At 42.0% G+C, this 106262-nt stretch overlaps 3 protein-coding genes across 3 annotated transcripts in view; all 3 read right to left on the minus strand.

Moving 5' to 3' along the window:
* Positions 1-4450: 4450 nt before the first annotated feature.
* ZSWIM8 (zinc finger SWIM-type containing 8) lies at positions 4451-68183 on the minus strand. The gene is made up of 26 exons (XM_074907248.1): positions 67030-68183; positions 44565-44718; positions 43327-43421; positions 34667-34839; positions 32819-32926; positions 29907-29988; positions 28526-28646; positions 27964-28165; positions 26932-27107; positions 23516-24524; positions 22581-22712; positions 21460-21639; positions 19969-20152; positions 19300-19398; positions 18265-18389; positions 16720-16951; positions 15786-15938; positions 14798-15020; positions 14340-14629; positions 13353-13576; positions 12579-13061; positions 11821-11989; positions 9337-9510; positions 7882-8001; positions 6738-6916; positions 4451-5469 (listed from the first exon to the last, which is right to left on the minus strand). The coding sequence occupies exons 1-26, from the start codon at positions 67205-67207 to the stop codon at positions 5266-5268; spliced, it is 5469 nt and encodes a 1822-aa protein (XP_074763349.1). The 5' UTR covers positions 67208-68183; the 3' UTR covers positions 4451-5265.
* Positions 68184-79125: 10942 nt separating this feature from the next.
* Positions 79126-99441, minus strand: LOC141960928 (neurotrypsin-like). Its single transcript, XM_074907250.1, has 15 exons — positions 99051-99441; positions 96955-97000; positions 95373-95609; positions 93921-94044; positions 93042-93217; positions 92379-92526; positions 91502-91680; positions 90950-91091; positions 89674-89876; positions 88523-88664; positions 88058-88263; positions 87424-87502; positions 87053-87175; positions 86231-86511; positions 79126-84496 (listed from the first exon to the last, which is right to left on the minus strand). The coding sequence occupies exons 1-15, from the start codon at positions 99108-99110 to the stop codon at positions 84186-84188; spliced, it is 2457 nt and encodes an 818-aa protein (XP_074763351.1). The 5' UTR covers positions 99111-99441; the 3' UTR covers positions 79126-84185.
* A 4440-nt stretch (positions 99442-103881) lies between these two features.
* Positions 103882-106262, minus strand: part of CHCHD1 (coiled-coil-helix-coiled-coil-helix domain containing 1) — a 2393-nt gene continuing 12 nt past the window's right edge. Inside the window, exons 1-3 of the mRNA XM_074908320.1 lie at positions 106081-106262; positions 105424-105542; positions 103882-104020 (exon numbers count right to left, since the gene is read on the minus strand). The exon at positions 106081-106262 is cut by the window's right edge and continues 12 nt beyond it. Of these exons, the coding sequence (XP_074764421.1) occupies positions 103910-104020; positions 105424-105542; positions 106081-106222 (372 nt within the window). The 5' untranslated portion in view covers positions 106223-106262 and the 3' untranslated portion in view covers positions 103882-103909. The remainder of the gene's footprint in view (positions 104021-105423; positions 105543-106080) is intronic.

Consider the following 106262-nt stretch of genomic DNA (forward strand, 5'->3'; position numbering starts at 1 on the left):
CTTGCTTTCGGACTGTCTACCCTGAGAAAAAGCACTGACTAGTCATAGGCTCAAACAAAAGCTGTAGCAGAGTAGCCCCAAGCTGCACTTCCAACTTTCACAGAATAATGCCACTCAGAGAGGTGCCCCCACTGCCCTGCCCCAAGTGCAAGTACTCCTCTTAAATGGAAACAGGAAATAGAAATCAGTTCAAAAGCCACATGTGAGTTATGCTGGGGTTGGGGACATAGTGAGGGGGGAGGTAGTTAAAAAAAAAAAAAACAAAAAAAAAACCAAACAACCCTGATGAAAAGTAGTACTATTTTAAAAAAAGGCCTTCTTTACCATAATCACATCATATGACACTTCAGAGACAAAATATTCCAAAACAAATTGTAGTTGAGAGCCATTCACTCTATCAGTAGGCCTTAAAAGCAGTCATACAATCATGGCCCAACCTGCACTTTTACTTTCCTCAGCTTAGGTGTGGGTTTGGTTTTTTTTTTTTTTTTTAAAAAAAAAGCATCAATAGCAGACTGAGCACACTTGTCTGTTTTGGCACTCTCCCCACATACATGCTGAAAAATTTTAATACCCTGCTCTTCTCTTAATGTCTGGGTAAGAAAAATACAACTTTCCCAACTCTTACCTAACTATTTCAAATTTATGTCATGTTACAGCTTGACTGACTTAGACCAAGAGACAGTGATAAACTATACTTCAATGCTACTCTGTTTCCATTGACTGGTGGTTGCAAGGCAGTTCAGTGCACCTAACACTGTGTAGGAATATCCAAGCCAGCGCTAAGTAAGTTGGGAAAGTAAAAACCTGTATTCTGCCCCAAAATACAACAGTTCTAGGCTTTATAAAAACCAAACACACACACACACAATTAAAAAACAGTTTAGGTTCAACAGCTCCCCAGGAGGCTATTTCTGAAGGGGTTCTGAGAGAAGGAAAGTACATATCCCAAATAAATATTGGTGACAGCAAACAAAACGAGACAGAAACTAGACACTTTTCAGCTAGCCCTGGGTGTACCTGTTGTTAGGCATGGCACATTGCTTCATCAGATGACAACTCCAACTCAGCTTGTTCATGGGCTGTAAAGACACTGATGTCCAAAGGCAAATACTGCTCTGCTAACTCACGCTCCTAGAAAGTGCTTCCAAAGGAAAATTTTCACAGGCAAGAAAGATGGTTGTAGGTGACCATGTCCAGAGAGGGAGGAAGGGAGCCAGCCCTCTCAGCAGTTGGCAGACCTGTTCTACACACAAAACAGGTATCTGCACCATGAGATGTGTTCACAGGCGTGAGGCTTGCAGTGACTAAAACCTTTATTTTAACCATTCCGTAAGAGCAAAAAATCACACTATTCCTTCCAACAAACAAAATATCCAAAAGTACAGACCTAATCTTGGCACATTTCCTACCAACTACACTAACACTAAAATTTTACCCCTGAAGACTCAGAAATTAGGTTAAGTTATAGAAATGCTGCTGTCCCAGATACAGGATAAGAGTGCATACAGACAAGGCGTAAAGATGCCACAGTCACCTGAGGCCCCTAATGTCCTCAGGAAAGGGGAGAGGGGAAAAAAGGCCTTTTCACTCACCTTTATCTTCTCACACCCTCTCCCTTGCACTTTCTGATATATGCCCCACCCCCACCCCCGGCATGCGTGTGTGTATACATATATATACACACACATACACACACAGAATCCCCATCTTTCAAGGAGCTGCTTCTAAGTATCCTAACACTGGAACACCATCTGCTCATCTGCATGTACTGATCCTTGGAGCATCAAAATGCACATCTAGGCACCATGCCTGATTGTTTAGCTGAAGTACCCACAAAACATCAAGTGCAGACAGCAGGTTAACTCAGAGTTCAAGGCTGCCCATAGCACACTGCCCTAATTAGGACAATTAAGCAGTTCAATCTTCAACAGTAGCAGAACAGTGAAAAATGGCTTACAGGTATCTTGCAGTAAAGACATCAACCCCTTCTCAGCTGGTTTCATCTGTACCTGTACAAATTTGACTTCTCCAACTCCCCACTGAAGTGAGCTGTCATTTCTAGAGACACAGCTGAAAGGGAAAGTGTATTTCCTATGGTCACAAGAGGAAACAAATCTGGCAAGTGAAAGCAAGTCATTGTGAACAGAGGACACAGAAAGCAGCACAGTCTAAAGACCTCATTCACCTGACCTTCAAGGAAAACAGTGAATTAGACTTTACCAAATGTGACAGTAACCCACTACAAGGTTGCCCATCCCAGAATATTATCTGTCTTCACGCAAGTGGGGGCCAGGCCCTATCCAGACAAATACCTGTAGCTATTAGTACTGAGCAAATTCAGCATTTGCTGCCCAGCCTGGGAAGAGGTGGTAGCTACCACAGAAAACGGCTTCGCAGCTATCTAGAACCATTTCTACCCTGAAGAGCTCTAAAGCATCCAGCTGCTGTGGCAGCTGGCCTTCACTTCATATTGCTGGTAAGGACAAGGACCTAGAGAACATTTAAGTGAAAAAAACACATGGGTTAACTGGAAGTCAAAGAAAATTTGACTTGGCTGTGACCTCTGCTCTTTTCAAGTCTTCTGCTGAAAAGACTACAGAATTTCTGAGCACAAGTATTTTCCCCACTCCTGGAGTGATGACCAAACTAACAAGACTGTGCTGGGTAATTACTTTTCTGCTTTAATAAACAGATCAATGCTTCCTGGGCCACCAGAGCTCATCTCATCTCTTATGAAGGAATAATACCTGAAGAACCTCCCAGCCACATGGCAAGAAAAAACATCACCATCTCCTTTCTCACCTTCTCCTGTCCTTGCTCAGATATATTTCCATGGGATACAGCTCAGGAACAACAACAGATTAACAGATGCAGAGATGCAGGACTGAAAGTGTGTTCTGGAAGGCCTGAATAAATGAGTGTGCGCAGCACCTCCACACAGCTCCCATCTCTATCTGCTCAGCCTGAGGAATTTTTTCAGAGAAAAGACTGGACACTTCTGAAATTACCAACCTGTGCCTCATACCACTGAGCTGCTTGTTCAGTCAATGTTAGCCTGAGGTGACATTTTCTGGCTCTTCCTCTGTTGGGGCTCTACAGCTACTGGAAGACAACTGTGACAGGGTCTGTCATACAGAAGCAGTGCAATCTGTATGAGGACTAGAATTAGTAAAATAACCAACAAAAGAAGTTTTCAGTACAGTGAAATATAACGGGTATTGTGATTTCTTTTCTCTCACGGTCTTTATGCAGACTACACAGACTGAAAGCAAGCACACTTTCAGATAAAGTCCATTCTAACCTCATGGTAAGCAGATCCACTGTATTTTCCCAAACCAAAGATATTGGTGACAGTGCTCTCATGCTCTGTGTGTTTTTTAATTACAGTAGTCTGAGAACAGAGCGCACAGCCAGGAACCCAAACTTTCCAGACATCAGGCTATGCTCTCCAGTCAAATTCAGGAGTTTTGCCCAACAGCCAGCTCATAATCAACATGGAACTTAGTTTAAAAGCCATAAAACTTCACACATTCTTCCGAACATCAGTATTTATAATTAGCATGTAATTAGACAGTTTATGGAAGAATATAAATAGTTACTCTTACACAATCAGAAGTGGAGGAACCTGTCACACAGTCTGGCCTGTACAGTACACAAAGGCAAACTAAAGGAGCCTGTTCATCTGTTTTGCCCTATGCCTATGAGTTAATTTTTTAAGAGTATCACTGAAAGTAACAGGCCTCTACTTCTAGCTTGCAGAAACTAAGTTCCCCATCATCACTGGCTAAAGCCAAGTAAGAAGCAAAATACATTACTACAGAGAAACTGGATTCTTAACATCCATCAATCATCTGACTTCCAGTTTTAAAAGCCCTGAAATTTATGTGCTTGTATGCTTACAAATGGCAGTGGCCTTTACACTTCCTTGGCATAGAAAGAAAAGCTTTCTAAAATTAATTTTCTGCAATGCTATCCCTATTGGATGTCTTGCATAGTCCACCAACCATCTCTCTAAACACATGGGAGCAGACTACTAGCTTTCTTTAACAATTATACCAAGGGTGGGCAGCTACCATTTTGCAGGATACTTTGGAAGTACAAAGCTCTGCATTACCACATGTTAGCACTGGTGTCAAGACCAGAAAAGGGACCTGGTGGCTGGCAGAAGCATAGGCAGGACACTCCAGGCTTACCATGGCTCCCCTGACACCCATCAACATCCCAGCCTGCACGTACCTCAGCCTCTGCAAAGGCATGTCATTCTCAGAGCAGCACCAGGCAAAAAACCTTCGGCTCACAGATTGTGTAAAAGTTCTGGCCACCTGCCTTGTGCTGGACCCCTGTTCCCCAAGGCAGGACAACCAGCTACCAGGGCTCACAGGAGCTGCCACTGACACACAGCTGGCCAGCTCCATCAGACTGTCAACATCATAGCAGAGAGAAGAGAGTCAGTCTAAGAAAACGAATGTTTAATCAGGAAATGAGAAGAGACAAGGGATAAGAAACTCATTACAGGCGAGTAATACCCCAGCCAAAAGAAACATGATTGTACAATTCGGAACAACCAGGATCAAAACATCCTATGAGCCAGCAGTGCCCAGTGTGGGACACTCCTGAGAAAGAGCTCAAGCACTTCTGGCAGTCTCCAGGCAGCTCAGTACAGTCACCAACTCTGACTGCCCAAGCTTCAGTCTCTGCCCTCAGCAGCTGCTGCAGAGAGGCCCTGGCCCTGCTACTCCAGTCTCAGCTTCTCTCAGCAGGAGGTGCTGAAAGGAATGGAGGGAGCACTGGCTGCGCACAGAAGTCCCAGCCTCTCCCGACAGAGGATGGTGTGTGGAGTAAGAGAAGCCCATACAAAAAAAAGGTTTACATATTTATAAATGCCAAAATAAATATTTAAGACAGAATTCCCCACCCCTCTAACACGTGCGTAACCACACTGCAAACTGCTCGCAGGACAGCCTCCAGGGGCTCAGGGAAAAAAGCGGTGACTACACCACAGGGCAGCCAGCTCAACTTCCTTCTCATTTCCTGATGTTTCTGAAGCCTGCAGCCCACTGGGAAGGAGGAAGAAGAGCGAGCAAAGCAGAGCGCCAACACACAACAGTACTGGAGAGGAATGTCATGGTATAAATACATCATATCAGTGGTTTCCAACAAGTTAAAACTAAAGTAAAAAAGACACCAGAAGGAAGGATGGTGTAAATGGAACTACAACTACGCAGAGCAAAGGGTTGTGTGTCCGTGGAGCTCCGCCTGCTGTCACGGTGAGAAGGTGGTCATTTCCAGAGAGACCCTTTGCCACAGCTCCTTTGTCTGCTTGCTGCGCTTCATGTTCTGGATAATATCGTTAAACTGCATCATGCCCATGGGAGTCAGGCAGAAGGCGCTTCTGGCGCTGCGGATGGCATTCACAAAGTCATCATAGTCAGCTGGAGTGAGATGGATCAGCCGGTGATGGATGTACTGGATGGGAACAGGGAAAGAGCTTTAACGTATTTGCTCACCACCCTCACACTCGGAGAAGGACTCAGGAGCTCCCAGGGCAATATGTCACACGATCCTGTTACCCCACGAGAGGCCCCAAGGCTCAGAGGCTCTGACAGAGGAGAGCTAGCTCAAAAGACAGCAGTGCTACATCTTACACTGTAGCACAGCCAAGGAGAGCATCCCCTCAGAACATCAAAATACATCACACAGTATCAGCAGGTATTCTCTCCTTCACGAGCACCAAATTGCACCATGGTACAGCGCAAAAGGGCCAGCCAGCACTGCCCCATCACCCACCAGCATGTAACCCCCACATCATTCATTTGCAGGTTATACATGGGGCCCCAGCATGTTCACTGGACACCTCCTTTGCTAAGGGGTACAGAAGGAATAAGGTTGACACTAAGCTGTTACAAAATATGTCTAGGCTTAGTACTGTCACTTCCATCAGCTTCTCAACTAAGGCCCTAAAAATGCAGGCCCAGCTTTTGAGAAATCTATTTCCCTAATATAGCTCAGAAAAAGAGCTTAAGTGAAGAAGCTGTCATTTCTCCAGAATATCACCTAGGTGATAGGACAGTGAAGCCAAGCTGGAGAGTGTATCTACAGAATCACCCTTCTGGTCATTTACTCGGGAGAAGTAGGTACATGTGGGCTGTCCTGTTCACACTGTTTTAGGGAACAGGTGTCTCTGGTATTCCAGCTGGCTCATTGAAACACACTTATCTCAGGATTTATTGAAACCCAGATATCTCATCAGTACTGGTAGCTGAACAAGCCACTTCCACTATTAGTGCCAGCACTAGCGCACCAGACAGTTGTGCCAGGGCTTCATGACGAGGGGAAGACAGGCTACAAACAAGGAAAGAAACAAAAAAAGATCAGCTAGGAAGGGAGGTGGACAGGGGGCTTAAAAACATAGCAAAGAAAAAGAAGTATAGGTACAGCTAGCATTTGGAGGAAGAAAGAGGACAGGGAACACAGAACCACCTCAGCCTTTGTGGTGAGCACAGGAGGTGAGAGGCCTTGGAAGAAGCAGTATAATAAGGTCCCCTGTATGCAGCCTCCACACAGGCAAGCAATGCCTATTCTAGTCCCTGCTGAGGTATGCATCAGGCAATGGATCAGTTCAGCTACCAGTACCCAAAGCCTCTTCTCCCCTGCACACACACATGGAGGCAGTACCCGCAAGGCAGGTAGTGGCCTGGCAGCTTTGCCAGGCAGGATGACAGGCCACACATTACCTGTATGTAGGCCTGCTGGCACCTCTGCACCAGCTGGTGGAAGGCTGGGGTGCGCAGGTGGTTGTGCACATGGGCAGGGTTGAGCCTCTGTAGAGCTTCCATGATGATCTCCTGGAGCACGAAAGGGCTCAACACCCCCTTGGCTGCACCAACGCAAAACTGATGCACGTAGTTTACACCTGCACAGGAAGGAGAAGTCAGAACAACAGTGGTAAGTTAAGAGACACACCAGAAATCAAGTACTTCCGAGCAAGAACCTGGATTTGGAGCACCTTCTTCTCAGTGTAAGGTATCCTCCAGCACGCTTGGAGAAGATAGTCTAGCAAACTCATGGGGACAAGAGATCATTCTGATATATTCATCAGGTCTGAGTAGAGACCAGGTACCATCTCAGTTGCTGATATTGCCAGTCCACCTGTCTTTAACGGGGATGTGAAAGAAAACTGGCATGGCAAGGTAACTACAGAGGCAAGGATACACTGCACCTCCTCCCACTGCTTCTTGCCTGCCCATCTAGGAACCACCTGCAGCCCCAGCGCTCAGGTCATAGGGAGGCTGGAGAGACAGTCAAGCTTTCCCACTACTACCTACAGTGGAGCTCCCCCAGCAGCATCAGGAGAAGTCAGGCCACTAGACAGGCTGTTTGTAGAGGGTTTTTAAGTTCCTACTGCTGATGAAATAATTTCTTAAAAAAAAAAAAAAAAAAAAAATCTGACAAAAAAGATCCAAGAGCAAAGTAGAAGTAAAAACAAAAACCAAAAACCAAACAGTTGGTGGTTTCAGCACCTATTGTTATACCAAGTCTTCACAGAAGGTGTAAATATACATAAGAAAGAGGAATACCTACAAGATAGTGGAAAGGGAAAAAAGTTGTTATAGAATGGAAGAGATACAAGTTCTGAGCCCTGTCCAACCCCATGCACTTCATCCAGTGCTCAAAATTCAACAGCACGACTACAGAACCCAGAAATGGGACAACTGCCTGGATGAAAGAGCCGCAGGGATCTTCTGAAACATTCTCAGAAATGGGATCAGATATCAGGCTCACCCAATCTTTGAAGTTTCACTCTTTGGAGAGCTTTTTCCCACCATGGTCCAAATCCCAGAAAGTGGATTTCTCTTGAAGTACTGCTCTGAGCCTTACCTAACTTCGCAGCTAACCCAAGGAGCCATTTTACATCCTCTGTGTAAGGTGGGCTGCGGGAGAAGTTGTTGGGATGGTCGTTGTGAGCTCTTCGGCCAAGCATCTCCAGAGCCAGCATCCCTGTGAGAAAGGGGCAGCCAGAGTCAAGCAGCACTTCTGCCCAGTAAGGCTTAGTCTAGCACTTCACTCACTGCAATACAACCTGATTAGCCTGTCCTTCATCAGCAGAAAATTTCCTGGCTACAAAGAGTCCAGGGAGAAACAGAAGCCCCACCTCGGAGCCTGTCAGCACAGGAAGTATCTGCAAGAACATCTGGATCTGCTGCTCCAGGCTGGAAAATATGCACAGCCATCACACCTCACTAGAGCTACAAAGAGACACTCCACTACATGTGAGCATCTACATGCAAATAGACCCAAAGGCTGCACTACAGAAGGTGTCCTGAAAGCAATGCATTTGCTGCAAATTTTGCAGAGAAGCTACCCAAATCAACTTACTCAGCTGCAAAGACAACAGGCCAACAGGGAGCCTGTCTGTGTTGTCAATCTGCATATATTTTACTTATTCCGTTACAGTTATTCACGCAAATCTTCCCATTAAAAAAGTTTTAAAATACCAACAGGCCCTATATCTTGATCTTCCAACCCCCTTCCCCACCCCTGCTTCCGTTATTCAGGCTACTGAACGCTCTTCATGGCTCACCGCTTACCACTGCAATGTTTCCAATGACATTTGCAGCCCTTTCTTCTCTAGCTTTCAGCAAAAAAACCTCAAGCAACCTCTATAGCCTTCCTTCTATTTTCTTGCTGTTTCTCTTTGTTTGTTGCCCTGTGCTGGCTTTGCTTACCTTAGAAGCTCCCTCCTCAGGTATCCACTGGGTTGGACCACAACTATGTACTAGTAGCTTACTACAATCTAAGCTCAGTCAGAAACCCCAAGACTGATACCCTTGTACCAATGGCAGTTCAGGCAGAGAGTCTAGAAGTTCTCTTGAAGTCAACCTTCAACAACCTGGCTGGAAAGGCACGGGACACATCACTCCATGCCTCTGAAGACTCATCTGGTATCATTAAGATAGAAGTGTGCCTTCACCATCCATGAGCAGGAGATGAACTCCATTTTTTCACATAGTCACAACCTGCACAACCACATCCTTAGAGCCCTATCCAGACTCCTTTATGTACACCTGTTGAAAGGCAAGACTCTTCCCAGCTCTAACCCACTTAGCTTTCTTTTCTACTCCAATGGCTCTCAAGAGTAACTGTTCAATCTTCTGCTGCTTTGTCTCCATTTTTAGCCTCCACATATGATCATGAAGTGGCTTTCCCCATGTAGCTAAGATGTCATCACCCCCAACAGGTGCAGTAGCAAGTTGCCAAATAACAGTGAAAACCTGCAGCCCTGCCCTGAATCCCTCTCAAGGGGGCCATAGAAACCCACTCAGCCATCCTTACCAACTCGGTATGCGGAGTGGAGGTAGTGCAGACCCTGAGGGCTCACAGGCTGACTGTGCTGCTCATCCTCGGCAGGAAAACCCCCTGTAACAAGGGAGTTGGGCTGTGAGGACAGAGTTGTCAAGGAAGCCCCCTGAATCGCTGGGAACGTTGATCCTGCATGGACACTTCCTACTGAAGAGAGCAAAACAGCAGCATTAGGACCCACCACCAGCCTAAAAGAAGGTTTACTTGGGCCATCATCTCCCTCACCTGACTGCTCCCTGCCAATGTAGTGGTCTATTCCCCTAAACAGAACATAACTGCAACCAAAACCCACAGGCTTACAACTGAAATACAGTGGGCTAGGAATATCTCTGTTTTGCTTGCAAGCAGAGCCTGGAGTCAGTTACATGCTTGTCCATCTCTTTTGGAGTATTCCACGAACATACACATCATTCATGTTTGACTCACAAATACATGTGTTGACTCAAAGGTACTATTAACTGACATTTCTGGTCCCAATTTCTTGCCTAAGGAAAAAGCATGTGCACGTCTACACCTGATGAGAAACTGCTGAGGAAATTCATTGAGCAGGACCAGTATCAAGTCACTCAAAGATCAAGTCCAACATTGTGAGGTTCCTCCACTTCTGCTGTAAGACAGCTATAAGTCCATCCAGCTTCTGTGAGAGAAGCATGTTCCTGGAGGCTAGCCTCCAATTCATCCTCGGGAAGAACCGCCATCGTACACACTGGCAGCATGTACCATGAGTGAAAACAGCAAAGAAATTTGAGAAGCTCTGCCACCTTCAGACACTAGTATGGACAAAATCAAGGAAAAGATCACAGAAAAATCCATTACACTGTACCACCTAAACTTGTACATACAGCAGTTAACACTGAGCCAGTAAGCTGTACTCTGACAAGGGACTCAAGTTTATCTAACTTTCCCTCTCAAGAAAGGTACAGAGAGGAAAAAGCAAGGTTTGCCTGAGAATTCCAGAGCAGTGATGTCACTAGGTGTGTGCACACCGTTACCCTTATTTCACAGCTTCTCTGTGGTGCTACTACACCAGCTTGGGCAATGCTCCAAGTTCCGATTTCCCCTACCACCTCCAGCATGTTTTTTAAAATGTTTACTAATGAACAGCTGAATACCTGAGAACAATGTGCCTCCAAGGAAAGATCTGTCTAATATCTTCAACCAAGCAGACACACAGTGCCAAGCAACCCACAAAGTGGGGCAAAATCCATACTGCATTTGAAGTTTGGCCAAGGAGAATAACCCGTAAGAATGAGCTGGATTGTTGCCAGAGCTCAAGCATCATCACATGACCACGTACTCCAGAAACAGCAAAACAGTATTTTAAGGACTGAAAAACAGAAGCTTATGCAAGCCATAAACAACGGCAGCTGAAAAGGGTGGCGTTGTTTTTTCCCTTCATTATTTTAAGTGCTCTAGGATGAGTTAGTAGTTCTGGAAGATTCATAACTCTTTGGAGGAGTACAGAAATGGTTTCTCACCACTAAGAGTCACAGCATCAGTCCAGGAATAAGGCTGTCAGCAAATGACGTTCTTCAGATCTTGAGGCCTTAGGACTATTCTAATGGCATTTGTGGTGGCTTTTTAGCATCAAAATGCAAAATACAAATAACTGAAAAGATTCTCCTGATAATCTGGATACAAAGGAGGCCAACACATCTCAAGTGTTTTCCCATGTACCAGTCTTCCAGCACCTGGTGAGTTGCAAAGCACTGACAAGCAAACATTCAAATAGGCATTACCACCTCCCCAGTGAGGGTATAACAGAGCCTGTGTCAGTCATGCCTGACTGGTGTAAAACCCCATAGCAATGAGAGCACATCCACAATTCAGTCAACATCTGCTGTTCCAGTGCTGCACACTACTTGATGGGTCTTCACCACCACTCTAGTCCCAACACAACATGTGAGCAAACGTTCAGATTGCCATTGGCATGATCCTGCCAAAACACCTGTCCTCTCTACAGAAGTTCCACATTTTGGGTACTGGCTGCCTCTAATCCTTTCAGGCAGGAAAGACATCTATTAGTGCTACTGTAGTAGAAGTCTGCCTACTTCCTGCACTCTATTCATCTGACCCAAAGGAACCACAAGAACCTGCCCAAGATCACCTATGCTCACCTTGCCCTAAGGAGAGAGAGAATAAAGCTCTAATAAGTTAGAAGTCAGAAAGACCAGAAGGGCTCCAAACACACTTTAGTCTGAGAGGCCAAAATAACCTCATACTAGAAATTTAGCTAAACAGAAATTAAAACTCCACTAGCTGAATCAGGCCTCATTATGAACCCCAGTACCCACAAGCATGTGCATCTTTAGGCTGGGGTAGATCTGGTCAGAACTTTTCAGCGCAAGAACCCCAGTTCCACCTGTGGCTAGTGAGGAGCAGGACTTGACTGGGGTATGGCTAGGAGGCACAGTAAACAACTCTATGCTATGCAGAGCCCAGGGCTGTAACACTTACTCGCTACGTTGGAAGACAGTGACAGTCCTGTCTCACTGTGATAGGGATGCACCGCAATCTGCGTCATGGATGGGACCGGCACGCCAGGGAATGACACTGCTGTAGCTGCCAATGATGGTGTAGTTACTGAATAAGGGTACTGTGCTCCTATGAATGCTGGATGGACACCCTAAAATAGAAAATAAGTAAGTCTGACTATTGAGAAGTAGTCCAAAATATGATGTCCGCACACAAATCCTGAAGCGTGAGAAGTCCAGTCTGACAGTGAGGAGAAGGCACAGGAAGAATCAGCACAGAAACTCCATTGCACCACATGATCACTACATCTTCTTGCTCCTCCTCCTTTTAAATCTAATCAGTTTGCAGAAAACCACTCCAAGAACTCTCAAAAATATGCAGAGGTTAAAATAACCTTTGGTTTTCCCTCTGTAGTCTCTATTTAGTCTGCAAGCTCTCAAGAAGACAAGTTTTCTGTACAGTGCCTTCTGAGAAACTATAGAACAATAAAAACAAAAAACTACCGATGTATTATATTTTATATTCTTTTGAGACTTTACACATACCTACAGAAAACTCCTTAAAATGCAAAAGCTGAGCTGGGGAGCCAAAGCAACTATCACAAATCAACAAGTGAGAGCAGAAGCTAGATCTCAAGCCACAGCAGGTCTGAGCCCCATGCTCTCCCCAGTCAGACATACTACCTCTGGAAGTAGCCACACAAAGTCACCATAAATGAAGGCGGCACAGGCAAAACTCACCTGGGGGTATGCTGAGCCAGGGACTGGGAAGACAGCTGGACGCGGCATGTGCTGGATAGTGTGTCCAATATACTGGGGATTACAGGGGATGTGAGTCTGAAGGGTGGTGTAAGGGTGGAGGCCCTGCGTGTGTGTATGTGCCATTGCTGGCCCTGCCATCGTGTGCTGCTGGTACATGGTCGACCCCACAGAGATCACCGGCATGACTGTTGCTGCCGCAGTTACCGCAGCTGCCACTGTTACAGTGGTGGGCTCAGAGGTCACCCGGTTGTCTGACAACCCCCGCGCTGCTTCAGTGGCAGCCCGTGCACCACTGGCACTGCAGCCGGTGGCACCTTCTCTCTGGGCTGGGGTCCCACCAACAGTCTGTTCATAAAGCCAGTACCACTGGTGAGCTACTTCAAAGAGGACTTCTGGGTACACGCCACCTCCTTTGGCTGCCTCCTCTACTGCCATACAGGCCTTTTCCAGCATCAGATTGTCCTGGGGGCAGTGAAAGAAAAGTAGAAGTGAAGAATGCAAAACCAGAACACAAGGCGGCAAAACTGCATCAGGAAAAAAGTAACAAGGCATTTAAAATGACTGATGCTACGGGGAACAGACAGATCATAACTATGCTGCAGAATAACCACAGCTATACATTAAAGATAAGAGAAATCCACAGAACTAAGATTAAGGCTGTTCAGTAGCATAGAAGAGCTAACCCTACAAGTAACAGCACATCCTTGATGCTGGAAATCAGCTTGTGCTAGTCAGCCCCTATATCATGCTCACCTGTTCCTTACACTGCACCAGAGCCCTCTGGATCTCATTTGGGTTCAGGGCATGGGCATGGGGCAGGCAGCTGAGTGCCAGTTCAGCAGCTGCCCGCACCATGTTGGAGTCTCTGGCCCGTGAAGCTCTGTCTGCCAATGATGCCACCTCTGGGGGAGTCAGATGTCCATCCCAACACTCCACCAAGATGTTCAAGGCTGCGCTACCAATCTCCATGGCCTGCCCTAAGAGGAAGAGAGAAGACTTTCACACCAGTGTATGCCCAGTGCAGTTCCAGTCAGCCTTCCCTGAACAGGAGGTGCACACCTCACTGCCTTCAAGAGTCGCGGACAGAGCCCAGTTGCTCACCTTAGGCTTCAAGTCAAACTTAGGCTCTTCCTCCCAAAACACAGGGCAGGCAAGAGCCCTCAAAAAGCAAGCAGTGAGTGAGGGTACCCTTATTAAAATTAAGCTAAAGACCGATTTGAGGCAGTGAGAGGAATTTACTATAGATGATTTTTAGTACACACAAACCACAGCCTAGATTGTCACTATTTCCATCACATCAGGAAAACATGAATTTTCAAGGGTGTGTTTTTCAGGCTATAGAAGCCACACGGATAGAAAGGAGGTAGTAGGTCTGGGTGCAAACAGAAGGAAGAAAGTGAAATGCTGAACACACCAGAGCATGTTCAAACTTGGCAAATGCGTCTCTTCAGCAGACCCCAAAGGAGAAGTTAAGACCAGTCTCTGTGTGAGAAGCGGTCTATGGCTCTGAAGACTGAAGCACGTTGCAGTACAAACAAGAAGAAACAGGTTGCAAAAGCTTTGCAAGCCAAAACAAGCACCACTGTGTAAAATCACTGGTGCTCAGCTTGTACTGTCAGCTGTGCCAGCAGCTTACATGGCTACCACAGCACACCAGTATCACCATTTTAGGGCATAAGCTCGCCTCCCTCCCCTTCTTCCTGCTCAAAAGCAAGCTTCCCAATAAAGTTTTGCTGTAACCTGTGATCCAAGAGACATGGGAAGAGTAAGTTCGAGAGAGCCAGTTGGGAGACACGAAGTTGTGCAGCCCTAGTGCATACAGCCCAATCTCGAAGGCGCAGAGGTGAAGGTTGCGGTGTGGTCCCTGGTGCCCACCACTGGAGGAAGGGTGGGTGAAGATGGAGGTACTGCTGTTTCCACCTGCTTTGATAAGAACTGTCTTGGCCAATTCAAAGTAGAAGTGAGCAGCTGCCTCCGAGGGCTGGTTTGGGACATGAGGAGCATGGCTCTCCAGCCGTCTCCCTTTATACCTAGAAGAAAAAAATAGAGGAATCTTTCAGACAGCAACAAGTACCACATGTTCACTAGCTGGAGTCTTTAGGGTCCAGAAGAAACAAAGCAAACTTCCTGATGTATATGTGTAAGTTCCCTGACATCAGGCCTAGAGGTTGCCTCCGTGAATTGCTATTATTCATTACCTGCCAACTTCCACAGTCTTTGCACGGGCTCCCCCACTGGCTCTCCTACTGCCACTGGAAGAGGAAGATCCCAGTGAATCACTTGAAGAACTGCTGATACTGTCACTGTCTTGTCCTCTGCCCCAGGATGTTGTTGCCCATCCCCCACGTAGCGGACGCCGACTGAGCGTTGGAGAACTGTCAGAGGTGGTTTCAGGAGCGCTGCTGTCAATACTAGCCATGCCTACAACACCAAAACCAACACAGTAACGTCACCAGGGTTGGTAAATGTAATGTGTGTAGCTAAACTCCTACCCCCACCACCTACAGTCCCAACTAAGATCAGTCATGACAGTGACAGTCAGCCTTACAGCTGCCAGGCATTCAACTTTGCAAATTAAGAGAGATTAAATTAGTCAGTTTGGTCACAAATGTGTCATTTTGCAGTTCTCAGATTAAAAAGCAGAAGAACCCCAGAACAATGTATCGTTATTTCCCCCTTCACACCATCCCAGTCTCTCAATGCATCTGCCAAGCTTTGTGGCAGAGTATAATAAGAAGCAAATACACACACAAAGTCAAGTTCCACAAATCGTATGAGTATGAAGAAAATCCTTCTGGTATATGCTGCACAATTTACACAAAGGTTCTTCACATCCTCAGCTTCTAACTTACATACTTCCCAAGGGAAGTGTCAAGAGGCAGCAGCTCCTCTGAATTTGTTTCTGGATCCAGGAGCAGAGTCCAACAATCATTCAGCTCCAGATATTCAATCCATCACCCAGAACGTATCTGGTGTGAGAAAGGTATAGTAACTTGCCATACAGAAGGGGGCAGGAACTCTGTGGAGCAAAACCTATTTCTCCATGCCAAACACCCCAGAGACAATCAACTGCTTCTGTAGTACAGGAAAGGCTGACAAGTGGAATGGAAGAGCAAGGGAATTGCCGAAACTCCAACAGGCTGCCTAACACAGCACTAGACGCTGTATGAACTAGTCAGTTCCTACCTGTGTGTTTCTTCTTCTGCCTGACAGGTGAACCCCAACATCTCCCATTGTATCCACCTCGGTTTCCAAGGGCCAGACGGCTGGGCACCTTTCCTTCTTGTTTCAAGACAGTGGCTTCCGCAGCTGGCTCACAGGGGGACCTCTGAGAGCTCTCTGCATAAACAGGACAGTGATAAGGTAAACATTATGATTTGTTTCTGTATCTCTAAAACCAGATGTGGCCATCTAAAAGATATAAACATCAGAAGATGCAGGAATTTTATAAAATGAGTGGTATTTATGAGCAGGATTATCTCAGTTTTCTTTCAGTATTAAGCGTATCACCCTATACCAGGCCAAGAACACTTAATCTTAACAACTCAAGATTTGGAAAATTTACTGCAACTACAGAAATATTTTAGAATAAAAATGTTCTGGCAACTCTAACGTTATTGCAGTCATCCTCAGATAGTACTGATCTCTTTGGGAAGAGTTAAGAGAGCATCCTCTTTCCACCAAAGGCTGCCGTATGTGATATTTGCCACCAGAGTGGAGGCACAGCTTGAAGAAAACCACATTTATCTCGAATGCCTTTCAGCATTCTTGGTTATTTATCTAGCACGAATGTACCTGACTCTGTGTGTAGCTTTTTGAAATCCTGCACCTCTGCGATAGAAACCTAAAAGATGGAACCACGATAGTTTTACATTAACTGGTTAGACAGCTGGCTCAAGACAGGAAAACCTGAAAACTAGTTTGAACTTCTATGCAACAAGAATGTGTACAGAAATGGATACAGCCAAACAGATAGTGGGGGAATGACATTCTAGTAACCACCAAGTAGCCAGATGGTAATATAATCACTCTACTTCCCAAAACACACAAATATGTACAGTTCCAGTTCTGCACAGATAACAGAAGGGTTCCACCATAGCCCTTACAGACTACCTCTTACCCTGTGCACTCTTCTCCACGAAGTTCTCAGGACTGCTCTGGACTGCAGTGTTTACAGCAGCTTGCTGAGTGACAGAAGTCCCTGGAAGCTGCTGGATAGCTGCAGTGGACTGAGCAGCATGTTTGGAAGGAGATTTTTGATTTGCTACTGTAGGCTTGCTAGATGAGTAGAAGGAACTCAGAGTCTGTGGTTTGTGAGTTTGACTCTCTCTGTCCAGGAGTTTGTCTAAAATCTTTAACAGCAAGGAAAAGGGAGGGAAAAAACAAACAAACAAACAAACAAACAAAAAAAAACAACAAAAAAAAAAGAGGTTGGCGGAAGGGTAAAAGAACAGGCATTACACTAAGACATAGCAGAAAAGTACTAAATCAGCTTCCTGGTGGACAACAAATTCCATTTGTTGGAGAGAAAAAAAGAAAATGCTTATTCTCTAGAAAGCTATAGGCATTATCTTCCTGCACTGAAGATCAGCAATGCACAGCTTAGAGCCATGCAGTCTGTATTACTGAGGAAAAAAAGATTCATTCATACTCAGTAATATCTTCATTTTCACTTCAAATAGCCACTGACTTTACTTGACAAGCACCCAGCACTCACAATAAAGTAATTCTGGAACATCAAGGACAGAATGAAGGATTCTATATTTAGTTCTGCCAGTCATTAGATGTTGTTTAAGTCATCAAAATTCTGCACTCACCATTCAAAAAATCCTGTCATACTCTTACTAAGAAACTGGCAAAGCCACTAGAGAAACTGTATTCTACCAGCCTACAATAACATTTTCTTGTCCTTATTTAGTATGTGATTGGGTAACAATCCATGACCACATTTTATGTGTCTGTCCATTTCTACTGTTCATTCTCTACACAAAAGTCACACCATGTGTGATTTGCAGATGACTGATATCGCAGTGTCCCTGTTATTCCCTAGAGAAGAGTATAGCAGAAGTGCTTCTCCTTTAGGAGACAGAAAGACACTAATAATATTCTTGCTGGGTAGGAGGGTTTCTGAATATAAAAAAATTAATAAAAACCTTCCCGAAGCTTCAGCAGTTTTTGATATTTTCTTCCTCCTTTGGGGTGTGTGGCAGTTTTACTATCTTGCATGGGAAATTAAGGCACAGGTGGACTGAACTAGTATAGCAAAGAGGTGAGAGGTTAAGTAACAAAGACTTTGCTAGGTATACTGTTCTGCAAGCCAACATCCCTACAGCAAAACAGAATCAATCCCCAGACCACACACACAGTGCACACTGAAAACCCCCAAGACAAAGGACTTGAAGGTAAGCAAAAGCATTAAAAGCAGTGAGAAAGCATCTTCAGACTGGACCTTAAGAAACCTATAGGAAGAGTGCCTCTTCCAGGGCAATGCACACTGCACAATCAGATTTTGCATCAGTGGAAGAGTATAAATACCACAACATAGCTTGTAAATCATCAGTACATGACACAGCAACTTATGCTCACTGGCAATACTATCAAATACATCAAAACCCAAACATGGTTTGCACTGCGTCTCCCTCTCCACTTTTAAAGGAAAACTCACCTTCTTCAGCTTAGACTGATCATCCTTGTAAGTAATCATCAGGGCTAGCGCCAGATCCCCCTTCTCCCTTCGGGTGCCTTCACACAACAGAGGATGTTCTGCTTCACTGACAGTTGTTTTCATACCTGCAGGCCAGAAAAGAGGGGATGAAGAGACAAGTGAGCCCATGGGATTATGCCACATCCTTAGAAGTATCTATACCTCATTTTATTCACTCCACTGTCACAGGCAAAAGAAGACTTCCCACCCCCGCCAATTTTTCTGTTAACTTCAGAAATAGGTCATGAATAAACAGAACCTACTGTCTGTCCCCAGAATACTAAGCTCACTACAACTGTCAGAATAACTAGATCCTAAGACACTATAGGAAGAGAATCCAGGCAAGCCCACAACTCCATACTGAAACAAACTTTTCCAGTTTCTGCAGGTGCTACAAACCAGCATTCCCACCTCATAAAGAACTCATCTTCCTCTTTTCAGAGATGAGGCAACAGAGAACTGGTCTTGTTTAAACCATTCTATTCCTTTTTGTATGCTGCTTTAAAAGAGGCATACAATATTGTCAACATAATATATATAATCACTGCTTTGTTGCTGAAGCCGATAAATGAGGCAAGATTACGCTTAGATCTTGAATTATATAATAATGCTTGAGAGTACTAGAGTACTTCTGCTAGTCTTTCACTATCATTGTCTAACCTCTTCTGAAATGATTGCCTTTTGTTCTCTGGAACTGTCCATCTCCATTAAAGTCCAGGCAATACATCTTCCACAACAAGAGCAAGAAACAAGCTAAAATTCATGTTATTACTTTAGCATTCAGCTCCCGTCCCGTATCCCCCTTCTATTTTTCACAGCTTTGCAAAGGCACCTCAACCCTGGCATGTAGAATCCTTTTGCATCTGATTCTGACAAACCATGCAAATACTTTCATTTCTGCATCAAACTGGAATGAACTACTAACTCCCACTATCCAAAATGAAGCAGGATGCAGAACACGGATGAATAAAGACTTTTCTTGGAAAAGACTCTTACCAAGAGCAGCAACAGCTGCCTCAAAACCAAGCTCTTCGTCGCCAGGCATTTCATTATTCCAATTACGGCTTGGGGGTCTAGAGCCTGTAGGAGAAACCACTGAAAGACAGCAATAGAATTAGTGCTCAGCTTTCAAAACTAGGACCTCAATGCAAAAGCCATTTCTGAGATCTTTCTGAATTTACAGAGCTTCCTGTGGTCCTATTTGTAGCCTTGTACCAGTTTCAAGACCACAGCACTCTCTTGGTTTTCTTTTTCCCCTTTCTCTCTCTAAACTCAGAAGGCTCCAAACCAGGCAGGTACATTGTCAAGTCAGACTTCTAATTCCAGGTTCCTGTGTTCTTTTTCAAATACTACATTTGTATTAGCTTACTCTGAATATAACCAGCATAAGAGTAGAAAAGTCAGTCATTTATAATTATTTTACAAATACTGAGTGTTGAAATGTGGTAAGTTTCCAGTTGTTTTCAAATGTAAGCAGAAGGAGAGATAGTTCCACTGGGGTACAAAGTACCTCTAAAGCAACATGGAAGGAAGCGCAAGCAGCAGTGTGTGAAGAATCAAGATTAGGTTGTTCTTATACAGAAGACAGTTTCTCTTTGAAAACCCCTCAAGACCTGGCATCTCAGAACATGCTCTTCACACACTCAAACCAAATGCAGACAGTACCTGGAGTGCACAGGACATCAAATATAAAGCTAGCCAACATCAGAGGCAGGACAGGACGGTAATCACACAGTGTCCCTTCTCTCAGTTCTTCAGCTCTTCCTCGAATAGTGTTCATCTCATTAGTGCCCAAGGGAATCTTCTTCAAGAGGGCTACAATCTCAGATTCCTGATATGCCAGCTTCACCTGGTAGTATCCACAAGGAAACAAGAAGCTGCCATCAGCACAGGCCCTGTGGGCAGTGGACCATTTCTCCCTATACATAAAGTACAGCAACAGGTTTCATTGGATCATTAAATAATAGTAACTCTTACCACCCTAGCCACCTTTACCATCCTCTCCACACTGAACACAGGTTTTCAAATCTAATACAAGTCTCGTCTCATTTATACAATTTTTTTAAACTCAAATTATCACTCGAACTGCATACAGAAAAACATACATCAGCTTTCATAAGAACATCAGAAGTGTTTGACTGGGCAAGTCAGTGGAAAAGGTGATTTCTCTTAATTGTAGGAAAAAGGATGCTATGTTAAGTAATATACTCATTCAAGACAAAGAGAGACTGACTAGCAGAAGAATGGGCACCGGGCAGCAGCACACATGTCAACGGGTTGAAGACTGTTAGATTTCACTACTGTGTGCTATTCCTGCATTCTGTCCATTCTTAACATGGGAAAGTTGATTGTTTTCTTTTTAGGTAGCAAGTGACTGCCAATCTTACAGTCTACTACTAATCAGACAGTAAGAAGTACCAATAATTAGTGTAACAAGTGTAGCTGGTGCATACCTAGCAACAATACAGACCTCCAGGGACTACACAACCCTGTAGTGAAAAGCAACGCCGCTGCAAATCACACAGACAAGGTCTTAATTGGACACTTCTTTTTTTAAACAGGAAGCCTAATAGTAATCAACCTGTGTCCAAAATAATATGCCTCCACAGTGCATATGTTCACTTGCCAATGAATGAGGTATCAGCAAGAGCAACAGTTTTCAAACATGTAACAATTGCACCAATTCACCCCAAGGAATGAGTTTCAAAGCATTTCACCAATGCAAATATGGACAATTCCATTTACAAATGGCTTTATTTTCCTCAGATTACCCAAGTAAATGGGAAACATATTTAAGATAAGGAGTAACCTGTTCTAATTGAAATAATATACTCATAAAAAGATTTTGTACTCATTTAAATATTTTCAAGCCTGTAGCTTCATGTGAAATCCAAGGCATATTGGCACATGAGGTCTGAGTTTCCTATTAATGAAGGTAACTCCAGATGAAGTGATATTTCTAATCATTTTTCTGGCAGATCAATGTGTGCTAACAGGATGTCCACACAGTCCATTTAGTCCCACTGCAATCAATTTTAAGGAAACATATAAAAGCATAACCAAACTTCAGGAGTTGAAACAGAAACCACATGAGCAAAAAGCATCCAAGCAGAACAATGTGGCTTACGGACACTGGCTTTTTGAGGTGTTTCATACCTCCAGAGCCTTTGTGGAGGCAGGTGGTCTCTGCAGCTCCAGAGCAAACATTCCTATTCGAAAGGCCAGGTTGTGGTACTCCAGCCGCTCACTCAACACAGTCAGCAAGAAAGCCGCTTTAGACAAGGTGTTGGTTGCCATCCATGTCTGCTTGCTGGTTGATACCTTGTTCTTTTTGCCCTGTTTGAGGAGGAATTTGTCACAGGACACTTTCCTAAACATCCTAAATGATTCTATGCTTCTCCTACCCTTTGCAAATAATTAGTACACAGGAGGAAGAACAAAACATGTTTAAGTTTTATTCCCTGTGCTGAGGAATAACAAACGCCAGCGGTTACTGATGAACATCATTACTTCCCCTATCTCACCCCAGCACAACACAGTGGAAGAGCTGGCCCATTGATAAGACATATGTCCACTATTGGACTGATGCTGTGCAGGCAGATGTTGCATGCCTGTTCCTTCCAGGGGAACCTTTTCATACAACAAACACTGCTTAGTACCACTACAAGTAATTTTCCATGTTTATGCTTATTTATTTCTTCTTCAACGTTTTATACTGAAACAACAAAACTTCTAACATCTCCAGTGGTGCACATTATGAAATAGGAGACTAAGGTTTTGGAAAGAATCACAAGAAACAGTGTCACCTGCACAGAGCTGCACAAAAATCAAGACTTCTTATGGCTGCTGCATAATCTTATAGCACACAGTAGCAGGTACCTCTTAAACAAAACATCCTTTGAAGCTGATGTTAAAGAGGGTGTTCTGTTCAAATGACTTAAAATAGAGTCTTAAAGGACCTGCAGCTTTTAACAGACAAACGAAGCTTCTCTCTGAAGCATAAGGAAAAGTGAAGAAGCTTTTAACTAAACTCAAGTTTCTGAAGATTTAAGTCCTGCTGAATAGCCTCTTATTTTCTTTCTCCCTTTTATGCACCCCCAGACACACAGTGATCAAGCACATTAACGACATCCAGAGAAGTTCAACCCAGAGGAAGCGTAAGTGAAGGGCCCTAAACCACAGCAAGTGAGAAATGCTTGAGAATGTCATTACATCCATCCCATATAATCTTTCTAACTTACCCTCTACCCACAAAACTAGACAAGCTCTCTCTCTACCTTAGTTGGTGGCTGCTCAACTTTGAGATCTGGAGGGTTGGCCAGTAGGTCCCTGGCAAGCTCTACGGTTAAGCGGCATGCTTCATTACTGTATCCATGTGCATACAGGGCCTCTGCACAAGCAAACAGGATCTGCAAGAAAGAACAGATGGTCGTATTTAAACCACACTCCCCAGGCTGGAGATAGCCTGCTCAAACCACTTGTCACAAACACTCTCCAAACACAATTCACAATTAACTTCAGCAGCAGGTGTTCTCAGAGTCCTCCTTGCCAGGACATTCACCACCATCCCTTTAAACACTGCCTTAAAAAGCCTGTTCTTCCACGATTAAGTTCCATTCTCCCTCCAAGTGCTATAAGAGATCAGAGAATAACTCAAAAAAACCCTAAAACCCAAACTGACTATAACTATTCCCATGCATCTGCATTTCAGCTGCTTGCTCATACAGGTGAAAGCTCTAAATGTATTTTGAGGTTATTACAGGAACATGACACAGTCTATTTAGATTGCCTGTGGCTTTCCAGAGAATTTCTGCTTACATGGTTGGATCTAAATTTTTCCTGCTGGGCATGTCTCGGTCTTAGCCATTTTGCATTTCCGCTCAATTTTGCCATTTCCAAGAGTGAAACTAGGTAAAAAGCACACACTGTTTTGCCTACATTTGTAAATCCTGGAGCGTGAGGTGGGACCAGCTAAAACTGGGACACACTTGAAGTTAGCGCAGAAATAGGGAGTCAACCTTGTGAGAAAGAAACGTGTGATACCACTGCACTAAGACTGTAGATACCTTATGATACATTGGGTTATGATTACATTATAATTAAACACTTAGCAACATACTAGGTTAAACGTGACAGGTAGAAGAGTGGCAAGACCATGATGTATAGAATACGTAAGACTGCAAAAGAGTGTTTTGAACTAGATTCAGCTCACCTCCATCCGGTTCTCCTGCTCCAGAGGCTTTATACCAGCAAATATATCCTGCTCCTCTTCATTTCCCCCTTCAGCTTTGTCATCATCTTCCTTGGCTACCTCTTGTGGATTCAGATAGTATACCTGGTAATCATCTTCCTCTTCTCCATCATCCCCTCCCCCTGCTGCACCATTCTCCCCCACTTCTTCTGGCTTCAGGTTCACACCACCGCTGTTCTCATCTGCAGAAGGCAGGTCATCATCACCACTACCCATTTCCCCCACAGGATCCTTGGGTGATTTCTTGGCTATGGAACTGGTCCTGACACTGGGCTCAGGTCCCTCAGAGAAGTACACCCCAGCATCCTCCTCAAAGGTATCCCTGTAGCTCCTGCTCAGTGGGCTTTCTGTAAAACTAAATGTGTTGCTGGCTTCTGCCCCCAGAGCCAAGCTGCTGTCATCCAGGCTCATCTCTGCCAAGTCTGGCTCCAAAGAGCTGTCTTCACTGCTCATGCGACGTTTCCCACTATGTTTACTGGTCAAGCCTTTGCTCACTGGCAACTTTGCTTTCCCCACTGCAGTCTTATACACAGCTTTATCACCTTCTGCTGAAAGTCGTCTCAGAACCCTCTGTGGTGTTTCAGAGACAACTTTACGCTTTCCAGTAAGTTCCTTTGGACGAACTGCTGGCTCCTGGGGAGAGGGACGCAGCCTGTCCCCAGGCTGCAGACATGCTCCCCCAGGCTCCTGTCCATGGGTTCTACCAGACTCACAGGCAGTTTCTACACACTGCAAGCGGCAGCTCCTCTGCTGGATGGCCTTTACCCAACAGAATGAGTTCTTCTTGTCAGTGCTGCTATATGTGATCCCAGGAATGGGATAAGCTTCCTCCCAGTTGAAGTAACAGGCTTCCACAGCTGGTTTGAAACCCTGGAAGAGCTTCTCCAGTGATTTCTTGTGCTGCCCCCTCTTAACATTATCTATGACTTTCAGCTGCCATTGTCTGAGCTGTGAGCAAAGGTCCCTGCGCCTAAAAGAAGAAGTAAGAGGACAGGTTAGAAAACAGACACAAAATGCACCTGTGACAAACTATCTCTTAACCCACAGAATACCTCCTTCTTTTGGCCAGAAACATCTTCTGCTGAATTAAGTATAGACAGCATTAGTAAGAACACAGGCTGAAAAAAAGAAACAGGTATATTAACAACCAAGTCCTAGACAGACCCATGATACAGAAACAAAAAGTGAACAGTACCATCATGAAAGCATGATACAAACTGGGAGATTTAAAATTAAATACTGTCTGCTCTGTTTGCTAATCTGCCCCAAATAAGGTAATAGTGATGTGAGCCTCAGCAGTCCCAGACCAGCAAGTACCACAGGGAGATGCCCTTGGAAACATTCATAAAACAGTTCGCTGCAGCTGTGAAACAGCCCTGTGAACAACTTCAGCCAAGACATTTGCAAGTACAATCTAAACAGCCTAGCCAGGGAAGCACAGTGCCAGACAGGACCACCTAATCTACATCCCAGGCACTTACCTCTACCCTAATATGCCTATCTAGAGCCCAACAATTTAATTTAGGCTTTAGCAGGCTGTCCTCAGGAGTCTAAACTGTTGCAAGCCACAGGCTCAGAACAAGCAAGACAAAAGTAATTGATGTTCAAATAACTCTGAGTAAGAAGGAAGCTGGTAAGATTATATAGACTTAAATTACACAGCAGTGCCCCATATTACCAGGGGAAGAACAAAGCATTTCTGTATTTCCCAGCTCCAAATCTCATGGAGGGCCTAAACATATGAGCAGCAAGATAGTCTAAACATATTACACATTTGAGTGATCTAATTCAAGACGAGGAAAAGTCATTTCTAGAAACTGCACCAAGTGAGTCAATCAATTGCCATCTTTTTTCTGCCACAGGTTTCAGAGATCAAAGTAGAAGCCCCACACTTCAATCCTCTCATATTTCCTATCAAAAGAACAAAAAAATCAAATCAAAACAGGGTGACCCAATTTAGGTGCAAAGGGTATTAGGACAAAAAGGGCTCACCAAAATTGACTGCTTCTATTTGTCCACTAAAGAAGTGAATTAACAAGAGAACAGACTGGCAGGGATTAATCAAGGAGAACATTTTCAGAAAGGAAAAAGAAGGAGGAACTACTCAGGAAAGGTAACATAAGGATGAGAGCCTGCAATGAATTAGGAATGAGGTAGCAAGTTTCCTTATGATTCACTGCAAAGAACAGCAAGGATGGGTGGAAGAGGGTTCTTCTTGGTGACTATTCAAACGCCAGGAGAATAGGTAATCAAGCAGGAGGATTTCAATTATGCATGAGCTCAAGTAGATCTGAGCAAATTTGAACTGTGCCAAATAACTCAAATGTGAACACACACAGCACAACTTCATACTTTATTAAAAGCCAAAACCTTTTATGTTTTTTCTATGTGGTCCGATTGATGTTTGTGTTTATTTTAAGCTTCATTCCCAGCTTCCTACAGTTTTTTATTTGCCTTCATCTCCTATATTTAGCTACTTCATATTGTAAACTGTACAGAACAGAAACTGCATCCATTTTAAGTGTCCCTGATGTACCTTACGTAGATAGGGCATTTTATTAACGTTACACAACAGTTCACAGAAAGCAAATCCTGTTGATCTGTAATTGTATTGAAAATACCATCCTGTTTTCATTTGTTCTGAAAAACTCTGAGCATTTATAACTCATTAAACTAATGCAGTACATTTTATACATCACACTTTGTAGACTTGTAGAAACCAAATTATTACAGTGTCAACCACAGTATCTCAACATGAGCCTGCAGCATCTCCACTGCTATTCAACCAGTGCTAAATAAAGATGGCGGTGATTCACTAAGGTACAATACGGTTTAGAAACCTGCAAAAGCCTCACAATTTTTCCTAAAACAATTAAAAACACTGACTGAAAATCATACACTGGTGACACAGTTTACCAATACACTGCAGAGACTAAACTCCCTAACAGCATAAAAAACAAGAAGTGCTTTATCTTGAAATAGACAACAGTGAATGATTGGGCTAAACAGAAACCCATTAAACTGAGGAATAGTTAAATTTATGAAGCATTATAATTTATTGGTAGCTGGTGTTACCATTCAAAGAAATGCTCTCCACTGGGACACTGAAATGCAGAATTACATTCACATGTAAAAGAGAACTCTCAGAAAACAGATTATTTAAACTACATGATGTTGCTAAACGTGAGCAACAATAGCAATTAAAGTTTAAAGTAATTATAGTGCTCTTGAACCTTACATAGCACATAGTCCAGAAGGACCAATGGTCGAACAGGTAATGAGATAATCATGAAAACATAAGAAATCTATACGCAGAAGCCCTTGAGTGTGCTTGAATATCACAGAAATAAGAGACCGGATCTGATTCTGGTGCTCACCTCTGTGGACTAATAGTTGGGTCAAGGACAGCCAGCCTCCAAAGAACCACCATCTCATCACACATACTTGCACAAGCGTGAGCAGCTACTTCTGACTGGCCATTGCTGCGTCCTGTGTGCCCACTAGCACTGCTGTGTGATGCAGATGTTCGCACACTGTACCACCAGCCAGTTATCTGCAGAAGAAAATGTTCACTGGAGCTGTGTTGTGTCCACCATCTCATCCCTGCTCCCGCTTAACCTCATAACCACAAGGAAACAGGATCTGCAGCTTATACCATGTTTTCATTTGACTCCAAAATAACTACAAGCATTAAAGCAATACTGGTTTGGGAGAACTAAGGGCCTCTCAAAATTTCCCTGGTTAGCAGGCATATGCGCACAGAACAAAACACTTACAGGAGGTTCTCTTACTAGAAGCCTTCACACTCGGAGGGAAAAAGTGAACAAATGTTTGATAAATCAAGTATTTTGTTTCCCTTGTTCAAAGTTGAGGTGTGTGATAGATTAATAAGGAAACTTATACTGCAATTTACAGAGTGAGATCAACATCCTCAACTGTCACAAGGAAACCTTTTTCATATTATTTTTCAAATATGAGAAAATATATTACTTAAACCCATCAAAATATATCTTCTACAAAAATAACAAAAGAATCTGAGATTCTAGCACCCAACACATATCTTTAGATTTTATACAAATGACAGGTCATATGTGATATACTTTGTTTAGAAAAAAAGCATTAAAATAAATCACCTTGACTGGGCAGAAATCAAATCAAACATGCTGAAAAGAGGACATCATCAGACCCCATATATTCATGTTAAAAGGACTGAGGTATTTTTGGGATGCAGTGTTACCGGGACACCACTAAATCAGCTGTAACATCTTTTTAGCATGGAAAAGCATATGCCTATAATGCATACAGACTGTTAAAAAAAAATACTTATTCAGCCATGAATTTTACAGGTACATGGCACCGGTCACTGGTTCCCCAGAATTTCCACCCCCGCAGTAAAGAGAGTTGAATACCTGCTCATAGTTGAGACACTGGTCAGTCAGAATCTCCAGTAAAGGAGCTGCATTGCTATCCCGTCTCTTAAACATCTCTCGCACAATGGAAAGCAGGTTCCAGATTCCTTCAGGCTCTCTTCCTCGCAGGGGACGCAGGAGACAGGCCCACTCAGCAGCAGCTGGTGGCTCCGTGGAAGAAAGATACATTGAATTCACATCACTGTAGACAAAACAGAAGAGCAGGGATAAGAAAAAACTAAATCAAGAACAGCAATACAAAATCCTAAGACTATTCTACATTCATAATTATATTTGCACCTTAAATTGGGCAGACATGCATAACCTAAAATAGAGGATGCATAATGAGACTGAGAACACCACACAGCAAGCTACTGTGCAAATACAGTGTGCTCTACTGAAATAACATTGGACAAGCTATGCAAAAATACAGTCCAGAAGAGTGACCATGAAACTAAGCATCCTTCAGTCCATGGCATCACATATGGGAACAGGCTATACAGTGAATGAGCTTACAGATTACATGAGTATGACATTTCCCCTTCAGTGGGAAACAGTTTACCTGAAAACAACAGGAGAGGGTCCACAGAATTTATGAAGGGTTTTCTTTATATTGTCACTCAGAGTAGATTCATCTAAGTACCAGGTGCTTTGATCTGATGCAGAGGGTCCAGCAGTGGGATCTGACAAAAGAGTAACACATATACAGTCTGCAGGCTTTGAAAATATTTTCCTCTATGTGCCCAACCACAGAGATTACAGGGAGTACACAGCAAGTGTTACTCAGTTTATTTCACCTGTTGCAGAACTCACTGTTCAGAACTATCTTAAAATGCTACCATAACATTATATTAACCATTGACAACACTAACTGGGAGACATGGCTGGCATGCTGAATGGTAGCACTACAACAGCAGGACCAGGAGAAATTCAAGGACTGTGCCAATAGAAACCTCATGAAGTTCATTGAGGAAAAATGTACACTTCTGTACCTGCAACAGAAAACCCCATGCATCAGTACAGACTGAAAACCAAATGGCTGAGTAGCTGATAGGGTTTGGTGATTATGGTGGATGTAAAGCTTAACAGAAATCAATGGCAAACTTTCACTGAAAACACAAAACAAAAAAAAACCAACCTGCAAACTGGACTATATGAAGAAAAACACAGCTAGCAGATTTAAGGAACTTATTTTATCTCACTCTACCTGGCACTGTGAAAATTACACCTGGAATACTGTATCCAGCTTTGGGATCCCCAATCCAGAAATGATACTGCGAGACCAGAGAGGATATAGTGGAGGGGTATCAAGATACTTGGGGCACAAAGCATGTGACCTGAGGTGAGATTGAGGAAGATGGGCTAATTTCATCTAAAAAGGAGAGGCTGATGGGGTGATCATTAACAGCCTACAACAACTTGGAATCACAAACACAACGCAGACAAACTTGTCTTGGTAGTAGAAGATGATAAAAAAAGGGTAACTCATACTGGACATTAGGAAAACAATTCTTAACCAAAAGGATAATGCAGCACTAAAACAGGAATAGTCTGTAACATCTGTTAACCAAGACTTGGCTAAGCTAGCCCAAGGCACAGCTAACCAAATCCAGTGTTGCACACAGTCCTGTTTCAAGTAGGAGGTTGAAGACTTCCCCTCCAACCAATGTTTCCAGAAGTCTGTAATAAATACCAACTTAAAAAGAAAAATCTTTTGTTAGAAAGGTGTATTGCCTGATTCTCCCTTCTTCTGCATACACCAACAATTGCCTGTTGCTGTGCCATATATACATGCAAGTGCCTGTACTTATCCCTTTTCCTTGACCTCCACTCTGCAATCCCAGTTACATGGTAACAGACCAGTTCAGAAACTCAAAGCAATGGAAATATATCCACTTCCTATCTGTGACACAGATTACTAAAATAAGATATATCAAGGTTACCTGGGGCTCCACACACCGTGTTGATGGCAGTAGACTGAGAAGATAACAGCTCATCCAGCAAGCGCTGAGCTGTTGGAAGAATCTGAAAACATGAAGCCAACTTTCAATATACACAGTATTTGTTATCCTGATATACCCAGCCAAAGATCTGCCTGGATTTTCAGGACTGAAGCACTCTCATAATTTCTGAAGTATCAAATACACTCAGTCATGTTTTCAGAAAGGACGATAGAGGGTGCTAAAGATTATACAATAGCATGTCAGCCCTTACACTTTCTCCTCTGCTTCCTGAAAGCAAACCTATATGCAAGGCTTACTTCCTACATTCACACCCTAAGAAGTAAACAAAGGAATCATTGGTTATTAGTTACTTTCTTATTTCTTGAGGAGTAGGAGCTAATTTTGAGAGATACGGAAGTGCCTGCAGTCAAGATCATAATTTTCCTGTACTTTGAGTGTTCTTTATTTCTTGTTCCTAAATCATTTTTCTAAAACCCAAGCTAATGGGAACAGAGGAGCAAACTATAAATTACATATATGCATAACTTTTGGGGCAGACTTTAGCTTATTTATGATCCTGTCAGCAAAGGGACCATCTATATATTAACTCAGACTCAATAGTAAACTAATGTAATTTCAGCACTAAACTAATCATGGCTTCTGGACAGTTCAGAGCATAAACAGAGAAGGCTCACACCTGACTGCAAAACCCTAATTAGATATAGCCTTAATATGTTCGTTTTGAAAGAAAAATACACAGTAGAAAGTCTGGGCTGAAACTGTAGATCCATTTAGCCTTTAGTATGCACACTTACAATAGTAGTTAGGCATATATTAGGATTTAAATGATTTGCAACAGAACATCTGATATCCCCCCACCTCTCTCCACACAACAGCTGAGGTTAAAGATCACATTTACTGTAAAGCAGGTCACATTCAATACACCTATAGTTGCAAATAATACAGATCTGTCTCAAACAGAAAACCAATGCTTCAGAAGCATATTTTGCATTTCAGTCACCTGGAGAAACAAACTCAGCATTAAACTATTCTTGTACCTTTTTCCACTACTACTTATTTTAAGTCACCCCAAAGCAGGAAAGTCACAGGTCTAGGCAATGTCACACCTTGAGGTTGAAGTATAAGGGACCTGCAGTTACTCTCCTTCAGGCATTTTTGCCAAAATATTTAATTGGAATAGGAATACTGGCTTCATGAAGGGAAATAGCTCTTGGGAGAAGCACTGGGTAATAAATTCCAGCTGCTCAAGTTCACTGACATTTTCACAGATTCAAAATCTCTGTAGAAAGTGTTTTCTGTAAAACATCTTATCTAGCCACATGCCTACAGACCACCATATCCCTTGACACTTGAAAGTAATTCAGCGTTATATTACTGTACCATAATTTCACAAGCTGGAAATATGGATAAAATAGAATCATGTGTACAGCCTACTCTATTCTACATCATGAAGTCAAAATATGGGGTCACAAAGTATGAGAGTATCTCTCTCCACTCAGAAATCTTGAAGACCAGAAATGAAACTTTTGGAAGAGCTTTGGGCATGCCTTGCCTTTTTCAAGGGAATTACACAACACAGGTTAAGATGCATCCGCCAGTAAAACCCAAATTTTTCTGTTGGGCAGCATGCATCAGATTATCTGGCAAAATAGTAATAAATTAAATAATCCAGATGTTTCTGGGTGCATAGCTGGTACACATGACCAAAGGAGAAATAAACCCTGCAAAAGGAGTAGACACATAATATTTGAAAGCAAACAACTCACATGCCATTCAGGAAACAACTACCACCACTGCTAGCCTTTCAAAACCCTCCCTTATTAAGCACCAGACTATGTGACAACAGACTATGTGACACATGCTCCGAGTCCTTAAGGAAAGAACAAAAGTTTTGTCTGTTATGTAATGCAGCAAGAAGCACAAACTATTGGTGCTGAACTCTCAGCAACAAAAAAGCAGTATTTTTATATCACTTTCATATTATATGATTCCTCTGTTTCCTCTTGTAAGAAGATTAGTACTTCTGTAGGAAATTCAGAGGATGTTTTAGCAATATAATAGCTTAGTGTCCCAAGCACAGCACCACAACATGAATTTTAGGCACATTGCTGACAGCAATCTAACTCCTACTTAAGACATTATGCATGCACTACCAAAATGTGACAGATACCCATGCAGGTCAGTTTTTCTCAACCTCCTTTGGCTGAATCAGCATAAAAAGGTTGCCACGCCTCTTATATTTTTAAAGCAAACGTTTCACAATCACTTCGGTATTCTTGTGTATTTTGTGCATTTTAGGCAGATGATATAAATGACGTGATCTTGAACACCACAGATATTTAAGAAATATGACAGTAGATTTTGCCTTTGACTAACAAAATTTCATGTCTATTACTTTTCATAACCCAAATGATTCTTATGAATCACCAAGAAGCTACACCGGGGGAAGTCAAAAGGTCACCAGTGAGGGATATTAGAAACTGTTCACCTAAGGCATACAACACATTCCCTGGGTAGTCTTTTCCACTTAACTAATCAAACACACAAAGAGGAAGCAAGCTGATTTGTTCTGACCTAAGTTTTTCACCGCCATGTATTTATTTGATTGTGTTTGATCTTCCGCAAGCTAAGCACATGTTCATGCTAATATGAATAGCCACCACTCTTCTTTCTCCTTTTAAGACACTTCTTATCTTTTATTTAGCTGTAGGTAATTGTCAAATAATAGAATGGCAAACCTTAAGAGAGCAAGAACCAAAAGTCTTCCCAGCAACTCACAATTGAATAGCATAACTAGTTATCTTGGAACAAAAGACATCATATAAATTGACCCAGGATAAAGATAACTGAATTTAACAAGAAGTCAGTCCTATTGATTGTCCCCATTTTACCTGTTGTGGAAGTTCACTGATTAGGTACTGAGCGAATTTTTGCAATTGGTCTCTTTGTAGCCGAGACAATGACTCAGAAACAGGTGCTCGTAAGCATACCGCAGATGCCTGAAGAAAGAAAAGGAGATATAAACTGCCATTAACAGGTCAGATTTAGTGAAGACGTGTCTACTGCATGGATGAAGTGTCATGAACAGGAGCTATGCTGATGCACATCGTGCTTGGTCTTGATGGACAATTTTTTTTTCTGTAATTATGTGGTGTGTTGCAGATAAGATGCAAATAAGCTGTCTAGGCTTTATAAAAACTGTTTTTAAGAGTTTCTTTTCAAGGAAACTGTTTTAACAGCTGTGCTTAAGATCTGTTGTTGCTAGCAATTGCACAAATACTGGCAGGGATTTCACAAACAAACCTCTAAAATAGGACATTATTCTTAAAGCTCTGGCAAACCAACCAGCTCTGTGGGAGACTGTTTCACAGAATCACAACCACTTCATTTATCTCATTAGAGGGTTTTTTTCTTCAATCTTAAAATCAGTGTCCTTCCATATCTTAGAACAACTAAAATGATAAAAAACCCACCCCTAGTCTCTTAACCTTTTTCACTCTACAGAATAAAAAATGCCCAAATGGCATCTGCCTAAAATTTAACCTGGAAACAGGCAAGAGCAGTTTGACAGTAAAGATGCTTCTGATATTGATTTGTCTACATACATCAATACTCCTTGCCTCATAACATGCTAGTGTCAGCAGTCAGTATATACAAATCTGAAAATCCTTTCACTATCATTTTTCAGGTAGAAGAAAGGATTTGAGGGAAAAGAACTGTTTTTATCTCATGCAGGGTCCAAACTTTCTGAGTGTAAACAATATAAATGAAAATTTGTTTCCTACTCATCTTTTAAAACTGGAACTAATAATTCAAAGCAGAACCCATTTTTTTTCCAACTCTCCTGTCCTAAGTACAGAAAGTATACTGATATTCTGATGATTTCACAAGGAGTATCTGTTTAAGCCTATTACAATTGTCCACTGTGAAATACTAAGAAGCTTCAGCAGGTTATCAGCACTTATTTAAGAATCTAGAATCAATCATAAGCACATTAGCTACAAAATGTCCTGTGACAGCAGAAAATCTTCTGCTCCTTTCAATCATCTGAGATTAATCCTTCCTTAAAATGTATTTCTCAGCTTCCCAGAGACTGAGGAAATTAATCTGTATGCAAGACTGAACCCTCAACTTCTGTATTCCATGTTGATTCTATGCATTTTCACCTGGAGTTGGGATAAGAAACACCTACTTTTCACTCTATACAAGGCCACACAGAATACAAGTAGCCAAACAAACACATAAATTTAACTGTTTGAAATCTACAAGTCAAAATGACGCTCACCTGACTTGGTAGGTGTTAAAATGAAATGGTGGACGTAAAGGCCAATAGTGATCAAAATTACCTTTCTTCTGCACTCTGATCAAACAACCTAAAGAAAGAGCTTTCAAATCCCATATTTACAAAGACTTTTAATAAAAGAGTAACTATTGGTGATCTTTCACTCCTTGCAGAACTAAAGAAAGAATGAGTAATTCTAGCATTTAAATGAGAAACAGGAAGAGGCCAAAAAGGACTCTGTATCTACCCTTAGCAATTTGCACATTATCAAAGGACATTCTGCAGTAGACAATTCACTCTGCAGACTACAACTGTGAGCACACATTTGCACAATCTGTAACCAAAAGGAGTGCCAAGAACAATTTCCCTAAAGAGAGTGTGTATTGCATAAAACTGTAATGAGGAGAGACTCAGAGAAGATGCCTAGGGGAGAGCAGAACTGTATTCAAAGGCCTACGTTGTGTATCCGGAAGAGGCAGAGTGCCACGACGTGAGCACACCACTTGGCTCCAGCTCCACAGGTACAGCTGCATGATGTGATCCTGCATCGGTCGAACATCACTGCCACGTTGTACGCACCTTTGGGTGGCACCATCTGTGGGGGTACCACAGTGGCACTCAGATGGAAACCTGTTAAAATCCAGAAGTCCAAAGTTACTCTTCTGGTGCTTAGGAGACAGATTCAGGTAGCACAGAAATTTAGGTATGTGCCACTTAAACAGCAAACCAACATGTCTAGCAACAACATCCATAGAGGGATGGACATGGATCTAGAGTCTCCAGCACTTGTTTCTTCCCAATCATCTACAGCAGAATATTAGCAGAGAGGCATAACATGTTATAAGAGGTTCTAAAATACTTTGAATACATTGATTTATTTATATATTTATTTATATTAGTATCTAACAAAGAAAAGCAGAACTGGATAAAGCCATCACTGAAAAGTGTGGGGTTTTGATCACAGGGTCAAAGCTAGACTATACATATTTTAGGCATAATTTCTATGATAATTAACTCACTTTGTGGCTTCAGAAGCTACCCATTTCTCATAAATTACGCACTTCCTTGCAATTTTGTGAATATCCCATCTTTATAAACCATGTACTCAGAAAACAAAAAACCCCTTGCTTAAAGCAAAATCAATGGAAAAGGGAAGTTTCAGCAATAACACTTGAATGAATTCAGACCCATTAACCTGTGATCAAACAAATAAATTATGAATCTCATCTCAGGCAGGATAACAAAGAACTTTAATGAGGCTTGGCTTCATGTAAACTCATGTACAATACATACCAGTTGTACTCATAATGCAGCTTCCTCTACACATAATGGTTATCCAGAGGCACACACATTACGAGCAGCAAAAGGCCATCAGGAGCATGAATCTTCTACCTGTCTTGAAGGGCCCTATCATCAGTTAATCATTCTCTTCAGTAATGACTATCAGCCTCAGAACCTCTCTGCTAGTCTCAAATTCAGTTTTAATGAAGCACAGAAAGCACCAAGGGTATCCAAGCCATAACCAAAATTCAGTCCAACAGTCTACCTTGAGTGAAAAAAACATGGCTTGGGTCAGATGATTGAAATAGTTTCTCTATCATCAGCACAGGGAAGTACATTATAAATCCATACTATTAAGTTTTTATTACAATATTGTGATATTATAATAATGATGGTGTTCAGGAGTAGATATGACCTACTAAATGGCATTTAAAAGAATGTGCACTATTTCTTCCTTACAATATAATCTCCATGCCAATACAAACTTGCTCTTACCTTGCTTAACCTTCCTACTTCTCCTGTTCACCAGAATTCAAATCCTCTTCCTGATGTGGGTGATTATTTTGATTAGTACACATAATGCCACCCAAATTCTTCAGCCATTTTAGCAATTGGAACAGAATCAAAACAAAAGAAGGCATTCACACAAAATTACTGCACTGCTTATTACTAGCTACAGTTCCAATTTATGTTCCACACTTGGATAATACAACCCAAACAGTTCAGCTAGTCCTTCTGTTATACTAGAAGCATCTCAGACTAATGCCAAAATGCCCTAATTTTCACAAAAGCAAATTAAGCATTTCACAAATTGGAACTGCAGCAGTTCTGTTTCACTGAGAAAAAGAAGTTTTTGAAAGGTGTTAGAAAAGAATGGGTCGCAGCTATACACTCTTATCATACTCCTACCATAAAATTTGTATTTGTATATGAAGACATTTAACTGATTAACTGCAAAGAGGGAAGAACAATTATTAAAAAAAAGACAAAGAAAATTTAAGAGCTTCAGCATGACATATCACAAGCTTTGACTCAAACTGTAGCTTGATGAACTGGTCTGACACTGACACTGCTAAGTCAAGCAGCTCTGCCCAGTTCTTTTGCACCTTGCTGTACTGAACAACTGTTTGTGAGATGGCACAGGAACCATACCAGGAAAAACTCTGGACTGAAATAATGGTTACTTTTACCAGGAAAAATACCACAGTTCAGTTCACTACACAGCTTACGAAAGTCTGAGCCTGCAGGGACTGAAAAACATGAATATCAGGGGACCATTCTGGACTTAGCCCAACACTACTGTTTAAAGAAATGGTCATCAAATTGTACTTGTTCACAGTCAAAGTGCAACTATTGTCTTCTCCTGCAGACCACAGCTCTTACCCTCCTGCTTAAATGTAAAGACAAGAATCACATCTATTGCACACCTGAGTGACCTGCCCACCTTGTGGAGACCACAAGAACATTTATCCCTCCCATCCACCCTCTGCTCCCACTACCTGATAACAGCTTATTTACTCCATGCATAACAGTACATTACCAAAATATGTCTGCACATACCAGCAGCATTCATTCTGCAACTGCTTGTAGCCCACCAGAAAAAAAACTAAGATTGATACCCTATTCTTGGCAAGCTTCACTCCCAAGAGACATTGAGAATGTGCTGCAGGCAAAAGAAATTGTTCTGCCAGTAGTCTTACCCCCCTGGCAGCCATTTTTCTTAAATGCACTGTGGGTGCAGAGCAAGCTTAGTGCTTCTGTGAAAACACTTAGGCTTTCTACACAGAAAGTGCATCTTACACTTCTTCGGAGACCAGATTTACTACTCATGCACAGAACAAATACATCAAGCAGCCAGCACCAATGCTTCAGAGGATGTGTCAGGTACATGCACTGAACAACATGCTCACTATGCACAGAGAGTACCAGGAGTGATCTACTGCACCCATCAAGAAGGTTTTATCACACAGTGAAGAAGGGGTAGCAGCACACTGTCCTCCCTTATACTCAGTTAAGACACATGGTTTGATCAAATGTAAAAGCTGGAAATAATCAACTGCTGCCTAGACTAGGTCCTACAAAATAGAGAGGGCTTCTTTTTTAGTCCTTAACCTATCCTTCTCACTGCTCTACCCTTGAAACTTCAGGAAAAGTATCCAAAAGAAATGTATGCTTCCCACCGGTTAAAATCCAGTTTTCAGAATTTTAGGATACCTACACAATGTCTTTTGCATTTAATATTTATTTTATCATTTATTGTGAAATTTCGGGTCTGTTTATTCATTTTGCTGAGGTCCTATTAGTCCTCCTGATTTCGGATGGAAATGCAGAAATCTGAAGTATCCCAAGCTACTCAGTAAGCAACTGGAATGAAAAGATTTAAGTGACCTAGGAGTTAACATCCTGCTAGGAATACTTCTTGCAATGTATGTTCCAAGCTTTCTTCATTGATATTTGGTAGTTCTGATGCACCTATAACAATGACAGCAAACACACCTCAGCACAGAATTTAAGAACTTTTTCTCTGGGTTTCCCAACACTAATAGAAATGGGAAAACAAGAGCTGAACAAAAGCTTTTAGACAGGAAGCAATGTAATTTTGGACATTTGATTGTTTTAAACCAAGATAGGAGAATCTCTAAGAAGTGGAGACTCAGAGATACTATTCAAGGAGATGCAAAGTTACAATCCAGACAGCCTGCTGCTGCCTTCCTCAATTGTTAAAAAGAAATTAAGACTATGATAGAAAAAAAGTCCCTGAAATCAGGAACTACAACACACTTATTTCACAGAATCATAGAGCAGTTTAGCTTGGAAGCGACAGTCAGAGATCATCTTGTCCAAATACCCAGCAATGAGCAGGGACATCTTCAACTAGATTAGGTTGCCCAGAGCCCTGTCAAACCTGACCTTGAACATTTCCAGGGATGGGGCATCTACAACCTCTCCGGGCATCCCATTACAGTATTTCACCACCCTCATCACAACAAATTTCTTCCTTCTCTGTAGTCTGAATCTACCCTCTTTTAATTTAAAAACCATTGCCCTACCACAACAGGCCCTGCTAAAATGTTTGTCTCCATCTTTCTTATAAACCCCCTTTAAGTACTTAAAGGCAGCAGTAAGGTCTCCCTGGAGCCTTCTCTTCCCCAAGTCAAATAACCCCAACTCTCTCAGCCTTTCTTCACAGGAGAGGTGTTCCATCCCTCTGATCATTTTTGTGGTCTCTGGATCTGCTCCAACAGGTTCATATCTTTCCTGGGCTGAGGGCTCCAAAGCTGGACACAGCACTCCAGGTGGGGTCTCACCAGAGCAGAGGGGGAGAATCTCCTTCCTTGACCTGCTGGACACACTTCTCTTGATGCAGCTCAGGATACGGCTGACTTTCTGGGCTGTGAGTGCACACTGTCAGCTCATGTCCAGCTTTTCATCCACCAGTACCTCCAAGTCCTTCTCAGCAGAGCTGCTCTCAATCCCTTCATTCTCCAGCCTGCATTGATACTGGGGGTTGCATTGACCCATGTGGAGGACCTTGCACTTGGCCTTGTTGAACTTCATGAGGCTCACACAGGCCCACTTCTCAAACTTGTCCAAGTCCCCCTGAATGGCATCCCTTCCCTCACACTTGTCAACCACACCACTCCGGTTGATGTTGTCTGCAAACTTGATAAGGGTGCACTCAGTCCCACTGCATGTCACTGATGAAGATGTTAAACAGTACTGGTCCCAGTACAGACCCCTGAGGGACACCACTTGTCAATGATTTCCATCTGGACATTGAGCCGTTGACCACTACCCTCTGGATGTGACTCTCCAACCAATTCCTCATCCACCAAACAATTCATCCATCAAATCCATCTCTCTCCTATTTAGAGAGAAGGATGTAAGTGGGGGATTGTGTCAAATGCCTCACAGAAGTCCAGATAGACGATGTGATGTAACCACTTCATCATAGAAGGCCACTAGGTTGGTCAGGCAGGACTTGCCCTTGATGAAGCCATGCTGGTTGTCTGTTACGGATGTTCTCAAATAAACAACTGACCACCAAAAATAAAAAAAAATATTATTAACACAATTAACTAGCTCTCTGTAAATTATAGGTTCAGATGTCTTCAGAGGAAGACAGCACAGATTTCCAAGGTTCAATGGCAACCCGCAACGCTTTACAAAGAGCTCTATAGGGTTTAACGGCAACCCAAAACGCTGAACAAAGCCTCACTCCCTAGGGTTTAACGACAACCCAAAATGCTTTATAACTCACCTGACGAGAGGACTCTGAACCTCTAGGACCTGCTCAGGACAGCGTCCCAACCCATGGTCCCTCAAGGAGTTTCCTTGGGCAGCGTCCTGACCCAAGGGGAAAGTCCTCGACCGCAGCATGCTGCTCCAGGGGACAAGCTCAAAATGGCTCCCAGGGGACTCCATTTATACCCAGGACGAATCTGACCTGTAGTCAATAGCGGCTCCCATTAGCCAAAAGCCCCAACTGCCACGAGGCCCTGAGAACAAAGGCAACCCTGGGCTACTACACTTCAGCAGCCAAGAAGCTCTGCTTTCACTGGGTGGATGCACCTGCCACACTGTCTCAAATCACCTGTTCTCCATGTGCCTTAGCACAGCTTTCAGGAGGATCTGTTCCATGATCTTCCCAGGCACAGAGGTAAGGCTGACAGGTCAGCAGTCCCCAGAGGCCTTCTTTCTACCCTTTTTAAAAATGGGTGCAATTTTTTCAGTCACCAGGGACCTCACCTGACTGCCACAACTTTTCAAATATCATGGAGAGTGGCTTGGCAACTGCAGCAGCCAATTCCCTCAGGACTCTGGGATGCATCCCATCAGGTCCTATAGACTTATGTATGTATGTATGGTCACAAACCTGGATCTTCCCTTATTAGTGGGAGGAATTTTGCTCCTCCAGTCCCCATCTTGCAGTCCATCCACTCAAGAGGTGTGGGAAGAGAGACTACCAGAGAAGACTGAGGCAAAAAAGTTGTTGAATACTTCAGCCTTCTCCTTGTCCACTCTTACCAGTTTGCCAGCCTTGTTCATTGCAGGAATATACTTTCTTTGACCTTCCTTTTCTGGCTGACACACCTGTAGAAGCCCTTCTTATTATGCTTTGCATCCCTTGCCAAGTTCAGCTCAAGCTGCACCCTGGCCTTCCTGACCCCATTCCTACACAACCAGGCAGTGCCCCTATACTCTCCCCACGATAACTGTTCCTGCTTCCACTATCTTTGCATTTCCTTCTTGCCCTTTAGTTTGACCAGTAGGTCTCAACTCATCCATGCTAGTCTCTTGCCTTCCTTTCCTGATTTCTTACACATGGGGGTTAAGAGCTCTTGTATGAAAAGAGTCCTTACAGATCTGCAAGCTATGTTCTGCTCCCTTGTCCCTGAGGCAGTTTCCCAGGGGGTCCTACTGACTAATTCCTTGAAGAGCTGGAAATTTTGCTTCTCTAAAATTCATGGTCCTGACTCTACTCTTCAACTGACCCATATCACTTAGGACTGTGAACTCCACCAGTGCATCATCACTGCAGCCCAGGCTGCCTTCAGTCTTGACATCACTGATTAGCTCATTTGCACTGGTGACCAACAGGTTCAGTATTGCATCCCCTGTGGTTGGGCTGTCTATTACCTGGCTTAAGAAGTTATCTTCAATTTAAGAATAGCAATAATGTCTTCAGTGCAAGGAGGTGGGTAATGACTGCTACAAGGGGAATGTGCAGGAGAAGGTCTACAAAAGCCAATTCTTTGTGTATATACAGCAGAACACAGTAAAAAAAGTGGGGGTTTGGAATGTGGTGAAGAGGTGCTGTTGTTCAGAAATTATGGATATGGATTTGCATGTGGGCAAGATGACTAAAATTACTCACGTTTAAAGAAACACAATCTTATACTGCAAAGGGAAATAGGACAAAAAGAGCACAAAGCACATTTCAAGCTTTGTCCTATTGATCACAATATCATAATGCACTGCCCAATACCCCTCCAAATCAAACCCCCTCTCAAGGGCCATTTCATATCCTACGTTTCTTTTCCCATTTGTCATTATATGAAATTCAAGTGTGCAACCACACACCTTAAAATCATTTGGAGTAGACAACTGAAATTATATCCACCCCACCTGTACTTCCCAGCTTCCGGACTGCTACTCATGGAAAAAAAAAAATTAAAATGCCTCCGTTAGAGGAGGAACCAACATCACTGTTTAAACAAAGTTACTTCCTTCCCTTCCACACACGTAATCCTTTGTCAAGAAGCCCAGTTGCTGTATGTGTACTTGAGAAGTTCCTCCCTTGTATCATTCACCACCTCCTCTTTTTCCCTACTCCTCTCCTCCTCCTCCAAGCACAGGTTTTGCACTAATATTCCCAGCCTCTGTTCAATTACATTGCTTTACACCTCCTTGCCTTTTTAATTTATTACCAAACAAGTTTTGTCCACAGTCTTAGCACTGTATATTCAATATTCTGCTCTTTCCCATTGTGAAAGTCCCAGGGATTACTGAATTTCAGCCAGTGGCATTTTAACTCATTCTGTCTCTCTTAAACATTTGCCTTCCTGAAGTTCAGCAGACACCTTAGAGGCCTCTCAGCATTTCAGTCCTGACATCAGGAGCTTATGAATACACTCAAAAGTTAGTTTAATCCTATTTAGCTCAATTTCATTATCTTCCAAAATTACTATCTAGTCTCACTGACAACTCAATATACCTTATGTATGAGGAAGTGCTTCACTTCCATTCCCAAGAATTCTTGCTATTGTTATTACAGTAGACAATAGACTAGGTAAAAGCTTTATCCTATATTCAGATAACAGTTCATCAGCCTCTTGCAATTTGCGTATCCCAATTACTATCTCCTCCTCTTTTTGTTCTCCCCAAATTTTTACAGTGTGAGTCCCTTTTATTCCCTTTTTGAGGGTCCTTTACCTAAATTTATTAATTCCACTGATCACAGAGTTAAGTATTACTGGTACTAGCAACGAAGCAGGCCCATAGAAGTCTCTATCCCTCATCACAGGAAAATACTTTCCTCCTTAATATTATACAGCTTTTTATATTATTATTTTTCTCATTACAACAAGGCTCAGTTCTCACATGCCAATTCTAATTCTGAAGCTTATACTTGCAGAAAAAAAAGATCTGCATTGGATCGACATGACCCACCTTGACATGCCAGTATCTCTATTTCATATAATGCCTCCCTGTCTTAACAGCTATCAGCAGAAAAGCCAGCTCAATATTCTTCTTTACTTCAAGGTTTTAATGAAAAATCCAGAGTCCAATTCTTTGTTTAAGATTGGTTTCTATAACCACAAAACATAAAAAGAACAAGATGAGAAAAAGTGATAAAACCCACTGTCCAGCAACAGGGTTTTCCTTCTGCCAAAATACTACATGACTAACTATACTATTAATACCGTTCTTTCGCTACAAGAATAATTAAACCTTGCAAACTTCCTCTGTGCCATACATGCACTTTAGACAAGGTATTCACATGATCAGACCACTAGAAAACCAAGCTGTCTTTATCAATGAGGAATTCAAGCATTATGAAGGCAAAGGCATTCTAGACAGTTTTTTCAAAAATGCTGAGACAGATTAAGGATCTAATTTTCAGAACCTTTCTGGCTTTTCACTCAGCTGATGGAGGCCAAAATAAACATAGTATTTAGCTCAAGGCGTTACAAAGAATACATGTGGCCAGGAGTTTAGTCTAGGATGCCAGGAAAACACATTTTGAAACATGGTCATACCTGTGCTGTCGCATTCCAGGCACGGTTTTGGGAATCTGAAATACCTAGAGACATGGAGCTGCAATGTTCTTACCTATCTGGAGAGGGTCTTTGACGGCCCTCACCCGGAACAGCTGCTCCCCTCGCTGGAACTCATCTGCACTGCCATTTGCCAAACACGAGTACAATCTGCAAGAGATACACATAGCATATCAAGATCAGCGTGTTTTTAAGAAACTTCACAGTATTATCCTCTTGCATTCTTTGTTGACATGGCTTTTGAAAAATCCTTACTATCTTCACCTTTAAGCTGAAGTCCGTCTCTTTTCTGCTATTTCTCCATTACAGTTCAACCATAAAAATCGTTAGTCTTTTCCTATCTGGGTTTGTGTATAGCCATGGGCAGTTCTAGGAATTTCAACCTAAGGCTCTGAAATACATTCATAGCCTAAAATTAAGCTTTTATATACTGTGTAATATCAATTCAAGGTCCAATGTTAGCATTCCACAGTAAAAAATCCTTGTACTAATGTGCTTTTGTGAGGTTCTTTCACACCTGTGCTCATCAGAATAATGAACACAGAGCAAGCCAACTGGCTGTACATTTCCCCACAGGTGATCTTATGGATTACATCAGCACTTCTAACATTACCTCCCCCATCTGATACAAGATCATTAGATGAACACATCTAAGAACTTTCAGGATGATTTTTTCTAAAAGAGTGTAATATCGCTACTTTGCAACAAAATTCTGAATGCACAGTTACACGGGTAGGCCTCCTATAGTTAAAAAAAGCTTCAGCAAAAATACTTCAGTAAAAGATCGAAAAACACGGAGTTTTTTACTACATACACAATATATGTGGAAACATAAGAAATACAGTCATCTGTATCCACTCTGATCACTGATGTACTCAGCAGATTCTGATTCTCCTACTTACACCAACAAAAGGCTTGCACAGCATACCGACCCAGCCCTCCCTGGCAATTTCCCAACCCAGTTAAAGCTCTGACTCAAGCAACAGATTCAAACTGGCAAGAGTACTGCATAAGACTAACATAGGGACAAAACTCTACAAACTAGCTACTGTCAAGCAAATTAAAGGGTGCATTTATTCTGCTATCATTTACACACAGAACCTGCAAGTGTACAGCTCACCCCAAAATAAAAACCCGTATCATAGCATATCCCACAGTAACCCACCCATGTATTACAAAATGCACGAGAACAGCAGAAGCAGCAAACATATGGACATCAAATGGACAGTCATTCTCCTCTAGTGAACAGAACTTTTCCTTAAGCATCAGTGAAACAGAACTAGTATTCATTACCTGATATCTTCCTCATTTTCTGGGAAACTCCAGAAGGCGATTCGAAGCTGCAGCTGCTCAGGCACTGGAGGATAAACTTTCTCCACCACCTCAAACGGAATGTGAAATGCAACCTGTTTTGCAGACAGTTCCACCAATGGGATCACCAACCCATCTAGCAAAACAAGACACAAAATGCAATTAGCCATTCAGAGAACAAAACACATAAGAGGTTAAAGAGATCAGAGCAGGGAGCTCTTCTACCTCCTCTCTTATCTCACCAAATTCAAGGACCAATTTTGACAGAAAGTAAAAGGCAGCACAGAAATTTTCTAAAGAATTGCCTGCCAACTTTGTTTGTTTTCAGATGCCTAGGGCATGGGTACACATTCCTAAAGAAAAACAATCCTTTGTCAGGAGAGCTATATTAGCCTAGCAGACATCAGTGACTCAAAGTTTGTCTCCTGACAAACTGAAGCCATTTAGCAAGGCTTAAGGTAACCAAATATTTTTCCCACATTTCTACTAGAACATGGCACCAACATCCTGTGAATGCTAGGTGATTACACAGAGAAGAAATATGACAGTGTATATGCACAAGACAGCAATGGAAAGGTTAGCCAGGAACCTTAGTATTGACTTTTTTAGTAGCATTCAGTATTCAGCTATTTACAAGATTTTAATTTAAAATAGTATTTGTTGTTTTATCCTCCTCAGCACCACATTTCATACGATATCTGTCTCTATATTTCAAGTTCTTTACAGAAGCAACTGGGAATTCATGTGTTTCTACAGTGCTGACTACACTGAGCCCAAGAGGATCTTAACCGAAGTCACCAGGAGTTTTATACAAATACATTTAACCACCACCTTTCTATCAAACTAGCTTCACTTTTTATGTTTTTAAGCACAGATGAGGATTTTATCATCATCAGGCTACGGGAGTCTTATATTTCTGCTTTGCTCTGAGCTAGATTACACACTACACAAAATGCCAGACTTGTCTTATCTGCAAGCACCTCACTGCTTGATTGAGATCACTTCCTGATCCATCACTACAGCAGCCTTGGTTCGCCTGTCTTCCAAACCCTGCTGCCAAGAGCCTAATTAATTCAGTTTCAAATATTCAATGTTATGCCTCTTCACCTCCCTAACCAGCTTCTAAAACACCACTGGAAGCCAGAATGTAAACCAATGTGGCCCTCAGCTTTCTTTCCCCACCGGCCTCCAGGCAACCAATCAAAGGAAAACTTAAGCCCTGATGTCAGTAAGGCTTTCTCACCCTCTGCCTAGAGACACCCTCCAGTCCAAACAGCTGGAAAACAGATAGGAAAGGAGAGGGCTTTGAAAGTTCATGCACACAGCAAAGCAGCCAACATCTCCCCCAGTACTGAGCAGACCTGCCAAATTGAAGGATTATATAAACATGGAAAGAAAATATTGTTTTCAAACATCCACATTTATGGTTTTTTGATTGCAGTGAAATTAGATTCATTAGGAAACATTCCCTCCTCCCAGATAGTAATTTTTTTTACCATCAGGATTGTTTCTCCATCAACCGTGACTTTTACTCTGTTATAGACGGAGCCTCTGTTTTACAGTGCTGTAATCCCATCCACAAATGCAAACAGATTGTAAAATGAACAATGGAAAAGTAGAGCATCCCTTTGATAAACAAGATTTTGGCAGAAAAGTAATCTCATTTCCACTTTTGACAATCAGAAAAGGTGTAAAGCTTTCATCAGGTCTGTAAAAAAAATTACTATTTAATTAATCACTAAGAAAAAATTACTGGTTTTAATTAGTGCAACACAGTCAGTTTAAATATTGCTGCTACTACTGTAATAGTAGATACTACAGAAGGTCCAAACTGAGGGTCCTGAACACTTCAAATTGCTCTGAGCAACAAAAGGAGAGGTATTTTTTGTGGTTTTAACTGCACTTTTTGTGAAGAGGCACTTTATCCAAGTCTTTCGTCACACAGCACTAGAAAAGACATAACACCTAAACAACCTCTACAAGGTACAAGACTCAGAAAAGACTTCAGTACCAGGTGAAACACCTGCACATTCTTCAAAGAGCTACAAGCCTGCAGCCTGGACAGTTTTCCTTTTTGCAAGGATTTGGTGCTGGTTATGAAGGTTAGATTAGAAATGCTGAAGACAGACTAATTTGACAAAAAAGCAGCAAAGGCAAATGCATTCTGCTTATTATTCTACCAGTACATCTTACTCTTCAAAATACTTTACTTACAGTTACAATGGACTAGGACTCACATGCAATCAGTTACTAGTTCTCAATGGTACTAGTAGAGTAGCACTGGTGGCAGGAGCAGTAGAATGATCATTACAACTACCCTCCAATCTCTCCATTATATAGTGTGACTGTTCTCCTTCAAGCTAAACTAAACTGGCTCAAGAAAAATACTTTGACAAGTGTTACTGAAATTACGTGTCCTGAGAAAACATTTCTTCCAAGTGGGAAGACAATACAAGCCCTCCTCATCTACTGCAGTACAAGTCAGCCAGCTTGATTTTAACAATTTTACACAGGCTGACTTTGCATTGAACTCATTAACTGATTCATCAGCTGTACTGTGTTAGTAGCAATCAGCAGAAGACAGGTGGCCAATTATCTGGCATATCATAACCCACAGTCAGACATTCACAGCACATATCTTAGATGTTTTCAGAATAAGGTGAAAGCAGTCAAACCTGGTGAGGAAAAAATAATCTAAAAAGCAGTAATGTTATCTAGAAGACCATGCATCTTTCTAAAATGCTGAATTTTCTGTAAGAAAAAAACAGATGTTGAAAAGAAATAGTAGAAAATAATTATTCAATGATACTTTAAGGGCAGCTGTATTCACAGTAGCCAATGACACACAATGTAAATACTAAAATTAAGAAGTTAAACTGCCCTATTTTCAAGGGTGTAATCCCTTATGTAGCCAAGGTGAGACACTTATCTTGAATGTGACTCCGAGCATCAGAGGGTCTTTTCCCGTTAGGCCTCCTGTAAAGTCAGCTGGACAGTCTGAGTTAGGTGCTTTTAAATTAAACTCTGAATACTCTCCTTTGAGTCCTAAACAAAAAGAGATCCATTCAAGAAATTTATCTCTAGATACACAAATCCATGGCTGGTGGATTCATACCTACTTGTATCAAAAGGGATTATCAATAAAACAGACAAAAGGTACTCTCAGGATCTATAATAAATATATTTTGAGGAAGGAAAAAAATGAAAAGTCTGCTAACAAAGAAAAGGAGAAAGCATCACAGCTTCTGCTCAGAAAGCAAACATAAGGACAGCAAGGAAGACTTCAAATTTAATATAAAAAACGATACAGTAGTGAAATCAAAGATGTAATACAGAATTGACAAATCTGCAAGATAAATCTATCCAAGCGAGAAGATCATTTTAAATTGGGGAGCAAAACTATTAAGAATCACTGCTTCCTCTCGGGAAACAGACATGATGACCCAAGCAGAACAAAGGAAACATTTCAAGTCTTGGAAGAATGAAGTCACAGGCAAAGCATAAGCAACCTCAAGCAATTCTCACTTCCAGGTTAAATGACTTGCAAAACCCAGGTCAGAAAAGGATTCTGAGAGGCCATCTAATCTATACATCCTACCTAAGAAGCAGGATTCAAGTGCATCTAAGCCATTCTCTATAAATCATGTCTCATCTATTTACTGCTACATGGAACATGCAGCTTTGATGAGGACTATCCTACCCTTTTTGCTACTGTTTCATGTGAACTACAGGTTTGATTTTTCTAGCCATTTTGTTAAAGCTAAAACTTTAGCAGAGACATCATTACTCCTGCTAGAGCAACAGCAATAAAAATAACCCTAACCCCAAAACAGCCAACACAAGCTGTGCACACAAAAATGCATTTTCACTAGTGGAAACAACTTCTGTGCCAGCAGGGCTTACTGACATTGGGATGCGTGTGTAGCTATATTGCTTAACCTTTCCTAATATAGGGCAGCCTGTAACAAGTTGCAGCCAACAATTATTCATAAAAACAGATTATGTTCAAACTCAGCTATTATTCCTTCAGTACAATAATTGAGTTTCCATGATAGACAAATAGAGAAGAAACTGCTTGAATAATCAGCAAAATAGGGGCCATGAGAATATCAGAGTTACTACATGAAACAAAGAAAAAACAACTGGGCCAAAGCACTGAATGTATTTGTTATCTGATTATGTTATTTCCATTTGACACACATGTCTAAAAAGAAACTATATATACAAATGGATAAATACAAATGCAAATGAACAAATCTCACAGCAAGCGATAAGACACAATGCAAAAGCAGGACACATTGCTTTTGCTATATATATCTTAAGAAAAATGGCATGTTAGGCTGCATTATCTTTTTAGAGATGAGCCTACAGCTTTGATTTTATAGCTATCCCTCGTCCCTGTCTCACATTTCCCCTCACCTTTCCCACTGGCTTCAGTCCAAAAAGGTAACAGAGCAGAACAAAGTAATAAAATTATAGACAGAATGAGGAGATGAAGACAGTGAAGCACTTCAAATATCAAAAGCTAAAGTGAGAAGAACAGTAAAACTAACATGAAATAAGCAGAGTGCAATCTTGACCAGTGAAGGAGGTACGTGGGGAGTGTTATAAAACCTGTTTTATGAGCCTCATTTAAGAAATGGTTAATACTACATTTCCTTCTATAAGATTTGCCATGTAGAAAGACAGATCTGTTACTGTAGAATGCACTTTAAGCATTTCTGCTTGTTCTATTTTAGTTAAGTGCCTATCAGTAAAAAGCCCCTTGACTTAAGTCAGTGATATATTTTCTCTCTGATACCCCTAAAACCAAGAAGTGCTGAAAACTCTCAAATATGGGCAAGCAGAGCAAGCATTACATTTAACCATAACACACCTAAATCAAAACTCTTAAAAAATATTTTGTTTCTGGGTTTTTTGTACATTTTCTTCTAAAACGCTGCCATTGGTTTTACTTTATTCACTTGTTCTTTTTCCCTTTCTAGAAATTTATTCTCAGAGTTATGTCTTTAAGAAGTACATGCCAGAAAAATATATTCCTTCAGGTCTCAAACTCTGCAGGAAACATCAGAAAACTTCACCTTTGTTGTGAACTCTATAATACTCTAAGATGAATGCTCTGAATGTACTCTTTAAAAAAGTTTCCCAAGGTGAACATTGCAAAATGAAACATGAGCTTTTGAATTGAAAATTTACTCTTCATTTCAAATAAATGAAATACAAGGTGTTTAGGACATTACTTACACTTTCCTACTTGTTCTTCCATTTTACCACACAATCAACATCCTATAGAAAGCAACATACGTATTTTTAAAAATAAACAAAATTCACCCCTGAACTGAGGACAAGACACATGATATGTAACAGAAGCATGTTGCAGAAGTCTGAAAATAAGGTATTTTCTCTTCCTCCAAAATCATTTATCATCCAAAGCTCTGTCTACAAGGCTCATTAACTTTATTTCTCTTTTCAAAGAGGATTTGACTAAGAGCAGCACTGATTCAGTGGGTCACAGAGACATCACCACCAGTCAGTTTTCTGTCACATTAACATTTTCCCTAGGTAGGTCCCAGCCCTAGGAAGTCATCAGAAAGGGAATATTTTCAGAAGTGTGGAACTAATATACTTGCAGCCTATGCAAGCAGTAAAGGTACATTTCTGTCCCCTTGCTGGTTTGTGGCTTTCAAGCACAGACTTGTAAGATGGGTGGCTAATACCTGTCCCATACAATTCCTCAAACTTCAGGTAACATTACTTAAAAATACAGCACATCTATAATGCACTAGTACATAATACACAGAAACGGTAGAATATAAAGAGCATCCTTGAATAGTTTTGGGATTACTATCTTGTGAGTAAAACAGACTAAGCACAATTAAATGTAAGCTTCATGATGCAGTCACAAACATGATAGCTATGCTTTCAAAGAGGTAAAGTTCTCTACCTGAGTAGAAGAGATATTGCAGCTACTCTAGTCTGTGCCTCTAAGACTTGGAACATATGAACTGCTGAACCACAACCACCAAGCTCCAGAAGGAAACTAAATACTTAACATAAAAAAAATCAACTGAAATAACTAGCTTAATTTTAAGAGAATAGTAGAAGAGATAACATACAAGCACTTGAAACAATAGAAGAAGTACTCACCTTTAAACACCCATGCCAAAGTTAGGGGAGAGAGAAAATGTGTAAGAGTTCAAACTAAATTGAACAGCATGAAAAACTTCTGTTGTAAAGGCTCACAGGTGAACTGCTAGAGTAGCTATGAAGCTATATCAGATAGTAAAAGAAAGATTAGCTTGACATGTCAAGAGCAGATTATCTAAAAAAGCACATTAGATAATAAATGAAAATCTCACTCAATATGCCCTCTTTCAGGCCTGTATTCTGATTCTTAAAATTAGGAACTCATTTCCCTTGAAAAAATCATCACTCTCTGGGTTGCAGATGATCTTTTCAAATCACACAGCTGGTCTTAGTGGTGTTCATAGTGAACACATACATACACATCACAGATTGCTTGAGCACAACTGGAACTACTCTTACAGCAGCTCAACAAACACGCCAAGTATTGAACAGGCACCAAGAATGAACTTCCTTGCCCCAATTACAATACAAGAGAAGAAACCAAACTGGCAAGCCGAGGGGTGAGGACCCCAAGACTGAACCAAGACCCTACAATGTCCAATCCCGATAGCTGAACAAATACAAGGAGCTGCCACCTGCACCCAGTTCTGGTCTAGCTTGACTACATGCAGAACAAAGCATCTGAAAAGCTGAAAACACAGTGCAATATTAAAACACTGACACCCAGCTGTCTTCAATTAGCATTCCTCTGCTTCAGATTAATAATTCCATGGCATTTTATACTGAGGAAAAAAAAAAAAAGGATGATGTTTTTTGTAAGAAACAAGCAAACCATGGTATTGCTAAAACGTAAGAGTTTATTTTCCTTTTACAGATTAAGGAAACTGATGTGAAGGTACACAATCTTAGCTCTTCAACTATTCAAGCACTGTCAGTCTTAAGAAAATAAGCAACCCCTTTACACTGGAACACCAAGTCAGAATAAAGTTTCTGCTGTTTGTTTCTCTGATACTACCTACTCCAAACCAATTCCCTGCAAAACACCTCAGCATTTACAAAGTCAGCTGCAACAACACATGAAGAACAGTAGCTTTTGGTGGAATTCATCTGTGCGACTTTTTCCACATGCTGTGACAGACTAAGAAGGTTAGGTAAGACAAGAATAGGGATCAACTGATGGAGAAAGGATGCTACAAATGCTGCTGCTGATGGATTGTTAATCAAGCTGGCTCTGTAAAGATGAATGGAGGGAGCATTCTGACTTCAGGAGATCCTTTGGTTTTGTTTTCTCTCAATGTTTTTGTATTTTTAAAACATCCACATACTTATAACAGGGTAGCAAGTGCAGCTAAACTGATTTAGAAAAACAACCAGGACAGGGCACTGTAAAGCAATCATCAAGTATTTCAGGCAAAGTTAGCCACAGGAAAAACTCTAAAATATGCTTTTCTTTACTAGGGTTATATGGCAGGATGATATACTTACTACACAAGAATTAATGTATGTATATACACACACATATATATACACACTTTTTTTTAATAATTGAAAACATAGCCCTAGAGAGAACTAAGTGATCAACAAATTAACAAAATGGTCCAGAGAACAAATCAAGATTCAGTTTGGATCACTGGTACCTTGATTTGCTCACAGAATAAAGCAAACAAAAAAGAACTATCAGGGTTACCTGACTGTATTTTTCTATCCATGTAATTCATCTGTTAAATTTGCACATACCCTTCTTACTGCCTGTAAATAGTACAGAACTCTCAGGAAGGAAAGTTATCAAAAAAATATTTTTTTCTAAATTTAGAAACAGGTCTGCTTCTCTTGTTTGCTGTTTTCTTCCTCCTCCTCCTCCACTGCTACTACCCCTGTAAGCTTACTAACAGTATTAAAACCCTAATGGGATCTGTGTTTACATGACTTTCTCATACCTCTTATTTCCTCAGCTACAGTTATACAACTCTATATGGATCCCATACCCATTTTGCAGCAGTGAGATTACACTAAGAATAATGTCACAGGGTAGCAAATGCAGAGATACAATAAAACCACATGGAAAGTGAAAGGAAGAATCGGCAGGAGGCCCCCATCAGCCCTAAGCCACAGAATGACATTTTTATGTACAAAACAGTTGAGAAGACAAATAAGCAACAGAACTTTTTCATTAGCATTTACTGGATAAGACTGATGAGATTCATAGCCAAAACCCATTAAAAATACAAATCCCAGATGGGCAGATTATGGTCCAGAATTGGAAACCTCACGCTTAACTGACAAACTGCAGCAACTATTACTACACAAATTCTGTTACAACCATCACAATTACATTTTAATGGCTTTTTGGTTTTTTAATCTGATGAAAAAAGGTTTGTTTTATCAGAGCAGGGTGTACAATTCACCCCTAAAGTCTCTGCCACCTACAGCAAAAGTGCAGTCAAATTTCAGCTCAATTTCTGAAAATTGCTTAACACTGCATCACAAACAGCTCATACATGTAAGTCAAAATATTTAATGGTTCGAACTATCTTTCTGTTGCTGTATTTACATTTCCCTTCAAAATCTGGCTGACTGCATAAACATATGACATCATGACTTCTGCCTCCAAGATTAAGACATTTTAGGAAGCAAGAATTAGTTTCTTCTATAAGGCAGTCCTTAAAATACATCAAAATATAAAAAAAAAAACCCACCCTCATTTTTTATTTGCACGCAAGCCCTGTAGATTTGCAGAATACAATACTAAATCACACCGGATTCAGAGTGGATGAGTAGGGGTTTTTTTCAAGTGTCAGTAATTTTAAACCTGTTAAAGCTTGCAGTTCCTCTTCTGGTCATCTGAACTATTAAGAAAAACATTTCTGACAAACCTATTTCACAATTGTTTTCTACACTCACTCTCTGCATGTATTCAGAGCTAAAAAAAACCCCAACCAAAAACCACCTGACCTAACTTTGCTCACTGGTGGAAAAATGGCATCACCACCATGCTAACATCAAGCATAGAGACTGCATCCCAAACTAATTTTTGTTAAAGACTGAGCACCTAATAGGGGAACGATCACACATACTCAGCTCAACTCCTGCTGTTTCAATATTAGACTGAGTTAAAAAAAAAAAAAATTATCTTTATTTACATCTTTTAAATCATAAGTGTTTGACCATTACGCTGACTCCTGATGACACTTCCACAAGATTTTGTGAGGCATAAAAAAGCACAACAAAAAGAGAGCTGGTAAGGCTTTATAATCCTAAGCAATAACTGATCACAGAACTAAAACTTACAAGATGCATGATGTGTGTATAAGGTCCAAGAATCCTAACCCACTAAGAGTTTAAATCAGTAAGAATATGCCAAAAATCCCACAGCCATGTCTCAACCTTCCCTACAGTAAAATTCTTCATTTCTTCCTGTTAGCAAAAACCTTCTACCAGTAGCAAAACCTTCTACTGATGTATAAAGTGGTCATGATCTCACTGCAGAAAGGCTTCCTTTGAGATGCTCAAGTTCCCAGTGCTCCTCCTTTTAAAGCTAAAACAATGTTGAAACAAGCAAGGAGATACAGATAAATAGTAGGGTTTCTTATGTTACCCTGCATAGCTCACACTAATACATGCAGCATTTACTTTCTCTGAATTTCTAGAAATTTGTGGGGAAATGGTTCCTTTTTCTTCCTACACTCTCTCCAAATGAGACTTCTCCGCCAAGAATCAGACATCCCAGCCCTGTACCACACTGGATGAGAACCCGAGACACAAGGGAAGCGAGTTCAGCATACTCTGAGTGCCAGGCAGCTACTCAGATCACCTTGTCAGACCATCCAAATACAACTTTGTTTGGAAACTTCCATAAAATTATTCAGAAACATTCTTCCATTCCACAAAATATCTCTGTCTGCTATAATCCAACTGCAACAACAGCCAGCAGGGATACTGTTTCTCTTGTCACAATTTAATCAACAGGAAGAAATTACAATTCAACCAAATAATGTAGTACTGGCCTTACCAGGGGAAATCTAGGGTGCTTAGTTCTGCTGAGCAGACCTATGCCAGAAGAAAAAGGTCAATGTTTTCTGACGAAGGGCTTTTAAAAAAAGTAACATAAGAAACAGCTCCTCACAGCAAGAGGCTCCAATTTATGTTGAAGATGGAAGCAAACTTCTCAATACACCAGTTTCCTGTGTCAGCAAGAACACTTTTGGAGGCAAAACATCTAAAGAAATCCTCTCTTCAGAGCAGCATGAGATGTTAATAAGAAAAATAACCACCCCTGTTGTGTTATTCCTCCTTTCACAACTGGTAAACATGACTAAAGAGTTTCAATATGCCCAAGTAAACTTTAATTGCCAAGCAGATAACCTGCTGTGTAATCATCCCTCAAAGGTCCTGTTGCAATTAGTAGACAGAAGAGCTGCATATCTGAAAACTTTTTCTGCACCCCAAAGGTCAGCTGGCTAAATAACAGATTTCCCTTCTTTCCTTACAAACTTGTCTTCCTTATGTCCTTAAAACATCACATCTAAAACACTATATTATAAACCAGATATCTAGAAAAAAAAACACACTTGAATCAAGTCTTCAGAACAAGGCAAAAGTGGAAAGCTAGAAGTTATATTTGGCAACCAAAAACATGTTTGATGGGGGAGAGGAAGGAAATAAAGATTAAACCAAAATCCACTATTTGGTTTCATGACTCCAGGAGAGAAACACCAGCACATTCCTCCATCACTAAACTCAAATTCCTAAGATCCTAGTCACCTAAGTTCTGCCTCACGATTCACACAAGATTTTGTTGCAAAGGCATAAAATACTCCTACAGAAAACGTCTGCTCTAGGCAAATGTCAGAACCTCTCCAAACACAAGTAAAATCCAGATCAGAAAGGTGCATTTTCCATTTAACTCTATTGCCTCTCCTATGCAATAACTGTGATGATGAAACTGGAGTATCTTATGTTGATGCCTTATGCCAGATGAGATCTATTTGCCTCTTCATAAGCTCTGCATCTCAAGAGCAGAATGTCGGTAAGCTCTTTTCTCAACTCTCACCCACTCTAACATGCCTGAGATCCCAGAACTGTAATACCAGCATTAGGCAGGCAATGCAGCATTCACAACTTGACAACCTCCTCTGGAAATTCAGACAAGAAAATTCTTAATCCAAACACCCTTCCATTTCCTTCCCTAAAAAAAGAATTCACTTCAAAAAAAGAGCAACCTGGGCAAGCAACCGACAGCTGTTAGAAATCCTAAAATGAACAGCAGATTTTTGTAAAGCAAGACAGACAGTGCTACAAAACACTGTATTCATGCCAGTGCTGGCCAAGGTTTCATGACAAATTGGGCAGCTTGGATTCAGAATAACTCTACAGCTGATGAAGCAGATCAGCTTCAGGCAAGTCATTTCCCCTGCACTGTTACTCCCTCGCTCTCTCAGCCCATGCAAAAAGCATACTGCATAACTAGGATTGTGCATTCAGAGCAGACATCAAACGGCACCCATTTCCTGAAAGCAGGGCTCAGTACTACCAGTTCTTCCCACTTCTGCCCCATGCAAGGTATTTTAAAAGCTCAGATTTCAAAATTATCTCCAGTGATCTATGACCAAAAAAATACCTATGAAGACCAACAGGGACCAGATATTTTCTCTGCATGTAGACGATGGAACATAAACACAAATCGAAAAGTCAGACTGCATCACAGCTGAGGATCAATCTCTACCAAGAAGTATTAATGTTTTCAGATGCTGAAAGAAGCTATACAAAACACCATGCAACCTCCACTATTCAGTGTGCTGCTCTCCTCCATTAGTATCAATCCTTAAGTATTACATGCAAAATTAATCTCTAACCAGCTTTTTTCCTGGGTCTAAATCCCAGAGCAGTATCATTTGGCCTCCAAACAAATGCACTGGCAAACACTGAAGAGCTGCATTACTGAGCATACCAGAATGACATCAGTCCAATTTTGTTGAGCTTGATAGGAGAGTTATTGTCTGAAAAGAATAGATCAAGGATCAGGCATTCTCACCTCTAGGAGGAAAAAAAAAATAAAATCCAACATCTGTCAGGAACTAAAACAAGATACCCCCTCTTAACATCACCAATGGAAAATGATTGGACGTTTATAAATCTGCTTCATAGACAAGAGTCAAGTTAGATATCTAAATGCTTTTGAAAAAATTTTACCTGACTCCCCTTTTATCTCCTTTGGTTTCATAAAAATCTCCCCAAATCTAACCCCAGGTCTATGACTGTATGGGAGGTTACAGAGCCCACTCAGGGATGTCCTTCAATTCTAGGTTGTCCCACCGCAGTTCAAAGGTGCAGCACAGCAGTCCCTGTCCAGCCTGAACTGTCACTGTGGGACACAGGCTTCCAAAGTCCCTAGCCCGCCTCAAGCTTTGATCATTTCTTAGTATCCTACAGCTGGAGAAAGTTCCTCCTCTAACAAGAAATAAATTCTCTTCCATTTCCCCCACATCACCTATAAGGAGAACAGAAGGGGGAAACAAAACTGGGTACCAAGGAATATATATGAAGCAAGCAGGCAGCTACAGCATGTTTAAGGAGGAGGAATTAATTACAAGCATACCTATAATTTTCAGTGCACAAAAATAATAACAAAAGCAGCACTGGAAAACTGTGGAGACACTGATTAACTACAGTCCATTGCATGAATTTGCTTAGACAAATGCACAGTATCTCCCAAGATTTCTCCAACATCACAAGACTGAAGCAAGTCAACCATCTTCTGAAAATGTCCATGGAAGTCTTGAAACACTTGCTAGTCATAACTAGCCAGGGAAAACTAACTCCCTGTCCTTGAGAGGGATAAGTAGCTTAACTGACCCCATGCCCTACTGCTTTAAATCCAATCCATTAGCCAATGAAAACTTCCAAAGGCATTCCAGGTCAAACTAACTTCTCTGTCAGATCACCTTCTCTTCAAGCCATGCATGAAAGTTACATGCAGGCATAAGTTACAAATATTTTCACCTGGAGCCCTGGTAACAAATATGCAGCTGCATTTTTCTCCCATCTCAGCATTTACTGACCTAAATATGAGGTAGGAAATGGAATTACATGCAATATGCAGCAGGAACTGTAAACAGCTCAAGAGACTTACTAAATGATGCCCTATAGAATTCACAAAGGTATTAGATTCTCAGAAAAAGTAGTCATCTCATTCATACACCTCTTAATTACACACTAACCCACCAGCAGGACTACCATGAAGCTTAAATGTCAAATCCTTACCAATAATTTTTACTTCAGCAATCAGCGTTTACCAGATGCATGGAACCTGGCAATTCAAGCTATTCCATTACCCTCAACATGGATTAACAAAGATGAGACAGACACAAATTTACCAGGTAAGAATTCCAGTATATGGATATTAAAAAGAAAAATATTAGAGGCTTAGTCTTGAGAATCACAATTTGTCATACACAAAGTCAGGCACACGTGAGCACATATTGAGAACAGTAAACCTGAAGTCCTACAAAGACCAAAGCCAAGACATGGACAGGTTCCATAAGGACATACAATACTCAATATTCACAGGTTCAGCAAACTTTTCTGTACTTCAAGGAAGAATCTTGTTCTGTCACATACACTGGAAGATGCCAGTAAGAATGGCTTTTCTGCATGCAGGCATTGTTTTAATGAATATATCTAAAGAAGAGGCCAGATTACCATCTGGACTACATTCACTTCAAGGCTGCCTCACTTTTTCTTTAGTTCTGGCTGGGGAGACATGCTCAAAGCAGCATCTTCAGAGATCTCAAGCTTAATGAACAGAAAATATGCAATTTACTTTTTCCACTAGTTTATCTGGAAAAAAAATAAAGAACCATACTAACTAGATTTTAAACTGGTGTTTCCATTTTCAGTTCTCCACCAATGAATTACTCATGTTTACCAATATTTCTGGATGATCATCTACTTCAATTTTTCACCTTTCTGAACAGAGGAGGAAGCTTGAATCGGTGGCCCAGGTATTAACCTGCCCACTACTTCAGTAAGTCACCTCTTAAATGTCTTAACTTAGGAGAAAAAAGTACAGCTGGATGTCTTCCCATAAAGACTCGCATTGCTTGCAGACAAATTCTGAGTAATTTTTCTTTGATCACACTAGCTGTTTATATTTTTGTGAAAAATGTGGACTTCTTTTTCTGTATTGTTTTTGATCTCTGACCTCCCTCTTTTTCATTTTCTCAAGTCTATTCTCCCCTCCAGCAACCAGCTTTACTCCCACAAAGGACTGAGGACAGATTTTTTTTCTTCCTCCCTTCATCTTATCCATTTATCCTTTCCCTTTCTTCTACATGCCAATCCTTACCCCATATGAAAAAGAAGCTTGAAAGCTCTACTATACATCTCACGGCCACAAATTAAAGCTAGCAGACAAAAGAAAGGCATAAAAGTCACTGAGACATCAAGAAATAACACTCAGGTTCCCCTACTTCCAGCAGCTGAATGAGGATGTTAACAATTTGTTTAAAGACACTACTCCTGCAATCTTTTCAGGTTTTCCTCTTCTATGGAAAGGGAATGTCTTAACTTTAATTTTTTTTCAGTGCTAACCACACAGCAGTAGAGATTTAGATAAATATAGAAAAAACAAGACACAGATTTTCCAGTTGTATACATCATAAACGCGTTCAACCTTCTCCTAATTGAGATTGGTAAATACTGACATTTTCTTCTTTCTTAGGTTTTTGTTGCAGCAATCTAAAAACACTAATAATGATTCATAATAGCAACAATATTTTATTAAAGCCAGATACTTTTCACAGCATCACTTTTCTCAAAATACAGAATTCCAGAGAGTAGGGTCGACATAGTGCTTAGAGATATGGTGTAGTTGGGAACTGTCAATGTTAGGTTAATGGTTGGACTGGATGATCTTAAAGGTCTTTTCCAACCTAGACTATTCTGTGATTCTGTAACATGTATATTACAGCCTGACAGAGCTCCTTCGTTTCATTCTTTTCAAAGATAGTATGTTTTAGCTGTATGGAACCTAAATATAGATGAACTAAACATCATCAAAAGAGCAGTTTCCACAAACCTTGCCCATAGCATTTAAAGCACCAGCAAGAAACGTGTTCAAAGACATCACTTTCAGTATTTCCTGTTAAAATGCATCAAAAAACACACAAATTATGAGAATATGAGAATCTTCTGGTTGGTAACCCTATACTTATTGCTCAAGACTACACAGCTTCAGAGGAGGTAACTTAGAAATGTGTGGTATGGTATTTTGAAATTAGAACCAGTATTTTAAACATTTTGTATATTACGCATCACTGGTCTTTAAACTTTGAAAAAAAAAATTACAAGAAGCAACACCAAACCAGAGCAAGAGGAGCATGAATCTGACAACAGTCCAACGCAATTCATGAAACAATTCATAGGAGGGCACCTGCACCTATTGAACAAGCATGCCTGGCTTCTTGAAACTTCCCATTGTTCTGAACTCAGCAACTCACAAAAATAATCTGTAATGGTCAAAGTGAATACAAAGATTCACCCATGTTGTAGGAATTAGCAAAAAGCAGACCCAGAAAATGAAGGTTCTGAAATTGAGTAATCTGCCCAGAAATAAAGATGCATCTTGAGAGTAACTAAGCTCTAATTTAAATCTTTCAGGGGTTTCATGAGGGCAGGAATTACATCTTCTACACATTTTACAATCCATCAGAAAAAAAAAAAAAGTCTGGTCTCTTTTGATCCTGGCCTTTATCAGCAACACTCCAGAAGCTGCAGGATTTTTTTTTTTTTTTCCCAGTTTCATTCCCCATCGCTTCGCTGATGGGTGACCCCAGGTACACAGAGAGAGCACAGCTCAAAACCCGAGGCTCTCTGTGGTGGCTATAAGACACACAAAATTAGTCTCCTGCCTGCTCTTCCTGCTTACAGCACCACATCATATACATATTCAAATACATTAATTTAACAAAGAAAGAAACTTCTGGTGCTAGCATTCGAAGTGACATAAGCAGTACTTCTAAGCATGAGAAAAACCTTTTGAGCATGAAAAGCAAAGGCTGTTTTAACATGTGTTATTCTGACTAAAATACTCAATGATCAAAAGACATTACATTTCACTGTAGAATTACATTTGCCCAAATAACCACACACGTCAAACCTGAAGTGTTGCTTGAGAAAAATCCTGAGATGTTTTGCCTTCACTTTGTTTTTATCTCAGGACAGACCTAGTTACCTACTGGTAAAAAATAAACAGATAAAAATAAAACCCACTTTTTAGCAATGAAGAACAGGTCAAAGAAAAAAAAAAAAAAAGAGGGGGAGGTAAAGGAAGGGGCAGTAAACAAAGGGAGAGTACAATCCAGAGTCTAGGATCAAACTTGAATCCTTACCCTTGCTTCCCCAGAGGTAAACATGCCGCAGATAAGAATAACCCCTGTAGCTTAAGTCAGCCTGAAATGCAAATAGAGCATCTGTGATCTCTAGTCATTCAGCAACACGGGGATCTCCTCAAGGTGAAAGGAAGGAGAAAACAAACTCAAAAAGAAAAATCCATGGAAGTCAGGAACAAAGATGAGTAGAAAGATGAGACAGGAGAAAATGAGACATTTCCCAGTAGACAAATCATTTCCCAGTAGAAATATGAGACATTAAAATAGGGAAAGAATGTGCAAGACTTCTTGTGAGGGGAAGAGAAGCTTATCTAAAGCAAAAGGCCAGAAGACCACAACAGATTTAAAACTGGCTGGTCATTTAAAATGTTAGTAATAAAAAAGCATCTTTTCCTGATAGCTTCTTCATGTGGTTTCTCTGGTAGCCATATCTGAAGAGAGGAGTACACACATTCAGTTATCTCAGAAAGGCACAGGAAAATGCAAATGAAGAGACAAACATGTGAGAGTCATTCAACTTGTCATCCTTCCAAAAGAAAGAGATATTACTGCATTATGAAACCACCATTTTGTTTAGTAGAAACTTCTAGACAGCTTCTGAAATCTACTTCCCAGCTCTGAAGCATTGCATTTAATTATGCCAATCAGTCTTGATAAATGACTGCCTCTAGAGTTTTTCTGTGGTGTCCTCAGCTCTAATGAATCAATGTCCCTTTTGCACCTCGTATTACAACCCAGTAAGTTCCTTCCTCAACTTGAACTTTTGCTTCTACTATATAGCAAGTCAACATCACCAGCCACTATGGAATAAGAGTACAAATGCAGATGAAATTAATTTACTAGGGTGACAAAATATAGAAAAATGTATTTTGTACTAGCAGGTAAGCCTTCACTTTCACATCACCTTTACTCTTCAGACACCTGATCTCTGCTTATTTCACAAACATTTGTGATATCTTCTCACCAACATTCATATTTTTTAAATTCTGTTGCTTCTATAAAGAAAGTCATTAAGGAGCTATACCATACTTTTGCTCAACAGTTACTGTTTTGGATTTTTAATGTTTTTAGTGAACTTGGATATATTACAACAGATATATTTGAGCTAAAACAGATTTGTTATGTGTTGTACTAAATTAAAAAACACAACAAAAGACATATTACACCTGTACCTCCCAGAAGTGTGAGTTGATTATATAATCTCCCTCTTAGTACCAGAGGCACAAATAAAGTAGAAAGAAAAGAAAAAACGATTGTAACTTTATAATACACAGTCATAGTCAGTAACAAAACAGCAGCAAACCACAGTCTTCATTTCCAGCTTCAGCAGGCTCAAGGAGCAGACACACTTTGGATGACACAAACATTCTTCTCCAAAAAGAACGAGTCTGAAGAGCATAGTATGAATGTGAAAGAGACTACAAGTTTCTGCAATTACTGCTTGAGGAAGGGTTATTTTTAATTTATTAGTTATTGGCAATCCTGAAGAATAAGTGTTGCGCTCTAAGCCATTTCTTCTTTGTCTGTATAAATTAATGAAGATCAGTCACTGTCATTTTACCAGTGTAGACACTGCTCAGACTGTGATCAGGTTGTCTCTCTAAACTGACCATATCGTCACCTCAGGCTCTGTCTATTCTCTAACAATGATTCCCTCTCTACAGCTTGCATTTTTGAGGCACTGTGCCCAGAATTTAACATTGTGGGCACTCCTAACAGTTTGGAAGAACATAAACTGTCTGGGGCTGGATAATGAGAATGTTTTCTAGGAGATCACTGCCTTCATCAATTCTTAGTTGTCTGAGGTGTCTTGCAATACAGTATACAGTGGTTCAAGCTTACAGTAAAGGAAAGGAAAAAAAAAATATAAATCTTTCTCACTAGCCGCCTATTGAAAATAGTTTCAACACAACTCATCAGCACACTTCCACCAGAAGCCAGTGTGAATGAATAAATACAAACTGAGCAAAAATATTGTGAACACACTATTTAGCAATCCTACAGTATTTATGGCAACTTCTTAAGTGTTTGGTAAACATTTATGCTTCAGAAACTGTGAAATAGAAAGGACTAAGAGTGGGAAAGAGATTAGGAGCTTTCAAGATGAAACAAAGCCACAGTGGGTTTGGAGAGATAATGAGCATACTTGAACATTTACTCCTAACACCTCTGTCACAAAAATCCTTATGTGAAGATAATTGAGAACAAAACACTTGCAGAAACACTGGGCTTCTTTCAATTACAATGAAAAATACAACTGTTTTTAAAAGTGAGAAGGGAAAAGGAGAAGATCATAGTGGCTCTCATAACAGTTTCTGGGAAAGAAAAGCCTATCCAGAAAAGTGGAGAAAAGGCAAGTGGATGCATTCATTGGTAAAAAGGTAAAAAATAGGTGGAATATAATTTGATATGGAAAAAAGTGAGTTGGAGCCACAAACCAACTCAGGGAACCGGATGGTTCTGAATACACTGCAAGACCTTGTTTCAAAGCACCCATTCACCTTAACTTCAGAGATGAAGCCCTGTCTGCCTAGTACAGATGAAAGCTTCTTATCAATGATATATACTGGCAACAGCTAAATATCAATTACAAGCATCACTTCATTCAAAATGGAAAAAAGGAGTAAAAAAAAAAAAAAAGGAAAAAAGCAATAAAGGCAGTCTAATGAGAGAACAAGCCATTTCTCGAATAAGCATTCAAAATTATGAAAGGAATCTTGGTATTCCCAAAATTGACATGCTTTGCTGAAGTCTCCTCTGGGATTTCACTACAGGTGAATCAGCAGAGGCTGAGAGCAGTTTCAAAGTCTAAGAGCATCCATAAAGTGGATGCAATGCATTCCTCCTTCACATTTAAAGAGAAAACTCCCTTCTGAAAAGTAATATATGAAGACTTTACCATAGTGAAAATTAAATGAGGGAAAATCAAACAGTTACAGTCCCATTTTTCTGATGTAACTACTCAAGTTAACCTGATCTTATAAAGAATTACATTCTAAGATCATATTAGAGAAACTCAGACATTTTTCTCCATCTTCCATCATCTTTCTAGCAAGCTGAAGGGGTAACTGACAAACAAGCGAGTAACTCAACTTTCTGGTGACCCTCTCTGGTGACCGCAGTGAATACTGTGTATATTTGCAAGCTACCCCAAGCCTTATTGTTAAATTTACAGTAAAGGTAATCATAATATTAAAAATGCCCAAGTAGGAAATTAAAAGTTGCAAAAAGTAAGAAAGCCATAATGGATGTGTAGGCAGTTTGTTTAAGAATAGGACTCCCCAGTCAACAGCCCTTCCATCAGTCTCAGGAGGATTCTCTTTGAACTAATTAATGAAGAATTAAATGCTCAAAAGGACAAATTGGAAACAATTGAAAAAGCTAGAAATCCTTTCTATTAGATAACTTGTCTGGCTGATTCCAAATCAAAACACAGGCTGAGCTCCAAACTGGAGGAAAAGACTGACAGAATATCATTCCCCTTGTTTTCTCTTAGCATTTAACACCGAAGAATTCAGTGTCTAACCTCATTTCTTGTTTGCATAGGCAACTACATCACAGGCCACTGAAAAATTATAAACTGTGGAAATAAAAACACACGGCTCAATTCAGAATGATCACATTTTAGAAGACTCACTATAACAGACACCCTCAGGATCCAGCAAGTTCTCAATACAAACTGTTTTCTGACTACAAAAACACAGTAAAAAAGACATGTTAAAAATAATTTAAATTGGTATGGGAGTTCTCAAATCGAAGGAGAACTCCGATGATGACAGATCTCTCATCAGACCAGACTTGCTGGCAACACACTGCATACAGTAAAGTTGCTGCAAGTGTTCCACGTTGGTAATATCATATGTGACTTTGTTGAGTGGATAAATAATTATTTAGGCAGCAAATCCATGTTCACATACTTCTCAAAATAACTCTGACCAGAGCCTGGAAATTGCCAGCAAAAGCCTTAAAGCAGGCACCAGTATCCTTTCAGAATGTCTCTCTTGTTAAAGTAAGACTTTTGTACAAAGGAATTAAGTCTCTCTACACATAAAACCTGAAAAATATGAACCAAGTACAAGCGATACAACCCCTCCTTATGCAGGTTTGCAGAACACGGAACAGCAACATCTCAATATGGTGTAAATGATTACAATTATCACAATAATAATGTTAGCTACTGTGTTTCTCATGTCAGGGAAGAGGCTGAGGATTGCAAATATGCACAATCTAGTGATTCTTCATTTTAATGCAACAGGTGGATGACAGCAGAGAGAGTAATCACTGCTTGCTTTTAATTCGGTCAAGAGAGCTAAAGGAACTAGGCCAAGACCCAGAAAAACACACAGTTGTATGCTGAACCAGTGGAGAACAGCTGGCTAAAAGCATCTCGAAGTTGAACAAAAACGATCACCTTTTCAAACATCAGTCTGACTTGTAGATCTGTAGAAACGAGTTTCATACACCTCTGCCAAACTATAGATGTCTATTTCCACAGCAGTATGTTTTCAAAACTTCGGCTCCTTTCCAGCAAGTTAACCTATGCAAGAAGACTTAAAGCAAAACATGAAGTTTATATGCTTTGCCCTGTGCCCAATGCTTATTTCTACATCTAAGGATTGATAGCTTTAAAAAACACAACGCCAACACTGTTCCCCTTCTTTGCATCAGCAGAATGTTCCAAACTAAAATCAATGTGTCCTGGCAGCAGGATCCAAGAGAGCTATCCAACTCAGACATATATTCAGCATTTCTCTCTCTTTGTTTTGGGTTGTTTTTTTTAAAAGTTTCCATCCTACCCTCAACTCCAATCCTTACTAGCCAGGAGACACAGGTGGTTACATTCACAGGACTAGGGACATTTCTCAAATTTATTAAAAACTTATAACTCAAGCCACTCTGGAAAGCCTACGATTAATGCAAAGTGTACTTTCTTAAGTCTTGTCCAGTGACAAGTGAACATTTGTCCATAGTATAACACAGCCAGATTTCAGCACAATTCAATATAAATTGCATTCTCTGGTCACGTAAGTCTAACATTCAAAGGAGAATGAAGTTTTGCAGTTCCAGCTAGGGAGATATTAATGAGGCAGGTGACGGTCACAAAGGTCAGCAATAACAGGAAAAGTACTAACACTGGATTGAAAGAAAATAAAGGAGATAAAATTAAGAGTAGAAAGAGCTTGTATAATTTCTGCTAACTCTATATCTGGCTCTGCTTAGTGTAAACACCACCTGAATTCTGGGGTCATGATACATCAGGATAAAAGAGAAATTATGCTTCACATTAAAAAAAAAAAAAAAAAAAGGCAAAAATTTAGTAGCTATATAATTCTAAATATTTTTAAATTGCTAACGTTATCTATTTTCCCGTCTGCTATTAAAAATAAATTGCTATCAAAAGAAATACAACAATTCCTGAGGCAAACACACTGAAGTCTGATGACTTGAGACACTCTTAAGGCCCTCTTGCCCTACTACTGCAAAAGAAAGTTTGCTAATTTACTAGAAAAAGGTTAAATTTAAAGAAACAGATAAGGAAAACAGGCTGCTCTAGACAACGATGGCTTACATGCCTCTACATGAGTAGTTTTATGAGTTACAAAAACCTCTGTGAAACCTTAGTGTATTTCAAAGTAAGTGAGAACCTATGTATAGTTATTCCAAACCAAGTCTGTAATTTGTGTATAGAAAACTGTTTTCAGATTTCCAAGAGTAAGAGCACCAAAGATACTCAGAAAAGCAGCACTACAATACTGCTGAGCGCATGTAGGTGAAAACTCACCCAAAAGACATCTTTGTCTTAAGATGCCCAGAAAATTTTCAGTTCCAATCTTTGGTCAAAAATTATTCCGACACTGATCCTACATGTGACTTCTCTACAACTTTTGACATTCATTCTCACTCACCAATCTCCCTTGCCCCACAACTTCCACGAGACCAAATAGCATCCCAGTGAAACTGGGTGACCTCACCTTTCATTTTGACAGTGGGAGAATTGGGTCCAGCCGATTGCTTCCTCCATCCTCTCCAGTTTTGGCAAAGGCTCTCTGCCTCAGAAATGAAGGAACAAAGAGAGTCTTCTTCAAAGCGATCAGAGTCTTCAAATGAAAACCTCTCCCCGTCCTCCCACTCTGCGAACATGAGTTCCATCACATCCAACAGGCGACGTGGGGGGAAAAGAAGACAGAAACAGCACTGCTCACTTTTAACAGGTGGATGGACTTAAGGGCTCCTGCAATGCTTAAAATCTCAGTTTTGATTCGATCCCCATACTACAGTACCAGGAAAAACAGAGCCAGCACTATCTGAAGTGGAAGAAGCAGTATTCAACTAAGGGGAAGCTCGTAAAAAATCCCAGAGGAAAAAAAAAAAAACCAAAAACAAAAAACAAACACACAAACAAAAACCCCCACCAAGTTCTTTAAAAAGTTAAAAAAATGCTTATGTCCACAAAATGTACTTGAGTCGGAGGGGGGGTGCTCAGTCTACGAGAGCTGCCTCCGGGCGGGACAGGTGCCTGCGGGCACACGGAGGGTCTGAAGGCTTCCGACGCCAGCGGCCCCGGCGCCGGAGGGCGAGGGAAGGGGCCGGTTTCCTCCTCTGGGGCTCCCGCTGGGGGAAAGCAGGTATCTGTGCACAGGGCCAGGTCTCCCTGAGGTTGTGCTTTTCTCACTCTCGGTGCAGGAACCGGAGGGAGGGCGAGGGCGGGAAGGGGCAGCGGAGGGGGAGGGGTGGAGGGGCGACAACTTCCCTCCCGCTCGCAGAGGCTTAAAAACGGCCCGGCGGGGCCGAGGCGCCCGCGACGGGGGCGGCGCGACCTCCCAGCGGCTCGTCACCGGCGCCAGCGGGCGGCGGGCAGCGGCTCCGGCCTCATGGGGGCGCGGGCGGCGGCAGGCGGGGAGAGCCCGGCTCTGGTCGCCGGCGGGTAGGGGCGGGGGACAGCCTGTCGTCGTCGTCGTCGCCGCCGCCGCTCCCGTCGCGGTTGGACCCCGCGGCTCTAGGTGCCCATGGCCAGCGGGGCCCCGCGCGCGGACGCCCCCCCGTGCCCGGCCCGATGGCGGTTCGCTGTCCTGGCGCGACGGCGGCAGCGGCGGCGGCGGGTCCCTGCCCGGCGCGGGCACCAAGATGGCTCCGCGCTTCCCAGCTTCACCTGCGCCACCCCCCCGCCAGCTGAGCCCTACTTCCGCCGCCGCGCTTCCGGCTTCCGCCGCCGGGGCTCGGCGGGCGCGCGGGGCATGTCGGGACAGCCGAGCGCTGCGGGTTGAGGGGCCGCGGCCGTCCTGCACCTCCCGGGGGGGTGAGTCGAGCCTCGAGCCGGCCCTTCGGGGTCAGCGAGGAAGGGAAGAGCGGAGACAACTGCCTGTGGAAAACGGAGTGCCCGGTAGCCGGGTTCGGCTGCCTGTGAAGGCGGGTGTCCCAAAGGAAGGGCCGCGGTGCTTGGCCGGGGCCTGGCGGTCACTTCTTAACAAACGGGTGCACCCGGGAACAGGCCGGAGCAGCGGCTCGCAGGGCGGTTTGGCTTTGAAGGGCTGTAATAAAACGAAAGCTTTCCTGTTGTGCCTGCACGTACTGCCAAAGGCAGTGGGACAGGATGAGTTTCGCTAAAATGTGGAGTTTACCCCCAGAACATAATGCAGACAAGTTGCATGAGGTAGAAATAACTCAGCTGTGATCATCTGATGATTGGAGATGAAAGAAATGCTAAACCTCACACTAACGTTTTCTATTAAAAAAACCCAAGCACTAGTCTGAAAAGAAGACCATGGAAAGAACACAAAGGAAATAAAAAATGAGGGCAATATGGGTCTTAGAATAATAAGCCTTGTACAAAAATATCGGTCAAACCACAATGATCTCTTAGGCCAAAAAAGCCCCTTGCTCTCTAACACAGGCCCCAGGGAAGGAGGCAGGTATCTGGGGAGTTGCAGGAGTCAACACCTCCAAAATTAAAACACAAGAAGTAACTCACATGCCAGTTATGTAAGGAGATGCATAGGTTAGGCAAGGTTGTAATATCCTACCCTCCTCTGAAGGGTGGGGTGGGGGCTTGTTCTTATGTATGTAATGCCTAACTAGTTTAAGATCTTGCACACAAAGATGCATTACTAAAACATCCATCAACTGTAGGAAGTATGTTTACTTGTGTAAATGTCAGATCCTTCAGTGCCTCCTAGTGTACTGTAACTTCTGGGAAGGGTCAGAACGCTGAGCAAAGGAAGGTGGTAGCTTTCCTACCAGTAGAGAAAAAATGAGAGTCCACAGTCTCCTACTCCTGAAATCTTTCTCCCAAACTTCATCTAACAATGTGTTGCTTGTCCAAATCCACTGTTCTAAAAGTACTTACACAATTCCTTTCAGGGATCCTATTGAGGAGATATCTGAGGTAATAGTCAGATACACAAGAAAAGTATTTGCTTCATGTCCTTTTACATCTAATAATTTTTAACTGAATAAACTCTCACAACATTACTGGACTTGCTGTGCTTTTTTACTCAGAAATTTTTGCCATCAGGCTATCCGTATACATTTTCATTTCACAGGAAGAGCTCATTTATACTCATGCACACATACATATGGCAAGGTTTAGCATCTGATGGGTGATACTATCTTTAATATTCTGTTACACAAAAATATGTGTTTCAAAGCCTATTAAATCAATTCAGGATATCTGAAATTCAGACTCTTTCTTGATGAAAATAAAAGAATTGCCTAGAACCTGTTTTTCAGCTATTGAGGAATACTATTAATTAACAATAGTTGTTGTAATTGTTGTATGAGCTGATGACACACAGTTGGGCAATTAGGTAATTACTGTGCTCAGTCCCTTTCTACAGTGTGCAGGGGCAGGCAGAGAGTGATACTTAGCAGGGCCTGAAGACTTAGAGCATCGAGTAGAGTAAAATGCTTTGCCCTTAGTTCTACAAAGTCAAAATGTTTAGACCTTGGTGCCACAAAGATAACAGTGATAGGATACTTGATATCCTCAAAATCACCACAGCAGTATGTCAGTGCTGAGCTGGTGCAAAGTGACTCTCCTGATAGAAAGTTCTCCACAGATGTCTGAAGGAGGATCTTCATCAGTGTAACTCTAGCTAGTACCACAGCATTCTTCACACTTGGTACTTCACTGTCTAGCTCATGGGTTCTTCTTTTCCTTTTTTCTGTTGTCAATGATCTGAGGTTCAGGAATATCACTTCTGTTTTCTTCAGGTAGGTTTAGTCCAAGTACCCTCTCACCTATGAATTTACCAGAACTGGAGTTTTGTTAACATTTTATGAAATTACTTGGATTAAAACTACCTCAAAATGCAATGTAATACCTAACAAACAAAAATTTTTACCTGATCAACCCAAAGTGGCCCAAAATCATAGCCAAGGTCAAAACAAGTTGGTCACAGTGCAATGTGCAAACATGATGATTGTCTTCATCCTTCTGAAAAAGCATAGTTTTCATCCAGCATAGCCCACTGCAGTCTTACCAGGCAGAGGTACGGGAGCTGTTTGGTTTTGGGAGGTGAAAATTTCCACGCATGCACTGTTATGAGAATTTGAGGAATGATGCAGTTACCTGAGCACCTGCTCAGGTGCTCTTGTGGACACCTCAGTGACCCAAGCCAATGCAGAGTACAGGTTCTGACCTGGGCTCATAAGACAACTGTCAGTAATGAATGCTCCTTGTCAGTGCTTCTGTTCCATGGTTTGAGGAGGATAATCACCTCTTGAACTAAGATGCAGAAATAATTCTCCAATTCAGCAGGGCAGAGCTTGGGGCTCGCCAAGTTCAAGGACAGTTTTCATCCTCCAGTAGAAGGAAAGAAGGTAAGAACAAGAATGCCATGAGAGAAGAGACTATGAGGGAGCAGGATGATGCTCCCAAGGTCAAGCATCTGAAACAAATGCTCCAAGAAGATGTCCGGTCTCTAGAAGCTGTGGAGGGTGGGATGAGGGGACACTACTCCAGGTAAGAAAGTCTTGCTTAGTGCATCCCTTCATTAATTTGAGATGGTTCTGTTTTGTCTTGATTTGTTGCTGGGTGCTCTGCCAAGTGCTGGGCTCTTTGCCAAGAAGCAGCTCTCAGGCTCTCTGCTCTCACTATTTCTGTCTGAGTGCGCATGCCTACTGCATGCCATACTGGTATCACAGCCACAACACCCCAGCCTGTCCATCTTGCAGGGCATGCCCACCACGCTGTCTCCCCAGCCTTGGTCTGGGGAGGTGCAGCACTACCCTACTCCAGGTGTTTTGTCCATTCTTACACCTTCTCCTGAACTCCCTGTGTCTGATGCAGCTGGCAACAACTCTGAAGCAAATGGACACATGCACAGAAAAGACAATAAAGATGCATTTCTACAGTGTGCACAAAATTTCATATAACAAAGTGAGGCCTGTTTGCCACAGGGTTGATGCCTGTTCCTCAGTGCTGAATATTGAAAGAAAACAAAGAGGTTAAAATGGCTTTTCATGTTTTTCACCATGTTAATGGTTGGTTAATGCCAGACTGCAAATGATATCCTGAGGCTGGCTTGATGCTTCTCCCAAGACTTTTTCCCAGGTGGTGGCTAAGTTTGGTAACAGGTTGTTCTTCAAAGCAATCTACCACACATGTCTCCAGAGTGCTTCAAAAGGTCAAGCAGGCTAGTGGATGCAGGACATTGTGTGAGCCAGTTACAAGACAGCATGCCGTAGCACATCATGGCAAAGTTCTGTCGTGTTCTAGCTAATCCAACAGAAAAGTTGTCCTGTCTTGATGTCCAACTGAATCAAATTTGTGCTGCCAAATGACCTGTTAGTGCATAGCACCAACAGTAATTTGAGAGACACACCTGCCTGATAATGGGAATTTTGGCAGGTTACATCAACAGCAGTCTGGGTCAAGGGCATTGCAGAGAATCTCTGCCACATGAGAAAGCGGAGATGCAAGAAGGTATTACAATACTTTGTGGAGTGTTGCATGAAAACAGGGTTTCACCTGCAGGAAAATTGTTTCTCTGATGAGGAAAAAATTTGGAAGCTTATAGGAGTCTAAAAACTAAAAAAATATAGCTGAAATTTTGAAGTGTATTTTGATGATGGAAAAGGAGATGAAAGAAGAACAGATAAGAAACTAAACACATTGCATCCAAGGAATGAAGAGGTAGAAACAGGTAATATTCAGCACCCTGACCTAGATGTTGTGGTACTTGAAATGGCATACATGAGCAGGGATGGCATAAGCCTGGTGCTACTCACCAATATCTTTTGTCAACCTTATGTGCAACACAGCACTGTTAGCTTTTACCAGAATCCAGTAGAGAATACACATTACATCGAGAAAAGGAAGAGGAGAGGAGGAACAGTAGAGAGATTCATTAATGTGACATGCTTCAGTTATAAGGGTGCTTCAGCACATTATGTTTAACTGCATTAAATTGAAGTGGTCCCCATTACCATTCATTCTACTTCCAGTTTTGGGATACCACAGGTTGACTAACTTTCCAAAGAAATCTTGCTTTCACTTTCTCAAACACCACAGGCTGAAAGCATGGAAGAGGTGATGAAAGTAATGATGCAAGCACAGCAGGGTGAACATTTGCACTTCTATCTTAAAATGCATTTCAAGAGACTGAAAAAATGTGTCTTCTGGCTTGTGCAGACTAGACTTGGCTGTGTTGTTCCCCTGGCAAACATGAGGGAATGCAGGTGTGATCACTCACTTCTCCTTGTCCTCAGGGCTATGGCTTGGAAAGGCACAGGAGTTCATAGAGACACATCCATTTTTTTTTCCAGCCAATTTATTGCATGAGATAGGCATGTATTTTCCCCTGTGGATCTCCCCGCAGACAAAAACTATAATCACTGATGAGGAGACCATGAAAAATAGTATCTGACAATTTCAGAAGTCCTCTGCTAGGAAGAAAGAAATTAAATGAGAATTCCTTTAGAGATGACAAGGTTGCCACTAAGATGGTTTCTCCCATACAGAGATGTACTTTTTTTTTTTTTTTTTCCTTTCTCTCTTATTTCAGAGGAAGGAAATTGCTGTTCAAAATTCCTGTGCCACTGTTATACACAATTTTCAGAATGCAGCATTTCATATGAGAGAGACGCATGTGAGTGCTCACACATACCCTGAAGCAGAATGGCAAGATTAACATTTGTTTCCTGTCTTAACCTCTCACTGGGGACTAAAAATCAAAGAGAGTCTGCATTGCACCCCAGAAGTGTCTGCTTTTCACTGGTGAGTCATGTGGTACTCTACTAGTCATATCCAGCGTGATTTTATTTCTGATTGCATGGTAAGTAAAATACATCCTTGCTATGGCTTGAATCTAACAATAACAAGACTCAATAACAAAATAAAGCACTCTAGAGATTTTATCACTGCTGATGCAGTGGGACCCAGCTGTTCAGCTACATTCTGACTCGGCAAAGATTTCATTGTCTTTTCACATGCGGTAATGCACTCAGAAATGACAATCAAAGGCAAATTTTTAAAGCACACATATGGCTTTATGTCTAAGTAATACATTGGATGTGCAGAAGAATAGTTTCTTGTGCTCTGGCACTATGACACTGTGGACAATTACAGATAATTCTTGTATCTTAAGTTCCTGTTCCTCCTAGAAGATTACTGTTTCATGATATACTGATCACTATTACTAACAGATATTAAACATCTCTAGAGACATTACAACTGACTACCATTGTTACTTATTTCAAAACACTAGACTTGCAGAACAGATGGAGCAAATACTGCTTTAGCACAAAAGAAGGGACAGCACACAGCTTTTTCCCCTTGCTCTGCTTCTAACTAGACAAGTGGCTATGCAAGATTCATGGAACCTTCCCAGACACTGCAAAGCTGCTCTGAGGAATCACAAGCTCTAGAAAACAAATTTCCTCCATTTGGATTGAGCAGTTTCCACTCTTTGACTAATCCTTTCCACAGGAGACTGAACTGATGGTGTCCAAGGTTAGTTCTTTGGAATCTTAGAGAATAGGAACATATGCCTGATATTAAAACCTTATTCAAAAGTGAATTCACTGTTTGTGAGATAAGTGAATGGTACATACATACACACATGGAAAATGGAGTCAGTAGGGGACCACTTTGCAACGGCTGTTAAAATTATTGTTATAAAACAGGAGACAACAATTAGCGCAAAGACCTTATGTATGAACTACTACTCTTCAGAAGGTGTAAGATGCCATTTAGAGAAAATAATGCCTGCAAAGATTGCTGAGCATGTTTCGTCCGGTGTCTTGTATTCCACAGGCTACAAGTCTATTTTCCTCTTCCTTTACAGCAACCTGCAGGAGCATTTGTTTTCTTTTTCACACTCTGTTCTTTCCTCTGCCATTACCAAAGTTGACAGTCTGGCAGGCTCTAATATGCACTGTAAGTTCACAGATAAATTAAAGGAGTAACATCAAGCTAAAAGGAACTGCAAAGAGATGTTCTCCATTTCTCAGAGGGGAAAGAAAACAAATGTTAAATTTTTTCATTTGATACCACATTTGGACATTTCCTCAGCTAAGGTGAAAAGACTGCAAAAGCAGTAATCTCTCTCTCCTTAGTCCAGAGAGCAGGTTGGATACCCCTTTTACGGAAACTCAGCATCTGATAACTCAGTTTGTCTAGAGAGTGTATTATACCCTAACTAGCAATGTTATATCCTTGAAAGCTTCCTAAATACTCAGAGAAGCCTCTTCTGATGCAGGCGTTAAGCAAAACATAGGTTCCTTGGATTATTTTCAGTTTGCCAAAAATAAGCAAGGAAAGTTTCTAAATGTGACATTCCTTCTCTATCAATCTACAGTTTTAGAAATCAAAAATTGTAAAGATGCAAGTGCTGCTGTAGCTGGCTCTCAACACACCTTTGCTGTAGAAGTCAGGTTTCTATATTTGCTGTAGAGTGTACAGTCAGTTGGTATGTAAAGGATCGCTGTTAGGGTGACATAGGGAGTCCATTCATTCATGTCAAGACCAACATACACTATTCTGCAATATATGTAAGCAGACCTTGCCTAACTGCAGTAATCCCGCAAACTCAGAGGTACCTTGCTCTGCTGTATTTACATGCTTCTCACATCTTCAGGAGCAGAAGCTTTCTACATGCTAAGAAACCTGTTCCTTCAGATGAAACTGGCCATAGCAAAATTGAACTATAGCTTCCTCTCAGCACTTAAATCTTTCAAAATATAAAGGTTAGGCACCTTAGCATTTAAATATAGGAATAACAGATTGCTAAGAAAAGGTGATTCTGAAGTGCAAGAACAACACTGTATGATATTATTTGGACAGTAAAATAGTCTATGTATTCTGCAGAGCCTTTCCTCAGAAAAATAATGTAACCTTGGAACTTAGGGATGTAAGGCTTTTTATTTTTAAAAAATTAATTAATGCTATCTCCCATCAGAATTCAATGGGACGTTCAATTGTCAACTTAATTGTTAATTCAGCATAAGGTTCTCTCTTACAAAAAGCACTGTTGCAACAACCACACAGCAATGCTCCGTTTAAGGAAACATACCTTGACAAGTTTTGTGCTCGTGAGCATGGGTAAGGGTCAGTGCTTTCCAAGTTATGTATGTTTAACTGGCCTCTTGTGTAAGAAAGAGGACACATTAACAAAAATACTAGGCATGATGCAGTGACTAGATACAGAGATAATACCTCTCTGTTACTTTTCTGTGTCTGTAAGAAGCAAAGGAGAAAAGATTTTTTTCCCTAGACCTACTTACTTGAGCAAGTAGGACCTATTGCAGCATGCTCTGTAAAACAAATGACTTGATCCTTAAAATGACCTAGATGCTTACAGTTAAATAGTGTTCATCTCATTCTGTTTTACCTGCAGATCTCATATCCCTGATGTATTCAGGAGGCAAGCTCTTTGAACATGATCCTTCTCCTTTAGGATTTAGGGATTCCCAGATTATATCAGATGATTCTATTTTCAGCTCTCAGGGTAGCTGACCAGCCCTTAGTAGGTACTGATAGCTGGTTGTTTTGTGAGATGACTCAAAGGCTACTAGCTTTTTCAGGCAGATCTTCGTTTTCAGCCATGTGCCTGCAAAATGCTGTGACAAAGTCCTGTAAAACTTACCATCCCAAATTTTAATGCATTTCCCAAAGTAATTTCCTATGTCTTCCTGGGGGAAGAAAAGTAGATTTGTGTAATTCTCTCATCACATTTAGTGTTGAATCTGTATTTATTCAGGATGGTTAAATAATAGTAGCAGGAATTTACTGAGTAGTGGCATGCTCTTTACTTATATCTTCAGGCATCTTGTGTGTGGATGCTCCTGCCTCAGCTGAAAAGAGGCATCTGATTCAAACAACAACAAAGTGTGTCAACAACAAAGTTGCATCAGTTTAAGCAAATTGTTAAACCTGTGTAACTGTGAGGACAAGCCTTGTAGGACAATAAAGATTTTCCAAGTCTTAATCAACTCAGCTGTGGTTTAAGTATTTGGGGAGTTAAAGGGTTTCTCTTGACACCTCAGTATAGTTGTACTGAATCACAGAATCTCCTTCGTAGTCTTGCTAGAGATAATGAAATGGTAAACCTGAAACAAAGGACCTTTCCTGTGATGTGTTTGGTTACTGGTTCTAAAAAAACCAGAGTGTTCTGCAGCTTGAATAGTACATTTGTTCCCTCTTAAACAGGTCTCCATCCCACGATCAGAGGTTATAATCCTACTTTATCTCCAGCAAGCCTGTACATGCAAGTGGGGAGAGGGAAAAGAGGAAGGAAGGAACTAACCTTTAGAAGCACATTTTCTTCTTTGCATACAGCTCAGTTTTACGCAGAGCAAATTAGTTAAACTGCAAAGAAGAGTTTGTTGTTGTTGTTTGAAGGGGTTTTGTTCTGCTTTTGAGAAGAAAGTAACAGGGAAGTATAAACCTTTGAAGTGGTTTCAGCTGAGTCGTCCAGTTACCTTGCCACAGTAAATCTCTCCCACGCTCCCTATCTTCACGGCGAGGAGGGCCCACTGTCCAGGCTAGCAATCAGGCAAACATGACAGCAAGCCACTGCATGACCTCTTCTCATGGAAACCTTTGAAAGGTACTGGCCTCTGGCTCCTGAGGCCCAGGGCTGGCATAGGCTGGGAATCTCAACATGCTCTTCAAACACTTCCCAGCAGCATTAATTTGCTGCAATTTTAATTGTTGCCCATTTGTTTCTGCTGTTGGGTAGCAACTGAACATGAGTGCAGCATTGAGTTACACCTGTTTCCAGCTCATCCCTTTGAGCCACAGCTGCCCTAAAGTCTGTATGAAGGCCAGCCCAGATACAAACAGGAGAAGTGAGGCCTTTTGCTTAGCTGATATCAGAGCAACACAGCTTCACAGCTTCTTTTTGGTAAAGCTGATCCAAAGCAGTTGTTTCTTCCTTTCAAGAGACAGGCTAGTTTTGAAAATCTGCAAAGAGAAGGGTGCCTTTTATTTCTGGAAGAATGTGTGGGATTTGAAAAGAAGGGAGAGGAAGATCAAATGGTGCACCACGGTTTCACCAATTTGTTTGAATTTGTCTGTCCTACTCCTGTCCTCCATCAGCATATCTTAAATCCAAGGGGTTTTCTAAACATAAATGACTCTAGCTGGATCATCCACATAGTTAAAGATCCATGTTGCTGGCTCTACTTCCTCTTTTCACTTTTGCACATAAACACAATTCCACAGAAACCTTCTATCAGTGCTAGGTACCCTCTCTAGACATGTCAGTTTAAGAGTGGCACAGCACCCAGCCCAGCAACCCAAAGTTGCCTGAGCAGTATACTGTCTTCCTCCATTAGAAAGTGGAAATTGTGCCCAACTAAGATTTTTTTTAATGTTAGTGGTGATACCTGAATGCCCACCTTCCTCTCTCCTAATGAATACGGTAGCTATCCTAGTTAGAAAACTGCATGGAGCCCAGTTTCCTCCTGATTCACATTTCAGTTTCAAAATCCAAAGCCAGCTATCTATCCTATGGTTGGCAATCTGAAACAGGTAAGCTCATGCTATACACTCCTCCCAAGTCTTTTCACCACATGAAGGCAGCAGTCAACTACTTAATACAAAACACAAGACTTGACAGACTTGTAACTCTAACCAGTTTTGACTTTGTTTCTTTCCCAGGCAGTAACTACAGAAGAGTGCTGCAGAACTGGCTTGGTGAAACAGTGCCCGCTGACACATGGAAGGCCATCTAAAATGCCTGCACTCTCCTTCCCAGTTTTGCACAAGCAAGAGGCAAGAGAGGAAATGTAGGTAGGTTTAGAAAACCCCCAAGGCAGACATGAATCGAGAGAGGTGTTAACCACAAGTAGTTCTTTCTTCAGTGAGTGCACATCAGTTCCCAACAGCAAGCTGGAGTCAGTACGCACAAAAATTATACACTATAACACTTGGAGCCTGTAGGAATCAGCTACACCAAGCCCCAGCCTAACTCTAATGACTTGGGAAAATCAGTGCAGTAGCAGTGACCTTCCACGGAGCTGGACTGTTTTTCAAAACAGACTTTTTATACAGCAATGCAGCTTTCAGCAGTGGGGTTGGTGTGGTGAGTGGGGAGGGAAGGGTGCAGAATAGAACTGTTCTCTTGCATTAGTGGCTCATTCAAACTGCATTTCCTTTCTCCCGGTTCTACTTTTCCAAAGGTTGGCTTTGATTCTTAATGTGGTGTCACATGAATCCTAGACCAAAGGGAGCCTAAATCATGCTGAACAAGTTTGTTCAAAGGTAGTAGAGAAAGATCAGCTACAACATCAAATTATAAAGCTAATATATTAAATCCTGTTAAATTTTAAGTGCAATGAGTTGACCTGCAGATACCCCTTACCTGTTGCAAATAGCCAAAACTGTGGCATTTGAAGAACTCTTGAATTTCATTGTAATGGTAGCTAACATGATGCTGACTTTGTAACATGCTTTAGCATGTTAAAGCTGCTCTAAAAATAACTAATACAGAAATTTAATTAGCTTAATTCGGTGCTGAAAAAAATCCTAAAACCTGCCCATGGAACAGATTTCTTTGTTAAAAATAAGACAGAGCCCCACACAGTCACAGTATAATCCATTTATTAGCATAACTTGTGAGCCATTGGTGTTGATCCAGGGGACATGACAATTTCGGCACTTGACTGATTTCAGAGATACTCAGACCCTGGTTAGTAGAAAGGGATTTTAATAGGACTGAGTGGGCTACTACACAAGCAAGTTTTTCTTCTTGATGTGGGAAATTAAATAGTTTTCTGAACAAGGAAAAATACAGCCCAAGAGATGTGCATTGGTCCAAGTCCACAGTGCCTTCTTGCACAAGGAGTGATCCGAAGTTGGTTACCACCAGGTGCCATTCTGTTCCTTCTAACTGCAAGAAACTCCCAGCAAGTCTATCAAGATCGTGTTAAATACCACAGTACAGTTCATGTCTCAAAAGCTTTAATCTGATTGCTGAATATACACATAAAAATCTGTCTTCAAGTGACTGATGGATCACTGCAGCTTTTTTGGGGGGTGAAGAGACTTCAGGATATTGACTTCAGAAAGGAAGGAAGACAGACCCACCTCTTACCTCTGAGATAGCAAATATCCATGTTCCTGGTTCCTCACCAGTGCCTCCACTAATATGTTTGAGAAACTGATCTGTTATTCTCTGCTACAAGCATACGAGGATTACAAGGGTAATCGACATCCTGTCCAGGTTAACAAACAGCTGCCTGATTAATTACAGCATAGAACATAATTCATAGAAATCATCAGAACAGTGGTCGGCTACAGGAAGGGGATAAATCTCTAATCCAGCTTCAGCTGGCCAAAGCCTGGAGTGGCATCAAGGCAGGGCTGATAGGGGTACCACTGCAGGCACTGCATGTCAGGAAGACACTGGCACTGGGTCAGCCTTTGTAGAGCACTGGGGTATTCCCTCAAAGAGGGATACCTGGAGCACTAATAGCTGCTCCTTGGACCCTTTCCATAGCCACGTTTCTACTTCTGTCAATGCTTCCCTTTCTCATGTAACCAGCATGTGCCACACTGCTACAGGAAGTTGTCTCACAGCATCCACATGGCACAGTGCAGCCACCAGCAACAGTGTCTGAGCTTCTAGCTCTTGGAAATAGTGTGGTGTGCATTACCCTTATCCAACAGACTAACACTCTGAAGATGGACTGTATCAGCCCTACAGGTACATCAGCCAAGGCAAAGCTCTACACAGCTATTCAGGTGCTCCCTGCCCAGAGCTGCAATATGCTCCCCAAACATACCTACAGAAATTGCTCTGGGCTCAGAGAGACTGCTGCACCTGACTGAGGCACAGGGATAATTCACCTGGCGGGTTTTCATCCCGTTGTAGCTAGGCTGCCACCAAGATCACACTACCAAGTTTAAAGCTAGCTCCAATGTACATACGTAATACACATACAGCACTGAAATCACTTACAGCATTGCCTACTATAGAAAATAATACTGAAAGTAATCAGCAGATGGCACAGCCTCCCCTGGCAAACTGCATTCAGTTTTGGTTACCAGAGCTTAAAGATCCAGCAGAAGGAGATGATGTGAAGACAGAGTCACCACGTTATCAGATATCTAGACAGTTTGGGTTGAAGAGAGACAGAAACCACAGTTTTGGAAAGGGGACTATCTCTAGACTAATGGACAACAGAGAATATAAAGCCAGGCCCCTTATTTCCTCTCATGGCTGAGAACATAAGGACAGATGAGATTCAGTGAAAACAAAAGGCAATTAATTCAGGAACCATAAAAAGAAATTATGTGCTATGGAGAATAAAATTATATTGGTTTCATTGCCAGAAAATATTGAGGCTGAGAGCTTAGTTGGATTAAATAGGAGATTAAACATTTATATGGAAGATGAAGGCTGGTTACATTAAATAGTTTTTTGAAAGTAAGGGATATAAACTCTTACACTTTAGAAAACAAAGAATCACAAAAGGATAGTGCATAATGTTTTTACAATACCTAGAGGACCAAGTACTTCTATTTTTAATTATAATAATAGTAATACAAGTAATTAATTTAAATAGGCCAAGAACAAAATTCCCCAGAAGGAAAGGTTGTTAAAACTTGTTTAGTACAAACTCATGCATACTATCCTTTGAAACATCTGCTGCTGGCCAACATTAGGTACAAAATACAGTCCTAGGGCAGCTGAGTGCCTCTTATCCAACCAGGCAGTCCCAGTAAACCTTGGTGGCAAAGCACATGAGTTTGGTTTGGGCCACAATCCCAGTTTAAACAGTAAAGAGCAGTAGTGGTGCTCTGAAACAGGTCAGGACAACTGAGGAGAGTATTGGCAGGCTTGCCTACAGTACCAGTAAAGTGTAAAAGTAGGCAAAGGAGATTGGATACTTCCTTCCCTCCTCCTGGCTCATGCAGAACTCACCAGGTGTTAATCACAAGGATTCTCACAGCTTTCATGGTGACAAGATCTAGGAGAAATATTTTGAACTAGAAAATGGGAATTTCAGAAGACAATGCCAGGCCTGCATCTCACCCGTGGTACACGGTAATTTATTTTAACTCCTGAAAATCAACCAGCTAAGTAGGCTTGAGGAAATAAATTCATTGTTTCAATCCTTCAGGTGTTTCTGTGCTTGTTGGGGTTAGGAATATACACTGAAAGATCAAATCAGGTTAAACTAGAGATGTGACAGCATCCAAGGCACAGAAACTCCATTTGAGCTGCTGTAGCATGCTGGCTTGGGGGAGGCTGAAGGCAAAAGCCAAATCCCTCCATGTTTCCCAGACAGGTACTGTTGCTGCCAGCATGGAACTTGGCGTTTAATTCCCTGCAAGAGCAGAGGTCTGTGACATAATTGCTCTCGGTCCTCCTGTCATTTTTATTCCTGAGAGATAAGGAGCAGTCTGCAGCTTGCGCCTTAGGGAGTCTCTGCCAGCAGCTGTAGGACAACACAGCCAGAGTGGAGCCAAGCACAGAGCTGCCAAAAGATCAAGCCTGGCACTTTAAACAGGGTTATCAGCACAAGCTGCACTGCAGACATTCAGGCCCTCAAGAAGAGGCACAAACAGATCAGAACTGTCTCAAAGGCCAGTTTGCATGGGTTCTGACATTTCATGTTTTAAAGGTTCCTATAATTCTTTTTTAAAATAAGGCTTCCAAGCAGGATCTTTAAACAGTCCATTGCAACACTGGTAACGCAACTTTCCTACAATCCCTACAGAGGGTAAATGGAACTCTTTAGTTTATCATTAACACACAAAAATCATCTACCTAGCAATATCAGCACCTTTACATTAAGCTGTTTTATAGAAGACAAATTAAAGCTTTAAGCAACCACTACTTATTGAATCCAAGGCAATTTCTAGGACTCTGTCACCACATGTCCTGTAAATATGACGTTGCTAATCCATGGGCTGTGCTCTGCCTCCTGTTCTTGCCTTGGCAATACCTAGGTTCTGAACACCTTCCAGACAGCAGTCCAGTGCCTGACCCAGTCATTGCCTACCCTACAGTGCACGAGCAAACCCAAAATATGCACGTGTCCCATGCTGTATTATTACTTCATGTTCAGGTCCTTGGTTATACATCAAAGCTTACTGCCCCTGCTCCTGAGCAGACCTGTCTTTTCTCTGGCGTGTCTATACACAATGAGAAAGACACTGTGCACTGCACAACTGGTAATGCACTTAGCCCTTCTGTCTATTTTTATATTTTGCTACCTACTCAAGAATAATAATTAACTTACAAAAGTGTTTAAGGCCTAAGAGGAAACTATGTTCATTTGTTCAGATGAGAGGGAAGGAAGAAATTGAAGTATTCAATTAATAACCCCTGCTTGCTCTCAGCGTTATTTCTGTTCAGGCTGAGGACTACAGCTTGATGGCAGTGCTTGAATACCCTCAAGTTAAGCCAGTTTATTCCAACTGAGAGGAATGAAAAAAGAAAATAGTGCAAAGAAGAGAAGAGAGGAAGCATAGCCCAGAGGCTGCAAGAATAGGACACACTTCAGGAAAGCCGGAAGGTGCTTTGCAGCACACTTACTGTTTTACACAAGGAGCGAGTAATTTGCTTGAGGTGCACCTATATCCCAGGAGTATTTCAATTTTTCATGGGAGAACTGTGAGCACAGAGATATTAAAGAGTAACATCACAAATAAAGGGCAGCTAATAACTATGGTGAACAAGGTACCAAGAGAAACTCCCCGCAGTGCTGTTAAATCATGATTCAACACCTGAATATTTAAGATTAACATTACATTTGGACTTAAAGAAAAATAACGTATCTATTCAGCCATTTGAGGTCACATTTTTAAGTTCTTCGTAGTAATCACAAGGGCAAGAAAGCTATTGTCTCTTAAAAATTAAGATTTACTCTCACAGCAACACCTGATTCTAGAAGATGCTACTTTAAGGAAAAAAACAAAAACAAAACAAAAACAAAAAAACCAAACACCAAAACAAAACAAAAAACCCCCCAAAAAACAAAAACACAAAAAGAAACACTATATTGAGAAAGCAGCAATAAAACCACAGCATCTGGCAGCTGGAAATATATGAGAGAGGATTACAGCAGGAGGGAGAAGCATCTCTTAGCAGGGACAGACATTTAAAGGGCTCATATGGGAGCAGACCTACTATTCGGAAGAGAAAAGGTTCCCCCTAGGGACACAACAGGGAAGGAAAAAAACCCAACTGTTGGCCTGTTCCTCAGCTCAGGTCAAATCTTCTGATTTCTGGAATTGAAGAGAGTTGTTATGAAAAAATATATTTCCACTATGCCAGGGCCTGGTGCTATCTTCCAAGCATCTCACCTCTCCTTGCAGTGTTTTTCAACTGTGCAAACATACAAAAACAGGAATAGATTTACAGAGGAAGGTGTCTCTCCACTTCTACCATTGTTGTGTGCTAGGGCAAAGGAACAAGTATGATTACAGGACTCAGATAGTCAGAGCAACATACACTTATCATTCTTACCAGTGTGCACCTGCTTTCTCTGCTCAGAGATTATGGACTAAAGTGAAAACAAAGACTTTAAAGAATCAACCATAATGTTTTTCTCCCAGTTCTACAGTCTAATGACAAAATAAATCTCTGTCAGTCACAGGCCAGAAGCCACAGCCTTCTGCTGATGCAGGACAAAAGGATCATACATTGAAGTTCCTAGAGTTCAGACATTTTCATTTTAGCTTGGTCACTTTCTTGATCCAGGGTACATATTTGCTGACCTTTGTGTACACACCAGGGGAATCCTTCCGACCACAGCCATAACCCCAGGAAGTGATCCCCAAAATGATCCAGCGTCCGTTTGACCTCTGACACATGAGTGGCCCTCCACTGTCACCTTGGCAGCTGTCCACCCGTTTATCTTCAGAGAGGTTCCCAGCACAAATCATGCGGTTAGTGAACTTCTGCCCATAACGGACCTCACAGTCTTCCTGTGGGAGAAGAGGCACCACCCCCTGCAGCAGGGTTCTCGAGTAGGACTTCCCTGGAACAGAACACACCAGCCAGACCAATTTATCTAGGGACAAAAGCAGCAACCTAGAGCAACAGTACTCGGTGCAAAAACTGGTATTTGTACGTTTCATGTAAAGATTGCAGCACAGAAATAGGCTGATCTCATCATCTCTGAACCACCAGAACTTCAGAAAACAGTGCTGCAAAGCCAGACCACAAAAAAGATCTGCAAGATCAAAGAAATAGGGAAGAGGTTGGAGAAAAAGGTTAGATCAAAGGATGAGTCTTACTCCAGGTTCTGCCAACAGGTAACTTGAACCTCGTTCAATTTATTTCACCTCTCTGAGCCTCAATTTCCTCCTCTGTAGAACAAGGACTTTGTTTTCTCAAGAGAATAAATGCAGTAATATTTGTAAAGTGATCAGTTCTCAGAAAAGTTTTGGAAGATGTTTCAGAGGCATCCAAATATTATTCAAAGGGAGCTTACTTCATCTTTGGCCAGATTTGTCCCTATTTGCTCAATCTTTTTATTACCCCAGACAAGCTCAGAACACAAGATTCATGTACTATATTAGAGTCCAACCTTTCTGTGCCCAAGGTTTATGGTAAGTTCACAAGGTAGTAGGTAACTGCCCCTCTCATTGGGAAAGCTGGGTTTGGGTCATGGGAAGGATTCTAGCCATTAAGCCCCAGTACAGCTTAAGGGAGTTACATGGCTAAGGTGCTCCTTGATCCTCCCCAGACACCCTGAAGTGACACGTGCACCTGGTGCAACTGACTCTAAAGGCAAATGTATACTTGCAGTTAAACACTTGGGGTACCAGCTAGGGAGACAGCTGGGAGGATGGTTAGTCCAAAATCAACAGACAAGCTCCTGGGGCTATTTGCCTTTTGGCAGCAAGTCTTTCTGAACATATGGCTTTGCTCCAGTTACAGTAGCCCCAGAAAGGCCTCCTTGCCTCAAGCCCTGCATTGCATCTCTGATCCTCAAAGGGGGGAGGACTGGACAGCCAGTTATAAAACTTCATTTAGTGTTTAAAGCTGTCTGCAGACCTCACTAATGCATCCATGTCAGGACTCCACTAAGACCAAACCGTTTTAAAACATTGCCTTGAGAGAGTTAAAGATTTAGTAAGGAATACTTTCTAGAATATTCCCTGTTTCCTTTTACATAGGAAGCTCCATAGCAATGTGCTGCAAGCAGACAGGTACAGGCTCTGTCTCAAACCTAGTGCAGAAACCAGCCTTGGAGTGCAGCTGTCCCTGCAGCAATATCCAAGGAAATCAAGAAAGATAGTCTGAGAGAGATTCCTTCCACCTCTAAGCCCCCACTTCACTACTGCAGTATCATGAAGGAGGCAGAAGGTCATAGAAACATGACGGCCTCCCACAGGCTTTGCACACCAGCTCTGCACAGGCTGCTGCTGCCTAAGGAGTCTGCTGTGAGCAAACATGCATGTAGAAATGCGAAGAAAGAGAAGACTGTGGCCAAATGGCAGCATTGCTCTCTACCACAGCTTCAGAAGGATGCTATGGCAAGAAAAACTTCCCCCATGGGCAGGGTCAAGAAGCCACAAAACCAGAAGAAAACACAATGGCACAAAAACCACCTCACCTCCCTGCTTCTTATCACCATGTGCTGGAACAGATTATAGGAGCAGTAAGAACATGGCCTTGAGTTCTGCAGGCATAAATTAATGGCCCGTGTAGGCTTCTGAAACTAGACTCTCACACCTTTCTTGCCCCTCAAAGCCCCATGACTCACCTGTGTCTCCCCAGCCAGAGATGATGCAGGCTTGCCTGTTGATATCAGACTTCTCTTTCCTACTGGGCAGGCAGACAGGCAGAACATGGCGATTGAAGGAGAGACAGTGTCCCTCTCTGCCCCTCATCCGGACCAGGGCAATGTCATTATCATTGCTGCCAGCCCAGTAGTTCCTGTGGAGGACAATCCGATCCACGAGCAGCTCCCTCTCAAACTCATCCTTCACACCTGTGTGGTAATCACCCACCCGCAGCAGGTAACGCCGTACATCAACACCAAACCTGGGGAAAAATGAGAATTAAGATCTTGATACTCCTACTAAGAAGGAAACAGACTCACACAAGTCTCAGTTGCTATGAGACTGAACCACCTCCTCACAAATGGGCAAAACAATGCCAGCTACAGGACTGTAGGCCCTCATTAGCAGATGTGATAATGCCAGCAGTTGCAGTCAATGGGTGTCCCAAATCACTATTTACCATGCACAGGATTCTTTTTCCTATAAAAAGGGCTACAATAGTTGCAACAGACTTGTGACTTTATCTGTTCACAGTTCCTTAAATCACTGAAGAATGGAAAAAACCTGGTTCCCTTTAAGTTGTAAAGCCTCAAAGTTAAGAGGGCAGGTGTAAGCAGTGAAGGATAAAGCAAGTCTATATTGAGTCATCCCCATAAGTGCTCCAAGATCACATACAACATAACCTGAAGGTCTTGGTTTATTAACTTTGCTCATGTGGTTCCACTGGGCTGGAGGATAATCTTCTATAAGGTTATTTTGTTCATTATTGAATACCCCTCAGGATACCCCACTCACAAACACACCTTTTGAAGCAGTGGGCTGCAGTCACCACCCAGCAGCTGCTGATCAGTGTTGCTCCACACAGCAGACGAGTATCTCGATGAAAACCTTTCAACCGTAGTGACACCTGCCATGGCCAACCACCTCTAAAGAAGAAACAGAGGATTTATAGGTGTCAACACATATGGGAGCTGTTTTCCTCTTTTCCCATCCACTCTGCCCCCTCTGGACTCAGCTGGAATGCATTCTTCCCTAGATAGGCCCACTGGTTCAAATCAAGTTCAAAAACCACCAGTGAAAATGTGTTAATGTACTCATCATTTGCCATCTATTTTCAGAGCCTGTAGGAAAGCTGGAACCAGTTCTGACTTTCCCAACAATTACAGGGTAGTACCTGAGAGACTTGTTTCCACCTATGATCCTTTTCTTGCGACGGTGAAGCAGGCGCATCCCACACACACCAGACTCTGGACCTGCACAGCCAAAGTTAGAGCATTTGGGTAGAAACCTTCAGCTTAAGTAACAACAATTGCTGTCACAGAGCCAAATACCATTCGCCTTCCCTAAGGGCATTAATCCTCATGGTAGCTGACTGCATTATGTTGTGCATATGGAATTCATAGGTTTGATTCCATAAGTTCCTTCAGTTTTGGTGGAGGTGCTTACCTGCAGTATCTGATCTTAAACCAGGAATGGGACTTCTACAGCTATGTCCTCAGTCCTCTAAAACCCAAAGTCTGCTCATAGTTACTGCTCTAAGGAAGGGTACGGTGACTTGGTTGTGGGGAAGTTCTGCAGGCTCAAAGGCCTGACGTGGGTGGAGCCCCTCAGATTAGTTGGGAGCACTCTGTGCTCCCAAGAATAGACAATGAAAACAAGTTAAAAGTAGGAGGTGCAGGACAAGACATGCTTATTTTGAAGGTAAAGCTTCAGCCAAAGAGAACTACTACAGGGAAAAAGCATAAAGGCATGCAGAGATCCTACAACTGAAGCTCCAGATTTTTGCATAGAAGAAATGGGCATGTTACCTGTTCTCACGATATCTTGAGCCTTCTCTTCCACATAGTCACAGATCACACCAGCATCCTCACTGTGCCAGCAGCTGTGAATCCCAGTGTCAGGCCTGACACATTGCCCTAGAGTGTGCTCCATGCCACTGCATTCTATGTTGTCCAGATGGATGGGCCCATGGCCTTCACCAAAATAAGCCATTGCCCTGGCTTTTGCTGTACCACTGCAATTAGAAAGAGGGTAGCTAATCTGCAGTAAGCAGGAGGCAGATAAGCCTGATGCACCAGAACATTTTAAGACAAATAATATTTATGTGTCACTCCACACACAGACAGTAATACAGTGAGAATAGGACCCTACTCCCTCAAACATATGTGGGTAAGCCAAAACCAAGAAATGGAGACCCCAGAAACAGGTCCAGAAAGAAGCAAACCCCCGGAGAGCTGTTTCTGTCTGAAAAATGCATGTACTACAGCTCTTACCTGAATCCCAGTTGCCTGCAAACCACTGCAGCATCTCTGTCTGTCCAGCCATCATCACAGACGCTGCCCCACTGCCCATTCAGAAATACTTCAACCCGTCCCTCCTTGGTGCTTTCTCCATCCACCAGCCGTACAGGAGGCCCTGAAGGAGAAAATACATGGGTTGCTGCAAACAAAACACCAGAGAGTGTGAGGTGCCAAGAACTTGGGTCTTATAGGAAAAGATAAATCCCAGATATCATTAAGCTTAAAAAAAAAAAAAAAAAAAAAAGAAAAAAAAGGACTGTTTCTATATGAAGACAATTCACCTCTGTGCTGAATCAGAAGTCATATTCATTTATTTAATATATACAGGAAATCATTAGTGGATCATATTCTGAAAGCTGAGTAAAGAGGAGAACAAGAACAGAAGGAAAGTTATTAATTCCTGAGCCAAGAGTGGACAAGCTAAAACATGCCTGGGAAAGAAATCCATTAAATTACAAAACTCTTATATCATTCTAAGCAAGAGAAGAGTTCTACATCCAGGAAAAACAAAAATGTTGGATGCTGTCTATTTCAATAAAGAATGTCTGACAGACTCTAAAGTCTCCTGTAGTAGGGAAAGGGGAGAGTATAAGGCCTCATATAAATGAGGAAATTATGCTAACTTGAAATACATCCACAATTTTAATTAAAAGTGTGCCATCCACATAATACAGTGCAAATTTCCGCACAACAGCCCCTTGCACCTGAAGTCCTCTTGTCTAGGCAAGGTGTGACACTAACCTAACTACACCAGTTTCCTAAAGGGTCTAGTTAAAGAGGTCCCATGTTCCCACAGACACGGGGCTGGGGCATGTCATCAGTGAGCAATGGCACACTAAGGCAGCGACCGTTCCTCAGCCCCTTGGGTTTGTTTCAGAGACTGTCAATACAGTTCTCTCCAGTTTCAGTTTCTCTGCAGGTCTGGCCATAGGTCTGGTGGAGTCACAGATCTGTGGCTCTGCCTCAGGACAAAGCCAGGGCTGATTCCTAGGAGGAGTCCTCAAAAAGCAGCCCCCTCACTGAAACAGCACAGGGAAAACTCCCACATCTGCCAGAGTTTCCAAAGGAAGAGACCAGCAGGTGACACTTCCCCACCATCCAAGGCAAGAAGCAAGGCAAGTTACCCAGGCTGCCGTCCATGACCGTGTTGCTCTCTGGGGAACAGCGGACTGCCACATCCTCGGCGTGTGAGCAGTCATGCTGCCCCCAGTTGCTGTGGGGACAGTCCAGGAGGGACAACTCTGTCCCCACACAAGCCACATCATCCAGTAAGATAAAGCCTTGGCCAGCAGCATAGTCCCCTTCAGAGGCCAGGGTAGCAGGACCACTAGAGGAAGGAAATAGAGCATAACATCAGATTCATTAAAACTCATTAATCCCACAGAGGGACCCAAGCTCAGACCCAAAGGGAAACTCCCCTGCAGAGCTCAACTGTGATATTGGTGGCCTCCTGACCTAAACCGCTCAGTGACACACAGGATGGCAACCAAGCAGCTTGCACATCTCACCGGCTTCAGTTTTCAGAGAGGGCCCACTCAGACCAGCCCATTTTCCAGCATCTGGTCAAAGGCACAGTCACACAGTCATAATAGCACAGAGGGCCAGCTATAGCACAGAGGCTGCTTTGCAGACATGACACCAGGTACATCCATTTGGGGACAGCCTAGCATTTAAGTAATTCTACTTCTTTTTATAGGAAGCAGCTATCTGGAATTGAAATGCAGAAAGCTGCAAACTTTTAGGTACTATAAGAGATGACAAACACAGTGTGCAGATGAACTCAAAGGGAAGAATTTAGTTTAGGCTGTTTCAGTCTATAAAGCTGAAATTTTACAAGGATACCCTAACCATATTAAAAAAATCTACAAAAAACCCTCAACCCCTTAGTGGCTCCAAGACTACAGCATCCTGATTTTAAATCTTCCTCACACTCATACCTGGAGGGAAAACAGTTCAGCAACAGGCTGAAAATCCCTAATACTACTCTTTTTTTTTTTTTTCCCTGATAGTCTTTGTTCAACTACTGAAGCAGGTGATATGTTTAGCTGACAGAGCAGAGGGGGTGGCAGTGCTGAGCTGATACACCTGCAAATTTAAGGAGTGTTAAAGAGAACTTTCTGACTTTGGTGAGGGACTCATAAAGACAATATCAATCTTGTTACTGCTTTCAAAACCGACTGAGGCAAGAGATAATAAAGATTCTACCACCCCCCCCACACACACCCCCGGAAAGGATGTGGATACCTGTTAATCTTTCCCAAATAAAATTGTATAATGGTAATAACCCTTCTAATGAAGACAACATTGAAGCATTAAGGTCCAACCTATTGCAGTGAAGGGTGATGGTACCTAATCCTTGAAATTAAGAAGCACAGACACTACACACACTCTCATTCCTACCTGAAGCCCAGCTGCCTGCAGACCACCTGGGCACCAAGGTCTGTCCAGCCATCATCACATACTGTGCCCCAGTCTCCATTGTGATAAACTTCTACCCTGCCTTCGCTGTGGCTGCGGCCACCAACCAGCCTGACAGTGCCCTCTGCAAGGGGTGGGAGAAGGAAAGGTCAGCACTCAGCAGGGGAGAAAAGAAACAGCCTGGCCCCACCCTGCTGAAGTTTCTGCACAGCCCGTGAGTGAAAGAAACCAGACACAGATATCTGTGGGTACTCAAAACCCAAACATTCATTGCTCCCAAACATACCCATGTGCCAGAGGACGATTCATCTCAGCCTTTCCATGCCACCTGTGGAAAGCCATGGGAACACCACCAATACTCTGATATATTCTCACCCGCTGCTTGCTCTTTACCTCCACATCTGGCAGCCCTTGTGGGAGCCATACGTAGAAGCCCTGCAGGATCTTCAAGTGGTGGGGTTATCTGCTGAGCAAGCCGTGTAATATGGGAGTAAGACCAGCACATCTGACTGGCATAGGGCTGTAGATCTGTACCTGTGAAAGGATCACAGGAGACTCCAGCATCTTCAATGTGGTCACAGTTTTGCTGTCCCCAGTCACTCTTCTTGCACTGGTCAAGTGAGAGTTCATTGCCAGAGCACTCCACTTCATCCAGCAGGATTGGGCCAGATCCCTGCCCATAGTGAGCCCATGACAAGGCTTTTGGGTTCCCACTGCAAACATTACAGATATGCTCAGTGAGGAAGGTCAGTCTTGTGCCCTCAGATTCTGCCTTGCACAGGGACTCTGCTATGATAGGTCAGTGTCCTCCCATAGATAATCTGTATTTCTTACACAGTGGTGTTGCCAACTGATAACTGAAATATGTTATTGGAAAGTTTTGTAATGAGACCTTCCAACACATAACAAAGACACATCTGCAACATGAACAGTTCAGACACCTGGGGACTTCTGAGGACAGTGATGTTTCAATCTCAGTAACAGGCAAAACTCCCAAAGTTTGAGGGATTTCAAACTTGAATTGTCTATTTTAAACAATTTTACACCAATGTGATTTTCAAGAATGCTCAGTATACAACAGCTCCCATGTAAAGCGCTGAACGGCACACAGGAGAATAAGGTGCTCTGTCTTGCTTTCCATCTGAAGAGGATAAGGGCAGTCAGTGAAAAGTAAGTTCACATATGAAAATCACAAGGGCAAGTTATCACTGAGACCAAGAAGATTTGCATTATAAAATAGTGAACAGGGATAAACACAAACAAACCTTACACAGGAATACAGCAACTTTTTTTTTTTTCCACAGCATAAAACTGACAGGAATTAAGTACAAAATCCCTTTATAGAATGCTCTCACATTCTTCATTCTGCCTACTTCTATTACCACTCCATAATGTACAGTGTGGAAATTACCTGAGTCCCAGCTGCCTACAGACTACTTCAGCATCCCGGTTGTCCCACTGGTCATCGCAGATGGTACCCCACTTGCCATCATGGTAAACCTCTACTCGCCCTTCAAAGCTCTCCTTTCCCCCAACTAAACGCAGTGGGGCACCTACACCTGTGCTTCACAAGAGGGAAAGAGAGCACAACAGAACAAGACAAAGACAAAGCACATCCAGCAGTTCAGGGTGTAGAGTCATTCACCAGCTAGAGGGGCTTTTGGGATGCCCTTGTCCCACCCTACCACATCCTCCCTTCTAGACTCCCCCAGAAGGATCCACAATTGCAGCCCACAGTATGAGGTATTGCTGATACAGGGATGGCTCTTTATCTGGCTGCTACGGTGACTAGGACTTTGCTGCCTGCAGACAAAAACCTGGTTTGATAAAAAGAGCATGTGGTCATAAGCAACAGCAATCTTTCAGCAATTGTAGAAATATGCCCATTCTGAGTATTTGGGATTGGAAAAGGATGGATAATTTTCCACTGGAAGGAAGATAATGACCTGTATAGCAAGTGGAAGAAGAACATTCTTCAATTATTTGCTCTCAACAGCTTCATGACCTTAGATTTTACATCCTTTCAGCAACACTGATGCAAGAAACATGGAGCGAACCTCCCCTGGAGATTTACCTTCTGGAGGGACACAGGTTACCATGGCAGTCCCCTGGTTACAAGCTCCTGACATAGCTTCCTGATAGTCACACTGCAGCAGGGCTTTCTCATCCCCATGGCAGTTTGCTGACTGCAGGTGCAAGGGAACAGGCCATGGTCCAGGATGATTCTTCTTCCCAGCTGTGCCAATCTCACTGGTACAGAGAATGCAACAGAGCAATGAAATGCCATAGCACTGAGCAACTTAGGAGTTCCCCTCAGTTCTTAGGACTCTCCAGTCCAGTTGCAACATTTCACATCCTCGTGAACCCAGTTGATTAGGAGTGCATAAAGGGGTGGCCATTTACAGCCTAATGGGAAAGCACAAGCAAGCACCTCCCACCACCTAACCTGTTTTGTGTTCCTACTTAATGCAGAGGAATTGGTCTGGTCAGAAGTAGCACCCTTGTTGAGAGTGATGAAGAAACCCATCAACTGATTCAAACATCCAAATATCACCTTCTTCCTTTTCTGTGGACCTTGCTATTTGGAAGTTTGAAGTTCCAAATCCCAGATTCCCAAAGAGGGTTCACACTCTCAAAACTTCTATTAGGTCACTACAGTAACTCCAGCTGGTAATACTAAAAAAGGGGATATGATCTCACAACTCACACATCAGTCTGGAACACAAAGCAGAAATTACTGTTTTAAAAAATTCTTGCAGATGCCAATTGGGGTTGGGCATAGCCACAGAAAAAAAACATTACGAGAGGACCCTGGTAAGTGGGAAATGAGCCCACAGAACAAACTCCTCTACCCCAGCCAACACACTATGCCAGAGGGGCTGTAACCACAGAGGCTGTTCTTTCAAAGGCCACATGAGCATCTAGCTCTCTGCAACCAGACTGAGGTTCCTACCTGAGACCTAGCTGCCTGCAGACAACGCTGGCATCCCAGTCAGTCCAGTGGTCAGCACAGATGGTGCCCCAGAGTCCACTGAAGTACAGCTCCACACTACTATCTTCTGCCAACCGCACAGCACCTTCCAAAAGAGAGAAAAAAAAGCTGCGATGTTCTAATGGGGGTTTCAGACCAGCAACTCGTGGACTTGCATGTAGCTGAGCTGAGCTGCACTTTGCTTCGCTCATCCCTGTTTTGCTTCTGCTGTTACTGAAGTGACTTGTCTGAAGGAGTGCAGGATGTGGCACCTTCCCGGTTCCAGCAATGCCTGCTGAGGAGGATGGCTGGTGCTATGTTCTTTTCAAAGTCATGGTAATATCAACAGGAAACTTGGCTTCTGCCACAGCTCCTGGATTCTCCTTCTGTGAAATGGGGATGATTTTACATGCTACCTTGAAAAAGTGTATGGAAATAGCAGGCTCTATAATTCCTTCTGACACTCCATTGATTTATTTTCCATCAGCCACCACACCTATGAAAGTCACTGTTGCTACAGCTAGAGGTTCGGGAAGAGCAGGTGAATCCTCTTTAATTTCTCTAAGAAAAGTAAGTGCCAATGTAAATGCCCTTTCAATTCCCACTGCACCACAAATACCTCCTCAAATCTCCTTGCTCAGTTATGTATTGGGAGAAGGATACACCTGCTGTCTGTGGTACCTCAGTGCAGGCACACAGCACACCTAAACTTGTGTCCTTCACTTTAATGAGGCCATCTTTGGAAGTACTTCCACTGGCAAGGGAAAAGACACTGTAATTTAATTTATTAAACTGGTACTTCAACTGTTCTTCAAAATGTGAGAAAAGCAAGGAAGGTCAGAAAACAGGAGGACAAACAAAACATTTCCAAGAATACTGCACTGGAGTCAGTGCCTTGAGAGAGTTCAGCTCCCTTGCATGCCTCAAAGTAAGCAGCAGTCCTTGTTCAGGACCGTAAGGAATTTTAAAGCAAGCCTATGACCTACCTTGCCACAGAAGATTTACAAACCTAGCCACAGATTTTTCCTTGTTATGTTTGAACTGCTACACTTATATGAGCAGAGCTCTGATATGGACACTTAAGGAGCAGGAGTGGGTTGTTTCCCACATAACTTAAACTGTTTTCAAAGTGGCATAAGTTAACAGTAAAAAAACCCAAAAATCACTCTCCTTGTATGAGAATAAAAACATCTATACAAGGCATTATGGCTACAGCAGCTTAAATCCACCCCCTACTATATACAGACGTTCTTCTCCCACACAGGCTAGCCTCTAGTCCTAATTATTTTGACATTTTGGGACAGTTACTGTACTGTGTTTCTGTCACAGGGTGTCTCACCTGCTGCTTGCAAGTCTGTGCAGCACACATTTCTGGCCTGAGCCTCCTGTGACAGTGCTGCCTGGGCACTGGCAGAAACATGCAGAAGATCTTACCTTGGTTACAGTCACAGTTAGCCCAACCGATGGCCCCTGACGCAAGCCGGTAGAAGCACCAGGGTGTAGTTCCCCCATCTGGGTTCCTGCAGTGGTTGTGGTCCCCCAAGCCACGGTCTGGGTACTGCTGAACATAGTCGGGGAACTCTGCCCAGCTGAGGCACTCTGCCCCGGCCTCAGTGACTGCCAGCGAGCCATTGTAATACCCAAGTGATCCAACACCACACACGCTGGATGCTGGGTACAGGAAGGGAGCTGTTAGCATCACTTAAGGCATCACACACTGAGGCTCAGACAATGTGGGAGATACCAGCTGATCTCCCAAAACACCTCCTGTGTCTGAAGCATTCATTGCTACTTGCTTGGTTTCAATTCTATCACTCTTCAAGGCAGCTGCTCAAAGCTGTCGCAGCTGTCTAAAAACCAAAGTGATCTGAAAGTCATAAATTGCCCAGATAGACCTTTGAAATGTGTTAACTCTGGGCCCAAACATGGACAATTTCAACCAGTTCAAACTACTGTTTATTTCAATAGATGTATTCCCTTACTCTGAAACAGCACTTGAGCCTGGCACACACTCTTCCACTTCCTTCCCCACCTGCTTTGACATCTGAAAAGGATACTCTTAAACTTGATCCTAGGCTCTTTAGAAGATTAATTGCCTATCTAAATTGATTGAAACTGAGAAGAATTTAAAATTAGCTGTAATTTCATTCTATAAAGCAGGAAAGTGGGAAATGACATGGTATTTCATTGTATGTATGTTACCTATACGTATTAGCATATCACCTGTCTTATCTGAACTTGGCCAATGTATAGGAAGGGAAAGGAAACCTATTCTGGGGGGAAGTGCAGGTGCCAATGTTCCAGGTGAGTACCCATGTGAAATAGCTCATGCAAAGAAACCCCAACAATTAATTTAATATGGTCTTTAACAAAGAAGATAACTCTCCATTCATGACCCTGAAATAAGAAAGCGGGAAAACAGAACCAGATTCGGTGTGAGAGCGGGCTTTTTAACAGACTCAGAAAAGGATAACAGTTATAGCTCTGTTCACTGAATAAACTGAAAACCCTTCTGCCATAAAGACACACAGTGTAAACAGCAAGGGTACAAAGAAACGTTGCCTCATGCCATTTGCCTTCTAGCCACTGACAAGCCCAGAGGGGGTAAGTGACAGCTGAAGGTTAACTGCAAGTTACAAAAATGAGAAGCAGTTACAGGTAGGTGTCTGGAAAACACACCGTGCACTTTACATCAACTGGTACCTTCAGAGGGGGTGTATGAGAATTCAGTAGTTATTAGAGCAGCGGAAAGGTGAGCATTCAAAAAAAGACTGAGGAAGAGAAAGAGAAAAAAGAACATGTGGGAGGAGTAGAGAACTGCAAGAGTACTAGACATGAAGAATAGAAAGTGGTCTGGCCATTTTGGGGAAGGAGAGAAACATTGAAGCAGGAGAAAAGATTGAAGAAGTGATGGAAAGAAAGGAAAGATGCCAGATAGCAGTGGTTCATTGTACCTATGGTCTCACTGCAGGAAAGAATCTGCCCGATGACTGAATTAATAACTTCTTGTTCTTACCTGCACTCTGCAAATGGTTTTGGTTGGGCTGGGATCCCAGGAAAGCCTGGAAAAAGGAACAGAGCAAAATCAGAGAGATGATTATCCAATGAAATAAACATGGGCATGTCCTAAAAGCAGCTCATCCTTTTGCTGCTTTAGGCAAACACACCCCACTCTACCCATTTCTCCTCTTCAAATCCAGTCAGCGCTCTGCCCACTAGCAACAAAATGAGTAACTACTGGCCTGCAGAGATTTAGCCGTGATCTAAGCACAACATTACAGGGCTCTGCTTGTTCTTTTCCAATAGAATTGGAAGCCTGAGCGAGATGCCTATAGAAAGAAAAGCTAGAGGAAAATCACTGTTATCAGTAAGAAAAATAATGAATAACCACTCATTCTCTCTCCAGTTACAGGCAAGCCATCTATGGCCACAGCAGCAGAGATATATCTACAGGATGGGATGATGCCTCCAGGGATCTCTGTTAAAATAGTAATAAGCATCCATGTACAAAGTGGGGAACACCTAAAAATGAAAATCCATCAAGGCTTTTTGAGGATTTTTGTTTTAATACATGACAATATGATATGGTCTTATTATCCAAAAGGGGTTAAATAGCTAAGAACAAAAAATATGAAATGAAGCCCTCAGAATTCCAGCATCCTGTCTGGCCCCAAAACTGCATTTCCTCTTATAGGCAGTGTTTTGGTGTTTATAACTTGACTGCTGGCTGAGAGATAGGGATCTCCAGTCAGTACCATTACATGGTGTGCAGGCAGGTGCAAGATCTTCAGAGATGCAAAATGAGAAGAAACTGCACATGTTTCTGTTAGCTCCTTGTAGTTTAATTCATTTCTAAACACTTAATGAACATTGCTAATACTTTTATATGAACAAGGGGTTGTAATTCACAGAACAGAGGTGTGCATATAAAGAATACTAGCTGTTGGAAATGGTTCTTTTTTTCTCCAAATGCAGCAATTTTGCTTCCCTCATCTTCACCTCTCCTTGGAAAACGGGAAGAGTAAAATTTGGAATTAAACCAAATCTACCTCTGGAATAAATTGAGATAGTTCCCATAGATACCTGACAAGAATGACATCTACTCATGGCAGATGTAATTTTCAAATCAAGGTTATGAATATGGTCCAGCAAGCGTTGACAACCATGGCCAAGCTCCAGCATCACCCTCCAGAAGTCAGAATGTGACACTGCATATTGAAGATGAATTCCGGACATGGTTCAGAAACAGCAGATCAGATCTCAGGTGTGTATGCACAAAGGGACGCTTTTCAGCCAAGAATCCATTTATCTGCATGTATCAGGCTGTTGCAAGCCCACATAATGGTCCGTGAGCCAACAATGCTGAAGGACTTACCTGAGAATCTCAAAGCTCTTTGCAAAGAGAGGAAAGTGAGCTAAACTACACTTTTGTGAGTGCACCAAACAAGTGACTGAGCCACAGTACAGGTCCCCCAATTCCTAGCTTTTACTGTGCACCTGCACACACATGTAAGCCTGCAGGCAATAGAGGGATGGTTTGAACTAATAACAGGCTGTATATGAAAGCCTGAACCTGCTCTTCTTGGAGACGGACCATAAACAGGAGAACTGCAGTACAAGTAAGATGCTTCCCTTCTGATGAAAGATTAGTTGCTGCCAGTTCCCGTAGCAGCTTCCAAAATCCCCTGACACTGACCGTCACCACCACCAAATTTTAGTGCAGACAGCCTGTGCTGCAGTCGCTGCCCCAGGTCTGTGTGGCTATAAATCATCTGTCCACAACAGCAATAGGGGTAATCAGTCAATCAGCAAAGAACAGAAACAAAGGGTCTCTCCTGCCGGGGTCACTGCGGTGCCTGAGCAACATAGGAAACCCAAGCCAAAGCATCTGCAAGCTCTTGTGCATCCTGCTTTCTTGCTTTATTTCCTTTTCTGAATTTCATATGCACAACAGAATAAATCCTTCCCCAAGCCCCCAGCTCTTCCCAGAGACCACAGCTGCCTAGATGCTTTGGAAAACATATTCAAGTAATAACAAGATCCACTTACAGTGAGGATATTAAAAAGCCATGTGACTTCTTACAAGCAGATAGAAGAATAACCATTTCTTACCGCCACACATCTGAGACAGGATAACAGACTCAAGAGCCCGAGTACTTTGGGGATCTCCATCCTTCCACTACAAAGTGGGCAGAAGCTTCTTCAAGCATCACGTTCTCTCTCGCTCAGCTGCTGCCTCTTCCTCGGGCTCTGCCGCTGGGTTTCCCCCGGAGCAGGGCACTAGCCGCTCCGCACCGGAGGGAGAGGGATGCCTCTTCCATTTCTATGCAGGGAAAGGGATGGAAGGGAAGGGGTCAAAGTTCTCAGCAGCATCTTAGAATTTCACTTTCCCCTTCGTCTCGCCACTTCTTCTTGATTCTTCTTTTCAGAAAGGGGAAAAGGAGGGGAGAGAAATGAGGGAGGAGAACATGCCCCAGAATTTCTCTAGCACCCTTATCGACGGGAGGAGGCAGGCGCGGACGGGTAGGGCGCAGCCCTCAGCCTGCTCCCGCACCCCGTCCCCTCCCTTTTCCCGCGTGCGCGCAACTCCCTGCCTCCTGCGCCTGCCTTCCCACAGCCGCCTCGTCCTTCTCCCCCTGAGGCACAAAGGCTACAGCTACGCCTGGGAGCTGGGGCTGTGTCCTGCCGCAAAACTCCAGCTACAAAACTGGGAAAGGAAACGGCTTGTGCGTGCACACTTGCCAGAGATTAGACTTGTTGGAAGGAATCTGGACTTTATCCCCCCAGTGCTGCCTCCACGATTAGCTGCTCGCAGCTTCCCGAGGTCAAACTCTCCTCAGATTTGAACCCAGAATACGTTAAGCAACTTCCAGATGTCCCCATGGAAAACCCACAGGTGGCACAGCCCTCTCCAAGGTGCATTCCCAGTTTTCAGCCCTGCATCTTGCCATCATGAGTATTGCCTCCAGAGACCTTTTCCATCAAGTGTTTCCTTGACCTTTGGCTGTAAAGCTATTTTCATTCGATTGGCTAGGATGCTTTCCAGAGGGTTGATCATTATTGTATTGCTATGAATAATTCTATGGGGTTTTTAGTGCTTTTGGCTTACTGCTTATGAATTAGGGTTAGAGGCTACAACAAAAGTTTTAGATTATTAAATCTAGGAAGGGAATTCATCCATTTAAAGCTGTTCAATCTTGGAAATTTTTTTACATGTTCTCTGTGCTGCTCCTTAGCTCAGACTAATAGGCATTTCCTGTAGGCATTTCCTGTATCTATGTTCTGATTTTGGAGAGATTAACTCCTAGTGTTCTACAGCATGAAACATGAAGGTCACCTTAAGAAATGAGCTCACTTCTGGCAAAGTCTGCTGAGCAGCATTTCCAGAGACACCTTCAGCATAAAAACAAGGAATGGGCTGATAAAAAAATCCATTGGCTTGACAAAAAGCCCTCTTTTTTCGTCACTCGCTTATTGCCCATTACTCACTCCACATGACAGTGTTGCCTCATCCTCAGCCACTCACCAAATGCAAGGAAATTCTGCTACATGCTGGATCTTTCACAGGAGTCACCGAGTGGCAGGAGAGCACCCTTTCTGGAGTGGATTTGTACCACAGTGCATTCTGGACACAGTGCATTTGGTCAAGAATTACACTCAAGTTAATTAGGAGCAAATCTATATCCTTGTAGTGGGGGAGGCAGATCATCAGGGCAACAGATGGAAATAGCTTAGATGCTACAACACGCTGTAACTTTCAAGCAGTACTGGCAGAAAGGAGCAAAATGATAATATGGGAATGTGTTGGAATTTAGAACCACTTACTCCAGTGAAAACAAAGAATACACCAGAGTCAGGAACAGAGTATCTACTAGCATTCAGACAAATCTAATCCTTAGTCAGCAGCAGAGAGGTTGTTGATGCCCCTTCAGAAGTCCCATAATACACATACTAACAGGGTTTAAAACCTCTAGCAAAAGCCTGTACTGGCCATCTCTCACAGTAGCTTGTAAATTGCTTCCCTCTCAAGGCAAGGTTTTCCTAGATAAAGTGATTTCATAGATAAAGAGATTTTAAAGGAACACAGACCAGCGCCCCAGAAACAACAGAAGTCTGAGTTTGTTGGACTGACAAACTGTGCAAAGATGGGGGGATTTGCCGTCGTCTCCTCTGTGGCGGGTCCTCTTTTGGAACTATTTCCTTCTTGCCAATACTCCTCCTGGTTTTCTGGCACATGTAGTGACATTTTCTTGAGAGAGGTGGATCTCAGATTCTCAAAAGCTCCTCATGGCTACATGGCCCTTTCCAAGGTGGAGAGGAAGAACAAGAAGGAAATTATACCAATATAACTACAGCAGTTTACATAGGTGTAACATATCTAAAGATAAGGTAAAACATATCTTGAACTTTGTGTGGGCAAGTTTGAAGTAGTTGTAAATATCTAAGTCCACTATTTAACACAAATCACCTTCTCACCCTGATATAAGCAGTTCTACAATAATAAGTCTATGATTCCCTACAGTCTTTCCGCCTTGATTTTTCCATATTATTCTGTATTGACCCTTATGAACCAGAAATACCATCTTCTAAATGTTCTTGGCTCTCTGGAATTCAACTTATTTCTCCTGAACTGTCAGGACTACTATTCATCAAAACCAGATGAAATATCAATGCTTCCTCCATAAGAGATCTTCAGTGAAAGCCTGAAAAGAGAGGTGGTTAATAGCAATCATATCCAGAACTGGTCTAATACTCAAGCTGTAAGGAACAGGAGTAAGATCAAGGAATTCCAGCAGATTTGCTTAAATCCTGTAAATCCGACTTAGGAGGGTAGAACAGCTAGTCAGCTTTTGTTTAATTCTTGGTCTCTGCAGCTTCTTAACCAGTGGGCTCAGCACCAGAACCCCCAGTTTTATTTTCTTCCCCAGCAACAGCATCACGGGGTGGTACAAATCCTGAACTCAGAGAGGACAGTGTCACTCACTGTAGTTACACATATGAACTATTAATGGAACGATCCCCAATGTGAGCATGTCACAGAACGCGTTTAAACATGCAAGACAAGCTTAACAGTGAGATACAGGGAAATGGCAGCAGCTCAAATTGCCAAGAGCAATCAGTAACTGGAGGTTTCTCGGTTACAGCATGGGATCCTGAGCCAAAAGAATTGCTAGAGTACTTCTTTCACAAGAAGCACTGTAAAATCTGGGTGCATTTGAAAAGCATTCTCTTTCCTTCCTTCTTCCTCCAAACAAATGCATTTCTTTAAGGACTAGAAAACCTTAGCACAGTAATTTCAAGCTTACAGTAGAATGTAAAAGATCAGAAAAAACCCCAGATAACTTGTGAAGTTCACTGCGAAGCAGTAAAATCAAAAAATGGCTGTCCAGATTAGTGGGAGCCATGCAAAACTTCCAAGTAAGAACAGAACAAAAAAGTGTTAGTTTCTCTGCTACAGCCTCTTATATAGACAGTTCTTCACAGGCACTGGAATTCAGTACATTTAGCACATCTGCTAGCTTAAGAGATGCAAAATTATACTTGTATTGTAAGTTTTAATACAAAGAAAGAAAAACCATCATCAACAGAAGTCAAGTTAGAATTCATTGGTCCTTCACTCCCAACTTAGCTTGTCTCCTTCAGACACAAAGAATCAGCAAGTAGCTCTCCTTTTCAGAGAGCATCTTTTGGACTGAAAATCCAAAATGTCATAGAACCAAAGTGTCTTCCCAAACTTAGATGTGGACATCATGTTCTTACTGACTCCAAAGAACAAAGACCCAGTTCTGCCATAACAGCAACAACAGAATAGGCTACCCTGTGGGATAAGCCACTAATGAGCCATTCTAACAGGTAAACGAAAATTGCTGCAGTAACTTGAAAGTGTACACTTGACCAGTATTTATGTGAAGAACAGAAATCAGTCTGGGGCTCCAGAGAAGTCAGCTCCAGCTCCATGCAAACTCTAGTCACATGCAGGTAGCCACAGTCTGTGTGCTCCCGACTTCCTTCTTACTCTTTTTCTTTACGTCCAAAAATTAGTGATATAAATGGTTATATCATTAGTTCTCTGAGGCCCTGCATTTTTCTAACCAATTAAGTACTGGTCCTAAACCAACAGGGACCTGCCTGCAGTTTTGTGGTACTCCAGTGAAAAAAAAATCTAAACAAATAATTAATTAGATTATTTCAGTATCAGTCCATGCTTGAACTTTCTTCCCCTTTTTTACCAAAACAACTGAGCATTTTCTTGTGGCTTACGAGCTGCTCAAGCCAAACAAGAGTTTTACGTTATTTTATTATAGTACAGGCAACATAATGGATCTGACACGGCACCATATCTGTCCCACCTGCAAGTCAGAGGGCCTAAATCACAAGCTTCTATGTTAAAGTTATATTTGATCCTTACCAATGTATTGTGTATTAACAAGGTATTTTGCTGGAGATTACTTCCTCATTCTACAGCCTTCTTGTACAGCAGCAGGAATTAAAAAAATTTTAAGAGGAATCAAATTGCGTATACATATGTGTAGGAGTACGAGTCATGAGATTACTAACAATTTTAAATTGTCTCAGTGTCTGTGCCTGAGCACTTTTTGATAGCAGCTCAGAAGTTAGTTAGGCAGGAAGCTTATACACGAGGAAAAGTCACCCCCTAACTGTTGGAAAAGGCATTTACATGCATTCCCAGAAGATTTCATTTCTCAGTGAGGACCTGACTCCACACTGTGGCTAGTGTGGAGCACACTCCAGAAATCCTAAAACCAGAAGACCCAAGAATCTCATGAACAAAGTCAGCTGATGGTCAAGATGGGTGGTTTTTGCTCTGGAAATAGAGATGTGGTCAAGATCCATACAGCAGCGCTGACATATACCACCTGACATCAAATGCTCACTCAAGTTTACTTTTCACTTTTTTGCCAAAGACATCAATTTTAATTGCTTGTCTGCAGTCCCTTTAATAAAGCACATTATACATAACGTGTGACCTGAGGAAACCTCCTCAGGAGCTTGTTCACTTTGCTTGAAGTTAAGTCTCCCCTGGATGACAGGATGTCCTCATTTTGATTCTTGCGCTCTTTCTGAAAGGGAAAAAGAAATCTCAAAATATTACCTCTGCTTATTTGCAGAGCTGATGCCCACCCCCAAAGACTACTACTGATTGTACTGGGATGTTTCTTTCAGAAGAATGTTATTTCTTTAAGGAACACTTAGAGCAGCACTTGGCTCAATACTCACTAGGCTTTCAAAAGCTGATGAACTTTAAATGATGTGACTGACATCTTGCAAAGACGATATTCTTCCATATTCTTAGTTAACAATATTATAAACTTATAGCAACAACTCAGATTTTTTCTTTTTACTTTCTGTTATTCAATTTGATTCTTTGTAATCTACCAAATAAATTGGGGACAATTTTTTATTTATGCTGTCAAACAGCAACAGTAAATGACTATTTATTAAATGATGGTACTGTTAATAAAAAAAAATTGAAACTTGAAATCAGTTTAAGGAGAAGTTTAGTACATATACTTACCTGTAGTCTGCTTTTGAAACTGACTTGATTTAAAGTTTATCATACAGCTGGAAACCTCTAATTTCCAAGCAATATGAAATTTATTTTTCAAGAAAATGTATAGCCTTCAAAGAAACAGCCTTAAAGAACTCCTAATTTTCAGAGAATCGAGAACAGCTGTAACTACCCCTATGTATCCTGAAAATTCTGTTTGTTATGAAGATTATTGAAACTACTGGTTATGTCTCTATCACCTTGTGTCCACCCTCACCCCTGCAAGCACAGAACTATTTACAGATTTAAAACAGATTGGAATTTGGGAATCCAAAATTTCTCCCACTGTCTAGATAATGCAGGTATTGGATTGGCACCCAAGTCAGCTATTTCTTAATTTTATGAATCAGAGCAGTTGCAGAAACTTACCTACACTGTACATCTCCCCAACTACAATATAATCCACATCTTGCACCACACAAATCAGTTCTACCTAACAGCTCCAAATTGTGCACTCATTCAGAACTATCGTATCATATGGAGAAGAACAGTGACTGTTATTATTTCATTAGGCCTGAAGCTCTAGAGATTAAAAACTGGAAGAAATCAAAAGAAGTGACCTAGGTCAGTGTCAATTGGGAGCAACTGAGCTCTACTTCAAGAATTTGACAACACAAAAAGGACTGGATGGGACTATTATTTCATCCCTAGTTATAACATACCAAACATCCAGTCCCTTCCTACAGTCCTTTGTTTTCATTCTAATTGAATTTAATTTCAACTTAACTCCTGCATTCAAAAAGGAAGGATTGCACATTTGCGCTACACCATCCTGCATCTCTCCTACAGCTCAAATGGGTTACCACCACCAACTGAGAACATTATAACTACAGAATTAATACACAGAAAAAGTGACTGAGTGCTTCCTCCTTCCCTACTACTAGCCTTTAAGAACACAAAAAAGGCCTTAGTTACTTCTGCCTTTGCCACGCAGTCATGGAATATCCGGATCTCCTCCGCACAAGCTGTATCGTTGAAGTCATTCTGTTTCCAGCAGGCCATCATTACCGACATCTCCGTAATGCATGTCGCCTCTAGAAGGGAAAGACACAACCAAGAACCTCAGGTGTTTGGGATGTCATGCTAACAGCCTGCGCAGTGCATGAACCTCCAGAGAGAAGTTTAAGGTGGGGTAGAGGCAGGTGAGAAAAAACCAACACATCTCATCTTTGCTTTGTGTAGAGAAGATGTTGCTGCCATCACACCCGACTGAGTTCTAAACGTAAATGCTTTGTTGAGGCGTAACAAAGCGTTTTACATGTGTGATTCACATACGGAGTATCACAAGACGCAAATTTAGGGCTGTTGTATGAGAAAGTAATCTTTCCAAAAGAACCCATGTGCTAGTTCTATGACACAAACCAGACCCCTTCCCCACCGCTGTCCTGGCACTTCCGGGCGTCAATTCGGCTCAGCCCTGGCACCACCGTGACCCTTTCCATGGCGAAGCCGCAGGAGAGCGGCGGGACAGCTCCCACCAGAGGCAGTTTACTCCTCAAGGCCTGCGGGCCCCGTCCCCCGCCGTTCCTCCCCGGGGAGGGGGCATTTAACGGCCTGGCACCGGGAACTCACCTCCCGCCTGCTCCCTGCGGTTCGCTACCTTGTTGGCCAGCACCAGCGGCCGGGTAGGGCGGAGAACCGGGGGCCGCTTCTTCTGCCGCCACTGCCCGGAGACCCAGCGGATGACCCAGGCCGGGTACACCGGCGCCGCCATGTTTTTTGCGCCAGGCCGCGCGCCGAGCAGGCCCCGGCCC

Source organism: Athene noctua, chromosome 5 (genome assembly GCF_965140245.1).
Source record: "Athene noctua chromosome 5, bAthNoc1.hap1.1, whole genome shotgun sequence".
In the NCBI taxonomy this organism is placed as follows: Eukaryota; Metazoa; Chordata; class Aves; order Strigiformes; family Strigidae; genus Athene; species Athene noctua.

What these genes read in the sequence shown, in the direction of transcription:
- ZSWIM8 (XM_074907248.1), bottom strand. Translation starts at nt 67,207, where the DNA reads ATGGAACTCATGTTCGCAGAGTGGGAGGACGGGGAGAGGTTTTCATTT. An exon ending in CCAACTATTAGTCCACAGAG is followed by an intron (nt 24,525 to 26,931) that starts GTGAGCACCAGA and finishes TTCTTCTTTTAG; the next exon opens with GCGCAGGGACCTTTGCTCAC. An exon ending in CCACTCCGCATACCGAGTTG is followed by an intron (nt 8,002 to 9,336) that starts GTAAGGATGGCT and finishes CCTTTCTCACAG; the next exon opens with GGATGCTGGCTCTGGAGATG.
- LOC141960928 (XM_074907250.1), bottom strand. Translation starts at nt 99,110, where the DNA reads ATGGAGATCCCCAAAGTACTCGGGCTCTTGAGTCTGTTATCCTGTCTC. An exon ending in TGTAGGCAGCTGGGACTCAG is followed by an intron (nt 91,681 to 92,378) that starts GTAATTTCCACA and finishes TAATGTTTGCAG; the next exon opens with TGGGAACCCAAAAGCCTTGT. An exon ending in TGCAGGCAGCTGGGCTTCAG is followed by an intron (nt 89,877 to 90,949) that starts GTAGGAATGAGA and finishes TCCTTCCTCTAG; the next exon opens with TGGTCCTGCTACCCTGGCCT.